The sequence below is a fragment of the Cucurbita pepo genome, chromosome 15 (assembly GCF_057944985.1).
Source record: "Cucurbita pepo subsp. pepo isolate OVF chromosome 15, ASM5794498v1, whole genome shotgun sequence".
Classification (NCBI taxonomy): domain Eukaryota; kingdom Viridiplantae; phylum Streptophyta; class Magnoliopsida; order Cucurbitales; family Cucurbitaceae; genus Cucurbita; species Cucurbita pepo.
In genome coordinates, this window is record NC_141812.1 from 10008067 (window position 1) to 10145304 (window position 137238).

At 36.1% G+C, this 137238-nt stretch overlaps 24 protein-coding genes, 3 long non-coding RNA genes and 2 pseudogenes across 39 annotated transcripts in view; 13 read left to right on the top strand and 16 right to left on the bottom strand.

Moving 5' to 3' along the window:
* Positions 1 to 1081: 1081 nt before the first annotated feature.
* On the bottom strand, positions 1082 to 10035 carry LOC111811245 (uncharacterized). The gene is made up of 10 exons (XM_023698007.2): positions 8261 to 10035; positions 8106 to 8185; positions 7135 to 7322; positions 5102 to 6017; positions 4885 to 5012; positions 4701 to 4760; positions 4566 to 4616; positions 3730 to 3800; positions 3309 to 3460; positions 1082 to 3226 (listed from the first exon to the last, which is right to left on the bottom strand). Exons 1-10 carry the CDS (start codon positions 9847 to 9849, stop codon positions 1182 to 1184), a joined length of 5280 nt encoding a protein of 1759 aa, XP_023553775.2. The 5' UTR covers positions 9850 to 10035; the 3' UTR covers positions 1082 to 1181.
* A 1384-nt stretch (positions 10036 to 11419) lies between these two features.
* LOC111811092 (uncharacterized) lies at positions 11420 to 14747 on the bottom strand. Its single transcript, XM_023697821.2, has 4 exons — positions 14611 to 14747; positions 13261 to 13483; positions 12712 to 12804; positions 11420 to 12180 (listed from the first exon to the last, which is right to left on the bottom strand). The coding sequence occupies exons 2-4, from the start codon at positions 13389 to 13391 to the stop codon at positions 11619 to 11621; spliced, it is 786 nt and encodes a 261-aa protein (XP_023553589.2). The 5' UTR covers positions 13392 to 13483; positions 14611 to 14747; the 3' UTR covers positions 11420 to 11618.
* Positions 14748 to 19358: 4611 nt separating this feature from the next.
* Positions 19359 to 28245, top strand: LOC111811113 (kinesin-like protein KIN-7E). Of its 3 annotated transcripts, none has more exons than XM_023697841.2 (16): positions 19359 to 19626; positions 20137 to 20372; positions 20944 to 21281; positions 21736 to 21825; positions 21926 to 22026; positions 22137 to 22250; positions 22337 to 22418; positions 22495 to 22562; positions 22670 to 22735; positions 22892 to 23016; positions 23656 to 23992; positions 24455 to 24556; positions 24655 to 25482; positions 25970 to 26289; positions 27676 to 28025; positions 28069 to 28245. In XM_023697841.2, exons 3-15 carry the CDS (start codon positions 21062 to 21064, stop codon positions 27998 to 28000), a joined length of 2778 nt encoding a protein of 925 aa, XP_023553609.2. In that variant the 5' UTR covers positions 19359 to 19626; positions 20137 to 20372; positions 20944 to 21061; the 3' UTR covers positions 28001 to 28025; positions 28069 to 28245. The 3 variants fall into 3 exon arrangements, with proteins under 3 accessions (XP_023553609.2, XP_023553611.2, XP_086974254.1); XM_023697843.2 differs by having other exon boundaries at positions 20164 to 20372; XM_087118128.1 differs by lacking the exon at positions 28069 to 28245 and having other exon boundaries at positions 27676 to 28062.
* Positions 28246 to 29368: 1123 nt separating this feature from the next.
* LOC111811864 (small ribosomal subunit protein bTHXm) lies at positions 29369 to 29886 on the bottom strand. Its single transcript, XM_023698899.2, has one exon. The coding sequence runs from the start codon at positions 29848 to 29850 to the stop codon at positions 29590 to 29592; it is 261 nt and encodes an 86-aa protein (XP_023554667.2). The 5' UTR covers positions 29851 to 29886; the 3' UTR covers positions 29369 to 29589.
* Positions 29887 to 32540: 2654 nt separating this feature from the next.
* On the top strand, positions 32541 to 38593 carry LOC111811445 (epimerase family protein SDR39U1 homolog, chloroplastic). The gene is made up of 13 exons (XM_023698299.2): positions 32541 to 32887; positions 33008 to 33058; positions 34138 to 34213; positions 34360 to 34419; positions 34516 to 34634; positions 35287 to 35331; positions 35454 to 35532; positions 35766 to 35827; positions 36189 to 36291; positions 36718 to 36778; positions 37481 to 37551; positions 37991 to 38130; positions 38482 to 38593. Exons 1-13 carry the CDS (start codon positions 32810 to 32812, stop codon positions 38581 to 38583), a joined length of 1047 nt encoding a protein of 348 aa, XP_023554067.2. The 5' UTR covers positions 32541 to 32809; the 3' UTR covers positions 38584 to 38593.
* Positions 37844 to 43121, bottom strand: LOC111811446 (ubiquitin fusion degradation protein 1 C). Of its 6 annotated transcripts, none has more exons than XM_087118110.1 (11): positions 42999 to 43121; positions 42346 to 42423; positions 41523 to 41600; positions 41058 to 41082; positions 40909 to 40941; positions 40690 to 40811; positions 40452 to 40582; positions 39729 to 39943; positions 39253 to 39518; positions 38804 to 38877; positions 37844 to 38242 (listed from the first exon to the last, which is right to left on the bottom strand). In XM_087118110.1, exons 2-11 carry the CDS (start codon positions 42346 to 42348, stop codon positions 38224 to 38226), a joined length of 966 nt encoding a protein of 321 aa, XP_086974236.1. In that variant the 5' UTR covers positions 42349 to 42423; positions 42999 to 43121; the 3' UTR covers positions 37844 to 38223. The 6 variants fall into 6 exon arrangements, with proteins under 6 accessions (XP_086974236.1, XP_086974235.1, XP_023554069.2 ...); XM_087118109.1 differs by having other exon boundaries at positions 39253 to 39524; XM_023698301.2 differs by having other exon boundaries at positions 39253 to 39527.
* Positions 43122 to 44686: 1565 nt separating this feature from the next.
* On the top strand, positions 44687 to 46535 carry LOC147789340 (uncharacterized). The gene is made up of 3 exons (XR_015411990.1): positions 44687 to 45300; positions 45420 to 45477; positions 46279 to 46535. It is a non-coding gene; the product is annotated as an uncharacterized LOC147789340 (long non-coding RNA).
* Positions 46536 to 47895: 1360 nt separating this feature from the next.
* On the top strand, positions 47896 to 51061 carry LOC111811448 (NADP-dependent D-sorbitol-6-phosphate dehydrogenase). The gene is made up of 6 exons (XM_023698303.2): positions 47896 to 48116; positions 48698 to 48792; positions 49038 to 49155; positions 49257 to 49389; positions 50162 to 50381; positions 50681 to 51061. The coding sequence occupies exons 1-6, from the start codon at positions 47984 to 47986 to the stop codon at positions 50909 to 50911; spliced, it is 930 nt and encodes a 309-aa protein (XP_023554071.2). The 5' UTR covers positions 47896 to 47983; the 3' UTR covers positions 50912 to 51061.
* A 1070-nt stretch (positions 51062 to 52131) lies between these two features.
* Positions 52132 to 55770, top strand: LOC111811449 (protein BASIC PENTACYSTEINE4). 2 transcript variants are annotated; one of them, XM_023698304.2, is made up of 4 exons: positions 52132 to 52290; positions 52478 to 52546; positions 54260 to 54418; positions 54499 to 55770. In XM_023698304.2, the coding sequence occupies exons 3-4, from the start codon at positions 54350 to 54352 to the stop codon at positions 55372 to 55374; spliced, it is 945 nt and encodes a 314-aa protein (XP_023554072.2). In that variant the 5' UTR covers positions 52132 to 52290; positions 52478 to 52546; positions 54260 to 54349; the 3' UTR covers positions 55375 to 55770. The 2 variants fall into 2 exon arrangements, with proteins under 2 accessions (XP_023554072.2, XP_023554074.2); XM_023698306.2 differs by having other exon boundaries at positions 54265 to 54418.
* A 6625-nt stretch (positions 55771 to 62395) lies between these two features.
* LOC111776417 (bZIP transcription factor 29) lies at positions 62396 to 66030 on the top strand. The gene is made up of 5 exons (XM_087117952.1): positions 62396 to 62649; positions 62840 to 64161; positions 64245 to 64377; positions 64467 to 64551; positions 65567 to 66030. Exons 2-5 carry the CDS (start codon positions 62900 to 62902, stop codon positions 65767 to 65769), a joined length of 1683 nt encoding a protein of 560 aa, XP_086974078.1. The 5' UTR covers positions 62396 to 62649; positions 62840 to 62899; the 3' UTR covers positions 65770 to 66030.
* Positions 66031 to 69753: 3723 nt separating this feature from the next.
* LOC147789341 (bZIP transcription factor 29-like) lies at positions 69754 to 73647 on the top strand. The gene is made up of 5 exons (XM_087117953.1): positions 69754 to 70053; positions 70197 to 71642; positions 71727 to 71859; positions 71948 to 72032; positions 73203 to 73647. The coding sequence occupies exons 2-5, from the start codon at positions 70366 to 70368 to the stop codon at positions 73409 to 73411; spliced, it is 1704 nt and encodes a 567-aa protein (XP_086974079.1). The 5' UTR covers positions 69754 to 70053; positions 70197 to 70365; the 3' UTR covers positions 73412 to 73647.
* A 1547-nt stretch (positions 73648 to 75194) lies between these two features.
* LOC111811451 (FMN-linked oxidoreductases superfamily protein) lies at positions 75195 to 80998 on the top strand. Of its 2 annotated transcripts, none has more exons than XM_087118290.1 (10): positions 75195 to 75557; positions 75915 to 76031; positions 76130 to 76366; positions 76603 to 76852; positions 76925 to 77181; positions 77365 to 77637; positions 78963 to 79244; positions 79331 to 79451; positions 80379 to 80548; positions 80627 to 80998. In XM_087118290.1, exons 1-10 carry the CDS (start codon positions 75270 to 75272, stop codon positions 80723 to 80725), a joined length of 2094 nt encoding a protein of 697 aa, XP_086974416.1. In that variant the 5' UTR covers positions 75195 to 75269; the 3' UTR covers positions 80726 to 80998. The 2 variants fall into 2 exon arrangements, with proteins under 2 accessions (XP_086974416.1, XP_023554076.2); XM_023698308.2 differs by having other exon boundaries at positions 76603 to 76849.
* A 1282-nt stretch (positions 80999 to 82280) lies between these two features.
* Positions 82281 to 85272, top strand: LOC111811204 (uncharacterized). The gene is made up of 3 exons (XM_087117818.1): positions 82281 to 82440; positions 82583 to 82648; positions 84969 to 85272. Exons 1-3 carry the CDS (start codon positions 82393 to 82395, stop codon positions 85014 to 85016), a joined length of 162 nt encoding a protein of 53 aa, XP_086973944.1. The 5' UTR covers positions 82281 to 82392; the 3' UTR covers positions 85017 to 85272.
* Positions 85273 to 86941: 1669 nt separating this feature from the next.
* On the top strand, positions 86942 to 88448 carry LOC147789342 (uncharacterized). Its single transcript, XR_015412014.1, has 2 exons — positions 86942 to 88156; positions 88237 to 88448. It is a non-coding gene; the product is annotated as an uncharacterized LOC147789342 (long non-coding RNA).
* Positions 88449 to 94691: 6243 nt separating this feature from the next.
* On the top strand, positions 94692 to 95555 carry LOC111811910 (indole-3-acetic acid-induced protein ARG7 pseudogene; annotated as a pseudogene).
* A 6357-nt stretch (positions 95556 to 101912) lies between these two features.
* On the bottom strand, positions 101913 to 102503 carry LOC111811958 (protein SMALL AUXIN UP-REGULATED RNA 9 pseudogene; annotated as a pseudogene).
* A 9184-nt stretch (positions 102504 to 111687) lies between these two features.
* LOC111811626 (auxin-responsive protein SAUR21-like) lies at positions 111688 to 112100 on the bottom strand. The gene has a single exon (XM_087117936.1). The coding sequence runs from the start codon at positions 112098 to 112100 to the stop codon at positions 111843 to 111845; it is 258 nt and encodes an 85-aa protein (XP_086974062.1). The 3' UTR covers positions 111688 to 111842.
* Positions 112101 to 112820: 720 nt separating this feature from the next.
* LOC111811627 (uncharacterized) lies at positions 112821 to 115162 on the top strand. The gene is made up of 2 exons (XR_002817578.2): positions 112821 to 113203; positions 114758 to 115162. It is a non-coding gene; the product is annotated as an uncharacterized LOC111811627 (long non-coding RNA).
* A 256-nt stretch (positions 115163 to 115418) lies between these two features.
* On the bottom strand, positions 115419 to 115869 carry LOC147789343 (auxin-induced protein 15A-like). Its single transcript, XM_087117933.1, has one exon. It carries the CDS (start codon positions 115867 to 115869, stop codon positions 115579 to 115581), a length of 291 nt encoding a protein of 96 aa, XP_086974059.1. The 3' UTR covers positions 115419 to 115578.
* Positions 115870 to 118941: 3072 nt separating this feature from the next.
* LOC111811625 (auxin-induced protein X10A-like) lies at positions 118942 to 119479 on the bottom strand. Its single transcript, XM_023698563.2, has one exon. It carries the CDS (start codon positions 119332 to 119334, stop codon positions 119032 to 119034), a length of 303 nt encoding a protein of 100 aa, XP_023554331.1. The 5' UTR covers positions 119335 to 119479; the 3' UTR covers positions 118942 to 119031.
* Positions 119480 to 119997: 518 nt separating this feature from the next.
* Positions 119998 to 121543, bottom strand: LOC111811248 (auxin-induced protein X10A-like). Its single transcript, XM_023698010.2, has one exon. It carries the CDS (start codon positions 121341 to 121343, stop codon positions 121041 to 121043), a length of 303 nt encoding a protein of 100 aa, XP_023553778.2. The 5' UTR covers positions 121344 to 121543; the 3' UTR covers positions 119998 to 121040.
* A 330-nt stretch (positions 121544 to 121873) lies between these two features.
* LOC111811330 (auxin-induced protein 15A) lies at positions 121874 to 123597 on the bottom strand. The gene has a single exon (XM_023698115.2). It carries the CDS (start codon positions 122669 to 122671, stop codon positions 122375 to 122377), a length of 297 nt encoding a protein of 98 aa, XP_023553883.2. The 5' UTR covers positions 122672 to 123597; the 3' UTR covers positions 121874 to 122374.
* Positions 123598 to 123744: 147 nt separating this feature from the next.
* On the bottom strand, positions 123745 to 124413 carry LOC111811329 (auxin-induced protein X10A-like). Its single transcript, XM_023698114.2, has one exon. The coding sequence runs from the start codon at positions 124160 to 124162 to the stop codon at positions 123860 to 123862; it is 303 nt and encodes a 100-aa protein (XP_023553882.2). The 5' UTR covers positions 124163 to 124413; the 3' UTR covers positions 123745 to 123859.
* Positions 124414 to 125493: 1080 nt separating this feature from the next.
* On the bottom strand, positions 125494 to 126710 carry LOC111811546 (auxin-induced protein X10A-like). Its single transcript, XM_023698446.2, has one exon. It carries the CDS (start codon positions 125903 to 125905, stop codon positions 125603 to 125605), a length of 303 nt encoding a protein of 100 aa, XP_023554214.2. The 5' UTR covers positions 125906 to 126710; the 3' UTR covers positions 125494 to 125602.
* Positions 126711 to 126873: 163 nt separating this feature from the next.
* Positions 126874 to 128336, bottom strand: LOC111811548 (auxin-induced protein 15A-like). Its single transcript, XM_023698449.2, has one exon. The coding sequence runs from the start codon at positions 127282 to 127284 to the stop codon at positions 126988 to 126990; it is 297 nt and encodes a 98-aa protein (XP_023554217.2). The 5' UTR covers positions 127285 to 128336; the 3' UTR covers positions 126874 to 126987.
* Positions 128337 to 128462: 126 nt separating this feature from the next.
* On the bottom strand, positions 128463 to 129048 carry LOC111811547 (indole-3-acetic acid-induced protein ARG7-like). Its single transcript, XM_023698448.2, has one exon. The coding sequence runs from the start codon at positions 128956 to 128958 to the stop codon at positions 128656 to 128658; it is 303 nt and encodes a 100-aa protein (XP_023554216.2). The 5' UTR covers positions 128959 to 129048; the 3' UTR covers positions 128463 to 128655.
* A 912-nt stretch (positions 129049 to 129960) lies between these two features.
* Positions 129961 to 134874, bottom strand: LOC111811544 (U-box domain-containing protein 35). Of its 4 annotated transcripts, none has more exons than XM_023698442.2 (10): positions 134154 to 134874; positions 133945 to 134066; positions 133531 to 133742; positions 133251 to 133296; positions 132874 to 133168; positions 132694 to 132795; positions 132186 to 132614; positions 131350 to 132105; positions 131007 to 131094; positions 129961 to 130093 (listed from the first exon to the last, which is right to left on the bottom strand). In XM_023698442.2, the coding sequence occupies exons 1-9, from the start codon at positions 134484 to 134486 to the stop codon at positions 131008 to 131010; spliced, it is 2382 nt and encodes a 793-aa protein (XP_023554210.2). In that variant the 5' UTR covers positions 134487 to 134874; the 3' UTR covers positions 129961 to 130093; position 131007. The 4 variants fall into 4 exon arrangements, with proteins under 4 accessions (XP_023554210.2, XP_023554212.2, XP_023554213.2 ...); XM_023698444.2 differs by lacking the exon at positions 129961 to 130093 and adding an exon at positions 130109 to 130231; XM_023698445.2 differs by lacking the exon at positions 129961 to 130093 and having other exon boundaries at positions 130723 to 131094; positions 133531 to 133739.
* LOC147789344 (auxin-induced protein 15A-like) lies at positions 129977 to 130583 on the bottom strand. The gene has a single exon (XM_087117935.1). It carries the CDS (start codon positions 130244 to 130246, stop codon positions 129977 to 129979), a length of 270 nt encoding a protein of 89 aa, XP_086974061.1. The 5' UTR covers positions 130247 to 130583.
* A 1647-nt stretch (positions 134875 to 136521) lies between the features above and the next one.
* The window catches only part of LOC147789345 (auxin-induced protein 15A-like), a 1813-nt gene continuing 1096 nt past the window's right edge, over positions 136522 to 137238 (top strand). Inside the window, exon 1 of the mRNA XM_087117934.1 lies at positions 136522 to 137238. This exon is cut by the window's right edge and continues 1096 nt beyond it. The gene's annotated coding sequence lies outside the window, so the exon portion shown is untranslated.

The following is a 137238-nucleotide window of genomic DNA, read 5'->3' on the forward strand; positions in this document are numbered from 1 at the left end:
CATAAATATTAAAATTAGCCCATTTACACCGTATAAATACTTTTTTAATATTTATAGGGGAAAAGTATTGATATTTTTACAATTAATTTAAATATTTATTTAAAAGATGATAACTAAATTTTATATCAGGGAGAGATTTTTCATGTATTTTAATAAATAAATAAATAAATAAATAAATTAAAATGGGTAGGTTTTCTTGAAAAAGAAGGGATGAGCTGTAGTGAGGTGGGGGTTTCACGTGGGAAGGTGGGGCCCATCGCCACGTCATGATGGAGCTTCGGGCTCTCCCTCTCTGTTTTGGGCTCTTAGGAGGAGGAGCTGTCCTTTTCCCTTTTCCTCTATGGGCCCAAACTTTATGGACCATCACCCAAAAACAACCATATAATTAAATCTCCAATTATATATATATATATATTATTTATTTATTTATTTATTTACGAGTTATATTTTTAATAATGTTAAAAATTCAAATTTTTCTATCACGAGTGGTCACCTTATCGCTCTCGGGTATTTTATCGGGCCTCTAATATCATGGACAGTAACTTTAAAACTTTTCATATTTAAAAAATGAGATGTTGGCTGTAATGATCACGTTACATAATAAAATTGAGATTCTTTACGATAAAGACTATATTTTGACTATATTATAATAAATTTAAAAGTACAATTATTAAATTATTACATATTGAAGTTTAGAAAGTAAATTATTATACCTATGAAATTACAAATGAAAATGCAAAGACGAAAAAGGGGTTTTTTACCTTATCATATTTTTCAGTTGAGAATGTCAAAAATACTAAACAATAATTTAATGATAAATTTAATCTAATAAGTTTAGATTAATAAATCTTGGAGCATAATCCACATTTAATGAAACGGGAAAGTTCATGAACCTAATAAACATTTAAACGACACTTAATTACAAAATTAAGATCTTAGAGATATTAATTGAGATTTTTTAGTACAAAATGGAATGTTCATGAACCCGATAAATGTTTTTTAAAGTTTAAAAACTAAACTTGTAATTTAACCTAACTGAAAATCCCGAAAGAATAATAAAAAACGAAGCTCGAAAAACAAATAACAGCAAACGCATCACATGTATAACATTAATAAGAGGACTATACAAAACTAGTTGAGATCTCTAATGACTGTCACTCAAATATTAACTAAATGCCTTCCTAGTTGTGCCTGTAATCACAAGCACCTCCTTTCTTGCAGTGTCCACTTTCATGGTATTTGCACAGTTTTTGTGCTTTATTATAAGGAGACCAAGAACTCCCACCACCACCACCACCACCACCATAAGATGGTTGCATCCCCCATGATTTACTTCCGTTCCCCGGATCTCCGCCGTGAGAGCCGCCGTCCTTTTGATTCGAAAATCTATCCTCATTTCTACCGTGCTCGTTACCCCACATGTTCTGATTCGGGTATGGGACGGGCCAACTGGGATTCATGTTCATGGGTGGCATTGGTCCATGGCTGGTGGGAACCCATCCCGGAGTTGCGTTTACTGGAGGTGGAATCGGGCCATGCGCGGACCATCCTTGGAGGTTGTTTCCGGTTGGTGGTCCTTGACCTGGAGCAATCCAACCTGGGTTTGTACCTGTAGGAGGAGGAGCAGTTCCCCACATCATACCAGCAGTAGCATTTGGAGGTGCTGCAATTGAACCTCGACCCATGTTTGGCATTGATCCCCAGCCTGGGTTCGGAGTCTCCGAGCCCAGTCGTGGAACGGTACTTTGGCCGTCTGGAGCACCCATTCCACGAGGTAGATTGGCTGGAGTTGAAGACTGAATGTGCGGCGGGTTACTGGGAATAGGAGGCGTAGATCGCCAAGGGTCCGAGGATGGAAAACTCGTCAAACCGGGCATGGAGAAACTCGTGGTTGAACTTCCTGCACTGAACGACGTAGCAGGGGGCATCTCCCCCCAACGACTCGGAAGAGTTTGTGCTGGTGGCATGGTAGAAGAAAGGTTTGATTCAAGTTTGAGAGATTGTGCATTCTGAACAGCGCTAGACCCATGTCCTTGAGCTTCCATACGAGTGTTACGATTGTTGATGGATTGTACTAAACAGTGAAGATTTGCGCTAATGCTTTTGATATCTGCAGCTGGATAGACCGAAGCATCACCCATGATAGGTGATTGTCTTACTGGCTGAGAATGATGATTTTGAAGCACATTCATAGGACCTAAACCCGTGCCCTTTTCGGTTGAATTCAGGCCAGAATTCGAGCGTAACGAGTCGTTTTCAGAGCGTTGCATAAGTGAAGAATTGTGCAAGAACGATGCAGCCACTTGAAATGGCTGCTGCTGCTGCTGCTCCTTTGTTCCTCCTGAGCCGGGAGTAGGAGAAGGAAGCCTTGTGAAGTTCTTAATACCGTGGTCAGAAGACCATCGGTCTCCCGAGTACCTGGGGACTTCTACCGGAGCCGAGGCAGGTCTACCCGTAGGGCTAACTTCATTTTCAGATTTCCATCTTCCTCCAGACGATTGGCCATAAGAAGTCGGATTAGTATTCTGACCATCCATACCTGACTGCAAAACAGCTCCCTGAGGCTTCCCGACAAATGAAGAAGCAGGCGTGTTTGCTTGGAAGCTGTTATTCGTCAATGGAGTGTCCTTCGGGATCTTCCCGGCCAAGACATCGGTCAAAAGCAGGGAGTCGTCTTGCTTGTCTGAGGCTCTCCATACTTTCAAGTCTGCAGGAAAATAGCCTGTGTTGCTCCATTTACGTAGCTGCACCATCGAAAACGGTCCCTGAACTTTCCCAGACGGATCCTGATAACGCCATACCTTCTCGGTTTCATTAACAATGGCAGCAGCATTCTGTGTAGTCCCAACCAATGGAGATGCTGCTGGATTTACCGAGTGAGATGCAGAAGACAACTCGGCTGCTGCTGCCCCGGACGAGATATTCCTAGCAGTGATATCCGAACTGGGTGAAACTTGTTGCTTGTCCCACTTGTTTGTTTGTTTAACATCTCTATCTCTTCCTTGACTCCAAGAATTTTCATTTATGATTTCACCAGAACCAATGGCATCTTCGCCTTGGATCGAGAAGCCTTTCCCAGACGAGTTCCTGGTCAAGTCCCGAGTCGTGTTCGAAAAGTTTCTGGTCGCGCTCCAGGAATCGTTCAAATTTGAAACTCCTTTTCCAGGAGAAACCGGCTCCCTCGTCCTCCTGCCAAAGCTCGTGCCTTTCGACGACGTATAGGTTTCTACATGCAACACATTATGTTATACTGGCTGGCTAATGGAAAAGAAACATGAATTAACAAGAAGAAATTGTAAAGAAAAAACCTTGTCTCTTATCATCTGCTTCATCTTCATCTTCAGATTCATGGCTTGGATCCATATTAGGGTCTGCATGTATTTCTGGTATTTCCTCTCGTCTGCGCTGCCGCTCCTCCGGCGTCTTCAAAAGCTGTAGTTTCTCGACACATTCCCTAAGCGTTTAGAGAAGTCAAGGAAAATAATCATAGCATTATATATCTCATTATCCAGAGTGTACGACACAAGATTATCAGGTCGGGATTCATAGCACGTGTGGAACGAGAGAAATTTCGAGATTATTCAAAAACGAAACGAGAGAGGAGTTGTAAACTTCCCGCGAAAATCCGTTTCGAAGTGTACCTAGACGAGAGTGATTCTACCAAAAAGCATCTCCTTTTTACAAGTAAAATTCAGCTATAATTCAACAAACTATTGAAAAAAAGGATATTCTTTTCGACGCCCTTTTTCGCTTGCTCGATCACGAAGATGACTTAGTCGAACTATCTCGGTTTCCATCCACTATAAGAGAGGCATACAACGAAAAAGTCAACTAGAAGGCAAACAATTGATATCTAAAATACAAATCAAAAAACAAAAAAGTTTAAACAACGGCATGTAAGAGAAACTACGGAGTCAAATTCTTGAGTCCTAAGGCCCTATGCCTAGGTGTTGACTCTAAACCCATTTTTCTCGAATCAGTGGTCAGCCTGTGCTTGAACGACGACATTCCAAGAAGTAACTTCCTATGGTACGGGATGGTCCCCTATTGATGAATCAAATCACTCGAAAGAAAGTAATTTCACCGCTATTTATTAGGCAAAGAAAGATTGTTTGATCTAGAAAGAAGGCCGGGGGAATAGTTTAGCTCGGTTAACAATTGAGCAATCAAGGTCAGGGTCAAGCACTACCATAGCATCAACACACCCTTTCGAATAGGATTGATGGGATGCGTCAAACAGACAAGAAATATGAAAAATAAAGTCGCTAGCTTTTGCTCAGTCTCCTGAAGATCACTGGGTAGATGCGAGCCAAAGTTGGCACCGATTAATTTCACAACATAGTGCAAACGAACAATCTAACGTCACGATCTGCATAAATCTTCCTTATTTCTTTAGATCGGTTTTTCACAACACTTCTTAAATACCAACATGGTCAGTCAAACTAAATCTATTTCTACTAAAAGACTTGGTAGCATAAGTTCTTATACAGAACAAAAGGAACAAAGAAAATAAAAGAAAAGAAAGAGCCATATCCAAATGAAACCATTAACAATCAAATACTTACATCCTTTACTCTAGCATCTTGAAGTGACATTGCTCTCTCATGGAGGTCACCCTACAAGGGAGAATAGATATTTCAACAAAGCTTGAACTATTATTATTATTATGATTATTATTTTACGAGAAGCTCGAAAATTACCACAGTCAAACGGTTAAGGATTCCACACTTGATGCTCTGCCTGAGACGCTTGCACTCCTCCTGAGCACCCCGAAAAACAAAAGATCAAACAAAAAGAACGGGCCGAAGAAATCAAAACTACACTTTCTTTGCTGGTAATCGAGTTCTAAGACGACGTTCAAGCACTAAATTTGTATTAAAATACCTCTGTGAACTCTTGATTCGAGATAATATCGATTGAAATCACTTCTGTTTTATTCAAATTCAAGATCTCCAGCATGATATACGTCATCTTTTTACCGACTTTATAAGGTTCGGATGCTTTGCTTGTACCTGATAACATTTCAACAACTTAAACGTTACTTCTATGATTCTATGCGTTCTTATACGAAGCAAATGGTCGGTAAAGACACGATTCTTACCTACAACTTGAACCAGCCGATATAAATCTTGTTTTTGTGCATTGCCCGATATTCGTATCCTCACAAAAGAACCAACAACCTTGTCGTGAAAACTCTCCTCATCTTCAATCAGATATTCTACCAAATTACGTCTCAAGTAAATCAAGTTAATGTTGTGAGTATCAATGGCTGCATAGTCATCAAGGTTACTCTGCATTCCTCTCTCGTCACCTTTTTTCCGATACCTGCGTTTCTTCTCTTTCTTAGTCTTCCCCGACGCATCAGTGTTCCCATCAGCCTCCAACTGACTAGATTCGGTATCGGCGACACTCGCTTGGAAGTCATTTATCTGGGCATCTTCTTTGATGAGGAAGTGTGACTCTAGGAGCTTCAACATTTCAAAATGTCCCACGCGTGGCTTTCCAAACAAATTCTCGAGTCTTGAATCACAAATGATCTGACTTTTCCGTCGAGGATCACGAAGCTTATTTCTTTTAATATATTCTAATAAGAGAGCCTGAACATCAAACTGAGATAAAACGGTTTTATCGCCATTTTTCATGTGTATTACGAACTCCAAGAGCTCTTTAGATGCCCACTCGACATCGGTATCCGTGGATAGCCCTTGAGAATCAGGTATAACTGGCATACTAGGCGAACTCATTTCCTTTGCATGAGATTTTGACTTTTTCTTAGCTTTTTTTCTCTTAGAGCTACCAGATTCTTCATTTTCAGAAACATCCAAATCTGATCCTCCATCAACATCACATAGCTCACTAGGTGAATCGGGTCTGTTAGTTAGCGTCTCAGATCCTTTCCACGGGTTTTTTGCGTGAACAAGTTCGTCAAAAGTTAGAGAAAGTTTTCCCTTCATCTCTGTCCAGTACTCCTTGAAAAGATATTCCCAGCTATTTTTGTCATTAAAATCAATTTGGCCCTACACAAGCACGAGAACGACAAAATAAGTAAAATTGAGGTCCGGTAAAGATCAAATTTTTTGAAGAAATCACCAAAATTGATTGTGAGTAGGTATGGATCGCACCCTTGGACTTGTAATGGCTCAAGCCCACCGCTAGCAGATATTGTCCTCTTTGGGTTTCCCCTCAAGGTTTTTAGAACGCATCTACTAGAGAGAGGTTTCCTGTAACAACCCAGGCCAACCGCTAGCAGATATTGTCCTCTTTGGGCTTTCCCTTTCGGGCTTCCCCTCAAGGCTTTAAAACGCATCTGCTAGGGGAAGGTTTCCACACCCTTTATAAAGGGTGTTTTGTTCTCCTCCCCAACCAATGTGGGACATCACAATCCACCCTCTTTCGGAGCCCAGCGTCCTCGCTGGCACTCTTTCCTTTCTCCAATCGATGAGGGACCCCCGCCAAATCCCCCCCCCCCCCTTTTGGGGCCAGCGTCCTTACTGGCACACCGTCTCGTGTCTACCCCCTTTGGGGAACAGACTCCTCGCTAGCACATAGTCCGGTGTCTGGCTCTGATATTGTAACAATCCAGGCCCACCGCTAGCAGATATTGTCCTCTTTGGACTTTTCCTTTCGGGCTTCCCTTCAAGGCTTTAAAACGCGTCTGCTAGGAGAAGGTTTTCACACCCTTATAAAGGGTGTTTTGTTATCCTCCCCAACCAATGTGGGACATCACATTTTCACACCCTTCTAAAGAATGCTTCGTTCTCCTCCCCAACTGATGCGGGAACTCACAAGACTCCTAGTGGTTTGTTGAAACTCCAGTAAAAGCCTCTAGACCGCTACTACTTTGCGGTCCTTTTTTTGTACCAATTAGTAAAACGCTTGGTTGAGGATGGGGCTAATACTTATTTTTTGGAGGATTAGTCGGTGAGGGCTAAACCTCTTTGTGAGTTATTCCCACAAGCTTTATCACACTCCCCCTTCCTTTCTTTGGTATTTCATAGTTGTTTACTAATTGAGATAAAACGACACGAGCATCCAAAAAACTAAGCTAACAAAAGCGACACTGATAAAATGAAGACAAGAAGTAATATGAAGAATGTATTTGCAATTCTCAACAGTATTCATGAATTTTCGTACCTTTTCGGTATTCCCCTGCTCCTTCTTTTCGATCAACATAACAAATCTCATGCACGCCTCGCACAAGCCTTTGTTCCCTCTAACACATAAAATAACAGCATTTTTTGTGCAGCTCTTGCACAAGGAAAATGTACATGTGTAACACATGTAGTGGGCAGTCTTCTCACAGTTGCTACAAAGATGCCAACCTAAAATCATCCATTATAAAAGAAAACTGGGGCTTAGTAAAATGCTCTACTCTCGAAGCACACTTCATATATAATTAAGAAACCGAGTCGAATCTAGACACCTTTTTCCTTTAGTAAAGTCCGACACTTTTTCTCGTTCTTTAAGAAACACGGTTTCTTGTGTGCAACGTTTTTACATAGGCAATACAGTACAATGAACAAGCATGGTTATTCCAACTTTTTTATATATACAGAGAGAAGATGCTGAAGAAACTGAGTTGCTATATAATTCCTGATTCCAGAACATCATAGTATACGTCGTTTGGATGTCTTAAAATCTACATCAAAATACTCGGCAGCCATCTGCACGTAGACGATAAATCTGGGTGCAAAGACTTCCTTTTCGTAAACATAAAAAAAAAAAAAACGAGAATCCCTTTACCAAACATAGTAGGAAAGAGCAGAGGCCATCCACACCAAGATGACTAAAAAAACCTCTACAAGTTACACAAAAAAGAAAGAAAAAAAAAAAACAAAGAACGAAAAACCCCGAAGAAGAGCATGATGATCCTCATGAATAATCGATGATCCTCATTAATAATCGATGATCCTTATAGAAACAAAAGCCCTCAATTCCTTTCTACCTAGAACTACCAGATAATGCCTTTCAGTTTCAATTGAATGAGCAGCTAAACATAATATCCAAAAGAAGAAGAAAACATCAGGAACGCGCTGTTAAAAGAATGCAACTCTAATAAATCGAGAACATACGGGAGGAATATGTAATATAAGACAGCACATTACCACAGTTCCATCGACCCTTGGCTCGGAAGAATGCCTCGTCGCGATTAATACAGGAAGGGTGGTATGCCTTGGGACAACCTCTGAAACCAAGAAAATAAAAGATCAATGTATAATCGAAACAAAATATCGATTTGGGATGTTCCTGAAAAACTAACCTGCGATCGCAGAGTACAAGGTCGCCCCCATCAAAACAAATAAAGCAAACGTCCTCTTCCACCTTCTTCCTAGAAGGCGCTCTAGCTGGAGCTTTAGCATTCTTTCCACGCTTCCTTTTCGCACCACTGCTACCTTTATTTGCCTCATCGACCTCCTCCGTGATATCCATCTCCTCAGCCTCCTCTCCTGCTTCTGTCTCCTCCACCAAGTATGTCATGTTTGCATCAGTCTCCTCCGACCCAATCCCTTCGTCCACCAAATAAACCATGTCGTCGTCGGCCTCCGCAGTTTCTTCGGCCATAGCTATTTCCTCAACTTGTGCAGTCTTGTTTTCTTCCACGTTCTCCGATTTTACCATTTCCGGGGTGTAGTCTGTCACTTGCACTCCCTTGGCCTCTGCAGTCTCGCCCCCCATATTCTCAATCTTTCCAACCTCGACGCTCTCATTGGCCGAACCCAATCCCTGAACCCCCACTTCCTTATCTTCCACGTTCTCCATCTTCAACGCCTCGATACCATAGTCTGCTATGTCTACTGCCTTGATCTCTGGGGTTTCATGTGCCGAATTCTCCATCATCGCCACATCGGTAGCCTTGTTTCCCATACATATTCCATCCATCTCAGCAGTCTTGTCTTCAGCATTTTCTACATTTACCGCCTCATCCATCTTCCCAGCTAAATGTGGCAGACCCACCTCATCCGCCGTGCTTGAGACATTCTCCATCTTGCACATTTCACCAGTTCTATCCGCTAAATTCGTTGCCCGTCCCTCCTCCACCACAGCCTCATCTGCCAAACTATCTTTTAACTCAGAGTTTTCTTCCAGCCGAACCGGGACGCCTAATTCCCTTTCCTCCAAAGCAAATTTTTTTTGCTTTGGAACCTCTGTATCCTTCGATTCGTCGGAGTCATCAGCATCCTCTTCCTCCACTGTCTTATGCACCAAATTGGTAGCATCAGCTCCATCTACAAGCGTTTCCTCAGCCAAAACATCACTCAGGCTTGTCTTCCCGGTTGTCTTAGCACAGCCAACTGCACCCGCGCCTTCTCCGACCGTGTCCTCTAGAAAATTCGCCATCGAAACCTCGCCCTCAACCTGATTTTCAGCTACACCAACCAAAACCGTTTCATTTAACATCTCGCCATCCACAAATTCAGTCACAGCCTTCTCCTCCTCCTCCTCCTCCTCCCCTGTATTCTCTTTCATATCATCGAAATCCCTTTGCTCCAATAACGCCGTCTCCAACTTCATAGAATCTTCCGCCACATCCTCAATAACGTTACGAAAATCCTTCTCCTCTGCTCTCTCCATTTCCTCCGCCACATCCTTCTTCATCTCTAAACAAGTATCCGCCGCAAGACTCTCATCCCCGATAATTGCATTTCCGGCCGGTGAAGATTCAACGCTCGTATTAACTGGAAACTCCGTTTCGACAATGGAGGACTTAAACACACAATGCTGTTCTTCATGTTCTTCATTGCTCTGAAGCTCCCGATGAACGTCACACTTAACATCCAAGATTCCATCTTCGACATACAGAGGAGATTTTTGTTCGTGTTTCGAAGAATCATCTTCTTCGGTTTCCATTCAGAACCAGAATTGGATTAAAAATTAGGAACAATGGCCAGGAATTGAAACCCTAGGGTTTTAAGATCCACTTCCCCCTCTTAACAAAATTTACGGTCCAAGAAATAAGAGCGTTTGCAGAACATTTGAGTTTCGCTCCTCTTCGAAGATTTCCCTTGTTTTTTCAATTTGATTTTTTTTTTTTTTTTTTTTTTTTCTTTGTGAACAAAGATAATGATCCATTATATAGGCCCGTAATTCGGCATAATTACATAAATAACCCTCCTAATGTCAAAATCACTATTAAAAAAAAATTTACCCCAAGGGTAATCTTTCCCTAAATATTCTTTAATTTCCAAATATACCCTTCTACTTCTTTTTATTATTGTTATTATTATCTTATGAGGTGTAAAAAAATAATTATTATAAGTAATATAAATAAAATGCAACAAGTTCGAGAAGAATATATATTAACCAATAAAACTCGTAGAAAAATTATATTTAAACTTTGTGTTAGTTTGTCCTAAACCATAACGTTAAAAAGTTGAGAATCGTCTAAGTTTTATTATTTTGGTAGACTTATTGTGTCACTGATTGATATACGTGATATCGAGTATATCATTTTTGCATTTAATATGATTCGTATACTTTATATTTAGTATATAAAAAATGTCGTCGATATACTTCTTATACTTTAATTAAAAAGTGTACCTGATGGCAATCTTGATTCACGATGATTCGTGATCGTAAAAAAATTAACTTTTAGTTTTTTAATTTTATTATATTTGAACTATAATTTTAGTGGAATTTCATGTCCCGCTCATTCTTGGACTACTTGTCCATTCTTGTCAAATTGACCTATATGGTGGAGTTAGCTCATTGGTCGAGGTGGCATGTCGTTACATTGGTTGGAGAGGAGAACAAAACACCCTTTATACGGGTGTGGAGACTTTTTTTTTTTTTTTTTTTTTTTTTTTTTTTTTTTTTTTTTTTTTTTAATTTCAGGCGACCGATCTAGTGGAGTTAGGGCGTTGGTCAAGGTGGCTATAAGGGTGTGGAAACTTCGGAAAGCCTAAAAAGAAAAATATCGGCTAGCGGTGGAACTGGATCATTATAATTAAGAACTTTACACCACCGCTAGAAGATATTGTTTTTTTTTTGGGCTTTCCCTTCGAGCGGGCTTCCCCTCAAGCTTTTAAAGTGGTAGGGAAAGGTTTCCACACCCGAGTGGGCCCACCACTAGCAGATATTGTTCTCTAGGCTTTCTCTTTCCAGCTTCATTCTCTTTAAATTTTCTCAATTCGAACATCCCGGTTAGGCTTTCTCTTTCCAGCTTCCCCATTATTCTCTTTAAATTTTCCCATTCGAACATCCCCTAAAGGTTTTACATAATTAACAGTAGTGAGCCTGACTGTTACAATATCTGCAAACCGTGAGCCTCGCTGTAACGAGAACTTTACATTATTATTACTTTACACCATCATATAATTTATAATACATTGTATTACATATTTTTTAAGTTTAATACAAATAAATTGAATTTATAGCATAAAATACTATATTTCTTAAATATTTATCATTTAGAACCATAGAACCAAGATCAATGATACCGAAAAGCGAAAATACATCGTCTAAACCGCATAGCAATGTTTCGTAATAATAGCACGAGCAAATACTACAATGCAACCGAGTAGAGCAATCTATAAAGTTTAGTTCTCAGGTTATCTAAACTCCAAGCAAAATCTGAAGGTCTAACCTCGTCGAGGACGTGATTTTATCTCTTTTGATCATCAGTACCTCCGGGGATAACGGTCCATAAACCGACCAGAAGGGCATTCGTATGCCAGGTGACCTCGTCCCCCGCAGTTATGGCATATCATCAAAGGGCCCATGCAATCCCTACTCATATGGCCAAGCTGCTGGCATTTCCTACACACAACATCCCGGTAACCACCAGCACCACCACCACGCACACTGCCACCACCACTGCCTCGGTCGACTCGGTCTCCGAGGACGTTGGACTTCGGACACTGTCTGGCGACATGCCCTGATACATTACACAAGTTGCAAATAGGATCGTTTGGACAATCGCGAGCAAGATGGCCTGTCTTCCTGCAATTGTTGCACGCCTTCTCGTTAGTACAATCAGCTGCTATATGACCTTGCTTATAGCAATTATTGCAAAGCCTCAAGTCTCCAGGAGGGAGCGGAGGAGCCGTGCATTCCCTGGCCCGATGTCCTGCCTTGCCACAGGTGTGGCAGATGCCTTCATTAGGGCAGCTACTTGCCATGTGACCGGGTTCTCGACAGTTCCAACATAGCGACTTTGTCGTGCACTCGGAAGCAATATGCCTAGTAGATCAAGTGATAAGTAAAAGGGGGTCATTGTTCAATCAAATGTATGCCAAATATGCAATTATAACCCGATTCGACCATGTTTAGGAGTGCTATTGAAATGAATAAAATCACTCTAAGACTCAAAGACATGTTTTTAATCCTTCGAATGTGATTTTCGTGTCAGAAAATTCATTGCGAATGATTAAAACCATGTTTTGAAGTGATTTTAACCATTTCAAAATCACTCACCGACCTAAATCACATAAAACCTGCTTGATAGCATCTTACAATATATCCTCGAGTCAACTTCAAATCTCAAATTCTAAATTAAGATTAGTGAAACCGAGTAGAATGGAACCAAATCCATAATTTTCATGTCAAGTAGAATGGAATATAGCATGCCAGTAGAATGGTGAATATTTAAGTACATAAAAAAATAAGTATTCTCCCAAGTAAACATTTGTATCCGAATAGGCGACGAAGATAATAGGCATACGTATCCGAATAGGCGACAAAGATAATAAGCATAAGATCAAGTTTCCTTACCCAGGGAGACCACAATTGTGACAAATTGCGACATCTTGGCATTCTCTTGCAAAATGGCCAGGCCGCTTGCAGTTCTTGCAAAGATTATCTCGACTGGCAATAAAATCAGATTAAGATTAACAACTTTTCATACTAATACATGGTCGTGTCCGAAAGTCGGAAACATAAACATCAAATACTATTACCATACAATCAGTATAACATGGATGTTATATAGATTGCAGCGGTGCAGGAGAAGCCCATGTCTGCTCAAGCATGGTAAATGCAGAGATTTGTCGAGTTCATCAAACACAAAATATGCAAACCCAATAATGCAATGGCTACATAATTCCTTTAAAACAGACTCCATGACCATGTGTGTGATAGGTATCTGTGTATGTATTGAGAAGAAACGAGATACGAATTGATGAACGAATGAAATGTACACAAAAAAAGACGGGGGAAGGTAGGTCCACAGCCAAAGATGGATTTATAAAACACAACTGCAAATTCTTCCCCATCCTACATATAAGATATGAGAGAAGTACATAATTTATCAGAATCAGAAACCTGAAACCCCGACGTGATTCTCTCCTGTATGGTGCATCACGATGTGAAAAACGATCAGACCGGATTTTACGATCCAGTGGGCTCCTGCTCCTGCTCCTGCTCCTGCTTCCACTCCTGCTATCTGAACTCATTTCCAAACTTATTCTCCAATACTTATTCCCACTGATATGTGAAAATACCACCACCACCACCACCAAAATATCACACCGATGCTGCCTCCTCCCTGCCCATATAACAACCACACACCAAATTCATATCCATGAATCCAAACCAAACTCTTTCTTTTCCCTTCAAATAGAAAACACCAATTTCCAATCCCATTCAACAAAGTAGTAAAATCCCAACAAAGCAAACACCACATCCCCACAACATCCAATTCCTCAACTACATTCTTCATACAATTTCAAGAATGGCTGAAGTTAACATTACCAACACATCACCAAGCTAAGAATTCATCCAGTAGTGGACCATCCACAAACAACGCCCACTAACATTCACATTCCATATTGCTGCATCAACTTCTTTCACTATTACAACTAGTAAGTCATTTCTGTCAACGATTTTCGAAAATTTCATAGTTTACAACTGGTAATCCCACCACGAGTGATCATTTTGGAAACAGCTCTTTAACTAACTACTAATTTTGCAGAACAGGTTCTACAGTCAATTTGTGCAGCCGTTGAAATTTCTAATAGAAACAAGCAAAGCCAACACACGAACTACTAAGCAACGCTAACGCAAAAATAACTACTGTTAGACGAACACAACTCTCCACAATGGTATGATATTGTCCACTTTGAGCATAAGCTCTCATGGCTTTGCTTTGGACTCCCCCAAAATGCCTCATTCCAATGGAGAGAGTATTCTTTGATTATAAACCCATGATCATCCCCTAAATTAGTCGATGTGGAACTTTCATCATCCAACAACTACAACCGCCACAAATCACGAGATCTTTGCAGACGTGATCAGTTGGCACATGAAGAGAAATTTCATATTCGTTGAGAGAAATTATACCAAAAACATTCACTACTCAACAACAACAACTAAAAACAAACACAATTCACGGACCTCTAGATTATCTCATCATGTAATCTACAGCGCAGTAACTTACAAACCACTTCCATCATGTAATCCCGAAGAGAAAGAAGCAGAAGCAACACGATGCGTCGGAAAATCATAAAAACGAGAGTGCATTAAGAAAACCAAACTTTTCATGGCAATTATGGAGAATATGCGTCTACATACACTACAGAAAATTAACGAAAAATGAACCCTAAGCCTCTAGACATAGAAATGCAATGAGACCATACGACAAGAATGTAAATCAGAAATGAAAGAGAGACGAACCTAATATCAATGGCTACGTGCTTGTGGCTGATACTGCCATAGCTCAAATGGCTGAAGACGCAAAAATTACGAACAAAGCCGCAGCGGGGACGAGACTCGCAGTAAAACAGCTGGTCGAGAGCGAAGATTTGCAAGTGTCGACTGATATCGGATCGAACAAAGTGGAAGGTAATATTATTGGGCCTCGATTTGCCAACTGGTTAAGCCCAATATGTTTTGGGCCTTGCTTCTTGGGCCTAATATATTTCCTGAAAAAATAATATTTTCCGGATTTTCATTCTAATTATAAAATATAATAATGTATGTAAAATAATTCTTATATAGTTATTATAGTGAATTAATGAAAATTTATACGTAGTGATTACCATTAATTATAAGAGTAGTTGCAGCTTATTATTAGACTCGTTATAGTCGTGTTGTTTTACCGCTTTGATGCATTCCTTTCTCTCTCCAGCATCATTTTAAGAAATAAAGAGTGTTGAGTCCCGACCTAATCTACAGGTCTGCTAATGTAATGAGTTGAGTCTTAATTGGTGTTATAAAACGTCAACACTAGTCAGCCGTGGCAATTGAAGAGTAGCTCGAAAATGGTCACAGCTAGTTCAATACATCCCTTATCGTGTTTTGCCCTCGTCCTTAAAAGTTCTCGGTGTTAAATGAGATTTTATTGTATCAGTACAAACAATAAGTAATAGAGTAAAGTGGATAACATTTGCTAGTAGTGAGGGTTGAATTTAATTACACTGTCTCACTCAAATTTATTAATTTTTCATAAATTTATTAATGTTCTTTAATTAAATTCTTTATTGAAAATGACCGTATTAATATTGTGACTTTTATTTTTATTATTGGAACTTCTTGGTATATTTATATATTTTTATTTGGCTCGGGGTTAACTCGAGGGTTTTGTCCCACGAACTCGAAACCGAATCAAGTCAGTTCGGGTCTAGAAAAATGAACTCAAACCAATCCGAAAAGCTAATCCAACCTAACCCAACACTTATAGTTCGAATTGGGTTGATCCGGGTTGTCAGGTTATCAGGTTGAATGTACACCCTTAATAGTGAAAGGATAATAATAATCGACAACGATAAAACCTACATGTTTGCAATTTTCATAAAATATATTTTTTTTATAAAAAAAAGAATTTACGACAAATTTACATTTATATAATTTAATTGATCCTAAAATGTTTTTAGAAGCGTCAATTATAAATAAACATGGCTAACATATGGTTTTTTAATTATAGAATCAATGATAAAAATGGGAATATAAAATAAAATAAATTATATAAATGAAATATAATTGGTATAGTTTGGTCCAATTAAAATGCTTTGTTACCTTTCTCTCAACTTGCCGTGGCAGCTAAGCAAAGAAATATTCCAACAATTATATATATATATATATATATATATTTTTTGGCATTTCCCAAAATGTTCGTCCTTTTCTAGCCGAACTCCATACCAGCGAATACCGTTGTCGACACTCACTACCACCCACCGCTACCAAAAAACTTCGTAGGACATCGTCCAACTTAAAATTGGTCACAATAAAACACGCTTAGTCGTAAAACTCGTATAATTAAGACATGGAATTGATATAGGAAGTAACTTTCATTTTCTTTAAATATTTATTAGTCATTTTATTTTAAAAATCACTTTTATTCATATATAATTTTACTCCATTTTTATGAGAAAAAAATTAAATAAATAAGTAAATAAATAAATAAGTGAATATAAAAATGGTTGAAAAGACAAAATAATAATAATAATAATAATGTCTTGTTGACTTTCATTTATAAACCCTTTGTAAAGGTTTGATCATTTCCAAGTCCAATTCTATTGTCCCCTTTTCAAGTGCCTTCTATCACGCCACTAATTCATGCTCATTGTAATTTTATTTATTTTATTATTATTATTATTTTGTAAATTATTAGATAATAAAATTTAGTGACGTATAAATTAAAACTAATCAGGTAAGGATTATATATATATATATATATATATATATATATATATATAAGTCGACTTCTACTTGTGTTGTGAGGAACAAAGGGTAAGAGTGAGTAAAAAGGAAAAGAGGAAAGAGACTATAGCAAACCGTCTCAAGTAGTGAATAAGGATAAGCTTAGCTGCCCGACAATATAAAATACTGACTACACAGAGGGATAGGTCTTGAAGTGACAGACGTAAACGATCCGAATCAATGTGTTCAAATTGACCATGGACCAAACAACCCTTATGGTGACATACATTTCAAACTCTAAAAGTGGGTAAAGGAAGGAGGAAAGAGGCTCGGGAAAACCCTCATAAACAGTGAATACGATTAAGCTTAGCCGCCCAACACTATGAAATACTAATCACACCGAGGGATAGGCCCCGAAGTGAAGGACTGCCCAACATTATGAAATACTAACCACACTGAGGGAGAGACCCTGAAATGAAGGACGTAAACGAGCGGAATCATTGTGTTCAAATTGACCATAAACAAAACAACCCTTATACCCTAAACTAGACCCGAACATTTCAAAACTTATTAGAAATTAGAAATTAGAAATTTAAAACTAAGCTTATTATTTAAAAATTGAAAAAAAAAAAAAAAAAAAAAAAAAACTAGGGTTTGTTGAGATTGAGCGCAATTTCCGTACTCAACCAACCGCATGAAAAGAACAACAAAGGTTTGGGGGTTCACAACCTGCACGTCCGGACACGCCCCAAATGATGCCTATTGGACAACCACTCCATTCCCATCTTTCTTTTTAACTTAATCAATTACTCCACGCATCCATCAATTTTCTATCTAATAATAATAAATATATATATATATATATACTTAATTACAATTCATACTATTTATAAAAGTATATAATTAATTCACGAGCTTCACGACATTTTATGTGGACTCGAATTATCTTAAGCCATATGAGCTAAATTTCAACCATATAAACTAAATTTTTAGGCGCAATAGGAAGGAATGCTGTAATCGGAGTGGGTGAACCCTCATCATCTGTGTCACGAATTGGATGGTAGGCACAATTCTGACTAGTTTCGATTTGAGCGAGAGCCCGAACAGGGGAGGCAAGAACATCTTGATCGAAAGCTCCCCCCTATCGGTTCACTAGGAGTTTACAAGGACATGGAATTTTTGCGTCCCAATCCTACCGCTCCGAAGAAAGCAGAGATAGGTTTAAATATAATAGGTCAATCTAGTTGGAGATATTTTTATTAAGCAGAAGTTTACGTATTTATTAAGTATTAAAGTTTATGAGCTCATAGATATTCTTTTAAGTTTATTTGAAAGGATAGTGTGAGATCCCGCATCAATTGGAAGAGTGTGAAAACCTCTCACGGATAGACATGCATTTAAAAAATCGGAAATCTAGGAAAAGTTAAAAAAAGAACAATATCTGCTAGCGGTGAGTTTGGACTGTTACAAATAGTATTAGAGCCAAGTTAACGGACAGTGCGAGACATTGGTTAGAGTAGGACCTAACCCCTCTTCTAGCAAGTACGTTTTAATTATTTGGTCATATATTTGTTTTGTAAAGTTTTTAATTATTTAATATTTTACTTTTAGTTATTTATAAGCTTCAATTGTATGCGTATATAATTTAAAAATTATTCGAATGTGTAATACTTATTAAATATTAAATATAATTCCACAAAATAATAATAATAATAATAGGAAGAAGGAAAGATACAAAGGGTATTTTAGTCATTTCACTCAACTATAGTTTTTTTTTTCTTGGAGGTGCAGCTAGAGGAGAAATCTCAACTTTGTTGACGCTCCATCATCGGATTCTCATTTGGTTGCACCGGACAGTACGAGACATTGGTCGGAGTAGGACCTAGCCCCTCTCCTAATAGGTGTATTTTAAAATAATAAGGCTGACGACGATACATAACGGACAAAAGTAGACAATAAATGAACTTTGGATATTACAGTTAGAGACTAAATTTATAATTTTTTTCGTTATATTTTTAATAAAATATTAAAAATAGTTACTTATGGTTTAATGTGTATTTTATTGTATGGAACTTATTTTATTATACAAATTTTAACAATTTACTGAAAAGGTAAAAGTTAATTTAGACGGTAAAAAAATGAAAAAACACACAAAGATTTTTAACGAAAAGAAAGTGGGAGCTGCTGTCAGTATTTATTATTCTATTGTCAGCTTTGGGAGGCTTCTCTTTCTTTGCCGCTCCAACAATTGGTTCCCCACAGATCTAACGGTCACAGGCAGGGACATAGGGAACACCGCTGCCACGTGGCGCCATATATGCCCACCTCTCCTTTTTAATTTTTTCTATCCAGCTTTTTATTTTTATTTTTATTTTTATTTTCATCACGTGATACTACCAGCTTTTAAATTACAAACAGAAATAAATAAATAAATAAAGTTAAATTACAAATTTGGTCAATTAATTTTAAAGTTTTGTTATATTTGTTTTGTAGACTTTTAATTATTTAATATTTTACTTTTATGTTTGATAAATTATTAGGATATATTTTTTTTTTGTTTTATTTAGTTATTTATAAGCTTCAATTGTATGTGTAATACTTATTAAATACATAAATTAAAATTTATGGTTAATATATTAAATAGTTTTTTTAAATTTAAATATATATATATTTTTATTGAAAATAGAAACTCTATTATTAAATATAAAAATAATAAAGAAAGGAAGGGTATTTTAGTCATTTCGCTCCACTCTAGTTTTCTTCTTGGAGGTGCGGTTGGAGGAGAAATCTCAACTTTGTTGACGCTCCATCATCGGATTCTCATTTTGTTCCACCGGCCACTGATTCATCTCAAATTTATCTTCTCCGTGAGACTGACACTGATAGCGACGGCTGCACCGTGAGTTCCCGGAATCTGCGGCCTCTCTGGTCACCCGCATTCTCCTTCTTCTTCACGATTTATGGCCGCTGGCCGGTGCTGAGTCGCCGTTGTTGTGTTACTGTTTCATCTAGGTCCATTCCTCGGCATTCATTTCCACATTTCTATGTTCGGTACGTTTACTTTCACCTGATCGTTTTTTTTTGTTAAACATTTTCTATCTCTCTTTGATTGTCACTTTGATGCTTTCTTCCACTCGTAAAGCTTCATCGTCTTCTTCTATTTACTCTGAAGCTACGCCTTGAGTCCTTCTCGGATTTGGATTGAAGTTCATGCTATCATGTTTGCGTAGCTGATTTTATCATCTCGGTGATCTTTCCTCTCGGACGTATCTAGCCGAGTATTGTTTCATTTTCGATGCTTTAATTGTTCAGCAGCTCCTTGTAATTTGTTACATGTGGAAAATGCTGCATTCGAAGTTTTCTTTGAGTCGAAGTAAATCAATGAGTTCAATTGCGACATAGAAGTTTAACAATCTTTGCTTAACTGAGATTTTGATTAAGATCAGCTAACCGTTAGAATTGAATATTTCTGCCATTGCGTAAAACGTCTATCCGCGCCATATTCCGCGTGCATTTCGGTATGCACATTGTGATTATTATATATTTCGGGGGAGTTTTCAGTTTTGGAACGTGGTCGTTTTCTTATAGCGCACGAGGCTTTAAGACGACGAAAATCGCAGCAGAGTAGCAGAGGATTCGGATCAGACCAAACGGCAGAAACGAACGACGGCGTTTGGAGGATCCAATCCATTTCTCGAGCAAGTTGGCCATTGCATTCGATATCTGAACCACATCGCTGTATCGAATGGACGCATCGTTTTCGGGAACGGTTTTCTGAAAGGACAGACGATTCGACAGTATGATTTTTTTTTGTTCCTTGTCTTCTTGATTTTAATTTCGGAATTCACAGTTCTAGTAACATCTGACCAAACCTTATCGTGAAGAGCGATAAGGAGAATTCAATGACAATAACATTCATATGGTTGGATGACAATGCTTACCCTGTTCAAATTCCTCGAATTTGTCCGTAAGCTTTGTGGGTCTCTTTCTATGAGGGAGGTTTCTGTCTTACATGAAATCTGTGAATTTTTTTGGGGGAAATACCCCGCAAGAGAAAAGGGGGTTTAAAGGGATGCGTAGAATTGAAGGTCAAGCTAGATTGCCATAGGCTTAACCATAATATGGCAATTATCATAAATCTACTTTCTAGCTTTACATCATTTTTCGGGTGACGGGTAAATACCCATGATTAGCTTGTAGCTGAAGTTATTAATTCATAATCTTTCTACTATTGGTTGGCTGAGGGGGTTGGTCAGATCAGAATACACTCATGGCTTGAGTAATTAGCATTTATTTAGCATATTAGTAGTATTTTATGCAGGAAATTGTACTCATTAAGGGCTTATAAGCTCTCCTTTATATCAACAGTCCTGAAAATGTGCGAAGCATGAGCCCAATGACTTGGGTATCTACAATTATGGATTGATATAGACTGAATCAAGGTGGTGGCCTGTTGGGCTGGGAGAAGGTTTGGCTACATTGAGAAATGGGGACGGTTGCCGGAGAGGAGTTGATGAACTTGGAGAAAATGCAGGAATTAAATGCCCGTGAAGAGAAAATTCTTGTATTAGTAAGGTTGAGACCTTTGAATGAGAAGGAGATTATGATGAATGAAGCAGTGGATTGGGAGTGCATCAATGATACTAGTATCTTGTACCGGAATACCTTACGGGAGGGGTCCACATTTCCAAGTGCCTATACTTTTGGTAAGTAATGCTAATCTCTCTCACCTTTTAATATCCTTTGTAAAACGTCTGAAAGTGTGGATTTATGAGGAATAGACACTTTATTTCACACATTTTTATCAAACTCTTTAATAGTTTCTTTTATCTAAACTCGAACGATTTCTCTTCATCACTCGATGGTATTGTACATTCATGATTGTGGCTTTGTAAATTAAGTCGATGTTTCAAAATATTTCTTGTTGAGATTGTTAGGAGAGAGTCCCACGCTGACTAATTAAGGGAATGACCATGGGTTTGTAAGTAAGGAATACATCTTCATTGTGGAGAATTGGACAATATCATACCATTGTGAAGAGTTGTGGTTCCTAACTTTTCTAGGGTACATTACGCCATTGATAGGGATTTAACTTTTTAATTGAATGGTATTGTATAAGAGGTTTATTTAATGTTTTGTTCATATTTTTTTTGGTGACAGATAGAGTATTTGGAGGTGATTGCTCTACAAAGCAGGTGTACGAGGAAGGAGCCAAAGAAATTGCATTTTCTGTAGTCAGTGGTATCAACTGTAAGTATATAATTGCATTCCACTTTGATCTCTAACATGTCAAGGTTTCTAATGAACTAGAAAAGACCTTACTCCAATATATATGCTTTCAAATTTCCAGCGAGTATTTTTGCATATGGTCAAACAAGCAGTGGAAAGACATACACCATGAACGGAATTCTTGAACATTCAGTGTCAGATATATTTGATTACATTAGAAAGGTGAGTTAATATTGGTGATTGCACTACGCCCTTTACCCTTGCCGTTAACAAGCTCTATTCTGAGTTCTCTGACTGTCTGTTTGTTTTCTTTTCCTCAAAACAAATTGCAGCATGAAGAAAGAGCATTTGTTGTGAAGTTTTCAGCTATTGAGATATACAATGAAGCTGTTAGAGACCTCCTGAGCACAGATACTACTCCTCTCAGGCTGCTAGATGACCATGAGGTGGATATGTTATTTTTATATTTAAAAAGAAAAAAAATATATTGTTTCGTATTTTAGCATTTCCCACAGTTTTTGGTTATCAACAGCGAGGGACTGTCGTGGAGAAAGTCACTGAGGAAACTTTGAGGGACTGGAACCATTTAAAGGAGCTCATTTCATTGTGTGAAGGTGAAGCATTTTGAAAAATCTTGCCAGTCTCTGATTATTATGTCATATCTTCATGAAATCTGGTTATAATGTGCAGCTCAACGACGGATTGGAGAGACCTCGCTGAATGAGAAAAGTTCTAGATCTCATCAAATTATTAAATTGGTGTGCATCACGTCTCTTCTTCATTAATCACACGATCAATCTGATCGAGGGATTCAATTTTCATCTCAGGGATAAAATTTTCACCAACTCCTTGTTGATTCATGCAGACAATTGAAAGTTCTGCTCGAGAGTTTTTAGGAAAAGACAATTCAACCACCCTTGCTGCTAGTGTGGTAATGACCATCTAACTCTATATTGTGTGTACAGAATCACAGCTAATATATTGACTACGCTTCCTCCAACTTTTAAGAGACTTCCATACACAAGAGAAATTCAATGTGTGAGAAAGAAATCATCTTAACTTCTCACTCTTCCGTCATTTCTGGCAGAATTTTATTGATTTAGCTGGGAGTGAACGTGCAGCTCAAGCATTATCAGCAGGGGCGAGATTGAAAGAAGGCTGCCACATAAATCGCAGTTTACTGACTCTCGGTACTGTCATTCGCAAATTAAGGTACATGAAGTCATCTTTCCTTCCCTTTACGTTGTTGAAATTTTTACTAATTGCCAGATGTCACTGATGCTTGTGTCATGCACATTCTCTAATGAGTTAAGAATAGATATGGATTGTCACTAAGAAATACAAAACTTTCTTACGTATGGTATTTATATCTATGCAATTCTACATTTTTTTTTTTTTTTTTTTTTTTTTGACTTTGCGTACATCCTACTTATACTATAGCTTAAAATCTATCATTCTGGTCTATTGTGTCGTGTGACTTTTGACTGCGTTAATATTCAATTATGCTCCCCGGCAGTCTTTGTTTATTAAGAGTTTCCTGATGTTTCACTATGTATGTAGCAAGCACCCTCCTAATAACATTTTAGTTTGATGTTCAATGGGACTTGCATCTGGGGTAAACTCATTTATGGTTGGAAAGGACCGTGATATTCTGTGAGAACAAATTTCGAATTAGCTTAATGGCGTATTTTTGGAGTAAAACGTCAAATTGGTAGACGAACAGATGTGTACCTTCTCCCTTTTTTTTTTTTTTTTTTTTTTTTTTTTTTTTTTTTTTTTTTTTGTAAAATTTGCAAAGTAAGTGAAGCTGCTCTGTATTTCTAAAACCCTTGGTGTTATTATGTGGTGCAGCAAAGGAAGAAATGGTCATATCAACTACAGAGATTCTAAGCTGACGCGAATATTGCAGCCATGCTTAGGTGGCAATGCTAGAACAGCCGTCATCTGTACATTGAGCCCCGCAAGAACTCACGTTGAACAAACTAGAAACACTCTCTTGTTTGCTTGTTGTGCAAAAGAGGTGACTACAAAAGCACAAGTCAACGTGGTCATGTCTCAGAAGGCTTTGGTTAAGCATTTGCAGAAAGAGGTAGCCAGATTGGAGAGTGAGTTGAGAACCCCTGCCCCTGTTTCATCCAGTTCTGAATATGCAGCCTTACTTAAAAAGAAAGATCTACAAATTGAGAAGGTTGTTATTCTACCTGAATTCACGCTCGAGATATATGCTTGAATTAATTTGAAGTTCTATATATATATATATATATATATATATATATATATTTTGCAATGAGGCATGATCTGAAATTTATTTGTGTCATAATGAGGAGAGGTAGACATTTTGCTAGTACTTTCCTTCTGGAGATTGAAGAACAATGGTTTAGAAAATCCTGTCCATCATTTGTTTGTTCTATTTAATTTCAAGAATATATCGATATCTGTTCTATAATTAAGTTTGGTGTCGAGAACTGTATGAGAGAAGACTATACAATAGTTTTCTGTCTGTTATATATGGCTAAAGATATCTTGTGCTACGCTTGATCAAACGAGACCACAACCCAAACTGGCTATCTCACACTCAAATTGGTAGCCACGAGGAGGAAAAAGTTAGCACGACAAATGCTTATAGATTACATTATGTTTCATCTTGCAGATGGCGAAGGAGATTAGAGAGCTCACAAAGCAAAGGGACCTCGCTCAATCCCGGATTGAAGATTTACTTCGTATGGTTGGACATGATGATGTCGTGAGAAAGGTAAACATTTACTGATTAACGCTAACTTGATTTACTTGCACGCATATGTAGTCAGTTGCCTTCGTGTTCTTCATATTATTTTCTTGCCTTCCTTCCAGGATATCGAAAGTAGTTATTCCAAATTGCAAGCGAGGGATGCTTTAGAGGATGAAGGTTCACCATCAGAAACTTCAAGTGTGGCTGATTTTCGTGATAGAGATATGGGTGTAAAATCCTTCAACAATCCTCATTATTATGATGGAGACAGTGATGATGGAAAGAGGTTTCTTGACTCTTACTCAGGTCACAGTCCAATGACAACAACTGCTCTTGCAATAGTCGAAGATTCCGATGACTGCAAGGAAGTTCAATGTATTGAAATGGGAGAGTCAATCAGGGATGATAACTTGTCACGGCTTGCTGCTAATAACGGTGAATTTAGAGGAAATGGTCATGAAATGATATCAACCCCTGTGAAAGGGAATAGAGAAGCACATCAGATTCAAAATAATTCAGCAAATGATCAACCGGAGCAAAGACTCCATAATGTAAGAAGGACAGAAATTAATTCTATGTTCAGTCCTTACCGCGACCATGCATGTTCAAAGGTGACTGCTGATATGTCAAGCTCCAGAAGCTTGAAGCTAGCCAGAAGCTGGAGTTGTAGAGCCAATCTCTCGACTGATTTATCACCTGGTAGAGGAGAAGCCACCCCTCCTCATGGATTTGACCAAAGATTTCCTGGAAGACCTGAAGGTTTTGAACGGAAACTCCCACAATTAGTATTTGATGACAACCTCCTGAGGCTTGATTCTCAGTCTTCTATAGGAAGTGCTCGGAGCATCAAAACTTCGGCAGATGAAGACGTTACTCGCTTAGACGCCTTTGTTGCCGGATTGAAGAAAATGACCAACTTAGAGTATGGGAAAGAACTTGCTGATGGACAGGTGAGAATGCATCTTTTTCCCTTTACTTTCTCGAAATAGATTGCATGGTTCCAAGATAATCTAAGTTCCCATAATATCTTGCGGATGGGCAATCATACGGTGTGTGTCGAGGATTGTTGAGAGGGAGTCCCACGTTGGCTAATTTAGATAACGATCATAGATTTATAAGTGTAAGGAATAGTATGAAGTCTTTTGGGGAAGCCCAAAGCAAAGCAACGAGAGCTTATGTACAAAGTGGACAATATCATACCATTATGGACATCCGTGATTTCTAACCGTGTGTGCTTTAATGTCACTGCATGTACGCAACGAAAGAAAATATCATACTCCTGCCACTTGTTAGATCAATGCATTTTGGCCTATACCTCTTGCTTTAATCCCACAATTTGCTTGATTATATTGATGGAAAATTATCATCTTATGATATTTAGTATTCAGGTCTAAATATTATCATTTCTCCTAACAATTAGAAGCATGTTCTTACTAGTTTCTGAAGGATGGGCACGAATTGGATCTCTTAAAGACTTCAAATGGTGCTGGAGGGGGAGAGACATTGCAAGATGCTGCACTAGTCACATCCGATTGGAACCAAGAATTTCAGAGGCTGAGGAGGATGATAGTTGAACTTTGGCAAACTTGCAACGTCTCGATAGTCCACAGAACTTACTTTTTCTTGCTCTTCCAAGGTGATCCTACCGATTCCATTTACATGGAAGTGGAGATTAGGAGACTGACTTTTATGAAGCAATCATTTTATTACGGTAATGAAGCTATGGAAGATGGCCGGAAAGTTTCTTTTGCTTCAAGGTTAGTCCTCTGTTTTATTTTTGAGTTATAATTTCATACAATGTGCTCGTAGAAGTATGCATGTTTTTCAAAGCCTTTGTTCTTTCTTGAAAGATAAGATTTGCAAATCTTTTCAAACTTCTGTTTTTTCTTGGAGCGTTTGCTTTATGTGTTCTCGTTTCTTTTCATTTTATCGAGTTTCGTATGTCACCTGCATAATGTTAGAATATCATTAACTTCCATCTATTGTTTGAATAAGTAGGATATATGAATGTTTTTCAAAGCCCTTGTTTTTTTTTAAAGATAAGATTGGTAAATCTTTTCGAACTTTTATTTCTTGGGGCGTTCGCTTCATTTGAACATTTCTCGTTTTCTCATTTTATTGATGTGAGCTTCATACGTATAACGTCATAATATCATTAACTTCCATAACTTCCATCCATTGTTTGAATGAGTAGAAGTATATATATTTTTCAAAACCGTTTGTTCTTTCTCGAAAGATAAGATTTGCAAATCTTTTCAAACTTTTGTTTCTTCTTGGGGGTTTTGCTTCATTTGAACATTTTTCGTTTCTTATCATTTTATCGATGTGAGTTTTGTATGTCACTTGTGTAATGTTAGAATATCATTAACTTCCACCCATTGTTTAAACAAGTATGTATGTTTTTCAAAACCGTTGGTTCTTTCTCAAAAGATAAGATTTGAAAATCTTTTCAAACTTTTGTTTCTTTTTGGGGCGTTTGCTTCATTTGAACATTTCTCGTTTCTTTTCATTTTATCAATGTGAGTTTTGTATGTCACTTGTGTAATGTTAGAATCTCATTAACTTCCATCCATTGTTTGAACAAGTATGTATGTTTTTCAAAACCGTTGGTTCTTTCTCAAAAGATAAGATTTGAAAATCTTTTCAAACTTTTGTTTCTTTTTGGGGCGTTTGCTTCATTTGAACATTTCTCGTTTCTTTTCATTTTATCAATGTGAGTTTTGTATGTCACTTGTGTAATGTTAGAATCTCATTAACTTCCATCCATTGTTTGAACAAGTATGTATGTTTTTCAAAACCTTTGTTCTTTCTCGAAAGATAAGATTTGCAAATCTTTTCAAGTTACTTCTTGGGGCGTTTGCTTCATTTAAGCGTTTCTTGTTTTTTTTTTTTTCATTCTATCGATGTGAGTTTCGTATGTCACCTGCACAATGTTAGAATATCATTAACTTCCATCCATTGTTTGAATGAGTAGAAATATGTATGATTTTCAAAGCCATCGTTCTCGAAAGATAAGATTTGTAAATCCTTTCAAACGAAGTTTGCTTCATTCGAACATTTCTCGTTTCTTTTCATTTTATCGATGCGAGTTTCGTATATCACCTACATAACGCTTGCTCCTTTTCTTTCTGCTCGGGAGACAGTGTGAGAGATCTTCGTCGCGAGAGAGAAACATTGAGTAAGCTAATGCGGAAACGATTCTCAAAAGAAGAGAGAAAGAGACTATTCCAGCAATGGGGAATCTTGTTGAATTCAAAACGCCGAAGACTGCAGCTGATCAACTGCTTGTGGAGCGACTCGAAGAACATGAACCATGTAACAGAGAGTGCCGCCATTGTTGCGAAGCTTGTGAAGTTCGCTGAACAAGGACAGGCCCTCAAGGGGAACTTTGGTCTCAGCTTCATCACACCTCCACTGAAAAATAGAAGATCATATAGCTGGAAGAACAGTAGGAGTTCTCTTCCATGAACTGAGGAGCTGCACATATAATAACTCTACTGAAATTACCATATCATTCGTATTTTTGTTACTGGTAATCAATATAGTTATGAAAGAAACTAAACCAAACCGTCATTAATTTTGTAATTGGGCTGTATAAATCCCTTGTAATCTTGCTTGATCTAGGAAGTTAATTTAGATTAGGCTGATTGATTTAGTTTTTTTGTTGTGTATTTTGTGAAACTCGAAACATTATAGTTGTCACGTTTTTTTCATCTCTTTTGCCCTTCAAATTGGGTTACTGAAAGCCTCTTTCTTTCTTTCTCCGATTCAGGGTTGATAATCATTTAATTTTTTAAAATTAAGCTTATGAACACTACTTTCACTTATAAACTTTTATCTTTCGATGTAGTTTGTTTGTTTTTAGAAGTTGATCGACTTAAATACATCATCTTTCGTTATAGTTTTGTTTGTTTTGATCGTTTTTGGAAGTTAGATCGGGAATTCAAGAGCTTCGAAATTTTAGAAGGAAGTAAACATGTTAAAAAAACGAAAAACTAAGAACAAAATTATTATCAATTAGACTGGAATAAAAAGTGATTAGTTAATGTTAGAATGGATAGAATAAAATAGTCGTATCTTGTGATCGGTATGGACCGTGCAAGATTATCATAGATTAATTAAGGCTAGAATGGACCGTGCAAGATTATTATAAATTAATTAAGGCTAGAATGGATGGAGCAAAATTATTATCAAACATGCTTTTCATTTTAATATTTAACATTTTTTATTAAGAAAAGCACTCTAATAGTGTTTTTGAACATATTGGATTACCAATAATTCTATGCTTATTGAATACCTTAGGTTAGGAATCACGAACAAGTTAGGTTAGGAATCACGACTCTTCACAATGGTATGATATTGTCCACTTTGAGCATAAACTCTCATGACTTTGCTTTGAGGTTCCCAAAAGACCTCATTCCAATAGAGATAGGATTCCTCGCTTATAAACCCATGATTTTTCGCTAAATTAACCAAACTAATGTGGGACTCACTCCCAATAATCCTCAACAAGTTACCCATTTGTTAAAATGTAAAATAAAAGCCTTAGTTTTTATGATCAAAAATGAAAATCGACATTTGGAAAATTTCTTAGTAAAATATAATAAATCTGGAAAATTCAAGCATTAATATGAGATTGAGATACATTTTTGCTAATTCCATCATATTATTCTTCTGTTAATCTTCTAAAACATACCGAGAAAAGACTTTGATTCTCAAATCTATCGCGAAATTGCAGATTGTTGAAGCCTAAATTGCAGATTCAGTATGATAAATCAGATCCGATTGACAGAAATCTTCATTTTCTCCAAAATTTTGCAGATATCATTCCAAGGATAAGAAGAACCTGAGCCGAAAAGCTCCATATTCCAATTTCAGATCGCTAAAATGAAATAGTACGCATCAGCAGACGATTTATCACTAAAGATCAATTCTAATTCCGCTTAGATCGATCTTGACTTGACATAAACCCTAAACCTCGAGAAAACCTTGATTTTTCAAAATTACGGATCATGAAAGTCCGATTTGATTAGAGGCAACAACAAAGGAGATCAAAATCAGATGAGCTTGAAAGGAAGAGGCCAAGGAGTAGAACTAGGAACCTCGATTTTATCCTTAATTCGCTGAATCTTCTTCTCCTTCTTCGGCCTAGCGTTGCCGTACGAGCCTTTGAATATTTTCCCCTTCTTCGTCTTCTTGTCACCTCGTCCACAAAGGATCGGCACCAGTCCTTCCACCGCCATGGACGACGTCAGTGAAGGAGACCCTCGCTCCGCCGCCATCACTCGCTTAGCTAACGCGCCGCACCACTGCGCCATCGCCTGGTTCTTCCAAGATGGTTCAGAACCAACCGCTATGGTGGAGGCAAAAGGGAGCGAACTATAGAGGAGCCCAAAGGGCAAGCCCATCTTTCGATTGAAAAGGTTCAGAAAAAAAAAAAAAAAAAAAAAAAAAAAAAAACCACCTTGAATTTTTGCTGTCCTTTACATAGTTGAACTCAATAATAATAACAATAATAAATAAATAAATAAAATAAAAATAGACAAATATAAATGGTTGAAATTTAAAAAAAAAAAAGGATAAACTAATTATCTTAATTTAAGGTTGATTTATGTTTTTATTTTATTTTATTAATTTAATAAAATTTATGAGTGAGGATTAGACGTGGAATGGTTCATAAGACGAAAATGAATAATTAAAGAATTAATTAATGCAAATTTTAAATTAAAATTCTTCACAAATAGAAATGAACATTTTTTTTAGAAAATAAAATAGAAAAAACGGGTTCATTGAATGGGCCCCACAGCCGAGAGGGGTATATATATGGTCTTTTGGGAAGAAAAATGTTCAAATTCATGGCGCGAAAAAAAAGACGAAGAGGAGGGAAAACCAGGAAGCGAGAGGGAACAAGCTTTCGGAAGTTCTCCAGTTTGGAGATCCGATCAGGTTTTCGAATAGTTATGCTCGATTTCTTCATCTTTTCTTTCTCGCTTTTCTAATACCTAATCTCTCGATAGTAGTTTTTGTTCTCTCTCTCTCAAACTTATGCTCTTATTGATCTGTTCTTGTATCTATCTTTTAGGATGAAATGAAAAATAGTGTTGGATTTATCTCTCTCGAGATTCTTCGATCGGAAACTTCTGTAGTACAAAGGACGGTGGAGGTAACGAGTTCGTCTCATTTTTTGCTCTGTTTTCTCTATGAAATTGTCAATATGATGTTTTGGATTGCATTATTCTAGGATCGGTCTTTCGAATAAGAAAACTTCAATTGACGGATGAGGCCAACTGTTGTTATGATGATCAAGTTTAATAGCGATATTATGGATTAAATTTCTTGTTTGTTTTTTATACTGATAAATGAACTATCCGTAGTTCATGACAGAAACTTTAATGGTTAAAAAGCAGTCTTAATTTCTAATTTTATAAAACAAATAGTTTAACTTAGGAAGTTTTAGTTGTTAAGGATTTAGTTTATTTACTTTTAAAATTTGAAATAATTTAAGACTATTAGTCATTAAACTTTTGAAATTACATTGTTACAAATTTGAAATTGGGAGATTAAATGACTTCCAACTAAATTTGAGAGAATGAAATATTGTTTTAAGATGAAGACCGTGTAATGCAATAAACAACAAGGTGAGAAATGGATAAAATAAAAATGATGAAATTAGGTAAGCCATATATTTCATTATACACGTCAAAAACCAAATGTGGAATGGACTCCTAACCTCAACAAAGATGATTATGAAACAGTTTTTGGCATTTTGGCAAGAATTACGGAATAAAGGAATAGAGATTTTTCATCCTTTTTGTGATCGGTAGCTTAGTCTACAACTTTTGCAACTCTTTTGAACGTATGAAGATATTTGTTTGCATGTCCAATAATTCTCACTAACATTTTTAACATTTTTGTTAATTTGGATCATCAATTAGGTAAAAATGGAACGTAGAAGAAATATGCAATAGTTCGAGGCTCCGACTCAAGACAATCACCGTTAGTATTTGCCATCTTTTTTTATTGCCTATCACTAATCGTTTGTGAAGACATATTTAAAGGTTTTAAATTCTATTGAATTTTATTGTTTCTTTTTTTTTTTTTGTTATTAAATTCTTAAAAGGTTTGTTGTAGCTTTTCGAAATAAAAATGATTTAATTTTTCTTTTGAAGTTTGAAATTTTGACATGGATTATATATATATAATTTAACACACTTCTTATGTGAAGTGTTGCAGGTTTATCAAATAAATTGATGGTCAAATATATTTTCTCTCTCAAGTTTGAGGCGTGCTATTTTTCTGAGAGGCTTAAAAAACTCCTAAGTTGAGACTAGCTGATCCTTAATTGACGGGAAAATGGTATCTATGTGACAAAAAAATATTAATTTTAGATTTTCTTAGGGCGATTGTCCTGTGACAAAGCTAGATGAGGGAACATCTTTCCCTCACTCTCTCTTTATCTCTCCATTTCTCTCTTCTCCACCTCTCCGGCGAATCTCGCCACATCTGCTGCCGCCCTTCATTCTTCCTCTCTCGTGTTCCCTTGCCGCTCCTGCTTCCCTTCACTGGTCGGCGCTGTCATGACTGCCAGATATGGAGGGAAACCCTGTTGTTGCCACTATGGCTTCCAGATCTGGAACATAGGATAAGAAAATGAGAGGTAAAAGAGAGAGAAAACCATGAGAAAGACAAATCATGTTGGTTTAAGGTCAATCGGTCCGATGTTTTGGGAATGAAAAATATATATAAAAAAAATTGTTTTAACTAACTCATAATAAGCTAATTCCATGTGATCATTTTTAACCGTCAATGAAGTTTAAGCTTAAGAACATTGTAAACATTTCCGCAAACTTCCATTTTAAGACTCGAGTAATCAAGTAGACACTAAACCCTAAACTCTCCAACTAAAAGTGTAATTTGCACATAAATAAATACATAACGTACCTATATAATAGACGTAGGTGTCGTAGCTTGAAGGGTTATCCTGATGTCGAGATTTTGAATCTCGCTCACCCCAAAGTATTCTTTTCTCCCTGACCCATCACCGATTCTCTCTTTCTTAATTAATGATCTTTCATTCCCGTCCACTCCAGTTGAGCTTCCTCGGAGGACCATTTGTTTCAATCAGCCTTACCGAGCTTAATTTTGTGATGGAAATGGCTTCTTGCCGCCCGGACCATCAAACCCGTCCTATCCTAATCTAGATCTCCTCATTTTCCCGTCTTTCCTTCTTACTGTGCTGCCGACAGAGCTTCGAGCCCACCCGCCATTATTTCCTAAATGGAGATCCCTGGCGCCATTTCCTTCTCATGGAGTCGTACTGTCTCCCATTCTATTCGCATCCCTCAACATGTGGCAGTAAGTGTTCGGTTGTAATAATCTCAATTTATTAGCTTTTCGGGGGCATTGATTGAGTGAATGATTGATGAAGGGCCCCTCTCTCTGTTTTCTTCGCTTAAATGCTCTATTTTCTTGAAGATATGTGGCAAGAGGTTCAGGGTTTTCTGCGCCATTGATGCAACAGAGATGGTATGTACTTGAATTTCAATGTTTTACGTTTACACGGCCGATAGCTGTTTTTTGTATTTCAGACTTGGAATTGAGAATTGTAATATGTGTTAATTTAAAGTCAGTTTGTTCTTGATTGCGTTTACTATGTTTGATAGTTGACTCCCAACATTTCTGTAGCTGTGAAGTCATATTATTGTTATTGATCTTTCAAAATCATTGATACTTCAAGGTTGACGTTGGGGGGCTTGGCATAGTTAATTTGAGACTCCATAGTGAGGCTTTGCTGGCTAAATGTTTCTGCCATTTCCCATTGGAGTCGGAGGCTTTGACACAGGGTCTTATGATCCTCGGTTAGCTATCTCCTTGGGTGACAATCCCTTTTGTTCTTTGTTTCCTTGCTTATACCACCTTTCCTCCTTGGGGTTGTATCCAATGGCTAACTCTCTTGATTTTGGTTTCGGCTATCCACTTTCAGATAGGGAATCATTTGACGTGTCTTCTCTTCTTTCTTCATTGGGAAACGTCCATTCATTCGAGTAGTAGGAATATTATTTTTTGGTCCCCTAATCCCTCCAAGGGGCTCCCTTACTGTTCATTTTTCCTCATTTTGAGTAGCCCTCGCGCTTCTAGGAACTCGAGGAAGGTTCACCTTCTCAAGAAGGTCGAATTCTTTACTTGGCAAGCCTTACATGGGAGAGTCAACACAATGGGTTGCATTAAAAAACACCCTTCCTTCCTGTTGGGGCCGCACTGGTGCTTTCATAGTAGCAAGGCGTCTGAAAATCTGGATCACATCATGCGGAAATCCCAGTTCGCACTTCCATCATGGGACTGTTTTTTGGAGACTTTTGGTGTTCGTTTAGCTCGTTATAGAGATCGTTCTCTCATGTTGGGGGAGGTTCTGTTTCATCCACCCTTTTGTGAATATGGTCCTGTTCATTGGCAATTTGCATGCTAGCTGTTTTCTTTCTTTTTCTTTTTCCTGTCTTGTTAGATCTGTGGTTGGTTAGGTTCTTTGTAAGAAGTTTTTGTAATCCCTTTTGAGCTCTTTCATTTTTCTCAGCTCGATTTCTTGATTAAAAAGAACTTTGTTGCAGAAAAATCAGCTCACTGTATCAATAACTGGAGCTACAGGCTTTATCGGTCGAAGACTTGTGCAAAGGCTACATACAGGTTATATTCAATACATCAACCTAGACATAAAAGCTTACCAAAAAATTTCACAAATCATATCTTTAACCTTTTACTCCAATCTACTTCTCACAAATACAGTGGATGAACAACTGATTGAGAATTCTTTGTTTTGTTGCTGGATATAGATAACCACAACATTCGAGTTTTGACACGCTCTAAATCTAAAGCCGAGTTGATTTTTCCGGGTAAGAAGGTAACACATGTCAATAGTCTTTCATTTTTTACTGTACCTTCTCACTTGTCTTCTGTATAACTTTTGAACATCATCCCATAACTTGTAGCTAGGGAGTTTCCAGGAATTGTGATCGCAGAGGAGCCAGGGTGGAAAGACTGCATCCAAGGTTCTGATGGCGTTGTTAACTTGGCTGGGTTGCCTATAAGTACCAGGTGGTCTCCTGAGGTTAGTACACATTTCCGATGGATTTTGACCCCTATAACGTGATTTATGGTTTCATTTTCTATTCAACAAGCTAATAATAAGCTGTTCGAATAAGTACTAATTACTCTAATCGAATGTGGTAGTTATAATTAATCTTGGAATGGAGCTTAACATTTGGAATATTTTAAGGTGGCACTAGATATGTCCATAACTGGAAACCACATCTGTTTTAGATAAACATGTTGAACACATTTCGGTGGGAAACACTCGCATTCTTTATTAACATCAATCGAAAAGAGATTACAAGACACTCTATAAAAACTAATACACTCTATGCTATGTATTTCTTGGGATGAAAACATTGGTCGGGTGAAGGGGTACGTAGAGGTTAGACAATTTATTGGCAACATATCTAACCATTTATTACTAAAATACATAGACAATTGACTCATACGATTATTAGGCTTACACCTTATTGAGAGATGATATTTTAATAGAACAATCTCGGTAGAAATTGATTCAAGATATGCTTTAGATCAGTTCATCCAACTGTTTGTGGCAGTATGATGAAAGAACTATTATTATCTCTTACTCCTACTTGTTTCAATTTTACAATCAGAGGACTTATTTGTCAAAGATTAATATTATATACTCTGTATCCGTTGTTATATAGATCAAGAAAGAGATCAAGCAAAGCAGGATCAGAGTCACCTCAAAGGTAAACGTTTGTCCAGCTAAATATAGAGTCCTGCAAACAGTTTAAGAGACTTCTTCCCTTTCTAGCTTTTACAGAAGCCAAATCTGATATATACCAATATTTAATACTTAACTAATGTGAAGGTTGTGAGCTTAATTAATGATGCCCCCGACGTAGCTCGCCCGACAGTTTTGGTTAGCGCAACAGCTGTTGGTTACTATGGTATGTGTTATATATCCGAAAGAACATATGCCAATATCTAGATTAGCTTAGAAATATAGGAATATTCAAAGAAAAAATGATCAACGCTTGAGTATAGTTCAATCGAGCTGTTGTGAACTTTGCTTTTTCATCCTTTTCCTGATAGGGCTGCCTGTTTTCTCCGTTTCAACGTGGGAATTATGAAGCTCAAATTCATAGTGTAAATTATACTTGAACTATTCTATGTCTCTCAGGTACTAGTGAAACAGCAATATTTGACGAACGAAGTCCATCCGGAAATGACTACTTGGCCGAGGTGAGAAAAGTTGTTCGATTGAGCTAATTGAAGAGGAATTGTTGGATTTTTTTAATTTTTTTCTTCGAAATAGAAGAGGAAAATAATTAAATCGCGATAGAGCTAGTAAAACTTAAAACATAAGATCGTTTGAAACGGCTTCCTAAGTATTTGAAAACACTTCTTTGCACTTAAAAAAGTCGTTCTAAACAAACTCTTAATCCTCTTCTAATTCACTCCATGGTTGTCTAGTGTGAAGCGGTTTGTCGACGAGCATTAAGATTTCGTAATCGTCATATATTGAAAATGTTCATACAATCCTAAGCTCGTGTAATATTTTGTGAACTTTCATTTCTGTTGTTTGATAACTGTGATTTTCCAGGTTTGTAGGGAATGGGAAGCAACAGCACTGAGAGCAAACAAGAACGTCAGAGTGGCTCTTATTCGTATAGGTGTTGTTCTTGGCAAAGAAGGTGGTGCTTTAGGTATGGGAGTTTAACCTCATGATCATCTATTTTATTATCTATACTTCTTTTACATTTCTTTCTTTTAATATCTTTAAAAGATTTTTCGGAAATTCTAATATATCACTTATTTTGTTAGGACTAATATTTAGTTTTAGCTTTAGAAAAGTGTTTTTCGTGTCTTTTCTAATTTTTTCAATTTGTTTTAGTATGGTGTTTGTTCATCAGTCCGATCTTTGATCGTTGTTTCTATCAACGAAAAAGTTCTCCGATCCATAGATCGAATTATAATGGACGAGTCCGATCATTCGATATATAGATATTGGTCCATATGCTTTTACCTTTTGTGGAATAGAACGTTTATTTTAATCCATGTACTTTTTTCTTAATTTTTTTTTATCATGATTAGTTTTGTATTTTGAATGTTCCATCTTTGTGCCTTTGCAGCCAAAATGATACCCCTCTTCAATCTGTTTGCTGGAGGCCCTTTGGGATCAGGACAACAATGGTAAATAATCTTTCTTTCTATGCTTCAATTATGTGATGAGTTGAAATGAAATACTTTTTTTACCACTCTGATGACTTGACATTGGGTAATTGACAAAATATTAGTAGTTTATTTTTTTACCTCCATGATGATCGTTGTGATTTCTCGAAAAACTTTGAAATTAATTCACTTTTATTGGGAGTGAGTTCCACGTTGGTTAATTTAGTGAAAGATCATTATTGGGAGTGAGTCCCACGTTGGTTAATTTAGTGAAAGATCATGGGTTTATAAGTGGTGAATACTGTCTCCATTAGTATCTCTCCCTTAGTATGAGACTTTTTGAGGTAGCCCAAAACAAAGCTATGAGAGCTTATACTCAAAGTGGACAAATATCATACCATTGTAGAGAGTCGTGATTTCCTTCAAAAATTGAGTCCATATTTAAATAATCATTTATGGACAAACATTTATAATATATTATTAAAAAAAAATTACAGATTTACCTGAAAACTTTAATTCCTAAATTCCCAAACCTCTCAACAACTTTTCGATTTTTTTTTTTTTTTTAAAAAGGAGACATTTTGGCCCATTTTTGTCGATTAGTCCATGAAATATATGTTTTAGGTTGTTCGTTTGTGATAGTTAGCTTACTACTTTTTCCAGAAAGGATTATTATTTTATTTTGATTCCCGGTTTAATTTAATATTAAAATGGGTTTTGCAGGTTTTCCTGGATTCACTTAGATGACATTGTGAACTTAATATATGAAGCTCTGACCAATCCATCTTATAACGGTAATATTTTCATTCGACATAGTTGCAGCGTAAAACATTACTAAAATAATAATTAAAAACTAATTTCAAACATTAATTCTAATTATCAATTATTTTATCTTAACATTATTCTAATACTAATTATCCATTTTATAAGTTCAAAATAATTATTAAAAAAAGCTTTTCTAATAATATATTTTTTTAAGAACGTTTACTCAAAATGGAAAAATACAATTACTAATGGATAATGGATAATTATTTGGTTTTTAAGTATATTTGATAATTGTGTTTCTTTTTTTCAAAAAAAAAAAAAAAAAAAAAAAAGGTTCTAAATAAATATATTAATTATAGTCCAATTTCAAAGAAACAAAATAAAAAAATTAAGACTAAACAAAAAAAAAGAGAAATCAAAATCGAAAACAGAATCTAAACAAAGGGGTCCCTAACAAACAATCCGCAGGAGTTATAAATGGAACGGCGCCGAACCCTGTTAAGTTGGCTGAATTATGCGAACGATTGGGAGCTGCGATGGGCAGACCTTCATGGCTTCCCGTACCTGACTTTGCCCTCAAAGCCGTCCTTGGGGAAGGAGCTTCTGTGGTGAGATTCTTAATAATATCCCTACTACTACTTTTCTTTAATAACAAATCTCCCTTTTTATGCCTCTCTAAGCTTTCAAATTGTTTATTTTCTTCAATTAGAAAGTTTGTATCTGAGAACATAACGTTTAAAAAATGTCAGAACAAAGCACAGGCCCCTCTTGTGTGCATAACAAATTCATAAATTTTGAAAACAATAAATAATAATAAGCCTAATTATTAAACACACAATTAATAATGAAAATAAAAATGAGTTAGTAAAGATCCAAGATGGAATTGAATGTGTATAGAGAGGCCAAAATAATAGGTTAGCCAAACTCCTATTTTAAGTTGAGATGTGCCTTTGCTACAGGTTTTGGAAGGGCAACGGGTGGTTCCTACGAGAGCCAAGGAACTGGGTTTTACATTCAAGTACCCGACTGTGAAAGAGGCACTCAAGGCCATTCTCTCCTAAGTGTGTCTTTGTGATGTAGTTTGGTATTTTATTTATTGGTTTTGGTTTCCTCCTCAAATACAATGGATGCAGACATAACTGAGGCACGACTTTTAACACTACATTAGGAGCTTCTGTTGAGTAAAATGTGTATTCCAGCAACTTAGAGCTAAATTAAATATATAATATATTTATAGGCATGGATATTATTAGACAATCAAATCAACCTCTCAGCGAGTACCTTTTTCCAGAGAAGGCCTGAAATTTGGGCTCTTCCTTTCCAGGCTGCTCTTGTTTACTCTCTTTCGAGGCCTCCTACATAATCACAAAATATATATAATAATAAATTAAGTGGCAAAAGAAAGTTAAACAACAAATTAAGTTTATGAATTAACCTGCAAATGCAATAATTTAAAGGTTAAATCACATTTTTAGTTATTGAACTTTTAAAGTTGTATCTAATATATTTCATGAAAGTGTTAACGGGTTCTTAAATTTCCAATTTTATACCTAACACATTATTATACCAAATCGTTATTTTTTAGTTTAGTAGACACAACTCTAAAGTTTTGGTTTATATATGTATCAGACATCATTAAGAATTTAGTAACCTATTAGACACTTAAAAATTTAATACGATGACGTATTAGACACTTAAAAATACAAGACTTTTGTGCAAAGTGGGGGTACCTTTGGATTTTCTTTAGGATTTCGATGAGCATTCTGTCCAAATACCAACTTTCCATGAGACCGATGAGTTCCGTTCACTGAGCTAGACCCAGCAGACTGTTGTGAATGGCCATATCTGCTGCTGCTACTACCGCCCGATTGCTTCACATCAGATGGTCTAGCCGATGAAATTGGCTGCGGCTGGTGATTTGAAGATTTACCATCCAAACGTCTTCCTGTTCCGGTGAAAGCGACAAATTTGGGCTCAGCTTCTGGTTCTATCGCCTCTGCAACTGCTGCAAGAGAGTTCATTACATATAATCTAGAATTAGTAAACGGTGGGCTTCTGATTTTCAATGCCTCAAGATTACTAAATCTATCTAGAATCAAGTTGCAAGGAAATTAACTGATTTAGACAAAAACATCTATTTCAAAAGTAAAATAGAAAACCAAATTTGCAGTAAGAATTGGAAAAAAAAGAGTAGAAGATGGTGTACCTTGCTCCTTCCCCTTGGTTGGTGCAACAGGCTTCTCCGGTTCCTTGTAATCCAGGGGAGGTGCAAAATCCACCTCACAATCTGTCTCAATGATACTTATTGCATTGGATGGCCTTGTTTCGACTATGTCAATGTAATATTTCTTGTTGTTATATGCCACCATAATACTGTCTCCGGTGGTGAGGCAGGAGAAATTCCTAAGTGTTGTCTCTAAGCTGTATGGCATAAATAAATAAATAAACAAACCGCTGTGTGAAACGAACTTCATCACCAACCATGTGATCTATGAAAGACAATGACAAGAAGAAAAGGAGAGAGAGAGAGAGAGAAAGAGAGATTTGTAATAGCTGGCCTATACCTTTAACTTATCTTAAGGATAAATAGTTTAATCCTAGATGTCAAAAAAATTTATCGTAATACTCGACATTCTAAGTGACTACTGAGCTTTGAACCCATAGCTTCAAAAGACATTTGATTAGAGCTGCCTAGTTTTACCATTGGGTCAACATCAACCCATGGTTGGTTATTTGATGTTCGAGCGTTTTGTGCACTTATCGGGCTTAAGGTTATACTATAGGTGGTATAGTGGCTAGTTTATTAGAGGTTAAAGAGCTCATCTACAAATTAATAAGAAAATGGCTGAGGATTTCAACTTTAGAACTCATTTCTGTGACACAAGCTAGACACATGTTTCACCAGCTAAAACTTGAAAAAATATCTTACATTGCTTTTGGATTGGAGATATCCAAAAAGTCCTTTGTGTGAGGTTGTAATTTAACATAAGTTCCCTTTGGAAGAGTGACATTCTTCACATGCACCAAGTCTCCTTCTTGCAAAAGCATGTTCTCCATCATCTGAAGGGGAAACAATTAGAACAGAAGTGGAAAAGTTATACGACAGGATATAAGAAAGAGTCAATAACACCTGGGACACATCACATAAGAGAAATAGGGAACCCTACCCAATAAGGCATGTAAATCATGCCTTCTTCTGCAACGAACTCCAAAACCCCACAATGAGAGACTCGCTCAACAGCATCATTTCGAACCTCAAATAACATTGGATAATCAATTTGTAAAGATGCTGCAGGGGGTTGTGTTTAAAATCAGTCACCTATGATGAAAAGCACAACAGAAAAAATAGGAGAACAAAAATGATTTCTAAGAATATGGCAACAAACCAAGGCGATCAAGGGCTGATGGAGGCATTATAACTGAAAAAATAATTAAAATAAACAACATTAGAAACTTGAGAAAAGGAAATTAAAAAAAACGTTAAGAAAGGAAATGAAACCTAAACCATAAAAAGGGTAAAGATAGAACAGCTTACTTCTGTCTCCAGTTTCAACGTGTGGCTGCAGGAAAAGATTAACTGGGATTAGAATAAGCTAATCTATTTTGGGAATAAGAAATAATTCACTTATATACTTGCAATTATAGATACTCTAAAGTTCATTATGATGAAGAGAACATTCCAATATATATTTACTTTCTACTGTATATGCCTAGAAATTGGAAACATGCGCAGCAGTAGCTTTGCTTGATATTATATGAAACTCCAAGCTTATAAAAAACAATAATGCATGACCAATGCTTGTTCCAAGCACAAACTTCAAACAAAGACATGACCAAATTGCAACTGCTGCCTACATTTAATCGGCTATCATGAAGAAGAAGGCCCTTAATATGTATGCAAAAGAATGAAAATGCAATGAGGCCAAGGAATACCCCAAACACTAAACAACAATTGAGCACGTTTCTAAAAATGGTGAATAGATGTAGAAGATAATCAAACCTTATCAATAAATGATGCAGAGAAGCATTGATATCTTTGCTCAAATGAGGTTCCACGATATCCATACCCATCAAAATACTGCAGACGCAGAAACATAGAGATACATGAGTTGTAATGGTTACAAAAGCTAACAGACCAATCTCTTTTTTTTCAGAAAATGTAAACAATTCTTCACAATAAGAACCCTCCTAAAACGGGGAATTGGAGGCCAGTGTATAGCAGAAATCGTAACATGTACATGGCTAGAGTAAACTTCAACACAATTCAAATCCTTCCTCAAGGTTTGGATTGATTGGAAACATTCAAAACATTATGATCTTAAATCTAGCTATCATATATCATATAAGTGGCACACTGCTTCTAGCAAGTGAGATGTATAAAAATATTTTTGTTCCTTGGAAAAAAAGGAGTGGTCTGATCATGCTAACATATATCATATTAGTTAGAAGGGATTAGGCAGCAGAAATAAATATGCCACACTAGGACAAATCCTCAGCAAATATTTCTCCAACAAGTTTAGTGTTCCATTGATATTTCTCTAACAAGTTTAGTGTTCCATAGCCAGAAGAAGCACGGTGTCTCCAGGTCAAGGACTAACATTAAACAGTAACGTAGTATCAAAAAGCAGCAGTAATTTATTAAATTGAGGGAAAAGAGATCCTTCTGTAGGTCAATGAAATTCAATTCTGCATCATAAACGTCTAAAACACATTCTATGTAACTTTTCTTCATTTTCTAATCACGCAAGTAACGTAAGAATCCAGAGCAGTTTCACAAAACATCAGAGGTTCTCATTTTAACGAGCTGAAAAAAGCATGCATACCATTTTGTAGAGCCTGTGTAGAGTTCCTCGACGGATAATCAACCTCGTAAAGGCTCTCAATCGAGCAGTGAAGAACTTCTGCATGTTGTAAACGCAAGAAAACCGAATGTTTGAGAAATACAGTATCATAAACCTCAAAATCCATTAAAAATAGCTAATGCACAGGACAACTTAAACAGCGTCACTAAGGACGCCAGGAGAATCAAACTGATTCATCGTCAAAACAGCAGGAAAAAGAAAGAAAGAAAACATCCTCACTTTCATTCCGCCTCAATATCAAACATCAAAACAAGGCAAACAATAAGACTAAACTGTAATATGAAAAAAAAAAAAAAATCAGAACTAGCACCAACGATAATCAATCAATAATAAACCAAACATCAGACTGAGTACTCCATAAGTTACTATGTTTATCTTTCTTCCGCCGCAGGTAACCAACAACTTCCGATCAACATAACAGCAAATAAGCTTACTCATAAACGAATGCGCATATTCTAAGGATAAAAACGCAAAGATAATGAAACTTCAAAGTTCAAGACACTCAGCTTTCTCAGCAAGCAAACAACAAGCACCAGAGCATCATCTCAAGACGATCAACCAATAGAGAATTAAAATCGAAAAAACACAACTAGAATGCGAATGTAGAGTCGTACCGAAGACGAGAACGAGTCGCCGATGAATGATCGATGGCGGGAGGAAGAACAATGCGGAGAAGATAGTTGATCGGTTTCACTTGTGAGCGCCCGATTTGAATACCCGGTAAAAGCAGATCGATTTCGTAAAGATCACGCCATATATATAAATTTGGGCCTGGGCCCTGACTCCAAATAATATCAGGAAAATTAAATCAAAATTATTAATAAAGATAAAAAATAAAATCATTATCAAAATTTATTTGAAAAATAGAAATTAAATAAAAAATTATTAATAAAGATAAAACGAATTTATCAAAAATTTATTTGTAATGGTTATAAATTTGTTTAAAATAATATAAATTTTTATTTTTAATTAAAAAATAACGCTATACCTCAAATTATAATTCTTATCTTTAATATAATATTAACCTCAAATATTATTTCATTATTTTATCCTATTACGAATTTTTTATATTATAAATTAGATAATAATTATGTATAATGTCTAACGGGAGTGTAACTTTTATATATTTATATATATTTTATAAAATAGGATTAAATTTATTACTATACTTTTAAATTTTTTTAGTAGATTAGAAATAATATTTTGAAAATATATTATTTATGAAATATATCTTAAATATTATTTTCTTAATAATTTAATTTATAGTATATGTTATTATATTTTCAATATTTAATTAATTTATATTTTCCTATATTGGTGACTATATGAATATAATGAGAATAGACTCTCCAGGAAAATCTTATTTCTCATTCTTAAAATAATATAAATTATTAAAATAAGTATATATTTAAAAAACATTAGAAAATTTTATTATAAAATCCAATTTCTTGAAATCATCATATTTATTTTCATGAAAATAAATAAAAATAAAGCGGCGTTAGTCTTCATTATAGTTTGAGAGTCTCGAACATTAGCTTAGGCTCGTATTTTACTAATCGGAGGATATCGACACAGGACGGTCTAAGGACGGCAGCCGTCACGACAAAGCTATGGAGACTATGTATTTGAAGCACTCAAAATGACGGTGACGCCATCGAAGAGGTTATGACCATTACGCTTGGTTAACTTGAGCTGTGAACACTATTTTTTGGGTTCGAGAAAAAAAAAATCAAACCTAAACCAAACTAAATTTTATGTTTAAAAAATTGAATTTAACCCAACACAGTCGTTATTGTTTGGAATGAGTAGTCGGTTGTTGAGGTCATCAACTCATATGAACACCCATATTTTTTACCTTCATCTTCAATTTTATAGCTAGTTTTGTGAGTAGCTTGCCCGACAAATTTGTGAGTATCGGATTATTACGGGTTTTTTTTTTTCATTTTATATATATATATATATTTTTTAGAAGACATCCTTTAAAAAAAATTGATCTGTCTCTAGCACGACCACTTGATGAAATGGAGAGGGGAGTGGTACAAATGGCCGAGACTACTGGAAAGATTCCTCTTTGGATAATAGGTACTGTAACTGGCATTTCTGTGATCGGTTTTGTAAGGATTCGAATTTTTGTTTTATTTATTTTAGATTTTATGCTAATATCTTTATTTTTGCTGCCAAAACTAAAAGATATTATACTGCATTTATTGTCGCTGGAAAAGGAATGATTTCTAGCAAGGAAAATTACTGCCTTAATGGAAAAGTCATAAAGACTTTTATATTCCCATATACAACTCTCCTCCTTCATTGAAAACAACTTTTGCTCTCCAAACGTTTAGGGTTTTCAAGGGTGTCTGAGAGTACGGAAAAATCGAGAGGGTTAGTCAGAAAAAACGTGTGAGGTGGTTCGCTGGATTTTCTTCGGTGAGTGGCCGGAGGGAGAAGCGACCGAGGCTATCGGTGTTGAATATCGTTGCGCGTCGGTCGGAATAGGCAAGGGGTGTCGTCGCGTCGTCGGAATCGGGGTTGTGACGACGTCGTTGGCGGCGCAGCGACGATTAGGGTTTTTGCGAGAATTCGGGTAAGGAAGACGAAGGAAAACGGGTTGGGTTCACGTTTGGCCTCTGGACCAGCCCACGGAACGAACGCGGGCCCTGTGCGTTTCGGCCCAACGCGGACGCGCGCTGCAGCCTTGGTCTCGGCTCTGCACGCGTGCTCTCGGCTCGGCTTGACGTGTACGCGGCTCGGCTCCGTCAAAACCCGCAGCTCGGCTCCGTCAAATCCCGCAGCTCAGCTTGGCGGCTTAATTGGTCGGCTCGGCAGCTCGGCTTGGTGAATCGGTATCACTATAATATATCGATTCCAAGGTTTTTGGTCCTTCCGAAGCCGTTTCTGCCCTTAGTTTTACCATCCGAGGTCAGTATGGCTCCTAAACGTTAAAGACAGATTAGGTCGAGGGTTTATTTTGATAAATAGCATGAGGTTTAGCTAGGGTACCTTATGAAAGGTTCTAAATTTTTATGTGGTTATCATAGGACATATTTAACCGCGGGGATTAGCTCGTTGCGAGTGACTTCAACCAAGACCATCGAGGTAAGTGACCTTACTGTTGGAGTTAGCTTTCTACGTGTTGTATGATGGTGCGTGCCCTGTGGCCCCTGCATGCACCATATTTTATGTGATATGATTATGTGATGTATAGATTGTGTTGACCGTAGATTGTGTATGTTATGTGACGTATGAACTTGCGTTGACTGTTGACTGTTTATGTTATGTCATGAATGAGATGTTAGTATTGTATGCCATGAATATGTTGATTGATGCCATAGATACACGTAGAATTATTGAGTCATGTCATGAGATGTTTATGCAACTGGAATGTTTATGTAATATGCCATGTAATGTAAGTCATGTGAGATGCCATGTGATGTAAGAAACGTAAATGCGATGTTAGCACTGCTTATGTAATGCCATGTTAAATATGTTAAGGGACCTCATGCATATATGTATGTCACGTGCATCGGGATTCTTCCCCTTTATGATACGAAAGAATGAAATACGATATTTATGTTCGCCATGATATCCTGCGGGCCCTTTGCTGTTCTGTGGTGTCCGGCTACGTGTAACACGTTGTGCCCGACCAAGTCAGGCCCAGGGGGTACGTATAAGAGCTCGCCTGGTGGGTTCATGTACACGTACATGGGCCATGTGTGAAGGAGTACCACACATCCAACCCTACCCGGAATAGAAAAGCGCCCAAGGCTATGAAAAGTTTATGAAAAGTTAGGTCCCGCTCATATGTTGCATGTGTTTGCATTCCTAACCCCAACAGTGGGATGACTTACTGAGTATTTCATAAAATACTCAAGCCATGTGCTACCTACATTTTTTTAGGTAAAGGCAAGGCGCCAATGTACGGCTGACGGCGGAGCTGAGGCCACCATGGAAGTTGGAGACGGGATATTTTTAGGAGTTTACTTTACTGTTTTAAGTTATAGGATTGAGTATTGTTTTATTTAGATTTATTTTGAATTCAGTATTGAAGGTTTATTTTCGGAGTTTAGGTTTTGTTTTGGATTCATGAATTTTTATGAAAGACTATTTCAAGGTTATTTATGATGAGCTTCCGCCTAATGAGATAAGTATGCATGGGTGACGTCACTAATTAGGTTAAAGAAAATTATGGGCGTTACAGGTTTAGTCGGTATTTTCTTTTATGGTTCATATTCTAGGTTCATCTATGTACTAATCGGATGAACTGAGTTGTAGACATGAAAGTGTAAGAATTGAACAAGATCCCCTCGAATCAGAAAAAAAGAGGGGGTAGATCCCGTTGAGCTGAGTTGCAGACATGAAAGCGTAAGAACTCAACAAGATCCCCTCGAATCAGAAAAAGGAGGTGTAGGTCCCGTTGAGCTCTTACTAATTAGAATAATTTATTCATTAAATGACAAAATGATCTTTCCTATGTTTCACCAAACTTTTTTTTTTTTTTTTTCAGAATTGCTTCAAAAAAAATTTGATTCAGACCATCTCTTTCGCAAGCAGATTTTTGTGGGCCCCGATCTTAAACAAGTTTACTTTGATAGTTTTATAAATAGCCCGGATCGCATGTTTACTTTGATAGTTTTATAAATAGGAGCGTATTTACTTCGTTGTCCAGTTTTATAAAAGAAAAAATGACCTCTTTAGATTTTGAATTAGGTTACCTTTATTATTTATATTCTTTTTAATAGCAACAATGTGTCGAGTGTAACGCACATTAATAAAAAAAATTATTAATGTAATAGGTTTTTAGCTAATAAAAATTGAATACGTTTTAATAATTTTTGTATGAGTAAAAACACTTTTAATTTGCCAAATAATTAAGGTTGAGAAAATATGTCAAATGTACTAAATACAAAAAAATAATAATAATAATAATAATAATTATTATTATTATTATAACAAACTTGCTTATAATCAATTTAAATATATATATATATATAAATTATATAATTTTAAAAATAACAATTTTGTTTTTATATTTACAATAATAAAGGTAAAATATCAATTTTTGTTACTTTTTTTTTTTTATAAATTCGTTAAATTAACCTTTGAATTCTTAGCCAAATTTTACTAATAATTTTTTTTTTCTAAACTTAATATTTGAGGGTGATAAAAGAAATTTATAATCTAAATTTTTAAAATAAAAAAAAAAGGTAAAACACATATAATGCAAATTCGTTTTAATTAAAATTTAGAAATTTACTCATATTTTTTTTCACTAAATTAAATAAAATATGAGAATTTCAACGTTTGATAGTCTTATTTTTTATTTTTTATGTAATTATTAATTTAACGTCATCGTTAAATAAATAAATAAATAAATAAATAAATAAATAACAGTTTAATAGGACTATCGATCAATGATTGCACCGGCTTCTCACACGACGTCGTTTGGTGTGGATAAAGGAAGTCGACGGCAGAAACAAGAAAATAATAAATAAAAAAAAAGAAAAAAAAAAATCGAGGAACTTAAAATCACAAACTCACAAGCAAAAGCTTAGCAGCTTTGTAAGCAGAGCTAGTTGAATTGATTGAGAAGCTCCGATCAAAAATGGCGATAACTCTGAACAATGGCTTCCAGATGCCGGTGATAGGGCTGGGAGTTTGGCGCATGGAGAAGCACCAAGTCAGAGATCTGATTATCAACGCTATTAAGATTGGTTATCGCCATTTCGACTGCGCCGGTACCGTCCTTTAATCGATTTGTTCTTCAGTTTCTCTTGCTTCTATTTCTTCCCTGTAGTTTCTTTTTCTGACATTATCATTTTGTCTTCGATGAGACTGGACTTGTTTTGATTTTCCTCGAGTAGAACCTAGAAATCGGGACGAAATCATGGAAGATCTCGCAATTTTCTTTTTATTAATTGGATTTTCATCGATTTTCTTGAGTTTGGTGTGTAGAAATAATAGCATGCATGATTGTGTATGAAAATGTTTGACGCCTTCTCCTAGACCTCTGATCTAGGAGTACTTTTCAGACAATTAACCATGATTTGTGTCCATTATTGATATCAGAAGACTTCGCAAATCCAATGGATTATGCAGCTTTTTTCTAATCTTTACATATTCAAACTTCAAGATCAATCGTTTAGTTTAAGGATTTGGTAAGGTTTAAATTTAGGAATTAATGTTTGTTTTACTTTTTAAAACAAAAGTAATTAATCACAGAATTGATATCGAACATGCAACCGCTTTAAAGCATTAATGTCTTGTCTGCGGAAATCTTGAGTGGATTAGTTTTGTAATGGATGTTGTTTTCCTGCAGCTGATTATAAAAATGAAGCTGAAGTTGGCGAGGCTCTAGCAGAAGCTTTTAAGAGCGGCCTTGTCAAGAGGGAAGAACTCTTCATCACCACAAAGGTGAGTTTGATTCAGAATTCTTATTGTCTACATTTTTTGAATCCTTCTTGCTTGAAGTTCAAACAGTTAGGAGCCTAAGGATGAGTTTGGCATGATTTTGAAGGATCATAAACGCTTTTAGCCAACTGAAAATTTAAAAAACACTGAAAAACTGCTTCTAAAAGGAACATTTAACTAGAATTTCTAGACAAAGTAATCTCAAATCAAGTTTAAATCACTGTTGTTGGTTTTCACGACAATGGCAGCTCTGGAATTCAGACCATGGACATGTTCTTGGGGCTTGCAAGGACAGCTTAAAAAAGCTTCAACTAGACTACTTGGATCTGTACCTGGTGCACTTCCCGGTTGCCGTAAAGCATACTGGTACCGTATCGCCCCTTTCTCATGGCTGTTCATCAAATATTTCTCATTTTCCTTTTCTGTTTCTTTACCTTTCCCCCTTTTTCCATTTCGAATTTATGAAGGAGTCGGCAATACTAGCAGTGAATTGGCTGAAGATGGGGTTTTGGACATTGATACGACCATATCCTTAGAGACCACTTGGCATGCCATGGAAGATCTTGTTTCCAATGGTTTAGTTCGCAGCATTGGCATCAGGTATTGTAACTCTCACTAACGTTTGATTACATGTTGGTCTAATTACAATTTAGTCCGTGAAATTTCGGGTTGGTCCAGAAACTTCCATTATTGTGTCTAGAAGGTTAGTAAACTTCCAATTTTGTGTCTAATAATTCTACGAAAAATTTGAAAACAAATGATTTGATCTATTAGACATAGATTTGAATTTTGTCTAATGGAACCTTAAGCTTTCAATGTCGTGTATAGTACGTCGGTGGCTTTTAAAAAAATTAGAAAATTCAGAGATTAAGTAGACACAAACCTTAAAGTTGATACGTCTGAACAATATACATGCATTTTTTCTTACTCGTCGCATTATACACGCTTTCGTGCACTGTTTTTTTCTTAATTTAAATTCAATTTACTTTATTTTGGTAACTTTTATAGTGTTGATTATTTTCATTTTGGTAAATTACCAAGTTTAGAAACATTTATCAAGTAAATATTGATTTTCAAAGGTATATTCTACTTGTATCTGAGGCAATTTTGAATATCAGAACTAAACAATAAGATTCTTTGCTTGATTATCAAGAACTTTGATTGAAATCCTGATAACATAAGTAGTTTTCGAAGAACACAATTCTCATAAAAGAACACCACAACTCGACCCAATATTGCTTACTTTAGGATTTATGATGAATTTTGCTGGATTTGAACATTATTCAATATTTTGCTTGCTTGCTTTAAGATTTCTTGCTGATGAATTTTGCTGCATTTGAACATTATTTTGTGATGGAACGATTCCGTGCAGCAATTACGACATCTTTTTAACCAGAGACTGTTTAGCGTATTCAAAAGTGAAGCCTGCTGTGAACCAAATTGAAACACATCCTTACTTTCAACGAGAATCTCTTGTCAAATTTTGCCAGAAACATGGGATTTGTGTCACAGCTCATACTCCTCTAGGGGGTGCTGCTGCTAACCATGAATGGTTTGGTACAGTTTCTTGTCTGGAAGATCCAGTTCTTCAAGTAAGTTAGCTGCTCTTCCCTTCTTTCATGAACAACTGAGATCAATACTTCGCAGTTTCAATATTCAAATTTCCACACAATTCGTATCTGTTCGAGGATTGGTGGGAGGGAGTCCCACGTTGGTTAATTTAGAGAATAATCATGGGTTTATAAGTAAGGAATACATCTCCATCTCCATTGGTACGAGGCTATTTGGGAAAGCCTAAAGCAAAGCCATGAAAGCTGATGCCTCAAAGTGGACAATATCATACCATTGTGGAGAGTTGTGATTCCTAACATGGGGCCCTCTTTTGTGTCAGGGACTCGCCAAGAAACATGGGAAGAGTGCTGCACAAATTGCCCTCAGGTGGGGCATCCAAAGGAACACCGTCGTGATTCCGAAGACATCGAAACCCGAGAGATTGGAAGAGAATTTCCAGGTATTTGATTTTGAGCTTGCAAAAGAGGACATGGATCTGATCAATGGAATCGATAGGAAATATCGAACGAACCAACCCGCGAAGTTCTGGGGCATCGATTTATATGCTTAGGTAGTCATATACCCTGCATAAATAACCCTTGCCTTATCAGTGGTTCTTAAATTTACTACAAACTTTTGAACTGTTTCATCTTTTTTGTTGTAGTTCCTAAAGCAGTTTCTTGTCAAAGATCGAACAAATTTAACAGTTTTTTTTCCCTTCTTTGGTTGTTTTTTGCTTGCCATATTCAACTTTGATTATAAGTAATATTCACAACTAATTTAATTTAATTATTAAAAATAATTAGATAAGTTTAAAACTAATTAGATTAATAAAATTAATGATAAATTTTTGACTAAATTAATAAAAATACATTTTGAACTTTACATATTTTCTAAATAAATATTTCTAAATTTTCTAAAATTTAAAAAATACTTTTAAATTAAAAAAAAATCGTTAATATTTTATTTTAAAAAGAGTGGATATGGTTAATATTTTATTTTAAAAAATGGGTAAAAAATAAATTTTCAAAATAAACTTCAAATACCTTAGTACTATCTTTCATTAATATTTATGAAATTTGAACGGTAGTTAAAAAGTTTGACATCGACTCAAACAATTCCGGTGTCCTAACCACCCAACCGCTATTTCATCCCTGTTCTCTATGGAACCCGCTTAGTTCACGCCCTTCTTTATCTCTAAAAACAGGGTGGCCTAACCACCCAACCATTCTCTATGGCACCCGCTTTGAATAATCCACCTTTTGCGAGATTACTCCGGATGTAATCATAAAAAGTTAATTTTTCAATAATTTTATACCAAGCTTCTGATAAACTTTGATTTTCGGTTCGTCTATCACTAACCTTTCAAGCTAATCTATAAGGAGTGGATAGATGATTTTTGTCCATACATGGATGGTTATAATTTTTTTTTTACTTTTTTTTATATAAGTAAATTGTGCTAATAGTACTTTAAAATTTTATAGTATTTTTCAAATATAATGAATGCAAGCGTATTTTTTAAAAATTGGAGGGTATTAGTGAAACTTTAAAAAATTTAAATTAAAAAATTTAAAAGTATTTTTTAAACCTATTAAAAATTTAAAGATATTTTTAAAATTAAGTTAAATTTTGTGAGTATTTTTATTAATTTACCATAAATTTTTATATTAGTTTTGGACCATTTTAAAAGCGAACTTCAAAACGTCAAAGAAAAGGCGCGTTTTAGATTTTTCAGTTTTTAAGGATTAAAAAAATTTGTAAAACGACGGCGTTTGAAGGCAACGGGGTCGTTTCGGATGAGAACGAAGCCACCCACCATTCCTTCACCACTTCCCTTTCTGTTCTCTCTTCTCCGACTGTGTCAATCACAAGAACACCAATTCCTTCTTCATTCTGCAAATCGCCGTCCGATCGCGATTTTCTTCTCCATTTCCACTCGCGATTGCATTCGCTAGTATTCCGTTCTTCCATTTCCACTTCCTGATTCCTCTCCTGCTCAGTTGTTTTTCTCCGTTTTCAAGTTTCTCCTCCAAAACCCTACCCTTCTGTCACTCCTACCTTACGAACATTCGTTTTTCTGGTTCATGTACCTAGTTTTCTCCCATTGATGCCGTTACTTCATTTGATTTTCTTTCAGCTGTTAGGTTTTCTTCGTTCTCTGTCTATTAGGAGTTGATCGAGCTGCTTCCTCTGCTGTTTGATTCCGGTACGGTTTCTCTTTTTTCCTTTGAACAAACTTCCGTTTTGAACATTTCGTACTGTTGTTTAACGACATTTCGTTACTCATTAGGATTCGTATGACTTGTTTGATGTAAATTTTGCTGTCTTCGTAAGTTCAATGCGAAGGAAATGGTGATAAATATTGATCTGCGAGTGTTGGTATCAATTTCATTACTCTATACGCTAGATTTTTTTTTTTTTTTTTTTTTTTTTTTTTTTTTTTTTTTTTTGTGGATTTTTAAGCAGAAGCTGAGTGAGTAACGTATGACACTATTTTCAGTTTAGCTTGTGTTGTACGTCTTATGCTCAGAGCTCTGATGAAATTGTTTGTACGTATCGTTATACATGTATTTGTAAAGATATAATTGAATGTTCTTCTCATATTTCATATTTTAATTTTGTTCCTTATTTGGAAAACCATGCCATTGTAGGCTTTTGTTTTGTGCTGAAATGTTTAAATTGAGCCCCCATGGAATGCCAGATGTGAGCATGCTGTAACTTCCTGTTATCCAAAACTTATGATCCTAAAATTGTCAATGTAAAGAGAGTATCGTTTTTAATTATTTCAGTTGATGTAGCTTAACGAATTCATCGTGGTGTGGGACGAGTCCGATCTTCTTTGTGAGTTTTCAGTAGTTTTATCATATGTCTGCACATTGTCCAAACTATAGTCTCTCTTTAGTCTGGGTTGATCTGTTAGATCCCCATATCGGTTGGAAAGGAGAACGAAGCATTCTTTACAAGAGTGTGGAAACCTCTCCCTAGCAGGCGCGTTTTAAAACTGTGAGACCGAGAGCAATACGTAACGAGCCAAAACAGACAATATCTGCTAGCGGTGGGTTTGGGCTGTTACATGGTATCAGAGCCAGACTTCAGGTAGTGTGCTAGCAAGGACGCTAAGCTCCCAAGGGGGTGGATTGTGAGATCCCACATCGGTTGGAGAGGGGAATGAAGCATTCCTTATAAAGGTGCAGAAACTTCTCCCTAGCAGGCGCGTTTTATAACCGTGAAACTGACGGCGATACGTAACGGGCCAAAACAGACAATATCTACTAGAGGTGGGCTTGAGCTGTTACAAATGGTATCAGAGCCAGACACCGAGCAGTGTGCTAGCAAGGACGCTGGGCCCCCAAGGGGGTGGATTGTGAGATCCCACATCTGTTGGAGAGAGGAACGAAGCATTCCTTATAAGGGTGTGGAAACCTCTCCCTAACAGACGCGTTTTAAAACCGTGAGGCTGATGGCGATACGTAACGGGCCAAAACAGACAATATCTACTAGCGGTGGGTTTGGGCTGTTACAAATGGTATCAAAGCCAGACACCGGGCAGTGTGCTAGCAAGGACGCAGTGCCCCCAAGGGGGTGGATTGTGATGTCTCACATCTGTTGGAGAGGGGAATGAAGCATTCATTATAAGGGTGTGAAAACCTCTCTCTATCATACACGTTTTAAAATCGTGAGGCTGACGGCAATACGTAACAGGCCAAAGCGGACAATATCTGCTAGCAGTGGGCTTGAGCGGTTACATTATTAGTATAGGTTTAATTTTTCTTTAAAAGGTTTGTGACTTTACCTACAAAAGAAAATGTTTGTGACGTCGAATTACTACTCGTTCTTAGTTGTTGAGGTTTCATTTCACTTAGTTTCGATCTTCCTGTTGTCTGATTCGTGCTGATGTGATCGATTTATGTTAAATCAGAATAGATGATTATGAGAAAGATTAGTTGATGGTGAAAGCATTTGGAGCATTCTGAATCCATTCACCTTGGTGCCATTATTTTCTGAGACTATGGATGATGGCCGGCATCATGAAAATGGGAGGCACAAGCTAGACTACTTCAGAGGGAGCCCCTCGCCGGTAATTTGCCTGTCTATTTTTAATGCATTCAATTAAGATGTTCTTTCTAAAATCGAATGAATTGGAAACGATGTATGCAGTGGCATATGGCGCCCCCTCATCATGTAAAGGAACCGAACGCCTTGGTCATGAATAAGAAGATCATGTCTATTATAGCCGAGAGAGATGCTGCTATTCGGGAGCGAAATTTAGCACTATCTGAGAAGAAAGGTGCATTGGCTGCACGCGACGAGGCTCTTCGACAGCGTGATGAGGCGATTGCACAGCGTGATTCGGCATTAATGGAACGGGACAATGCCCTTGCAGCCCTTGAAATTCGTGACAACGCTTCGAACTTTCCTCTTGGCAATGGGATTCAACGCAAAACGAAGCGATTGCACCATTTATCTAATCATATGCCAAGCATGTCTGAAACTCCCTATGGTACAAAAGACGTGCATATAACTGATGCCTTTCCAATTACAGTTATAGCTTCTGAAGCTGTTAAGTCTCGACAGGGAAACCGAACAACAAAGGATAACAAGGCAGTTTCATCAAAGACATCGAAGCTGCCGAGGAAGAAAGTTGGCGAAGATTTGAATAGACAGGCTGCTACCGATGGCACGAAATACAGAACGGACTGGGATGGTCAGGATGTCGGTTTGAACCTGGTTAGTTTCGATGACTCTTCTATGCCAGCACCAGTTTGCTCGTGTACTGGACTTGCAAGGCAGTGCTACAAATGGGGGAATGGAGGTTGGCAATCATCCTGTTGTACCACCCATATGTCCATGTATCCGCTTCCACATATGCCGAATAAACGCCATGTCCGAATGGGCGGGCGGAAAATGAGTGGAAGTGTTTTCACGAAGCTGCTTAGTCGTCTAGCTGCAGCAGGTCACGATCTCTCGGTACCAGTGGATCTTAAGGACCACTGGGCACGACACGGTACAAATCGCTACATAACAATCAGGTAGTAGCTAGGTTAGTAACTTCAAGAGGAGTAGAGAACATTTTGCAGGGGTCCTCAGGGTTGTCTCGATTGCAGTCGAATGTTTCGGTAAATAACATGGCTCGACCGAAGTGATTCGACCAGGAGGTAGAGCTCTTCCCTTTTGTTTGTATTTTGTAGGGGTCCTCGGGGTTGTCTCATATTGGGTCGAATGTTTCGGTAGATAACATGGCTCGACCGAAGTGAGATTCTACACGAGGTAGAGCTCTTCCCTTTTGTTTGCATACGCCATTGTGATTAAGACTGAACCTGAATGGACCACCTTAGATTGGGGAATGCTTGTAGAGTATGGCCATAAGAATGGATCGAAAAATGGGTCTGGAATGATGAGAATGCAGCTGAGTTTATTTGATTATTTGAATTCGAGATCCCATATGCTAATCTGTTATAACGTTCGCATCGAAAATTGACTTTTGATGGATCGAGCCTTGGGGAAGAGTAGACGTTGAAGTGATGGCGGTGTCTCAAGTGCTAAGGTTTGATTCGATAACCATTTCAAAATCACTCTTAAACATGTCATCAGTGTTCTATCTCAGCCATTTTCATCCGACGTTAGATCTCAACATTCTAGTTATTCACTCTAATCTAGTTTCGACCCTTTTATGGCTCAAAATTACCTTAGTTTAACTCGAATTTGGCTTAAAGTCGAACGTCAAAAGGGGATTTTAAATTTTCAATTTAAATTCAAAACTTTAACTTTTACTCCAACATTTAAATTTACTCAAAAAAACATTTTGAGATTTAGATCAATCAAGGCTTGGCCCAATCTATTGTATAGGCCCTCACAAAAATTTATTTCCTTAACGATGCATAAACTACATCACAAATCACAAGGACCTTCGAGTTTAAATATAATTTCAAATACGCTCTCGCATTTTTAAACAACGTTCAAACACGAGACATAATTAAAGAATATTTCATATATGGGGGTGGAAACCTCTCTCTAGTAGACTGAGAGGGGAACAAAATATCCTTCATATGTGCGCGGAAACCTCTCTCTAGTAGATGTTGTTTTAAGATCGTAAAGCTGACGGCAATACGTACAGGTCAATCTGCAAGCGATGAGTTTGAGCTGTTACAAATGGTATCGTAGTCAGACGCCAAACGGTGTGCCAGCAATGATGTTGGACCTCCAAGGGACTGGATTGGAGAGGAGAACAAAACATTTATTAGAAGGGTGTAGAAACCTCTCCCTAGTATTTTTCACAAGTTTTAAAACCGTAAGACTGACGGCGATATGTGGGCAAATAGACAATATTCACCAACATATCCTCCAGCGGTGAGTTTAGACTATTACGTTAATACAAGTTCCAATTTAACTTTTTACGGGTCAAATCGTACAATATCCGCTAACAATGAGTTTTGAGGGAAGGGATTATGGTACGGGAATGAGACAATAAATCATGCAAGCTTGGAAGCCATAAACTGCGGAATTTCCCCTAAATTCCTCCGTGGATCAATAGTTAATAAAAGAAATTTGCTTTTTTTTTTTTAATTAAATATTATTATTATTATTATTTAATTAGAGAAATTGTCCACAAGCCATAGCCATGATTGGCGCCCATTTTTGCCCTTTTATATTCAACAAATTCTTCTCCCTCTAATTTGTCTCATATATAATCAACTTTGAGAAAATTGGGTATAAATCACCCTTCAAACACACTTTATTTTAAAAACGTTTGACTTAACCATTTTCTTCGACTTTCTAGAAACTCGAGAAATTCGTATTAGATGAAAGTTCCACATTGGCTAATTTTGGGAATGATCTCGAGTTTATAATCAAGGAATACTATCTTCATTGGTACGAGGCGTTTTGAGGAAGCCCAAAGCAAAGCCACGAGAGCTTATGCTCACAGTGGACAATATCATACCATTGTGGAGAGCCGTGATTCCTAACATTAACATGGTATTTGAGCAACGGGCAGAGCCCGCGTCGACATTTAAAGATGTTTGAATCTCATTGACATTATTTCTCGTCTTCCTACCAAATTTATAAATGAGGATTTTTAACACTGAAATGAGATCTTTTAAATTAATTGGATGTTGATATTTCGAGTGCTATTAAATGTTCTTTTTAATGAATTCATTCATATAATATTATTTAATTCTCCGTCTCCAAAAAAAAAAAATAATACTTTGTTTTCGGGAGATCGAGTTTTGTGTCTAGTCTTTAATATATAAAAGTGGGATAGAGGTGGGTGTGGGGCTTGGGGTCGGGTCGGGTCGGGTCGAGGACAGGATGGAGAGAGGAATGCAATCCCGATCTCCTGTTTCGTTAACTTAACGAAAAGAAATTTCTCCTCACTCTCTCTTCGTCCATTTCCCGACTTTAGCTCCTTAACGAAAAGAAATTTCTCCTCACTCTCTCTTTTATTTCCCGTCTAAACGACGATTATCGAGCGGGATTCTATTCATTATTGTGAAATGACAAAAAAGGACATTCATTGTCAAACATTAATGGGCCCTCTCTTATAATTAATGATGGCCCATTAGCCTTTATTGAGCCTCAAGACAATGACTTCAATGAGAGAGTGGATAAGCTCTTTTTAAAATATTTTTCTTCCCTTTTTCTTGCAAAAAAACAAATATAAATAAATAAAATAAAGCGTTTCCCATTTTTCTTCTCTAGCACCGCTCATATCTCGCCACGTGTATCTACCAACACGTGCTCTTCTTAGGTCCGGCCCCACGTGACAGTGAAATCGACGGTGCATGTCTTCCCACGTGGTGAGCATCGCGTACCCTAAGCTTTTTTTTCTTTATTCTTTTTTCAGAAAAAAAAATTCGTTATTCTTTTTCCTTTTTCAAATCAATTTTTGCTATTAACGTTGAGCCGCCCATATGGTTGACCTTTGACTCTTTTAATTACTAAAAAAATTAATTTTCTTAAAATTATATATTATTTCTTTTATATATATATATATATATATATCTTATTTTTCGATAACTCGATCATAGGAACTTCATAGTCAAACGTGCTTCTTTAAGCAATTTTATATTGGGCGATCTCTATTTTTCCTTTGATGCATGTGAATTAGGGCAAAACATGTTGGATGGCTCGTATTGGTCTGTGAGGAGTGAGTAACGTAGCCATATCATAAGGGAATGTCGGGGCCATCAGGTGTCGAATATGGATTTCGAATCCATATTCGAATCTTAGACATGGGTCGTTACAAGTGGTATCAGAGCAGTTTCTCACCCAATAAGTTGTGGTCCGAGGATGAACCAAAGCGGAAGTCAGTGGACATGTGACACTCGACTAAAATAAGGAGTACATGAATGAACTGATACTATATCTGAATGAAAGCGTGCTAGAATGACCCATGTTGGTATGTAGGGACAGTCTTCACTCTAAGAAACGAGGAGTAAGTAATGTAACCATATCGTAGGAGATGTAGAGGAATACCGAAGCCATCGATCTCCTTTTTTTTAAGTTATCTCTAGTTGAAAAATAATCGATTTGACAATAACTCAGATCGATACTCTCATTTTATATATATATATATATCTAATTAATAATATATATTTTATATTAACTTAAAAATTAATATTTACATATTTCATATTTAATTAATTAATTAATTTTATTATTTTTTTTTTATTTTTTGTAAAAAAAAGGCTAACAAATTTCTGACAAAAATTAAATAATGGAATAATTAGGAAACTGACATAAATATTTTGTTTGATATAGAGAAAATAAAATTGACTTTGGAGTTCCTTAATTAGAAAGAGAAATAATTTTGAAATTTATTTATACTAGACGTGTTGTCTATGGTCGCATGCCCACTTTTAATGTTCCACGTTGTATCAATACTCGGGTGTACAATCGTTCACCAAAATCATATCTACACGCGCCAGGATTAAACCGTCCCGAAATCTAGTACTGCGAGAAATAACTAGTTGTCACTTCTTCCTACCCGGGTTATAATGCTACCATGGTCGTTGGAATTTCCTTTTTACGTATTTCATTGTTCATGTTTTTAAAACATTTTTTACAAACGTGACTCGAGGCTCGAGCGTACGCCAACGTTATCCGTGAAGTCCGAATTTCTCACGGCTGACTTGTCCAATGTCCCTCTATTGCAAGAGTGCGATTGTGACACCCCGCATACATCTCTAAGTGTATCTACTGAATTGTATTTCAATTGACGTCTGAATATCCATAATTTAGATTTTATACGGTAAATTGAAAACGATTTCATATTTAATCAAACACGTTTGGCCGAATTCTCTTTGTCTCCTTGTTAGGTAAAAACATGGAATGACATTTATAAAAAATAAAAAACTATATAATATAATATAATACAATGTATAATTCAAATATGATTAAGTTACGTGGTTATGTTGGATGGTGGAGGCACCATATAATATACATTAAGTTGGTTCTACCAAACACATACAACGTGTGCCTATATTTATCTTAAACTAAAAATATCTCAATTTTATTTTCTATATATTTTTTGGTTATTTTAAGATTAATAATAATAATAAATAAATAAAAACCAATGTCTTTTAATTATATTTTTTATTTAAATATATATTATCGACGAAATGTCAAAGATTCGAGTATTCACAGTGTAACAATTCAAGCCCACCACTAGTCGATACTGTCATATTTGGGTTTTCCCTTTCGGAATTTTTCTAACGCGTTTATTATGGAGAGTTTTCCACACCCTTATAAGAATGTTTCGTTTTTCTTTTCAACCGATGTGGGATCTTACAATCTACCTCATTTGGAACCCAATGTCCTCGCTGGCACATTGTCGGGTGTCCACCTCCTTTTGAGGTTCAGCCTCCTCGCTGGCATATTGTCCCGTGTCTGGCTCTAATTCCATTTGTAACAGCTCAAGTCTACCGATAATAGATATTATTCTCTTTGGACTTTTCGGGATTTCTCTCAAGGTTTGTAAAATGCGTCTGCTATGAAGAATTTTCCACACACTTATAAAGAATGTTTCGTTATTCTTCTCAACCAATGTGGGTTCTTACAATCCCCCTCCTTTGGGACCTAGTGTTCTCGTTGACACATTGTCTAGTGTCCACCTCCTTTCGGGGTTCAGCCTCCTTGCTGACATATTGTCCCGTGTCTGGCTCTGATACCATTTGTAACAGCTCAAGTCTACCGATAATAGATATTATTCTCTTTGGGCTTTTCGGGATTTCTCTCAAGGTTTTTAAAACGCGTCTGCTAGGAAGAGTTTTCCACACACTTATAAAGAATGCCTCGTTCTTCTTCTCAACCGATGTGGGATTTTACAATCCACCCCCTTTGAAACCTAGTGTCCTCGCTGACACACCGCCTAGTGTCCACCTCCTCTCAGGTTCAACCTACTCGCTAGCAAATTGTCTCGTGTCTGACTTAGATACCATTTGTAACAGCTCAAGTCTACCGATAATAGATATTATTCTCTTTGGGCTTTTTTGGATTTCTCTCAAGGTTTTTAAAACGCGTTTGCTAGGAAGAGTTTTCCACACACTTATAAAGAATGCCTCGTTCTTCTTCTCAACCGATGTGGGATCTTACAATCCACCTCCTTTGGGGCCCAGTGTCCTCGCTGACAGACCGCCTAGTGTCCACCTCCTCTCGAGGTTCAGCCTACTTGCTAGTAAATTGTCTCATGTCTGCCTCTGATACCATTTGTAACAGCTGATATTATTCTCTTTGGATTTTTCCTAACAATAGGCTTGGGCCGTATACTAATAATATCCTAAAAATGCCATTTTTTAAAATTAAAAATAACATATTTTACAATAAAATAAAACAAAAATTCAAATAAATATTAAGAAAACAATTTAAAATGTAAAAAAATATATAAAATTGAAATAATGGTTTAATAAAATAGAAATCAGCGGCACTAATCAGGAAATAAAAGTCAACTAAAGGGCTTCTTGTAAAACGTGTATTAAATAATAATAATAAAGAGCTAATAACGGTTGCCCACAACCCAAAAACCTTATCCTATATATTTTTTTATAAATAAAAAAATTATTTATTTATTTTTTCTAGATAATATAATTTTAACTCTTTTTTTATTACCATTTTAAAATAAAGAATCAAATTCTTTTTTGTTAATCGTGCAAGCAATATTTTCTCCAATGAGGGTTTGTTTTATTTTAAAAAGAAAACAAATTTTAATTTAAATAGTGATATAAATAATTTAAATTTTACAAATTAATTTATAGGTAATACATAAAATATCCTTATAAACCAACCCGAGTCATTTTAACATGTTATTTTAGAAAAATTATCGAGAGATCACCCCACATAGAATTGCTCAAAACAAACTCAACTATGAAGTTTTTACTATTAAGCTAGGGTAAAAATTCATTGTTGAGTTTTTTTACGATTAACCCATTGTGGGTAAAAACCCATTTTTTTTTTTTAGTTTCTAGCTTCCGTCCAAACTCAACTAGAAAATTTTTAGTTCATTTATGTACCATTGTTTATTCGGATGCCGTATATTTAGCGGTTAAAACGAAAGAGCTCGGTTACAAAAGTAAATTAAAAGGTAAAATTTAATTCACCATGGTAAAAACCCAAAACTATTTCCCATACATAATAATAATAATAATAATAATAATAATAATAATAATAATAATAATAATAATAGTAATATTCAAGTATTTTTTTCTTTTAATAATGAATTTTCCAATTTTGCCATTTATATTTTATTTTTATTCCTTCTAAATGGAAATTCCAACGTGGAAAGCTAAAAAAAAGAGAAGAAATTAAATATTTGGAGGAAAAAGGATATAATATTAATTAATTAATTAAAATTTTTGTTTAAAAAATTGAAAATTTTTAGAACCTTATCCCGACATGTAATCTTATAGAATTTAATCACAAAATAATTTAATTGAAATTTGGGCAATAAAAAAATAAATAAATAAAAAAGGGCCGAAATGCGGTCGGAATGAAATTGAAATGCAAGGAAAATGCAAATTCGGGTGAAATGCAAATTCTTATTAAATTCACGCGTACGCGTCATGAAAATCGGTGTACCAGGAGGAGTCGTCATCGTTATTGTGAGTGTGGGAGAAAATTTAGAGAGAGAAATCGCCGGCGTTATCTCGGGATTCCCGCCGGGAAATTAGTTTAAAGCTCACGCGCTGGTTTTTGACCGGAAAATGCTTCATCTTCTAGAAATGTTGTGGCATTTGGACTGAAGGCTAGTTGTTCGTTTGAACGTCGTTGGCTTTTGTGGACGCCATTTCTGAGTTTCTTGCTGCTGGTTAGGAGGTATTACTAAAGCTATGAAGTGTTCATTATCGTCAATGAGGAGTCATTTGCTTTATTTTTGAACGTTTTGTAGCTTTTTTAGTTGTTTCATTGATTTTTTAGGTTCAGTTCGTGAAGTTTTCTTTGTTTAATGTATGGCAGATTGAATGGTTGATTGTTTTTGTTTATGATTGGAATTCAATTTGCATAGCTGTGGGAATTGGTGATCTAGGTTACTTCCGATCAGAGTTACGTAAGTGTTTGAGGCGAAATGGGTGATACTGAAGATGTTCATACTGATAGCTTTCGAAATCTTCAATGTTCGTTTGGAACATCTTCCTCCTCTTCTGTGAAGCATAATTTCTCTATGGATCAGCTTAAAATTTCTCAAATGAACTGCTCACAAGGCCGTCCACAGCATTTTCAGTCGAATTTTCTTGGAGATAATAATCGAAGAATTGGGATACCACCGCAGATCCCACCAATCTCTCCGTATTCTCAGATCCCGGTGTCGCGTCCGATGAACCAGCATAGTTATAGCCCTGTTCCTACTCATTCACGATCGTTATCTCAGCCTTCTTTCTTCTCTTTCGATTCTTTGCCGCCTTTAAGCCCCTCTCCATTTCGGGACTCCCCCTCTACATCGAATTCAGATCAGGTTTCTGCAGACACATCAATGGAGGATAGGGATGCTAGTTCACATTCTTTGTTGCCTCCCTCACCTTATATGAGGGCCAATTCTTCGCAGATGGGAGATGCTTTACCCCCTCGTAAAGCACATAGGCGGTCCAATAGTGATATTCCATTTGGATTATCTTCGATGATTCAGTCATCTCCTCTTCTCCCTTTAAGTGGCTCAGGTGGATTGGAGCGATCAACAAATAGTAAAGAGAATGTGGGCATGTTTAAGCCGGGTAGCCAGTTTGTTAAAAGAGAGCCTAGTTTGGAGAAAGGCATTGATAACAATTTGGAAGGAATGGGTGAAAGGAAGCCCGAAGGGGACACTGTGGATGATTTATTCTCTGCTTATATGAATTTGGATAATATTGATTTGTTCAACTCCTCTGGGGCCAACGACAAGAATGGTCATGAGAAACGGGAGGATTTGGATAGTAGAGGTAGTGGAACAAAGACAAATGGGGGTGAGAGCAGTGATAATGAAGCAGAAAGCAGTGTAAATGAAAGTGGGGATAGCGCTCAAATGCCTGGATTGAATTCCTCTGCTGAAAAGAGGGAAGGGATCAAACGAACTGCAGGGGGCGATATTGCTCCAACGACCAGACATTATCGAAGTGTCTCCATGGATAGTTTCATGGGGAAGCTGCAGTTTGGTGATGAGTCGCCCAAAATGCCTCCTACACCACCTGGTGTTCGTCCGGGGCAACTTTCATCAAACAACTTAGTTGATGGTAATTCAGCTCCATTCAGCTTGGAGTTTGGTAATGGTGAGTTCAGTGGGGCCGAACTGAAGAAAATCATGGCGAACGACAAACTTGCTGAGATTGCACTATCTGATCCCAAGCGTGCTAAGAGGTATTGTAAATCATGTTTGCAACTGATTTACTAAATTGACTTTATCCAGTGATTGCTAATCTTGAGTTATGGATTTACTTCAGGATCTTGGCCAACCGTCAATCTGCTGCTCGATCGAAAGAACGTAAAATGCGATATATATCTGAGTTGGAACACAAGGTTCAGACTCTACAGACAGAAGCTACCACGCTGTCTGCCCAACTCACACTTCTACAGGTAGAGATTTTGAGCAGTGACAACTATTTTCTATCTCCATTTTCTGTGCCTAAATTTTCGAGTTTTTACTGTGACTATTTCATATTTAGCGAGACTCAGTTGGACTTACAAATCAGAATAATGAGCTGAAGTTTCGTCTCCAAGCCATGGAACAGCAAGCACAATTACGGGATGGTATTGATTCCTTTTCTTTTAGTTATGTTCCTTTAATACTTGATTGGAAAGGTTTTTTCTTCCATAGCATTGAATCATGAATTAACTTTTACTATGTTAGCTTAATATTTCTGCTACATTACTCTCTGTATATTTTTAGTATTTGTCAGATTAATGCTTTGGAAACCATATCTTTTAGTGTTTTTTTTTTCAGTATTGAACCATGAATCCTTCTGACTGGCATGGCTCAGTTTTCAGACAGTATCATTGTCAATACAATACAAGTTCATACCTCTCTTTAGTACATTATAATGGAATGTTACTTGTTGTTTTACCCATCATCGTGGCTTGTAGAGTTTTCAATTTTTATCATTAGATTACTGGTAAACTGGTACATGTCAGCGGACCATAGACGCTCTGTAGTTCATGGCTAGGCTAACTACTAGGCCACTTTCTCTTCTTTCATCGTACATCAACACTCAAGGTAGACTCCAAGTAGACGCGTCTGTGAGATCCCACATCGGTTGGAGAGGGGAGCAAAATTTATTATGCCCTCTTGCTTAGCAATTCTGAAATTTGTTTTTAGCTTATTATACTAGCTCCCTGAGATCCCACATTGGTTGGAGAGGGGAACGAAACAATCCTTATAAGGGTGTGGAAATCTTTCCCTAACAGACGCATTTTAAAACCTGAAGGACAATATCTGCTAGCGGTGAGATTGGACTGTTACATTTCTAACCGAAGACAATGGCCTCTCACTCTTATTTTATATTTTATATGGTAATCTATAGCTTGCTTTTGGTGAGGGCTTTTACTTGATCCTTATTTCGTCAAATGATAGTGAAGTCTTCTTGGGACGAAGAATAAGTTTCAGAACAATCATCCATCCGTTGCTTTGTATTGCAGTTGATATAAGCCTTTCTGATAATTACCCTTTTCCTTTTTGTGCTAAATGGAAAACCCTTCTGAATTTGCTTGACATGAGTTCTTCCTCTTCTGCATTTCTTGTCAATGAAATTGTTATCAAATGTGGCAGCTCTAAATGAAGCGTTAACCGGGGAGGTTCAGAGATTGAAGCTCGCTACAACCGATATAAACGCGCAATCTCATCCCTCAAACGGGGTAATGTCTCAATCATCCATGAATCACCATGGACTCCAGCTTCAGCTTCAGCAGCAGCACCAACAACATATGCAGCAGAATGGCAATGCAACCACAAAACCAGAGTCCAACCAATAATTATTATTGGTTTGTTTCTGGTTCATTCATAGAAGTATTCATTATTATAAGTTAGCTTCTTATTATTTGGATTTGTCACATATCCACCCCAACACAGTCTTTCTAAAGTTGTGTAAATCACACACTTATAATTTTTATGCTTTATTTTCAATTGTTTAGTGAGTCTAGGCGAATCTTGTTACCCAAAAGAGAAGTGTACTCATGATTAATTACTTTATATGATATTTTAGAATGGGAATTCCCTTTCTTTCCTTCTGTCAAGTAGTGATCCCTTAACAATCTAAATCATTCTATTTGATTTGATTTGATTTCTAATCATTTTACAGGTGATTAGGCATTTCAAATTGTTGCAGGTTCTTGGAGTCTATTCAATGATTCCACCAACAAATAGAGCTTGGTTCCCACTATTTGAGCATCCCATTTGGTTGGTAATGTATCTTATTCTTTTGCCATTTATATTTAGTCACATTATCATATCAGTTTTTTTCAGTATGTCTGGCATGATCTTAATGATTGATAAGATGGCTAATATTTAATGTTTGATTGCTTAATTATCATGGTGGCTATAAAGGTGGATTTTACATAATTGTACAAGTAGTTGTTGTATACTCGTATTAGATGACTTAAATATAAGCTTTAGGAGGAGATTGTATTTGAGATCTCACATTCTATTTACCTCGTTCAAGAATAAAGAGGAGAAAGAAAGAACAGAAAATATCCAATTTATCGTAATCGATTAGTTAACATGTTGGTTAACCGTATTATGAAACACGGAAAAAAATTATTGGCTTATCAAATTATCTATGGAGCCATAAAAAAATATTTTAGATTTTCTCATAACGATCAAATTACAAGGGGAATGCATGCTATTTCCATTTCTTCACATCCTACCCAACCCAGCTATGATGTCTCGTAGATAGCTAGGTCAGTTGATTGTTGTCTCGGAAGATATATCAACCATGGAAGGTTTCCTATAAGCCAGAAGGTCCTACTAAGTGGTCTAAGTCGCCTTGAGATTGGCTCTATCTCTTGGATTGATAGTATCTTACAGCACCCAATATCTAAAACTAAAAAGTGAAAACCAGAACCTCGGCTTGGCTAGGTTTCAAGGAAAGAGCCTTCATGACCCATTTTTTTTTGTCATCATATGGAAGAGATGGAACGAAGCATTCTTTATAAAGATGTGAAAATCTCTCTCTAATAGATGCATTTTAAAAACCGTGAGGTTGACGATAATACGTAATGGGTCAAAACAGACAATATCTGCTAGCAGTGGACTTGGGCTGTTACAAATGGTATCAAAGCCTGACATCGGGCGATGTGCCAGCGAAGATGCTGGACTCCCAAGGGAGGTGAATTGTGAGACCTACCTCGGTTGAAAAGTGGAACAAAACATTCCTTATAAGGGTGTAGAAACCTCTCCCTAGTAGACGTGCTTTCAAAATTGTGAAACTGATGTTATCTACTAGCGATAGGCTTGAACTGTTACATACTAGGCTAAAAAGGTCGCATACGATAGGTTAGGTACTTTTTAGCCCATATTTATTTGGTTAAATCGTCTTTTAGTCCCTATATGTTTAACTTTAGTCCCTATACTATTTCCCGTCCTTACTCGTAACAAGGATTAATAAAATATCAGTTCGAGTAAACTTTAGTCATAATAGGATAGTGATGATGAAACTGATCCAAAATTTTGAATCATAATCATTGGATTCACATCCTAAGCTTTATGCATGCACAAGGTTGTCCATATGAATTGACAAAGGACGCTTCTTATTCCAACTGTGATACATTCATGAATTAGGTAAACTTGACTGAATTCACTGTACTTCAATGTTTCTTGATTAATTATTATTGTTTATTCTCTTTCTTGATGGCTTTCAAACATGTGCTACAAATTTAAGTGTCTTTAGACCGTTAGATGTATTTTTATCGTTCAGGTGGTTTATGTCCCGTTTGATAACCGTTTCGTGGTTCGTTTCTTTGTAATAGCATGATTTTTATGTTTATTCGATACAATGTTTGGTTTCTTAGTTAGATTCTTAAAAACAAAAAAAAAACGTGTTTGTAATGTCCCACATTGGTTGGGGAGGAGAACAAAACACCCTTTATAAGTGTGTGGAAACATTTCCCTAGTAGACGCGTTTTAAAGCTTTGAGGGGAAGCCCGAAAGGGAAAACACAAGAGAACAATATTTGCTAGCGGTGGATTTGGGTCGTTGCCGTTCTTATAAAAATTATTATTATTCTTTAGTTTCTAAATTTTTGATTGAATTTTAAAAACATCGGTTGGAAAGTAAATTACAAAATAAAGAAACTTAGAGATCGAAGTAATGGTTGTTATAAGTTTAAATTTTTAAAACCAAATACTTATCGAATTAAGTTTAGAAAAATTGAATAACGGGTTGGTTTTGGTCGAACAGATATCATTAAATTTTAATAGGTTTTGGCTGTCGATATTTTATATCATTAAAATTTAATAAATATTTAATAGGTTTTTAAATTTGTAATATTTTCAAAGTTTAGAGTTACATTAGAAATAAAATTTTATATTTAATAGATTAATTAAATTTAAAATTTTTACTATAGGATTAAAAGTTTGAGGAATATATTAAATATTTTCGTATTTGAGTAAACTATTGAATAAAAAATTAAAAATTTATGAAATAAATAAACACAAAATTAAAATTAAAAGTTAATAAACTAAATTATATATAAATACAAAATTAAAATTAAAGGTTAATAAACTAAATTTATATATATATCTGTGTGTGATTTCACATTTTAAATGTGAAGGTTGATTATTGTTAAATTATGAGTTTCATTTATTGTTATTATTATTATTATTATTATTATTATTTGATACCATTTATTGCGTTACACTCTAATTGATTGAATTCGAAGCAAAATAATGTCACGAGTGATAATATTAGTGATTCTTTATTTGTCTTATTATCATCATCCGAAATCATTAAAATTAAATACAAATACTTGAAACCTCAATTTACAGATAATTTTAATTTTAGTTTCTAAATTAAAAAAATAAAAATAAAAACAAGCTCGTTGACTATCTATTTCTCCATTTTTAAATCCATTTTCAGCTTTAAAAAATATTAGTAAAATTTAAATATTTTTAATGTGCTTATTTTCTTTATTAAATTTGCCTTAGATTTTTAAAAATATCTTAAAATAATAAAATAAAATAAATAATAACCAAAAGTATCCTGAAATGGAATTAAAAAAAAAAAAATCAAAATCAAAATTTGGGAAAAAAATAATCCATTTAAAATTTTAGAATATCAAATTAATTTTATATTTTAAATGACACACCCAAATTTTAGAGATATAAATTAATATTTTTCCAATTTATAAAAATTAAATAAAAAATTTAAGTAATTGTTTTTAATAATATACGACAATATTTGATTTGATAAAGTTAAAAGTGGAGAGTAATGATTGAAATACAAATTTAGAGAAAAATATAATTTTTTTAATTAACAATAATTTTCAACTAAATTATTATAATTTGGAAATATGGATACTAATTTATTACAAAATAATAATAATAACAATAATAGATAAATCATTAAATTCATAATTAAAATTATTTTTTATTTTTTAGATTTAATGAAATGTAATTTGATATATTGATTAGGGAACAGATATATTAATAAACTATAAATACTAAATTAAAAATTAAGCTATAATTTTGATAAGCTTTTACGGCCGAAATAAAATTATTATAAAATTTTAAATAATTAATTAAAAAAAATATATATTAAATTTATATTTTCATAAATTAAAAAAAAAATAAGTGTTTTTATTTGGATAAATAAGAATCTAATGTAATATTTGAGAATTTAACTGCTAAATAAATTTATGTGAAAATATGGCGGGGGGAAAAGTCGAAATGCGGTCGGAATGAAATTGAAATGTAGGCGAAATTCAAATTCGACTGAAATGCAAATTCTTATTAAATTCACGCGTACGCGTCATGGAAATCGGTGTACCAGTAGTCGTCGTCATCGTCATCTTCGTCGTGAGTGAGAGAGAAAGTGCCGAAGGGATTTTTAGAGAGAGAAATCGCCGGCGTCCTCGTGATTTTCGCCGGCGGATTGCTTTTTTAAAGCTCGCTGTTAATTTTGGACTGAAATGCTTTTCTCTATTGCGGAGAATTAAGGTTTTTTGTTTAAGTTCTGCCGCCGTCGGAGGAGGGAGGTCAGGAACGTTCCAGCGAGGGCATTGTCGAGCTTCCGGCCGGCTTGGAGTGATTACTTTCTTTGAGGTATTTCTAACTGCTGCGGAATGTCTATTATTGTTAATGGAACTCATTGCTTTACTTTTGAATGTTCTTGAGCTCTTTTATGTTGTTTTTGTGATTTTCTGGTTTGGTATATATGAGGTTTTATTTCGATTAATCTGTTGCAGATTTTGAGGGCGATTGGTTGTGTTTATGATTGGGAGTTTGGCACTCAATTGTGATTGAACTGTGGTGGAGTTGCGTAGGTTTGTGAAGTGGTGACTTGGGCTTTTTTTCTTCTTCTTCTTCTGATTCTCGAGCACTATCATTCGCTGAGACGTTGATTTTTGAGGCGAAATGGGAGATACTGACGATGCTAATGCTGGGAACATGCGAAATCTTCAATGTTCGTATGGAGCATCTTCTTCTTTTGCTGGAAATCTTCCTTTGTCGATGGATCAACTTAAAATTTCTCAAATGAACTGCTCACAAATTCGTCCACCACACTTTCAGTCAAATTTTCTCAGTGATAATAGTAGAAGAATTGGGATTCCTCCTAGTCCCAACTCACCGCAGATCCCACCGATTTCGCCGTATTCTCAGATCCCGATCTCGCGTCCGATGAACCAGCAAAATTATAGCCCAGTGCCTACTCATTCCCGATCGTTATCTCAGCCTTCTTTCTTTTCTCTCGATTCTTTGCCCCCTTTAAGCCCGTCTCCATTTCGCGAGTCCCCATCTACATCGAATTCAGATCAGGTTTCTGCAGATACATCAATGGAGGATAGGGATAACAGTTCCCATTCTTTGTTGCCTCCCTCACCTTATATGAGAGCCAATTCTTCTAAGATGGGAGATTCTTTACCTCCTCGTAAAGCACATAGGCGGTCTAGTAGTGATATTCCATTTGGATTATCTTCAATGATTCAGCCATCTCCTCTTCTCCCATTCAGTAGCTCTGGTGGATTGGAGCGATCTACGAGTAGTAAAGAGAATGCTGGCATGTTAAAGCCCGCCAGCCAGTTAGTTAAAAGAGAACATAGTTTGGAGAAAAACGTTGACAACAATTTAGAAGGAATGGGTGAGAGGAAATCCGATGGGGACAATGTGGACGACTTATTTTCTGCTTATATGAATTTGGATAATATTGATTTATTCAACTCTTCTGGGACGAACGACAAGAACGGTCATGAGAATCGAGAGGATTTGGATAGTAGGGGTAGTGGAACGAAGACAAATGGGGGCGAGAGCAGTGATAATGAAGCAGAAAGCAGTGTAAATGAGAGTGGGGATAGCGCTCAAATGCCTCGATTGAATTCCTCTGCTGAAAAGAGGGAAGGGATCAAACGAACTGCAGGGGGCGATATTGCTCCAACGACCAGACATTATCGAAGTGTCTCCATGGATAGTTTCATGGGGAAGCTGCAGTTTGGTGAAGAGTCACCCAAAATGCCTCCTACACCACCTGGTGTTCGTCCGGGGCAACTTTCTTCAAACAACTTAGTTGACGGTAATTCAGCTTCATTCAGCTTGGAGTTTGGTAATGGTGAGTTCAGTGGGGCTGAACTGAAGAAAATCATGGCAAATGACAAACTTGCCGAGATTGCTTTGACCGATCCCAAGCGTGCAAAGAGGTATAGGCAAATTACGTCACTGACCGATTTACTTAAATTACTTAAATCTGTTGATTTGTAAACTTGAGCAATAAATTTCCTCAGGATCTTGGCCAACCGTCAGTCTGCTGCTCGATCAAAAGAACGAAAGATGCGGTATATATCCGAGTTGGAACACAAGGTTCAGACTCTTCAGACAGAAGCTACCACACTGTCTGCCCAACTCACTCTTTTACAGGTTAAATTCTTGAGTATTGACAATTATTTTCTATTTCCATTTTCCTGCTGCTAAATCCTCAGTTTTCGCATAATTGCTCTGTATTCAGAGAGATTCAGTAGGGCTTACAAACCAGAATAATGAACTGAAGTTCCGTCTTCAAGCCATGGAACAACAAGCACAACTACGGGATGGTATTGACACTTCTCTTTTACCTTTTTCCTCCTGTATGTCTCTGAAACAGTTTTCCATCAAAGCATCGTTTCAGTGAGCTGTTTGAAACTGTGTCAGCCATTTTTTTTTTCTGGAAAATGACCTTCAATTTACTTATCTTCATTGATAAGCTCGAATCTTTGAAAAACTCATCTTGGGTTTTTGTAAGTATTGAATATGGGTTCTTTTCACTTCATAGGCCTTAGTTATCAGGTTGTATAATTGTAGCCAATCCGAGTTCATACCTCTCTCCTGTACATTGATCTGGAATGCTGTTTTTTTACTATTGTCGTGTTACTTATAACTTTTATTAAGAAATGTTGGTACATATTAGCGGGCCGTAGGCTTCCCGGAGTTCATTGCTTACTCTATTGTACATTTTAACTTGAAGCGGTTGTCAGCATTGGTTAGGAATCACTAACCTCCACAGTAGTATGATATAGTCCCCTTTGAGCATAAGCTCTCGTGGCTTTAGTTTTGGTTTCCCCAACAAGCCTCATACCATTGGAGATGTATTCCTTATTTATAAAGCCACGATCAACCCCATAATTAGCCGATGTGGGACTCCTCTTCCAACCATCCTCAACAACATTATCTATCACTGAATTTTATTCATAAACCACACAAGAATCTGACTCCCTTTCTCTCTAGCTCTTAGGCTTAGTTCGTTATGGAATGTGAGATCCCACATCGATCAGAGAGAGGAATGAGTGCCAGCGAGGACGCTGGGCTCCAAATGGAGGTGGATTGTGAGATCTCACATCGGTTGGAGAGGGGAACGAAGCATTCTTTATATGAGTGTGGAAACTCTCCCTAGCAGACGTGCTTTAAAAACCTTGAGGGGAAGCCCGAAAGGAAAAGTCCAAATAGAACAATATTTACTAGCTGTGCGCTTGGGGTGTTTCAAATAGTTGGAGGGGACTAATATTTACAATTTAGATTCTCAAATGAACCCTCATTTCTGCAGTATAACAAACGACTGGAATTTCATTATCGATTAATCAAGAAGATTATCTTGACCGTTGTTTTTTACTTATCTCCTTTTCACCTTGAACCGATGCTGTTACTCCGTTGATCACGTAGATAGTAGTTCTTGCAGAATTCACTTATACTTTCCTTTTTTATTTATAAATCTTTATCAAACGTGACAGCTCTTAATGAAACCTTAACTGCGGAGGTTCAGAGATTGAAACTCGCTACGATGGAGCTAAACGCGCAGTCTCATCCCTCTAACGGAGTAATGCCCCAATCTTCCATCAGCCACCATAGCCTCCAGCTTCAGCTTCAGCACCACCAACAACAACAGCAACAGATGCAGCAGAATGGGAGTGCAACCACAAAGCCTGAATCCAACCAATAAAGTTCGTTGATGAAGATGGATGAGCTTCATTGTCTCTTTGATCACCTTGTTCATCACCATCACTGTAAGCTAGCTCCTCATTGTTGCTACCATTTTAAAGTTGTGTAAATCACAGTTGGCTTTTATGCTTTGTTTTAAATACTTCACTTAATGTGTAGGCAAACTTGTTACAAAAAAAGATAAGTGTTGTTTGGATGATAATTACTTTATATCATATTGTAGCATTTGAAACCTTATCTTCCTGATTCTCCTGTTGAGTTCGTATGCTTTCTCATCCGATTATTACAGAGATGAAACCTAATTCAGAATATGAACCATAAAAGAAAATACCGACTAAACCGATCACAGGAATACTAGTTACACAGTAACTATTATCCAAAGAGAAATCCTTCCTGTAGTCTCGGCTATTTGTCCCACTTCCCTACCCATTTCATCAAGTGTTCGTGCTAGCGACAGGAACAGTCATAGATAATTATGAATATTACAAAAATACCTTGAACTTTGTCATGATATTACCTGGTCCGTCCTTCAAGTATAAATTGGTTGGAATTTCCCTGTAGTCTTGTACATTTGTCCCACTTCCCTTCTCATTTGATCCTTCTACACAGTCCTAGATAATTATGAGAGTATATTACAAAAATACCTTAAACGATATTACCTAGTCAGTTCTTCCTTCAACAACTTCCCTTCACATTTGGTCGTAAACAGTCGTAGATAATTATGAGAGTATATTACAAAAATACCTTAAACTTGATATTACTTTGGTCCGTCCTTCCTTCAAGTAAAAATTCGTTGGAATTTGTTTTCAAATACCTATGTTTGTAAATGTTTCACAACTATCGTAGAAAACGACGTAACTCTTAGTGAGAAATACTCACACACTATTAAAATCAATCGAGAAGAGATTACACGATATGTAAACTATTGCACTTTGTGCTTCCTTTATATTTTTTAGATGAAAATTTAGGTGGAGAGATATTTATAATAGATATAATTATTATATTTTAATAGAAAATAGTTAGAATTTTGGATGAAAATTAATATATGAAATGAACGTGTCGATGAAAATTAATATATGAAATGAACTTGGCGATGATGTGAAATGTGTAGTTTTGTTGGAGTTCTGGTGCATATTTTTTTCTTTAAGATAAGTTTAATGATATCTAATGTAACGTCTGATTTGAATTCTAAACATGGAATGTAAATCTATCACCGAATCGTTCTCGTTTATATTAACTTTAACGAATCAAGCCAAAAATCAAAAAAACTTCTTAATTAGGGTTTATATTTAATATTTTGAATTCATGTGTCATAATTTTAAGAACGATAAACATATTCAACAAAAAAAAATACAATTTGTGCTTAATATATTTATGGTATTGTCGTCATTAACTAAAATGTTGACAAAAAGCCTTCTTTTTTTTATTTTTACTAGTAAAAATTTTCAGTAAAAATTAATAATTACTTTATCACTCAAATGTAAAAATTTAGTTAATGTAATTCCAATAAATTTTTAAACGAGACATTATTATTAGTTTATAGTAAATTTTTTTTTATATCCAATTTAGTAAAATAAAAATTAACTAATTATATATACTAATATTTAAAATTTATTAATTAGATTGATTTATAGTATAAAATAATAGCGACTTACGTCATAAAAATAGATTAAAAAAATAAAATTTGGAAGTTATTTTAATTTTTTAAAAGAAAATTATTTAGAATATTGCCATTTAATGACAGGGCGAAGCCCTAGCATAGTACAAGTCCTTCATATTCAAACGGTTTTGACGTAACTTCTTGTTTCCAATCTTTCAGTTACTCGTGCGCCCTAGCGCAGCCTCCCACTCGCCCACTAATGGAAGACTCGGTTTCGGCGGAGCTCCGAGTCACCACGGCGGTTTCCGAGGAGCCGGCTTCTCTGTCGGCCTCTACCGGAGCTCAGTTGACGCCTGAAGAATTGGTGGCCAAGGCCATAGCCCCTGTTAAGCGTGAATATCTTCGTCCTCCGCCGGTGAGGTCCTCCGGTAACAACGTGAAGGATGCCGCTTCCACTGGTAAGAATGATGGTGATGATAAGGCTGCTCCGTCTAGCTTGGTGAAGGAGAAGAAGTCCAAACGTCAAATGAAACGAGAACGCCGTCAGGTTCCTAGTCATTCATGTCGCTTTGTGTTTTTGTAGTGAAAGTTAGCCTGCGTCATTTCTAGTTTTGGATTTTGCTTTCCTAAGCATCACTTGAAATCTAGTTGAAGTGCCTGAAACCTTTTTGAATTGAATGGAGCTTGGAATATGACGTTCCTATCTGAAATTGATGGTTGACGGTTGATTAAACACTATAAAACACTTGCAAACGATTGTGATGAGTATCACTGCCTTCAACTCGGTCTTTTTGCTTGTTGTTTGTATATTTTTGTTGATTCCATGAAGAAAAATGATTCTAAGTATACTTTATAGGCTCTTCGATAATTTCCAGATTATGAATAGCAGATGTACTCTGTACAGGAACAGAAGTCCACTAGCCATTTATGTCCTGAAATAGCAAAGACAGGAGATGTTAGCTCGTGTCGGTATAGTGATAAATGCCGCTTTAGCCATGATATTGAAGCCTTTAAATCTCAGGTAGTGCATTTAAAATCCCACTTCTAGCCCCCTTTTCTTTATCTAACAAATTTATTTGTGAGTTTACCTTTATTTTGACAAGAGGTTTATGATCACAGAAACCAGCAGATCTCGATGGAGAGTGTCCCTTCAGTGGTGCCGAACAACTTTGCCCCTACGGTTTAGCGTGTAGATTTGCAGGGACCCACAAGGAAGGTGTTCCTGCTGGTTCGTCAGTTTCTTTGAAGAAATGCTCCGAAATGAATGGACTGAATAAAGATGTTCAGAAGCTCTTATGGAAGAACAAAATGAAATTTCCAAAAGCTGATGCCAAACTCAAAGAACTTGGGCTCTTGGTATAACCAGAAAGCATACTTTGTATTTTTTCTGAGAGCTTTATCTTTGTCATGGGACGTGACTCAGTATTTTTATTTCTCCTCGCATGCCTATGTATCACTTTGTTTTGATTAGATAAGGGGTGAAGAAGCTACATCTTTTAAGGAATAGACTAATGCATTTCTTAATCTGTTACCCGTAATGTTATCTGGTTCCATCGAATAATGAGACATTGACGTAAGTTTGGCGTTGTTAGGGGCATGGAAAGTCAAAATCGAGGGTCAAAGAAGAGAAGGAAGATGCTGTATCAAATGATACTGTTGCAGACAGAACATGCCGTAGCGAAGTGAATAATGACATGGATGCGGACTTAGATATCCCTGTGGAAGTTCCAGAAGAAAATGGGCAGACCGAAGGAACATTTTCATCTGATGAATCTCGACCCCTGAAGAAACCGAAATCCATGTCTTCAGAGAACTGTCATTCTGATAAAATTGACAATGGTGGTTCATATGTTATTACTTTATCTTATAGTTTCATCTTTCTCTTGTTATTTATATCTCTCATGTGTGCAACAGGTGCATGTATGATTGATGCAACTATTAGTGAGGGCCATACACCAATTGAGTCTGAACTCATGAACGACAGTGTACTTCCTGATAGTGATGCAAGCCTTAAATCACATCCCCGCGAAAAAAAACTTATTGATTTTAGAGATAAGCTGTATCTTGCCCCTCTGACCACTGTTGGGAATCTTCCCTTCAGAAGAGTTTGCAAAGTTTTAGGAGCAGATGTGACATGCGGTGAAATGGCAATGTGTACAAATCTTTTGCAGGTTGTGTATGCAGTTATATATTCTCTAACATGGTTTGGCCCTTTTCGTTTTAATCTAAAATGTCATTGTTCATTATTTGGCATGATTCTCACTCATTCACTTTTTAATGATGTTTCTATTTCATATTTCTTAAGATGAGTTAAATTAAACATTCTTTTATATTATTTGTCTCGTGCGGTATAGGGTCAAGCTTCAGAATGGGCATTGTTGAGACGACATTCCTCAGAAGATCTATTTGGTGTTCAGATATGCGGTGCATATCCAGACACAGTATCACGTGCTGTAGAACTTATAGACAAAGAATGCGTGATCGACTTCATTGACATAAACATGGGATGCCCAATTGACATTGTTGTCAATAAGGGTGCTGGATCAGCTCTTCTTATGAAGCCAATGCGCATGAAAAGTGTAGTAGAAACCGCTTCCGGAATTGTGGATACACCCATAACAATTAAGGTATTGATTATACTTGGGTACTTATTTCAATGGAACGACCAAAATTAACTGATGAAGTTGCTTCTAACTGAGGTTATGGGCACTCTCCTTACGTTTCTCTTTTTCTTCCTTTGTGTTGTGAGTTTTTCATTGCCCTAAATTTGTTACATGAATTGGTGATGGTATCGTGGGAGTTTAGGAGGGCAAAGTTAAATGAAATGAGACGAATGAATACTTTTGGAGAATTTAAGAGACTAAAAGCTCAAAGGTTGTAATTGTTAGACGAACACGACTCTCCACAATGGTATGATATTGTCCACTTTGAGCATAACCTCTCATGGCTTTACTTTGGGCTTCCTGAAAAGGCCTCATACCAATGGTGAGAGTATTCTTTGATTATAAACCCATGATCATTCCCTAAATTAGTCGATGTGGGACTTTCATCATCCAACAGTAATTAGGTGGATCTAGCACATACGAGTTGTTTTCTTATTTTGCATTCATAAGATTGAATTCTAGGAATTGAGTTGAAGATTAACAAATGCCATGGACCCCTTGATTTTTGGAAAGCTGTCTTCTGTATTAGTTTACATGAGGATAGTAAAAGGTGGTTTCTTGATAGCTCCCTCGAGGAGGATCCCTTCATAGCTCCCTCTTAGGTGTTTGAAAGATGAGAGATGTCAAGCAGCTAAATGTTTTCATTTGGTTTGAGCCACAACTCTTTCTTATAGTTGGCAAGGCTTTTTCGGGGACTAGCCCGCTTCCCATTACTCAACGAAGGCTTCCCATTGTCCGGTTCTTTCTGGAATATGGGATCGTTTTAGATCGTACCCGAGCAGCCCACTCCCAACCTTCACTCAGTCGTCAGGCTGCATTTGAACTAGAGTGGCTGAAATCCGAGTCCGGGTCCCGGCTGCATCAGGGAGGGGTAGAAGCAATGGATCGAGTGTATGGATTCTTCTCGTCTTGGGGATCATCTCTCCTAGTCTTGATCTAGTCGGTCCCCTCGGAATGATCTCGAGCTACTTACTCCCTCTCCTCTTCTCGTGGAGCTACTTCCTCTCGCTGCTTCGTTCCTCTCCGTCAGTGTAGGTAGTGTTTATAAGTTAATTTTCAAAAACCGAATGACCGACCCAAAAAAACAAAAACTGCAACAGCTGGAGAGCTCGAGATCTAGTTTTGATTGTGTATATTAGGGAGTATAATATTGAACCAGCATGTTCTTTCTTAGGGGGAGGGGGATTTAGTGTGGGGAAAGGGAACTGTTACTTGGTAATCTATATGTTTGTTATGTTCTTGGTTTCTCAAGTTCTTCAATTTGTACCATTGTATTTTTCTTGCATTAGGTTCGGACAGGCTACTTTGAAGGGAAAAACCGTATCGATTCACTTATTGCAGACATTGGCAACTGGGGAGCCAGTGCAGTAACCGTTCATGGCCGTACTCGCCAGCAACGTTACAGCAAGCTTGCTGACTGGGAATATATTAATCGCTGTTCCTCGTTAGCTCCTGATTCCCTGCAAGTTATAGGAAATGGGGACGTATTTTCATATGCAGATTGGAATCGACATAAAGTTGAATCCCCAAAGTTAGCTACTTGCATGATTGCTAGAGGAGCCTTAATTAAGGTTTTGTTTGCAGTTTGATGTTCTTTTTATTTGATTCTTCAACTCATTGAAGCTTATGTTGCTATATCATCTGTTGCCCATTGCAGCCTTGGTTATTTACTGAAATTAAGGAACAGAGAAATTGGGACATCACTTCAGGGGAGCGGCTAAACATCTTGAAGGATTTTGTACATTTTGGACTTGAACATTGGGGTTCCGACACAAAAGGTACGTTGCTCGTTGCCTGTTGCTTGTCATACTGCTCGTTGTATTTCGTTGTTGCTACTATTGAACACAATTCTCCGTAGGAAACACTTAGCACTATTTATTAAGGGAAAAGAATACAAGACATTCGGTAGAAACTATAATCGACCATAGACCAATTTCCTTTTTATTTGGGATGGGAGTATTGACTACACCCAAAATTCTGAGCTTCATGTTACTCCTACCAAGCAAGCCACATGTTAGATCCGGGCATCCCAATTTGATTGAATGAATGGGATGACAGTTTTTGATTCTGAATCTGTAAAATCAAAATTTTGATCAGATCACAGGTAGCAATATACTAAGCCTTTCCTTTCTCATTTGATCTAATCTTTAGAGTCCCCGATTGTCTCGAGACAATCGGGAGATGGGATGACCTATTACATGCTAGAGCTTATCGAAAAGAAAGAAGTTCATTTTTTTGAGACAATCGAGAGATGGGATGATCTATTACATGCTAGAGCTTATCGAAAAGAAAGAAGTTCCTTTTTTTAAGATTCAAATAAAAAAAAGCCCATTATCCATTCAATATAATAGTGATTGTATGCTCGAGCAATCAGATACTTTCATGAGTCCATATATAAAGTATCTTCCTCCTTTCAGTAACTCAAAACGAAATTCGATTACTTTGTGCTCTGTATTTCTTTTGGGATAAAAATCTAAGTAGGGTGGAGGGGTATTTATAGTATAAGCTAGACAATCTTTTTCCTAAAAAATCTAGGTATCTTTATTCTCTGACCACATAAATCATTGTCCTAAAATGAGTATATAATGAGCTCATACAATTATTGGGCTTGACCCTATATTGGGCTAGTGATGATATTTTAACGGCCACCCGGCTTCTTCAGCTGATTTTTATGCTATCCTTTCTTCCCATTGTTAAATCTGCAGGTGTCGAGACAACAAGGCATTTCTTATTGGAATGGCTTAGCTACACATGTAGATATATTCCCGTTGGTCTTCTGGATGTTGTTCCCCAACGTTTGAACTGGCGCCCGCCGTCGTATTTTGGCCGGGATGACCTCGAGACGCTCATGTCCTCCGACTCTGCAGCTGACTGGGTAATACATTTTTACATTTTAGTTCAAAGTGTGCTCAAGCAAATCGACCTCGAATTGTAATCCCTTCCATTGTTACAGATTAAGATCTCAGAGATGTTGCTCGGTAAAGTTCCCGATGCCTTCTCGTTCGCTCCCAAACACAAGTCCAACGCCTACGACCGAGCCGAAAATGGCTGATTCGGATTCATCACTGCAAAAGATCCGATCACTGAAATTCAAATTCGTTCTTCTGGTGCACACATAAACTGAGACACTTTCCATTGCCATTGGCAGTATTGTAAGGCCTTGGCTGGTTGAAGAGCTAATTTAGTTATTTTCACGAATTATTTATGTATTTATGTTCCAATTACATGATAATTCAGGTGCTCTACGCAGCTGTAAATTTATTTATTAATTATTATACTTTACTTACATATATTTATTTTAATTATTATTATTATTTTGCTCAAACTTTTAAATTTATTTTATTTAATTTTTAAAATTTCAAATGGTTTATTTTACTTTTAATTTTTGAAAGTGTCTATTTTAGTGATATAATATCTATTATTTATTTATTCATTTATTTTGATTTTAGTGAAATAATGACATGGTTTTGAGTACGATCTTATTAAAAAAAATTAATAAATTTATTAAAAAATAGAATTATGAGCATGATTTAGGCAAGTAATATTTTAATAATTTATAAATTAAAATAGATGTTTTAAAAGTTTAGAACTAAAATAAAATTATAGTTTCACTCTAGAAATAGAATTGAATAAAGGTAAAAATAAATTTTTTTAAAAAATTAGGATTATAAAATTTTAAATTTATTTTAAAATATTAGAACGCAGGGAATACTGGGGAATACTATCTCCATTGTTATGAGGGGGAGTCTAAAGTAAAGCCAGCTCAACGTGACTATCTCCTTTGTTATGAGGCCTTTTGGGGGAGTCTAAAGCAAAGCCATGAGAGCTTATGCTCAAAGGGGATAATATCATACCATTGTGGAGAGTTGTGTTCGTCTAACATGGTATCAGAGCCATGTCTAAACTTAGCCATGTCAATAGAATCCTCAAATATCGAATAAAGAATTGTGAGTCTCGAAGGTGTAGCAAAAGTGTCAAATATCGAATAAAGAATTGTGAGTCTCGAAGGTGTAGCAAAAGTGACTAGAGTGTCAAACAAAGGGTGTACTTTGTTCGAGGGCTCTAGAGAATGGAGTCGAGCTTCGATTAAGGGAAGACTATTCGAGAGCTCCACAAGCCTTAGGGAAGCCTTATAGTGTACTTTGTTCGAGGGGAGGATTGTTGAGAATTATTGGGAGTGAGTCCCACATTAATTAATTTAGAGGAAGATCATGGGTTTATAAGTGGGGAATACTATCTCCATTCGTATGAGGTCCTTTGGGGAGAAAGTATTCCTTGATTATAAACTCATGTGGGACTTTCATCATCCAACACCTCCCCTCGTACAAAGTATGTCTCCCCTTAATCGAGGCTCGACTCCTTTAGAGTCCTAGTCGATGTGGAGCTTTTATCATCCAACCTATGTAATTAGATTTTTATGTCAAATGAAAATATAATTTTAAATTTTGTATTTAATATATGTTGAAGTAAATACTTAATAAAATTTATAAAATGTTTTCAATTTGTAATTAAAAATGAAAAAAATAAAAAAAAATAAAAAATCGCGTACACTTGAGCGCACTGGATTAAAACCCCCGACGAACTGTCATGGACTTTAGGCTCGTTTATAGTTTAATCTGCAGCCCTCCAAATTCCTAGGGCTCCTCACTTTCTCAAAATCGGCTTCTGGTTCTACCGAACTCTTTCTTCTTCTCTAATTCGCCTTTGGAAAATCCTTCGATGGCGCTTCCTCCAGGGCCCTATTCTGGAACCAGCACCCTCGCTTTGGTGAGTTTTTGTTGTTTTCCGTGAAAATTTTGTACTGGAGATTAGGAAGAATATCATATGTTGAGAATGCTGTATCCGATTCTGATTTTAGATTCAATAATGGAAATAATTACTCATATTCAATGTTCTTGAGTCTTGGCAGGTTGCTCGTGCTTCGGCGTTTTCTGTTGGACTTGTCTACGGAAGCCTCAAGCTCAAGTACCTTCAGGTTTGTTGCTTCCATTTCCTTCTTTTCGTACTTTCTAGTTTTCCGCTGCAAAATTTTGGTTCGTTGATTTGGAATTGCGTTTCTGGCTTGAATGGTAGTATCTCTAAATTTTCATTTCTGCCAAGAGCATCATAGTGCCACCTGCTATGTATTCATCAGATTCTAGATGTAGAATGTTCTTTTAATGCCATGTTCATATGTTTCTTTTTGGATCAAAATTTAAATTTCTGGAGAACTACTTTGTTATCCATCAAATTCATGTTCATTCATTTAGCGGAATGCTTTTCGAGGCTTTGTTATTTAAAATGCCCCTGAGCCTTAAGATTATTTTCAAAGAAAAAGTTCACTTTTACCCTGACCTTTAAATTTATTCAAATATGCCTCGAGGAATTTTATCTTTACAACGAGTTATGGAATTGTATATGGCTGCTTAGTTGTAAAATAAACGGCAAAGATGACCAGGACTGATAACCACTATGGAATTGTACATAGCTTCTTAGAAAATGTCCCAAAACCCGAACTTAATGCCATCAACCATCTCTGGTAGATTTGGTAAGTTCTCTTCTACAATTTGCTGAATTCTTTCACCTTCCATCGAGATGACCCGACCCGAAGCAGCTCTTACTTTTGTTTATGAAACCCATACCTTGAATACAGAAGTTACTCAAATTAGAAATAGAAGTGCGTGGTGGTAAAAGGAGATCTAAAGTCACGATCTCTTTTTAATGAAGAAGGCTCTAAGAAGGGGATAAAGAGGAGTTTGGATCTTTTTTTTTTGTTCTTTCTTGCATTTTGTTCCAAGTATGTGCCCTACTATGGAAGAAGAGTCCTAAAGAAAGAAAAAGGCATCTAATAATCTCATGGATCCTCCAATTCCATTTCAAGTGCCTGATAAATACAGATAGTCATTTAAAAATATTGTCTTCACTATTCTTGAAATTTTGTTTTTTTTTAAAAAAAACTTTGATCTATAATATCGATTCCTTAGAATTAGGATTTTCTTTGTGATAACTATTATGTATGATGCAATTGATGCGGTGATTGCAATTTGTTTCATTGTTTATTTTGATTATTTCATCACAGATTATCTTTCATTTATCATTTTGAAATTTAAATTTTAAACATTTTTCTGTTGATAAGTATATTAAAGGCTAAAAAATCACTATTGGTCCTTGAATTTTCGTAAAAGGAACAATTTGGGCCTTGAACTTTCAAAGTAACGATTATATCTCTATATTTTGAAAATGGTAACCATTTAGTCCCTTCGTTAAAATTTCTACCATCCTCCAACACATTCTTTAACTTTCTCTTCCATTCCCATCATTTGCTTCCCCTCTTCTTTCAAATTTCTTCAATTATTTGGTGGGTTTGATTTCAAGGGTGGGTATTGTGAGACGAAAGGATGAAGTGGTGGTGCATGCAGCAGACTTTTGTGGGCTGTGTGTTTGATTTCTTCAATTGGACTACCCTACATTGGGGCTTCGTCTTTGTGGGTGAATGCAGTTTTTTTTTGAAAACCTTGCAAAACAATCACCTTGGAAGTGGAGAGCTATGATACAATTGATAATCTCTTCCTTGACACATGAAGTTTGGGGATTCTGAGCCTTTATAGTACAGTAGCTTCCCAAATCTTTCGATTCCCTTCGCTCAGTGTAAAAAGCTCAGAAAATCTCTGCAGGTTTTGGAATTGTCTGCAAATACTAAAATGAAAGTTCACCTGCTTTCATCCTTCCCAATCAAAATGTCTTAAGGAAATTTTTGGTTTGGACATTGTTCTCTTCTAGTAACAATTACTTCTGCTCCCAAACTTCAAATGGGAGAAAAAATTAAACCCACTGTAGAAATGAAGAACTCAAAAGAAGAGGGGAACAAATGTTGAGAAGGGAAGAAAAATTTAACTGAACTGCCGAAGGAAGATGAAATTTTTAACTGAGGGAATTCTTACAATTTTTAAAGTACAGTGACCAAATTGGTACTTTAGAAAGTTTTGGAGACTAAATTGTTATATTTATAAAAGTTCAGGGACCAATACTGAGTTTTACCTACATTAAATTAGATGGATTGATCCAAATGTCCAATGCCATGAAAGGATTAATTGTTTTAAATGGGCTATCAAATGTGTTAATTTCCATCACTATACTCCATGACGACTATATGATTTATTCACACATTTCTAGTGACATTCCTGTTCAATTTCAGATTAACTTATAATCATTATGATCTACAAATCTCATGTTATTTATCGCTATCTCTTGGGGCCATTCTAAATGCACCTGTCTGATTTTAGAATTATGCTTCAATTCCTATTTTATCACCACAGGCGAAGGCAAAATCTCACAAGAAAGCTGAAGCAAAGGCTCATCACTGAGGTATGGCTGATGATTCTTATCAGCATCAAAATTGAGGCACTGGTTGAATTTTAAAGGGAAATAAATCTATTTTTACTGAACACTCTTTCGTTCCGTGTTGCATTAGATGGCTCTATATTTCATTTAGGAGTCATGTAGATGTATCTAACCTCGATCTTAAGGACCATATTTGAGTTACAATTAGTTGATGGATGGATGAGAGGACTGTCTGATCATGATTCCTTTCTTTGATTGAAATCAATAATTTGTTTGTCATCTTCCTTGTTGCAGGTGTTATGTTAATTCATTTATGTTATGCTCATCAGGTATAAGGCTATTGGTAATCCATATTGTCAAGGACGAATAATAGTCTCTCATTAAGTTCATATAATCTATCTCACATGAGCTTATCTTATCATTAGGTTTACTCGGATTTGGATAGTCTAGCTACACTCTTTATTATTCTTTGCAAATGTTTCAAGTTATATATACATATATATAGGTGAGGTGCAATCTCGGAATCGTAGTACATACACGAATCTTGTCAATCTAGATCCTTTACTAGTCGCCAAAATTAGTAACGGTTTTTCACACCCTTATAAGGCACCATTAAATTAGATTCTGAATTAAATATAGTCTAACTATTTACGTATCGCTATCGGTTTATTAGAAAGTGGTTTCCACACTCTTATAAGTAATGCTTCGTTCTCTTTTACAATTAATGTGAGATCTCACAATCCACCCTCTTAGGGGCCAAGGTCCTCGTTGGCACACCGCCCTTTATTTGGTTTTAAAATGTGTTTAAGAGGGAGAAGTTTCCACACTTTTATAAGGAATGATTTGTTTTCCTCTCCAATTGATGTGGGATCTCACACTAAATCTCTTGTTTTTTTGTAATGTTATAGGTACATTCTCAACTAAAATAGATTTGTTATTTAAGAACGTTTTAAGTTTAAATTATGAGATGGGTCTTAAGCTTTCAGGTTTGTGTCCGTTTGGTTTATGAACTTTAAAAACGTCTAATAGATTTCTGAACGTTCTATTTGTGTGCACTATGTTCCAGAATTTAATAAAGGTCTATAAGTTTTTGAACTTTCAAGTTTTGTCCCGATCTATTAGTTATAAAATTAAATTTTACGTCTTTTAATTTTGTGTCTAGTTCATTTGTAAATTTTTAATGAAAATTTAAGAATCTTTTAGATATCTTTTAAAGTTTCGAGACTATAAAAAAAAAAAAAAAAAAAAAAAAACGAATTTGCAGCATGAGTACATGAGCTAGCTCTTGAGCCTTGTCATATTTACTAATTGATTTCTATAAGTTCAAATAAAGCTGCTGCGCATGCCTCTTAATGCATCCCATGGGAGAACTAAAATCCAGCATTAACAGATCTTAATGATACCTAATTATATCAAATCTGCCATCATTAAGTGCACCAACAAAATAAATTTGAAGAAATTACAAAACTATTTTGGTGGATTATGTTCATGAGGAGATTTAAATTTGGTTTAATTCTCGAGATCTACAAAGAGATTCGTATTGTGTTGACTGTTAGCTTATGAAATAGACCCGTAACTCGTTATGTCTAGTATTTGAATTTGATATATGATCTTGATTTTTTCCTACATTCCTTGCGACATGATTATGTTATCTATTTGTTTATGAGTGCCTACTAAATAAATATGTAATGCTCTATGCTTAAGAATCGGATCAAGATTTTGAATTCAGATTTGACATATGATAACATCGACTTTCTAGTGCATCTCCTACGACAAGGTCATGTTGTTACCTAATTGTCTTTATGTAACGGCCCATGCCTACTGCTTGCAGATACTGTCTCATTTGGGTTTCCCCTCAAGATTTTAAAACGCGTCTACTAAGGAAAGTTTTTCTCACCCTTATAAAGAATGCTTCGTTCCTTTCTCCAACTAATGTGGGATCTCACAATCCACCACCTTCGATACCTAGCATTCTCGCTAGCACTTGTTCCTCTCTCCAATCGATGTGAGATCTCACACTATAAGTGTTTCTAAGAGTGAAAACTATCCGCACATGCTTTCTAGGAAAATCCTCTAAAGATTGTCGCCCAACATAAAATTCTTTCAAAGCAAAACCCGTTTGATTTTGGAGTTTCTATGACTAAGCACTGAAAATGAAGATGCACTTTGCACTTCGTTTATATAAATACTCAACAATTCCATCCTTAGAATCACTCTCATTCGAATGTAGTTTTGGTTCATTCATATACTTATTATTTATCCAGATATCACAAGATCACGAACGTGTATCATATAATAATTCACGTAATAATTTATAGGGTTTTAAGGGGTGGAAATAAGCAAAATGAATCAAATATTTATGAGAGTGGTCTGTTTGCTTTAGATTTGTCTGAAACAGCCTTGGGGTTTGAAGGGCATGATCCCAAAATCATTAGGATTTGATTAAAAATTTCAATAAATTGCAATGTCTCAAACACAACCTTGCTTTGATAGCAACAAAATCTCAAAACTTCACCCTCTCCATTATGGTTGTCTACCATTTCTTCAACTTTGTGTCTTTTGGTGTTTTTATATGCTTCAATGCGATCCGTTTCACCGCTTTTGTTCTTATAAATCGAGAGAGAGAAACTAAGAATTCTCGACGATATCGAGCTGGAACGATCTATTCTTTCGAAAAAAAATCGTGGGTTTTATTTTTTCCTTTTAATTTATGTTAATCCGAGAATATTTAGCGAATAATACACTAATTACCATCTCAAAGATCGATTTTCGATCTCCTAACCACATGAGTGTAAGTAGTGAAGTTAATATAAAAAAAACGAGCGTAGTAATGCATTGTATTAGAACTGTTCAAGGTAAAATTGAGCTCGTAAAGATTATACCTGAGCTTCTTAAAGTCCAGATAAAAGTCTGAGGTAATCTACTGTAACATGTTACGAGAACCTACAATTAGATTACTTACCGATTATTTTTATATTCATCCCATTCTTCATTCTTTTGGTGATTGTTAACCACCGGTCGAGATGGAAGATTGCCCGGGAGCAACACGGTCACAGAGGGGTAGTCCCGGGACGCCAGTTATGTCTACGTAGAACTGTTCAAGATAAAATTGGGCTCATAAAGATTAGACCGGAGCTTCTTAGAGCCTAGATAAAAGTCTGAGGTAACCTACTATGACACAAGAATCTACAATTAGATTGTTTACTGGTTATTTTTATATTCATCTCATTCTTCATTCTTTAGGTAATTGTTGACCACCGGTCGAGACGGAAGATTGCTCAGGAGCTACATGGACACAGAGGGGTCGTCCCGAGACGCCAGTCCTGTCTGTGTAGAACTGTTCAAGATAATCATTGAACTTTTGATTAACTTTGAGGGACGGAAAGTTGTAATTTAACCAAAAATTTTATTATACATTTAATGTTTTTAAATTAGAACAAAATCAAAATTATACACCTAATCATGTTCAAACATTTTGAAGAACATTACAAGGATGATGATTAACATGTCACTAATTAAGTAGTCTTAATTATGATTAGTGATATTCCCTTAATTAGGTGCCTCAATAAAATTTAAACGGTTCATGAATTAAGAACCACTTTAGGATAATTAATTAAAATAATAAAAGTAATTAACAAATTTTATAAAAAATTATTAATATTATTTAAAATTAGTTAGATCTAAATGAAGCTTGGCCCCATCATATATTCCCTAAATCTTCAAAAATAAATAATAATAATAATAATAATAATTTTATTTAAAAAAATTAATTTTTTTTGTTATGTTAAAAACAAGAACCTATGCAGACAAGACATCGTGGGAGTTATCAAAAAAGGAAAACAAGAAGAAAAAAAATTAATTTATTTGTCTTTTTTAATGCTTAATTTTTAACTGTTAAAATTAATAATTACTAAAAAAATTGCTTTAGATCTGTTTGATTTTCTATTTTTTTTTTCTAACCTAAATAATTGTATCGGAATTTATAACTCTCGAAACGTCTATGAAATAATCGTGTAAAATTTTCTCGGGTGAATTAGGGTTAGTACACGACGATTATATTTACAGATTCTTCGCTAATACTTCATGTAACCACATAATCACTATCGAACAAACTAATATAGACGGTCTAGTCCTCATTCTGTTAGGTAAAATTAGATGAATTTCACGTCTTACACGTGAAATTTAGCTCGTTTCTCTACCGAGCTACTTGTTTCCGGACGACAAGAAAGATTGAGAGAAATATAATCTTCACGTAACGGCTATCATATCCTACTGTCGAGCATTAAGATACACATTAACGAAGATGATTATAAAATCTGATCACGATCGTTATTTAATGTGGCACCATAATGTTAAAACAATTGAGAGAACGATAATTTGAATTGGATTCAATTATTACCCGACTTTGACTTATACCAGCTAATAATGGATTTTATTTAAAAAAGAAAAAGAAAACCATGAAATGTCGATAATCTATGAGGTGTCGATAGATAGTTATTGTCTAAATTTGACGATAACGGTAAAATATGTTAATGTTATTTTTAAAATTTAATGAGTATTTTTTAAACATAATATAAACGGTAAGAGTATTTTTTAAATTTAAAAAAAAAAATTATTAATTTTATCCAACATATTAACTCATATAATCGTTTTAAGAATCCATTAAATCTTAATATATAGTTGAGATGCATGTGTAGTTATATGTCGAGACAACCATTTTTTAAATACTAAAATGTTCGATATTTTAAGTCTAAACCCACATGGCCGAATTTAAACTTAACTCGAATTGATAGACAACAATATCATTCCTTTATAGATTGTTGTTTCGAAATTTATTCCTATGGTTTATAACCATTTTGTTCGCACATCGTTTAGTGTCGGGCTGATATCACACATCGATTGGAGAGGGGAACAAAACATTCTTTATACTGCATGGCAACCCCTCCCTAGAACATGCGTTTTAGACGGCCCAGATCCACCGCTAGCAGATATTGTTCTCTTTGGGCTTTCCCTTTCGGGCTTCCCCTCAAGGTTTTAAAACACGTTTACTAGGGGAAGGTTTCCAGACCCTTATAAATGGTGTTTTGTTCTCCTCCCCAGCCAATGTGGGACATCACAATGGAAACTCACCGACGTTATTCGAAATCTCTCTCTCTCGTATTTTCTTTCTTTTGTCTGTTTGCAAGTATTCTGAGCTGTTTTGGGAGTCGTGGGCTGAAAGCTGAGCGGGGTGCGGTTGTCGTTTCGTGTGGGATCCGCGAAACTTGGCGGTCACCGAAAAACTCATGGGTTTTCCGACGATGAGTTTTTTTTTTTTTTCTTTTTCCTTTTCCTTTTCCTTTTTCTTTTTCTTTTTCTTATTTCCGGGTCATTACGGTGAGACTAACGACGATACGTAACGGAAAAAAACAAAGCATATATGCTAGCGGTGGACTTGGGCGGTTACATTTACGATCCAAACAATTGTATTTGGTCAACAAAAAAAAATGTCTCAACCCAAACTAATTCAATCCACGAACACCCTTACCCGTACTCAGTCAAGTCCTTTGAGCCCTTTTCTTGAGGAGACAAACTATATATCTTCTCCTCGAGCTGCACTAACTCGACGATATCGATCTATTCATTCATAACATGGTATTAATGTATATGTAACTCATCTAACGAACAAATCTTAAATAAATAAATAAAAAAACACGAACATTTGATCTTAAAATTATTAAAAAAAACAAGTTGGAAGACAAATAGCTTGAAAGAAACATAGTTTTATAAGGCAAAGTTAAAAGAATATTGAGAGTATTTAATGATGGAATCCACATTGTGTTTGGAACATATAGTTTGAATATTAGCAATGGCAGTTTGCAAACCATACAAAAAGACATAAATTAATGAAAAAAACATAACATAAAGTCCAACAGTTTGGTCAGAGGTTTGAGATCATGTGGGTTTTTTCAACTGCACAAACAAACCATAATCTCTCTCAAATCTTATTTGTTTGTTGTTTTTTTAATATATTTATTTTTTAACAATAGTTATAATTGTATAATTCTTATTTACCGATGTGGGATCGAGATCTAAAACTTTGATTTTAAGAAAATGAGTACGATTATGTCCTTTAACTCGTGGGGATTAGCTCTGTACGAGGTGGAAAAACCCTATTTTAACGGAAAATGAGGGAGGGAGTGGAGAGAGATTTCTCCCCGTAAGCTAAACGACACTGGGGACCAAGATTATATTCTCGACTTCGACGCTGCAGGGTTTAGGGTTTAGGCTCTGCTCAAATTCCCGCCTTACTATACTCTGCCTCAATAATTTTCAAGTGCAGAAGGCTACGCTATAGTATTGAAATTTGTGTTCGTAAGAATTATGTTGAGTATTATATATGATGTTTATCGAGCTCAAAATCCTTGAAGAACGAGTATGGGTCAAAATCCTCAATTGGAGTGTAACAACGCCAATTTCCAAAGGGTTCCACAATATTTTGGCTAATCTGACTTGGGTTTGATATGTTAGGATCGTTTCCTACTAGTTTCAACTCTTCGAACCGTTCAAGTGCAATGAAAGTAAGACCAAGGGACCACCGTTTTATAGTGAAGCTCAACTCCCCACTTTCTATACATACCGATGGAGATTGTCTCGTTTGGATTTCGATTTCTACAATCTGAACCAGTTTTTGGATCAGGTTATCAACCGACACGTGCATCTCCCGAATAAAAACATTGTTTGTGGTTGATGAGAAGGAAAAAGAAAGAAGAAGAAGATAGATTCAATGGAAATGAAACTAAAAAACATGAATTAACATTAATTAAGGTTGATACGATGAGATTTGAAAGCTAATTTAAAGCTAATGGAGAGATTACTGTCTACCAAACACTTTGTCTCATACTATGAATTCATGCTTTGTTTTCTCAAATGTCTTTGCCTCCATGCACCCAACCTTAACCTAATCAAACTTTTCTATCCATTTCTTTTTCTTTTTCTTTTTTAATCTCTTTTTAATTTCTAAATTTTTTAAAATTAATTTTCTATTTTTGTATCTAATGAATTAATTAAGTTTAATTTTGTATTTAAACTTTCCATTTTAATTTTGACGTAAATTTTAAAAAAATATTACGTTGAATAAGTCAAAGAGAATGAAGGGCTACAACATATTGTCCTGTTTGTGCTTTATCGGCTAGGGGAAGGTTTACACTCATTCCGGGGCCAGCGTGACTTCACAATCCTCTACAACCAATGCGTGACATCACAATCCACCTCCCTTCGAGACCCACTCATTCCTTTCTCCAATCGATGTAGGACTGCCATCAAATCCACCTCCTTTGGAGCCAGCGTCCTTATTGGCACATCATCTCGTGTCTACTCCTCTCGGGAAACAACGAGAAGGCTAGCACATCGTCCGGTGTCTGGCTCTGATACCATTTTTAACGGCTCAGATCCACCACTAGCAGATATTGTCCACTTTAGGCTTTTCCTTCCCGATTTCCATATCAATTAAAAAAATTAAAGAACTTATTAAACACAAAATTGAAAGTTTGATCTATCTGACACTATTTAAAGGTTTAAAATTTAAAGTTGAATTAAATATACATATATATATATATTTTAATTTAGAGTCTAATAAATTTACAATTTAAACTTATTTTTAATAGACTATATACATTTATTTGGATTTTCATTAATTTATTCTCAATAAATTTAAATGTAGTCTTTCAAAATTAATTTTCATCCAAATTAAGTAAATAATAATAATAATTTTTATGCAATTTGAATATAATAAAATGACTCATATAATATATATATATATATATATATATATAATAAAAATCGACAATAAATAACCCTAGGGACTAAATTTAAAATTTATGGAAAGAATGAAAATTAAAATTAAAAAATTAAACCAAATTTTTTTATTTTTTTATTTTAGCAATTTTTTTCAATACTTAATTAGTTAATTATATAGAAAAAATATATTTATTATTTTATTATTATATTTGCTTCATATTTTTTATCTGACTCAAATCCTCTAACTCCTTAGTTCTAGATTCATCTGTGACCATGCTTGGGGGGACCACATTTTGTTTGTTGAATTACTTATTTATCCTTCTTTCTAGTCATTTAATGCATATTTAACTTTGATGATAAATTGGATCCTTATATTTTACTTTATTTACATTTTGGCCCAAACATTTCCAAATATTACATTTCAATCTCCGTTAGCATTCCATTACGAAAATATATCAATAAAAATAAATTTAATTTTATTATTTTAATATTCTTTCCTTTATAATTTGATTTATAGTATATTTTATTTTATTGTCTATATTTAATTAGTTTATATTTTCCTTATTCGTAGATATCCTATTTATAAAGCTTATGAATATCAATGAGAACACTCCTTCCTCTGTCTTATAGACTAAATTAAAATCTTATATATAATATGGATTAAATAAAAAAAAAAAATATTAACATTAATTTTATTCTTAAATTTTTAAAAATGTCGAATAAGTTAAATTATAAAAAGTATTAAATAGGTTGTAAATTTAGTAATTCATTTGACATTTTTATAGCTCGAGATTTATATATATATATATATATATATATATATATATATATATATATATATATATATATATATATATATATATATAATCAAAGTATACAAACCATAATATTAATGTGGTTGAAAAAAAAGGTGAAAAATAAAAGAAAAAGATTTGGAATTAAATGCCTCGATTTGCGAACGAATTTTAGTGTAAGATATTGTGGTCCATTGGTAAAGTATTTTGCACAAAATTAAATAAAAATAATAATAATAAAGTAAAATTTTAAAAAATGATAAAACCATATATTTTAATTTTAGAAACTCATCCAATTTAGCTCAAATTTAACTTTTTTTTTAATAATAAATATTTATAAGATATCAAATATATTTTAATTAGTTAATTATGTTTAAGCCAACTATAATCCCGATATTTTCTTGAGACATGATCAAAATTATTCTCGTTTAGATGTGGCGTCGGTTTATTCATGTATCTCTTCTTTACTCGTACGTCCCAATTATCTTTATTAGCATGAGACTAAAAAATAAAAAAAAATCTGCCCCAAAATGTACTATAGGAGAATACGACTTGTTGTCAACTTCTCCCTACCCGAATAGTTATATCCTGCTAAGCTATTGTTGTTGTCTTTGCTTGCATGCTATGTAACACTGTTTTCAATTTTTCACTAAATCTTGCTTTCAAACTCTCTTTCGAAAACCTCTCTAACTCCGTTTTCTAAAATATTTTTCTTAAATCGGAGCTAGAGGCTCGAGCATACGTTGTCTGGCTGTAGGTGACGCACAAACGAATTGACTTAACTCACTTGTTGCTGAGAAGCGGCACAATCTCAAGTCCAATGCCAAGAAAAAGTTTATAATGTTGAATTAGTTACCGTTTTTAAAATTTATAGGTAAATATTGAATTAAGAAAATAAAAATAATAAAATATTGTAGATAATATTTAATTAAGAAAATAAAAAAGAGATTAGTAAACTAATTGCACGTTAAATCATTTTGTCTAATGAAGGCTACACCTCACATGGGCTTGGCAACAAGATTTTAAACATCCCAATCTCGTAATTATCTCCAACTTCATGCCCTTTTTCATTTCCGTCCCACTTCAAAATTCCCCCCTATATATATAGTGTTAAACCCAAATCCTCCAACAAACCTAAACAGACGCTCCATTTTCCCTCACTTTCCCGAGAAAATCAGACCTCTCCAAATCCGAGAAAATGTCCACCGGAATCGCTAAATCCAACAACATCCGCCGCATCGTCAGTATCCGCCAGATGCTGCAGCGGTGGCGGAGGAAAGCTCGCGTCACTGCCTCTTCTCGCTCCGCCGGTGATACTCCGTCGGATGTTCCGGCTGGCCATGTCGCCGTCTGCGTCGGAAGTAGTTGTAGACGGTTCGTTGTTCGAGCGACGTACTTGAACCATCCGATCTTCAAGAAGCTTCTCTTGCAAGCCGAAGAAGAGTACGGATTCGCGAACCAAGGTCCTCTTGCGATTCCTTGTGACGAGTCGGTTTTCGAAGAGGTTCTTCGGACCGTTTCCCGGTCCGAGTCTGGTCGGTTCTTGAATCTCCCGGATTTTTGCCGCCGCTGCCACGTCGACTCTCCGAGTAGTCTCCTCCGTGAATCTCGGCCGTTGCTTTTTGACTTCGCCGATAAATCAGTCTGCTAGATCAAAGGGGACTAACAGAAGATCGCAACTCGGGCTGGTGACTCGGCCGAGTTCAACTGGACTCACTGGACTAACTTTTTTATTTATTTATTTTTTCTTTTGAAATTTGATTTGAATGAAAAAGAGGGAATTATTATTTACAATATATTTGTTTTTTTTTTTTTTTATAAAAAAAAAATTGGATAAGCGAGATCAGTTAACTCGATCAAATCGGTCAACTCGATCGCTCGGGTATTGAGTCAGCTCGAGTCGAATGGGTCGGGTTCGGGATTACTCCTTGTATATGGGTTGCCCATTTCTCACTAATTTATATGAAAAAGTCAATAATTTTATTGTTATTTTGTATTGGTTACGAAATGAAATACATTTTTAATATTTTTATGTTAATTAGTTATAATTTAAAATTAAATTTAAATTGTTGGTATTTTTTTTTAATTTTAAATTGAAATTATAATTATTTTTCTATTTAATCTACATAAATAAAATTATTAATTGATCTTAATGTGTATGTAAATATTTATAACAATGTCAATGATATAGTTTGAAGAAAAATCAACTTAATTATTAATTTAAATAATTTTGTTAAATTTTTAATTATATTGATAATATTTATAAAAATTAAAAGTTCATATTTATATCTACATCGATATTTTTATAATTTAATAATTATTTAAAAAGTTAGATATTTGAATTTTGTATTATTATTATTTTTTTAAAGACAACTTTTATTATTTATTTATTTATTTATTTTTATTTTGATGAATTATCATCTCATTGGAAACCACTAACTCATTTTCTCTCTTTTTTTTAATTATTTCTTTCATTTCATAAATTAATTGTTCCTTTTTAGTTATATATATATATATATATATATATATATATATCTTATTTTTTATTTTTCTTAATATAAATTTATTATAAAAAATACCTTAATTCTTAAAACACTTTTTAATTTTAAAAATAAAAAGTTTCGTTAACGTCTTTGATCCAATTTTTTTTTTGTACGTAGAGAATTACGAGAAAGAGCTCTCGTTCCATAGTTTTTAAGTTTATTTAGATAGTATTTGATGAACTTTAACTTCCCTGTTCGAGTCTCTATTTTCTAAATAAATTATATTGTTTTGTTTTTATTTATTGTGTCACAAATGACGCGATTTGTTTACGACAGTGGGCAGTGGCATTTGCTAGTAGCGACGACAAGATGATTGTCGATAGCAGTCGTTGGTGGCTGCTAACGGTTGTCTACAACGATCATGAAAAAGTAAAGATTTTTGCAAGGATATTTCGGTCATGTCCACCTATTATGTAATTTTGGAAGAAATTTTTAATTAAACACTAAAAATGTTTTTTTTTTTTTTTTAGAATTTGAATTTAAATGTTTTACTTAAAACAATTTATTTCTCAAACTAATTTTCTAAAAAGTCACTTTGAATCATTTTTATATTTTTAAAATTTTCATTTACCAATTTTTAATAATTTACGTAACACAAGAAATATCATTGGATAATATAAATATTTTTTTAAAAAATAATTATTTAGTAATATTTTACAAATTTTAAAGGAGAAATAGCTGTCTTAATCATACTTTTAATATTAACTATTGCTTTTTAATTTATTTTATTACAATTATACAAATAATTTCACGTCATTTTCATTTCATTTCGTTATCTAATTATGCGTAGAATTTTCAAAATTATACAACAAAAGAACGTGAAAACGTGATTGGTCGTTTATAAATAACATCAGCTACAAATTCACTTCACGATGTCATCATCGACGCTAAAGACGTTAAATAATTATTTTCATAAATATGTTAATAATAAAAAAAAAGTTTAAAAAAGCGATGCTCAATTTTTTAATGAAAGGTATTGAATTATTGATTTTTGGAGATAAGCTTCTTTTTTTTAATTTAATTTAATTTAATTTAATTTTTTTGGTAATTTGATTGATTATGATTTTAATTTTGGAGATAAGCTTTAGGTTGACAGGCTGATTGAAATGTTCCTAAATTATTGCAAGATAAATTAAATAAATAATATCCTTAAGGTTTAAGCCAATGATGAGCTGCCACGTAGGATTTGGTGGGTTCTATAAAGCCCCTTAATTAGGGTTTGATTTAATTAAGATTAAATGAGGTGTTATGCCTCTAGATGTTGGGCTTTGAGGCTTTTGTATGGCCCTCTCCCTTCAAAAGCTATGCATCTAAGCCTTTTTTTGGAGGGCCCTTTTGAATCCTTTAAACTTTAAACGCTCGGAGGAGGACGAAACATCCTTTATAAGAGTGTGGAACCCTCTGCCTCGAGACGCGTTTTAAAAACTTTGAGGGGAAGCCCAAAGAGAACAATATCTACTAGTGGTGGGCTTGGGCCGTTACAAATGGTATCAGAGCTAGACACCGGGCGACATGCCAACGAGGAGGCTCTTCCTCGAAAGGGGTAGACATGAAATGGTGTGCCAGTAAAGACGCTGGCCTCGAAGGAGGGTGGATTTGGTGGGGTCCCATATCGATTGGAAAAAGGAATGAGTGCTAGCGATGACACTAGGAGCGATGTGCTAACGAGGAGGCTCTTCCCTAGAGGGGGTAGACATGAGGCGGTGTGCCAGTAAGAATGCTGGCCCCGAAGGGTGTGGATTTTGTGGGGTTCTCATATCGATTGGAAAAAGGAATGAGTGCCAGCGAGGACACTAGACCTTGAAGGGGGTGAAGAATTGTGAGATCCCACGTCGGTTGGAGAGGAGAGCGAATGAATGGAAATAGTGTTCATATGACTCGAACTACCCGACCCTAATCCATCTCAAACGGGTTTGAACTATTATAAACGAACGTAACCCTAATCCATCTCATACGGGTTTGAACTATTATAGACGAACGTAACCCTAATCCATCTCATACGAGTTTGAATTATTATAGACGAACGTAGAAAAAGAAGGGAAGAAGAGCATGCAAAGGTTGACTAAGAGAGAGAAATTAAGAAGAAAGAGACATGGAAAGCATAGACAAGGGATACCCTACCCATCTCTCTCATTTCTATATATTTTAAATTAAACCAAAGTTTATAATTATATAATAAGCTTCTCGATCTTCAATATCGTTTCTACGGTTTTAAAATTTTCAATCTTCTCAACCCGTTAAGATAAATACGTAATCGATAGAGGTGTTCATGAGCTGAGTTGGGTCGAGTCAACACATTTTTCAGATCAAATCCAATTGTTCGAGTTAAAATGTTTGCCACTCTCGTTTATTCTATCCGTTTACGAGAGAACCCTTGAAGGAAAAACCTAAAGATGACAATATTGGCTAGCGGTGGGCTTGGATCGTTACAGTCCCTCCCCAAATAAATCAAAAGCCAGTGTTTAATCAAACAACATATTCTATCACGATAGCAACAATAATCCTAGTTCTTACCCTTCCCGAGTCTGTTTCGTCACATACTGTTCATATTGAATTATATTTTAAAATTAACAAATTGTGGGTCATTGTCTAAAGTTTTGTAGGGTCGGTTTTGCTACCCAAACCCTAAAACCGAAAATCTCTTTCGAATAAATCAAGCTTGATTAGCTCAATAAAAGACCGAGAGTCAAATAAAGGTAGATAGAAGCACATGCAACATATAATGATATTAAGTACCTTATCCAACTCTAACCAACCCCATCAAATTTTATATTTTTTAGGTGTCATGCTTGACTTGGAATTCAACTCGTCAAACGTTTCAAAATCTCTGATTCTTTTTCTTTTTCCCTTTTAGCACATGCTAGGGTTTCAGATTTAATTAGCATGTTCGGTATAATATCAGTTTTACAAACTCGATCGATCAGCTTCTTTAACGATCAGGGTTACGAATTCTACGACATAAACATCTGAACTAAACAACTATAACTGAACCCGATCAACTTATTTAACGATTAGGGTTACGAATTCCACGACATAAACATTTGAACTAAACAACCCTAATTGAACCCGATCAACTTATTTAACGATCAGGGTTACGAATTCCACGGCATAAACATCTTAACTAAATAACCCTAACTGAACCCGATTAACTTATTTAACGATTAGGGTTACGAATTCCACGGTATAAACATCTGAACTAAACAACCATAACTGAACCCGATCAACTTATTTAACAATCAGGGTTACGAATTCTACGACATAAACATCTGAAATAAATAACCCTAATTGAACCCGATCAACTTATTTAACGATCAGGGTTACAAATTCACGACATGAACATCTGAAATAAACAGTGGTAGCTCAACCCGATCCGAGTTTTTGGTGTTGTTTTTTTCATTGTTTGATTGAAAATGGTGTGTACTTGAGGTGGGACAATGGGTGGATAGACAAAAATGCAGAAAGAACATGAAGACAACTGGAAAATAAGAAGGGCATAATAATAAAATTTCCAGCACTTTTGATCTGAAAACTGATTTGATAGACTTGTGAGGACCCTTTTTTGCAATTAAAGCATAATTGCTTTAGACATCTTGTCCCCATCTTATTTAATTCCCGTTTACCAAGAAATATACGTCATTTATCGCTGAATTATGATATGAACTAAAGTTTTAAATATCGATCTCTCGAGGTGTGCATCTAACTCAGCAGAAGTACGTCATGGATCTTCTAAGCCGGTCCAAGTCCACTGTTAGCAGATATCGTCATCTTGAGCTTTCCTTTCTGGGTTTTCCCTCAAGATTTTTAAAACGTGTTTGATACAGAGAAGTTTCCACACCCTTATAAAGCATACTTCGTTCTTCTCTCCAACCGATGTGGGATCTCACAATCCACCCCCTTCGGGACCCAATGTCCTTACTAGCACTCGTTCCCCTCTCCAATCGATGTGAGATCTCACGATCCACCCCTTTCGAGACCCAACGTGCTCGCTAGCACTCATTCCCCTCTCTAATCGATGTGCGATCTCAAACCCCGTGTGACTCGAGCTTAATGTCAAGCTGTATTTCAACTCAGAGGAATAAGAATCATTGATCCCTTGTGTCTATTTCAACTCAAAGCTTAATATCAAGCTGTATTTCAACTAAAAGTTCGATTTTTATATCTGGGTCGGGATGTGATTTTTCAATTTTATTCTCTAGGCAGGTCGAACCCTAAAAATTCGGTATTGAAAGCTTTTCCCATGTTCATAATATCCGGACGAAAAGCATCCAACTATTTAACTTTAACTGGAAACCTTCCCGTCGATATAAAAATTGAATCTTTCAGAGAATCGAAGACGGAATTCTTATCGATAGGGAAGAAATTTTTGTGGACGGAAATAAAAGTAAGTGTGTGATTGTGAGGAAGTAAATAATACAATAGGACCAGCAAGAAAAGCACAAACCCTAAGGCCAATGGTCCTCTCATCCTATAAAGAAAATGGCAGAGATTTGTTCTATCAAACTCAGTCCCCCATGTAAAACTATTTGCTTCCAACACCACACGTTCATCGATTTCATTTAATATCTTGTCCTAAAAAAAAACGTTCGTCCACTGGATTTTATTCGGGTTAGTTCAGGTTGGTTCGGTTGATTCATTTTTATTTATTAAGATCGTCGGGAATTAGAAAACCCCTGCATTACGGAAACGAGCTACCGTCCTTTATTGATTTCATTTATGATGTTCTGTCATAGAGGTGTAATTTTAGGTTACGTGTAGTTCAGTAGCGTACGAGTTAGCTTCAAGCATACGACGTCACGGAGCAACGAAAATTCAGGTCGAAGATAATGAATAAGTCAAAAATAAGAATATATTTAATAAAAAAAAATGGAAAATAGTAACAATCATTGGCTTAATTGGTGGGAATTGATCAACAACATCAATTTCCTCCACCGACTCTTTAAAACAAAAGGTTAAAATAAGTTTATTTTCTTGTCTCTTTACATTATTGTACCTAAAATAAATAAATAAATAAAATAATAATAATAATAATAATAATAATAATAATACACCATTTTTTTTCTCAAAATAGCAATTTTGGGGTTTTTTTTAAAAAAATAATTCTAATAATACAAGATTTTTTATATTTATTAAATAAATATTCGTATTTTGTCTTAAAAAAAATTCTTAAATTTTACTTTTTTTTTAATAATATTCTTAATTTTTCAAAAATATTGTTATTATTAGTTTTTATTATTTTATTTAAAAAATAGTTTAAAATTTTAAAAGTTTTATTAATATAGTTGAATTTTTAAAAAAATTAAAAAAAAGTTTTTTTACCCGTCAATATATGAGCGGAAATACACCTCCTATATTATTTTCTTTTTTAGAAAGTTCATTAGTATTTTTGAAACGTGATACTAATGGTAATATTATTTCTGAAGTTTTTTTTTTTAAAAAAAAAAATAAGTATATTAATGAAATTTTTTAAAATTTAACGGTATTTTTCAAACGCTCTTAAAAGAAAATGTATTTTTGAAAGTTTAAGGAATGATTTTAGTCTCAAACTAACAATAATGGTATTTTTGAATTTTTTTTTTAATGTTTGAAGATATTTTTATTAATTTAGTCTAGAGTATACGTAAAATGAAAGGTAGACAATGTCGTAAATTAACAGATATTCAATATGAACATAATTTAGAAGATAAGACGTTCAAATCTTTGATAATTCAGTAATATTATTATTACCTTAATCTCTCATAGGGTGTCCGAAGAAACCAATCCACCCCTACGAGGAAAATCTCCGATGCTACTAAATATTTATACAAAAAACACAAACCCTATTTTACACCGAGCTTAGCTCATTAGTCAAAATAGCTATCGTCTTTGTCTCGACACTAAAGGAACTAAATCGGGTAGTACTTACGAACACATTTTGAGCTACACCCGTTCTTTTTTTTTTTTAAGAAAAACGTTCGAACGTGATAAACGGTAGTTAAAAAAAAGAAAAACCCTCTAAAAGGGAAAAAATAATAATACTATGAATAAAAAAGAATTGAGGGATTTGTGCATTTGGGCGGTGGTGGGTTCATTTGAGAGCGGCGGTGAGTGAGCGGAAAACCACCTCTTCACAAGGAATAGTGAGGCCCATATGGTGGTGGAAGCCGAATTCCTCCTCCGCGAGGCGGAGGAGACACTGAAAATCAGGGTGAGTCAAGAGGGAAATGGGGACGACATATCGGCTCCGATGCTCGCCGACGTAGACGGCGAAATGTCCCTTGGGAACGCCGTCGTAGGCGGTGGTAGTAGCGGCGGCGTCTTGCTTCCGGCCTAAGCTGGAGCAGCGCTTGACAATGTGCTTGAGAGCGGCGGGCTTGGGAATCGGCATTGGGGGGAAATTTGGAAAGGGATTGGGAGTGGAAGGAGAGGTATTTATTGAGAGAGAGCACGGAAGTTGTACTGAGAGAGAGATGAGGAATGGTGGGAGCCATGGCCATGGGGTGCCGTCGCCATTGTTGGACCTCCAAATGACATATGGGGTCCCTCTGCTTTTGTGGCTCTGCTTTCTTCATCACTTTCTTCTCTCTTGATATTTAGGATCCTCGGTATTTGATGGTCCTGACATTTTCTTGTATATCCCGACACATGACTATGTTACCTACTTGTTGCTTCCCAGAGTGAATTCTATTGTCACTTACTAACCCGAGTCATTTCAGTTTGGTATTGAGCTAAACCTACTTAATTTTAGAGTTCTTATGATTGAGATACGTGGTATTAGTGGAGGTGGTAACCTCAATTCTTTTAAGTTTTTTTTTTAAGGATGATATCTGTGAGATCCCACGAACGGAATATCTTTTATTAGACGGGTTTTAAAAACCTTGAAGGGAAGCACAATGAAGACAATATTTGTTACCGGTGGGTTTGGACCGTCACAAATGATATTAGAGTTAGACACTCAACGATGTGCTTGTGAGGAGACTGAGCCCTGAAAGGGGTGGATATGAGGCAGTGTGCCAATGAGGACGCTGGGTCTCGAAGGGGGTGGATTGTGAGATCCCACAAGGATTGGAGAGAGGGAACGAGGAGGAAATCTCTCCTCGAGAGGGAAACACAAAAGAGAAAGCCTAAATAGGATATTATCTGCATGAAAGAGAAAACGCAGATAGGACAGTGGGTCCTAAACGGAGTGGATTGTGAGATCTTACATCAATTGAAGAGGGGAACGAATTGGAAATCTCTCCTCGAGGGAAACACAAAAGAGAAAACCCAAATAAGACAATATTTGCCTGAAAGAGAAAACCCAGATAGGACAGTGGGTCCTGAAGGGGGTGGATTGTGAGAAATCTCTTCTCGAGTGGAAACCCAAAAGAGAAAACTCAAATAAGACCATATCTGCTGATAAAATCTAAATAGGACAATATTGTCTGCTAACAGTGGAGCATAGGACAATATTGTCTGCTAACAGTGGAGGGGAAGGAAAGAGTAGGACAATATCTGCCCACAAAACCCAAACAAGACAACATCTGCTAAGACGGGAAAGACAATATCTGCCGAAAAGAGAAAGTTCAAACAGGACAATATCTGCTAACAAACAGTGGAGGGGAAGGAAAGATTAGGACAATATCTGCCCGAAAGAGAAAGCCCAAATAGAACAGTATGTGCTAACGTAGAAAAGCTCAAAGAGAGCAATATCTAGAATCTCTCGACCATTTAGTAGACAAGCTTATGGGTGACTGTTAAATTACTTTTTTGTCCCTCTTTTTAATTTTTAAAAATTTTAATTATTAATCAATTAATAGGTCTAAAAATGAACAATCCCATCAAATTAATTAAATGTCAACAAATTAATTATTAGATTATTTTTTAATTATTTATAAAAAATAAAAATTTAGGGTTTGAAAAATCAAATTGGGCGATTTATTGAAGAGGTGGGGTTTATGGGAGAACCTTCCAACTTTCTAAGGCGAAATTTCAGGCTAAATAGATTATCTCTTTATTATTAATATTATTTTATTTTATTTTATTTTATTTTAATTTATTTTCTTTTTTGTGTGATAAAGACAAATATATCCTTCCATTCTTTTTTCTCTTTTCCTTTTCATATTCTCATTTATTCATTTTCCCCCATGTTACCTAATTATTCCATTTCAATTATTCCTTGTAAATAAAATAAAATAATACTAATTTTATCATTAATATTATATTAAAAAAATAAAAAAATATTATCGTCTCTCACCGTCCTACATTTTTTTTTACCGTGCGGCGTCGTGATCTTGACACGCTCACGACTAGCCTTGAGGGGAATTATGCCCCATGTATATTTTTCGCCTCGGCTTTGTGGCTTCGTCTGACCTTAGGCGAGACTTGTCTTTGCCAATCGAACATCGCTTGTGCGGAATCCAAGCTTGTTCAACCACACACGCTGCCTGCGCGTGCATGTTCAATCGTCTATGACCCATTCGACTTGCCTCTACGCTAGGCCAAGTCATCGGCTTGACCTTGACTCTGCTCGGGCCAAGGTCTCGCAATACAACGAACATTTCATAGATTATTTACAAACGTTTTAATGTTACTCTAGGAAGTTCACGAGTATTTTTGAAACATGATACTAATAATAAATGTATTTTTAATTTTTTTTAAAAATAATTTAAAAGTGTTTTTGAAGTTCTTATCAAAAGTTTAAGGTATTTTTTATATTATTTCGAAGGTTCAAGAGTATTTTTGAATCAAAGTATTCACGGTTTCTATCCAGAACTAACGGTAATGATTTTTTGAAAGTTTCGAAGCACTTTCGAGTGTGCTTGGAATCTTTTGAAAAAAACTCGTCGATTCTTCTGTGAAAGTGGAACTCCAGCCCGAACAGGGGAGGCGAGAACATTATTGGCCGTTGGAATCAAATAACAGTTACATCCACAACTCATTAGCAGGACCTCAAAGGGCCCGTGACTGCCCAAATAAGAAAAGACCCTGACTCTCGAGATTAACGGAGAAGGAAGGTCACAAACAACTTTTCTGTGGAAAAAAGGAGTATTTTTTAGAAAAAAATTATGAGATCTCACATCAGTTCAAGAGTGGAACGAAACATTCCTTATAAAGGTGTAGAAACTGCTCCCTAGAAGCGTTTTATAACCGTGAGGTTCACGGCGATACGTAACGGGTCAAAGCGAATATCTGCTAGCGGTGGACTTGGACGGTTACATTTCATCTCCTTTCGAGAACAGCTTATTGTCGGTACGGGCTAAGTTTGATGAAAACAGACCAAAAGTAATATTTTCCAACACTGGAAAATTAATGTCCTATTTTTAGAATGGCATTAAAAGCTGCAATTATTAAAATTAAAAATTTAATCATAACGTGACAATAAATAGGAGAAATATAGAACAAATTAATTAATATATAGTTTTTAAATTTGTCAGTCTAAAAGAAAACAACTTCACACCAAATATTTTCATCAAACAGTATTTTGTATTAATGTTTTCTGTTGTAAAATGTGACAAAATGATGGAATCAATTAATGAATAATGTTTGATAAAACATTAATGAACCAAAATTAACCAAGTCATCGATCCCAGCTCATAGTTCGATCGATGTGTGACGTGTTTGAAATCTCGCCTCTCGTTTAAATTGTAATATTTTAAAATAGACGTTGTATAATTAGCGAGTGGAATTTTTAGAAAGTTTTCTTCTCGAATCAGATAGAAATATGTCAAACCGAGTTCTTTAGGTTTCTGAAGGAGAAGCTCGGAAAAGAAAGCTTAAAAAGAACAATATTTGCTTGTAGTGGGCAACCAGACATTGGACGGTGTGTCAGTGAGGACGCTGGCCCCCAAGAGGGTAGATTATGAGATCCCTCAACAAAATATTATTTATACGGGTGTGGAAACCTTTTCCCAGTAGACGCGTTTTAAAATCGTGAGGCTGATAGTGATACGTAACGGTCAAAGCAGACAATACTGCTAGTAGTGGGCTTGGGTTGTTACTCATGGTATCAGAGCCAGACATTGGGTGGTATGCTAGCGAGGATGTTGGGCCCTTAAGGGGGGTGGATTATGAGATCCCACAACGAAATATTATTTATACGGGTGTGGAAACCTTTTCCCAGTAGACGCGTTTTAAAATCGTGAGACTGACAGTGATACGTAACGGTCAAAGCAGACAATACTGCTAGTAGTGGGCTTGGGTTGTTACTCATGGTATCAGAGCCAGAGATCGGGCAGTGTGCCAGTAAGAGCGCTAGGTCCCCAAGGGAGTGAATTATGAAATCCCACATCGGTCGGAGAGGAAATTGGGGCCCCCAACGGGTAGTTTGTGAGGTCTCACATCCGTTGAAGAGAGAAATGAAATATTTCTTATAAAAGTGTAGACGCATTTTAAAATCGTGAGGCTGACAGAAATACGTAACGGGCTAAAGCAGATAATATCTGTTAGCGGTGGCCTTGAGTTGTTATAGGTCTTATCTAACTCGACCATAATTTATTTAGTACCCGAGCTGAAATTCACCCGCAACAAACTTTTTAACTTTATCTGGTGATCCAAATTTTTCGATTTTTCAAAAATTCAACCCAACCCAATTTTTATGGTTTGAGTTGGGTAGTCTAAGTTGTCGAGTTCTCGAGTTCTCGAGTCATATGAACACCCCAAACAATTAAAAAAAAAATCGAAAATTATCTCGAGCTACCAAAATCAGATAATATGTAAAAATGAAAAGAAAAAGAAACCATTTGAAGGAAACACGAACTTCTTAACCCAGATTAAACGACTCCACGAGCTAAACAACGTCACTCGACGCTCCATACCTTCCCTTATAAATCATGCCCGAACAAAATAATCTCGAATGAAGAACACTTTCGAGCTGTCTCGTAATAAATATATGAAATAATACACCGAATATACGTTAAAAACTTTATATTAAATTTCTTAATAAGATCTAATCTAATTCATATTTGATTGAAATCATTAGTTTTAGCTGTTTAAATTTGGTAGGATTCACATAAATTATTAATATTTATCCACATAAATGTCACCTCCCTCTCTATAATGTAGCTCTTCATAAAATAAAATAAAATAAAAATAAAAATTAGGGCTAGCTGGCATAATTATTTCAATAAATGGAGGGGTTCCTTTATAGTACATTATGTTGGTATTAATGTGTCTATTTTAAGTTTTTAATTAAAAGCTATGTGTATGCAAATATTCATGACGTATAAAATGTACGATAGATACGAGATTGAGTGTACGAAATGCTCGGGTTTTGTTTCGGTTGTAGGTGAGCTACCTGAATGTTTCAGTTTGCCACCCTGTTATGGAACAAACAGCCTGGTCTATGTCATCTAAACAACGATAACGTTCGATCTCGAGGAAATGGGTATATCCCGAAGTTTTTTTGTTTTTTTAATGTATTCTTTATATTCTCTCGATCTCTAATGAATTTAGATGTTAACAAAGGATATGATAGATCGTACGAATTATTTTTTAAATATATAATTTGAAACAAAGTTGATCTCGTTTAAAGGGTTTCATAATTGAGTAATATTATGAGATCCCACGCTAGTTGAAGAAGGGAACAAAATATTCTTTATAAGAGTGTGGAAACCTCTCACTAGCAGACATGTTTTAAAACTGTGAGGTTGACGAGGATATGTAATGGGTCAAAGCAGACAATATCCTTATAAGAGTGTGGAAATCTCTCCCTAACAGACGCATCTTAAAACCGTGAGATTGACGACAATATGTAACGGGCCAAAGTAGACAATATCAGCGGTGGGTGGACGGTTACAAATATCGTTTTTCTTACACTTTATTCAAGAGAGACTATAGTTATGAATTGACAACGAGCGTCAATATTTGCTAGTGGTGGGTGGACTATTACAAATATCCTTTTTCTTACACTGTTCAAGAGAGTCGTTAGTTATGAATTGACAACGAGCGTCAATATCTGCTAGCGGTGAGCGGGCTGTTACATATATCCTTTTTCTTACACTCTGTTCAAGAAAGTCATTAGTTATGAATTGACAACGAGCGTCAATATCTGCTAGCGGTGAGCGGGCTGTTACAAATATCATTTTTCTTACACTCTGTTCAAGAAAGTCATCAGTTATAAATTGACAACGAGCGTCAATATCTGCTAGTAGCGGTGAGCGGGCTGTTACAAATATCCTTTTTCTTACACTCTGTTCAAGAGAATCGTTAGTTATGAATTGACGACGAGCGTCAATTTTGAATTCAAAGTCGAACCAATTGTAAATGATTAACGTCACGTCATCAGATTATATAATATAGTAAACCCGTGAATGAAATCGATAGATTGCAATATATATATATATATATATATAACATATTATAAGGACATATTGAAATGGGCAAAGGAAAATATGTCTGTAAAAGATCTTTGGTGGGTTCTAAATCCATAAAAACAAGTGAAAAAATTTCCCCACACTCATAATCAAACTTTCTCTAAACAAAAAGCTTTGTCAAAAAAGGATTCCCACATGGTCATGCTGAATTTTGAGCCACAAAATCGAACAATTATAACCGAACACGGAGCTAGTTTTCAAAATGGTACGTACAAAAATGATACACATCGTCCTCGTCCTCGTCCCCATCCCCGTCCCCACCCCCGCCTTTGCTCGGGTGGCTCCATTTACAGCAAAACTTTGAAAGTTACATCTTTCTCTCCCCAAGTCCCGCATGTTCTATGGCTCACATTCTCTTATCTAAAAAAAAAAACCCCGCTTTTGTAGTTTTGTGTTTGTTCGTAATTGATAGGGCAAATGTACTCCTGTTTCTGTTTTTTTATCGAGTGTCCGTTATTAGGTTAGGTCAGGTTGAGACATTTTCCAAACTCAACCCAGTTGATGAACCCGACTCTAAATTTGTTTGATCGAGTTTTTTGGGTCATCTTTATTACTATTGTTATTACATTCTCATGAACAAGATCTGAACGACGCTCTCGAGAGAAGTAGAAACTGATCGACTTTCGTCGTAAAAAGGTTAAACAATACGATCACGACCAGATATCTCTTTTCTTGGTGTATAATTATATGTAGAGTGAAAGATTTGAATCCCGATCCGTTGTTTAGCGTTGTAAGGTGACCCGGTATTTATTCGAATAAAATCGGTGGTTGAGATAGAGGGGCAATGGAGATTAAATTTTGCTTCTTTAGGGTTTGATGTTGACAACACTTTTGTTTGGCACATGATGCCCACGTTAGCCTCTTCCTCTCCTTATTTATTGTAAAGACAACTCTATAAACTTATTCACATTTATGTCCCATCTATATATATATATATATATATATCGAAATATCTATAATTGTAAATTTTTAAAATTTTGTAACGATATCAAATACATGACATGACTGTTATAAGTGTGAAAACATTCATTTAAAATAATTTTAAATGATGTCATAAAAATTTAATGTAATAGGTACACGAGCACGTTCTGTAAGTATATATGGTAAATATTTTTTGATATAATAGAAAATTTTGAATATTTATAATGTGGACGGATTTTTTTAATAAATATTTTTACTATGTTTTTTTTGTTAAAATTAGTGTGGATAGATTTCGTAAAATTCAAATATCTGTAGTTCAGTCTAATGAAATTAAAATTTTACGATGTTCGATGTTGGTTAAAAGGTAAAAAAAAATTCCCGAGAAATCTATTCTTAACCCTAATGATGAAAATTCGAGTTTTTTTTCAATATTTTCATGATTTTGTGAGGTAATGATGGAATTGAGATTCTCTTTTCGGGAGAGAATTTAGTCTTATTGATTAGACATTAGATTTTTGTCACCAACGTTATCATTTTTTACTGTAAAGTATAATAATTTTTATTTTTTTTTATCGTAAAAAAAAATTAAATTACAAATTTAATCTATAAATTTTTTAAAAATTACTGAAGTTTTAATAACTTTTAGGGTTTCGTCGGAGAGAAAAACGAAACATTATTTATAAGGTGTGGAAACCTCTCCCTAACAGACGTGTTTTAAAACTTTGAGGGGAACGGAGAATTACTTATGAGGGTGTGGTGATGTCTCCCTAACGGACGTGTTTATGGCTTAGGGTTTAGAAGGGAAGCTGAAAGAAGATAATATCTGCTAGCGGTGAACTTGAACTGTTACACTATCAATAAATTTTTAAAAAATGTTGAATAGATTAACGAGATACTAAACCTAAATTGAAAATTTTAGAAACGTATATATTGGACACAAAATATATGTTTTAAAGACGTTTTAGAAACTTTTCAAAGTTCAAGAACCTATTTAACGCGTTTTATAGTTCAGGGACTAAACTTGTAAATTCATATACCGAATCGTGTTATAATTTTACTAAAAATCGTTCAATCTAGTTCAATTTGATATGAGCAATCATCGGCCAATTTTTTCCGAGGTGGCTCGAGAGGAAAAACCACGTGGATAAGATCGAACGAAAAATGATAGGTGGAGAAAGGCAAGCTATTTCGTAGACTTTGAAACCCTAAATTGACATTCATAAATTAACCGAGATTCGAGCCCTAATTAATGGAAGGATTGAACTAGACAACCCATTTGTCGGGCCTCAACACGAGAAACCGATACCTGTAGAGAGTTAAATCTCGACATGTCTGTAATATCATAGAAAATTTAATAAAATATAATATAATATACCTACAAAATATCAGTAATGTGCACGTAAACTTTAGTAATTTAAAAATGTAACAATTATTATGAAAAATATTATTAAGATTTCTTACCTATTTAGATCGATAATGTGACACTCGAGTTAACGAGAGATACATGAATGAACCGAGACGACATCCAAACGAGAGAGATTCTGAGGATAGAATGACTAAAAAATACTTAAAGAATTGAAAGTCATTACCTATATCAACAAGATGTCGTTTCTTCTCGATGAACAATATGGTTAGCTCTAAGGTGAAGCTCGTACGTCTCGGTTCGGAAATATGGAGTTAAAAGGAACCATAGGCCATGGCAATTGGGCCAATGGCATTAATTTGAAATTGCCAAAAGCTTGGGCCTTGTATCATAGCTCAACTCACAATGGCACAAACCCACTAATGGTCGAGAAATATTCCTACATTACTCGTAGCAATACCAAGTGTCACGATCATGCTTGTTTAGGGCGTTCTATCAAACCCTTTTACTATTATACTGTATGTGTGAGGTTCATTGAAATAACATCGGTTAGACATGAATCGTCTCAAAATGTACTGTACGAGACCGTACGAGACCAAGTAGTCATTAAAGCTTCCTAACCGAGTATTATAATCACTTCGGCCTGTAACTTCTGTAATATTTTCTTTCAACTTGTTTTCAACGATTTTCCTCACGTCTTATAAAACATTTTCTCTTAAAACATAGTTCGAGGTTCGACCATACAATCGAATTGTCCACGAAATACGATGTTTACATAACTGACTTGTTACCTGAGTTAAATGCCGTACAATTGTTGGATCATCGGCTAAACGAGAGTGATTATGATACCAAACACTCAAATGATTCGATAAAACCCTAAACGATTTGGAATAAAAAAAAGGTAAAATATACCGATCTAAGAAAGAAATAGCGTATGATCAGAAGAACGAAGAAGAATCATTGAGTGATTTTAATAATTGCTCAAATTTTCAACAAGTCTACAACTTCCCTTTCGCAAATCGTCCTTCAAGAGGACGAGGAAGGAAACGGATCGAATTTCTACTATACAAAATTGTTGATTCACATTCTATCTATGAATGGCTGTTTCAGTTTCTCGTCTTCAACAATTAGCCGCCAATCGAGAAGTGACTTCGAAGAACACATCTTCGTTGCAAGGGATCGTCAAGCCGCCCATCGGATGATCGAATCCGAACTCTTCTTCGGCTTTACTCAACAAATCTTGAAACGACGGATGCTTCAAGTAAGAAATCGGAATCACATGTCGTCTCTTTTGGGTTTCTCCGACGTAGACGGCGAAAAACCCCTTCGGAACAGTCGATGACGATTTTCTAGGGCTGTTTATCAAGCGGAATCCCATGGTATGTATCTCGAGAATTTTGATTTCGTGGATTGTTTTGATTTTCGGCTTCGGAGGGCGATTTTTGAACTCTGAAGGAAGATCTGGTTGGTTTGTTTTTGTGATTCAGGAAATAGAATTAGTATGTGTATATATAGGTTAGAATTATAATGATCTTTTGAGCGGTGAAGAGGCAATGGAGTTGGGAAATGGATTATGAAATGCACATGGAATTGTCTTCCAACTTGCAGCTAAGATTTGGGACTGCAAACATCACAGTGTTCATTAGGTGACAAACATTTGTGTCCTACAAACATCAGAAATTAGCGAGTAGAGAGCTGCCTAAAGATTGGAAATGGACAGTTTGATACCTGGTCCTTGGGTAAAAGACATGGTCGGTCCACCGGTCTTCAGTGGTATACTCAAGCCCACCACTAGTAGATATTATCCTCTTTGAGCATTCCCTTCTGGACTTCCCCTTAAGGTTTTAAAACATGTCTACTAGGAAGAGATTTCCACACCTTTATAAGAAATGTTTCGCAATCCACCCACCTTAGGAACCCAACGTCCTCGCTGGCTCACCGCTTGATGTTTGGCTTTGATACTATTTGTAACAGCCCAAGCCCTCCACTAACAGATATTGTCCTCTTTGGACTTTCCCTTTTGGGCTTCCCTTCAAGGTTTTAAAACGTGTCTACTAGGTTGAGGTTTACACACTCTTACAAGGAATGTGTTCCCCTCTACAACCAAGGTGGGATCTCACATGTGGAGAGTTTGGTATGGTTGTAAACCGGAAGGATAGGCAAAGAAAAAACTAAGGCAAAATGTGCTGTCTAATTTGACAAGAGAGGAGAAGAAGGGAGTGGATTTGGGTCATTCAGCAATTAATAGGGGGAGGATAATCCATGGAAACAAAAAGAGGAAGAGATTAGGTTAGGTTTTCCCGTGAAGTCATTACAAGACAATGAAATATAAGCCACTACTTTCTGGTGGTTCAAACTTGACTGTGTCTGAATTGCAAGGATTTTTTACAATTCCATGGCAGGACTCTCAAAAGGATGGTTTTGCTGATGTCAGAATCTCATGAGAATTGTGGAAAGCTCTACCTGGCAAAAGGGAAAGAGGTTAGTTTTCTTTTCTTGTAGACTTTAATGGATGCATGTGTAGTCAATGAGGCCATTTTCTTTTCCTTCCATTTGGTATTTGTCTTCTGGTTAGGTTAGTTTCCTGGTCATGAATGAAAGGCTCTGTTATGCTTTGAATTAGGAACTGTTGAACTCAGTTTTTGGCTGATGCTCGTGTATGATCATTGTAGAAGGAAAGGGCTTTGGTCATAGATTACAATTAGAAGTTTTTGTTAGTGTAGGATTGTCTGCGTAAGAACACCTACTTTTCTTGCTTTCATTCAACTATATTGTACCATACAAACAGGGAGTTGTATGAAATAATGAATGAAAGATAGAGGGGGTTGGGGATGCACAAGGAAAAAAGGAAAAGATATTGGATATGTTGCAAGTCTGAATTACCTTGCTATTTTTCGTATTAAATGTTTTGGGTACATATGCAGACTATAGTCTAAATCTGTAGATACTAGGTAAAAATACATTTAAATACATCCTAATAATAAAGATAAATTAACTACTTCTTTTATTTAATGGGATTACACAAATATTTCCTAACTTAAGGTTAATTCTTCGACACTCTGCTCGAGCTGAGAACTAGATATCATTCATTTTCAGTTTGGATACTAACTCAATTAAGTAGTAAGCTGGTAAGTCTTTTTGTTTGCACAATTTATTGGTTGAAGCCATGAGAGTACATAACTCACGCATACTATCCTCTTGGAGCATTTCCATGGGCATTACCTGTCTCTCTCGTGCTCACTCCTCTTGGAGTACTTCCACTGACATTACTTGCCTCTCTCGTGCTCATTTCTCTTGGAGCACTTCCTCAGGCGTTGCTGGCTTTTCTTGTGCCTCTTTGAGCACTTCCACTGGCACTACTTGCTTCTCTCGTGCTCACTCCTCTTGGAGAACTACTTGACGTTTGGAAAAACTCCATCGCTTGCAATTGTGATTCCTTGAAGCAATTTTTTGAGCTCCTGATTGTTCCCCACGACTAGAAGAACATGTCTAGGGTTTATCCTCTTTTTCTTTTCATCACACATTTCATTCTTGACCAATTCTATCTTAAGGTACCATCCAATTCTTCCATCGGGGAATTGGGCATTGACGAATTTGGAATCTTAGTTCTTTCCCCTCATTTTCTTCCTTTGGTGCCCTTGGTACCCTCTATTATTGAATACTTCAAATCTGAATCTTAGAATTGACGATTGGAAGAACCACTTGAGATTTTTCTAACATCATGGTGAAATAATCAAGAGGAAAGGTGAGTCTTGGTCATACGAAGGCTTCATCGACAAGTGGACTTCAAATTTAAAATTTAATCGGCTATGAAGGCTCTGACACCATGTTGCAAGTCTAATATGTACTATGGAAACCTAAAGAATCAAGTTCTCCCACATTAAAAAAAAAAAAAAAAAAAAAAAGCTTACCATCTGCATTGTGTACTTTTTTAATCCTATTTTTTTACTGCACTATCTGTTTCTAGATATCAATCTCTTTGGTTGTGAGTTATTCAAACTCTGAGTGAGACTGAGAAAAGTTTCTTCACTGCAGGGAACTGTGATGTCACCCATTGGATGATCATATTCAAATTATTCTTCTTCCTGACTGGACAAATCTTGAAATGAAGGTTGATTCAAGTGGGATAACCCCAATTCCTGCCTGAAAGGATCATAAAAGTTTGGAAAATTCTTTTGATAATTGAAATATGGAAGCTCCTGTTTTGTTAATGCTAGATTGCGGGGGATATACGTTCATTGTGTATGAACAAAAGTATATATTATGCATGTTAAATGGAGAGATCTTTGATACTTGAACCTTTTTAATTAGTTTTAGTAGCAATAGCCTGAAAGGGGTAGCCCAGTGTCCGAATTTTTGGGCGAGTTCAATAAGGATGATGCCCGATGTCTCTGAAGTTTGTGCCTTCTTCCTACCCGAATAAAGTTATATGTTGCTTAAGCCATTGTGTTACATTTTGCTGGCATGCCATATAACATTGTTTTCAATCTTGCTTTCAAACCCTCTTTCAAAATCTCTCTGCCCCTTTTTTCTAATTTTTTTTTCTCGATCAGGGTCAGAGGCTTGAACATATGTTGCCCGACCGCAGGCGACGTGAATATAAATTAGCTTGATTCACTTGGTGTTGGAAAGTAAGTGTCACATAATCACAAAGTCCGCTATCAAGAAAAGTGTGATCGTGACAAGGGCACAAACGTTAAAAAAAATGATATCATCCATTATGAACACTGTACAACAGTTCCAATTCAAAGAATCAAGCTCTTCCACTCAAAAAATGTTAGTCTACCTTCTGTGCTATTCTAATCCTTTTTCTGTACTATCTAGTTTGTAAACAACCCTTATGGTTCATGAGTTCTTCATCTTTGTGTGAGACTGAGAAAAGTTTCTTCACTGCAAGGAATTGTGATACCACCCATTGGATGATCATATCCAAATTCTTCTTCAGCTTGACTCAATAACTCTTGAAATGAAGGTTGGTTCAAGCAAGATAGCGGAATGACAAAACGCTTCTTTTGTACCTCACCAACATAAACTGTGAAGTAGCCCTTTGGAACATCGACTGCCTTTGGCGATGCTTCATTTCCAGTCGATGAAGATCGCCGAAAACTTTGTTTAGCATGAACAATGCTAGGCAAGCGGAAACCCATGGTATGAGACCTTGAAAGGAATCGAAAAGTTGGAAAGTCGAGGTGATTGTGAGCTCAATTTCTTGATGTTTATATAGATGAAAGATGAGAGATATTAGCTTATTACCTATCACATGGATGTGTCTTCACAGCCATTATGATGATTTTGTGTTCATGTGAAACATTATGGCCTACCGTTGTCTCTTGATGACAACCACCAAGTGAGTTGAATAAATCTCTATCACTTTAATAGCATCATGGACATGTTAGAGGCATTCAAGAGCCTTTGTTGTCCTTCTGGTGCGACAGTTCTGTTTGCATTAAATAGCTATGTCTTATAGTTTGCTTCAGGTAGAAAGATTCCAGCTAAGGAACTTTGTTGGTTGTTGATGTTAGCAGAGAATTTATAAAATTCTCAAGGTTCACAGTACAGGATAGAAATAGAAGATAGATCTCACTGTTGGCATGTTCTTGGATGTAAAGAAACAAGCATCCATAACAAAGACAATTGAATAAATGCCATAACTTTGTAACTTGAGTGCCTATATTTGAATTTTTATTTGGATATCCTCGTCATCTTTGGTGGGGCAGAGTGTCACAATCGCAATGTTCTTGGTAGTGAATTGGTGATTGTGCGGCACTCACCTTCAGTATGAGTAAGTTAAGTCAATTTGGAATCGTGTTGCCTACGGCTGGGCGACATATGCTCAAGCCTCTAGCCCAATTTTGAGAACAAGGTTTTAGAAAACGGGGGCAAATAAATTTTTAAAAGAGTTTGAAAGCAAGATTTGAAAGAAAGTTTGAAAGCAATATTATAGGCTATAAGCGAGAAAGACAACACAACAACTTAGATAGCATAGAGTAGGAAGAATTGGCGACTAGTCGCATTCCCTTAAAAGCGATTGTGCGGAACTGATTCTCAGCACTAAGTGAGTCAAGCCAATTCGGAATCGCGTCGCCTACGGCCGAGAAACGTATACTCAAGCCTCTAGTCTCGTTTTGAGAAGAAAGTTTTAGAGAACAGGTGCAGAAAGATTTTTGAAAGAGAGTTAGACAACAAGATTTGAAAGAAAGTTTTAGCACCAAGATGCTTTCCACTTTTAGTTTCATTCATATATCAATAATCACAACGAATTGTGAATCAATTCTAATAGTTGACATTGAACCGAAGTAGCTGGTTCGGTTGAAACATTTCTTATAAGGGTGTGGAAACCTCTTCTTACCTGATGCATTTTAAAACTTTGAGAGAAAACCTATAAGAGTAAGTCCAAAGAGGACAATATCTGCTAGCGATGGATTTGGGCTGTTACAAATGATATCAAAGCTAGACACAGGGCGGTGTGCCAGTGAGGACGCGGGGCTCCTATGAGGGGTGGATTGTGAGATCCCACATCGATTGGAGAGGGAACAAAACATTCCTTATAAGCGTGTGAAAACCTCTCCTTAACAAACACGTTTTAAAACTTTGAGAGGAAGCCCATAAGAGTAAAGCCCAAAGAGAACAATATCTGGTAGCGATGGGTTTGAGCTGTGTTACAAATGGTATCAAAGCCGAACACAGGACAGTGTGCCAGCGAGGACGCTGGGCTCCTATGGGGGGTGGATTGTGAGATCCCACATCGGTTGGAGTGGGAACAAAACATTCCTTAAAAGGTATGGAAACCTCTCCCTAACATACGCGTTTTAAAGTCTTTAGGGGAAGCCTAAAAGGGAAAGTCCAAAGAGTACAATATCTGCTAGCAGTGGGTTCGGACGGTTACATTCTACCTTGGTACTATCCCTTTTTTTCCTCCTCCTACATAGATTACAATATTTCCTGTCGTCCGAGAAAGATTCAGCAGAATTTGAAGCTACTCGACCCAAAGTATGCTTGAAATGCATTACACAAGGTAGCCTAATAGCCATATCTTGACTCTCTTGATCTTGAATTCTGCATAAGAAGACTTAAGCTTCACAAAAAATGTTAGATATGAACATAGAATCATATAATATGTGTATAAAATAGATGATCAATAACAGTCAAGAGTCTACAAACTCTGCTACTGTGGGTGCCACTGCAGGATGAACAGTGAGAACATAACATATTATCCACAGCCATTCCAAACTTAACATCCTAAAAAGGGACCCACTTTCAAATAAAGCTAGGGAAAAATAGTTGCATTCTATGTTATTCATTTATGGATAGCACATGCTTCTGTTTTCTGATATATCAATAGCATGGTACTTATTACTTGTTGAACAACCCTACATGGATCCCACTAAAGCTATTGGGGGCTATGAATCAAGTGCATAATCTAAAATAAGCTATAAGTTCACCGCTGGCAAATATTGTCCCCTTTGACTCAGTACGTATCGTTGTTAGCCTCACAGTTATAAAATGTATCAACTAAGGAGATGTTTCCACACTCTTATAAGGAATGCTTTGTTTCTCTCTTTGACCCATGTAGGACCTCACAATCCACTCCCTTGGGGCCCAATGTCCTTGCTAGCATACTGCCGGTGTTTGGTTTTGATACCATTTGTAACAGCCCAAGCTCACCGTTAGCTATCAGATATTGTCTGCTTTGGCCCGTTACGTATTGCCGTCAGCCTCACGGTTTGAAAATGCATCTGTTAGGAATAGGTTTCCACACTGTTATAAGAAATGCTTTGTTCACCTCTCCAATCGATGCGGAAACCTCTCCCTAGCAGACGCATTTTAAAATCGTGAAGCTGACGGCAATACGTAACGGGTCAAACCGGACAATATTTGCTAGCAGTGAGCTTGAACGGTTACAATCCACTACTATCCAGAATGAACATCCTAAAAAGGATCCCACTTTCAGATGAAGATAGGGAAATATGGTGGCCATCTGTTACTGCCAAATGAACAGCACAGCCAAATGAATAGCACATGTTTCTGTTTCCTGACTTAACAAATCTGTGGTAGATTTATGAGTAATAAGCTCAGTCCAGCTTTTTGATTAGACATTATCAGTACTTTGATAATCATAATAATTAGGCTCCTTCTGAGATATTGAGCAAACCATCTTAAAAGTTTTGCACTTAGGATAGATCATTAAGAGAGCTATGAACAGTGTAGAACAATTTCAATTCAAAGAATCAAGTTCTCTCATTCCAAAAAGTATATACAGTTTAATCATTTGTCTCTACAATCTAATTCTAGATACTAATCTCTCTCGATCATGAGTCATTCAAACTCCGAGTGAGTTCGAGGAAATCGTCTTCACTGCAAGGAATTGTAATGCCACCCATTGGATGATTATATCCAAATTCTTCCTCTGCTTGACTCAACAAATCTTGAAAAGAAGGCTGGTTCAAGTAAGATAGTGGAATGACAAAACGCTTCTTTTGTGCTTCACCAACATAAACTGTAAAGTAGCCCTTTGGAACATCGACAGCCTTTGGAGATGCTCCGTTCCCTGTCGATGAAGATCGCTGAAGACTTTGCTTAGTACTAACAATTCTAGGCAGACGGAAACCCATGTTTCAAATATGCTCCCAAAATAACTTGGAAATTTCTTTTGGGAATTGGAATATGGAGAGACTCTTGTTGGCTGTTGGCTGTGAACCCAAATGGCATAACCTTTATATAGATGAGAGCTTAGGTCAATCAAAGGTAGAGATTGGAGATAAGGAAGGAAGATGAGATTCAATGGTGAAGAGGCATTAGCTTATGACCTATCACATGGGTGTGTCTTCCCAGCCTTATACAGAAACATCATGGCCTACTTTTGTCTCCCAAAAACAACTGGAGAAGTGAGCTCAACAAATCTCTAAAATTTTAATAGGATAATGGACATATCAGAGGCACTCAAGGCCCTTGTTGTCCTTCTTGTGAAACAAACTTTTAAGTGTATTTAATACCTCTGTCTATTACATTCCACTTCAATGGGAACGATTCCAGCTAGGAAAAGTTTGTTGGTTATAAGGGTGTGGAAACCTCTCCCTAGTAAACGCGTTTAAAAATCGTAAGACTGATGATGATACGTAAGGGCCAAAGTAGACAATATCTACTAGCTAGCGATGACTTCGGGCTAGTACAAATGGAATGGTATCAGAGCTAGACATCGGACGGTGTGCCAACGAGGACGTTGGGCCCCTAAAGAGGGAGGATTGTGAGGTCCCAAATTAGTTGAAGAGGGAAACGAAACATTCCATGTAAGGATGCGGAAACCTCTCCCTAGTAGACGCGTTTTAAAACTGTTAGGCTGATGGTGATATGTAACGGGCCAAAGCGAACAATATCTGCTAGCTACATGAATATTGTGTATAATGTGTACAAGAAGATTTAAACTTCAAAAAAAGAAGATTTCCTTCTATGACTGATATATGTCTACACTACATAGATGACCAGGAAATGGTGAAGAGTCTACTAAATGTGGCTAAGCTAATGTGGTTACCATTGTGGGATGAACGGTAGAGCATATGGCTAGAATCATCACATGGGGTGTGTTCTCAGACTGATTAATAGCAAGTGGTTGCGACTGTGACTGTACATGTTGGTATAAAAATTTTCCATACCATTCTAGAATGAACATCCTGAAAAGGACCCCACTTACATATAAAACCAAGCAAAAATAGTAGCAGTATATTAGAGTTATTTATGTATAGCACATGGTTCTGTTTTCTGACTTTATCATCTCTAGCATGTTCTCAGCTACCAATACTTCGGGAGGAGGGCCCAAAATTTGAGCTCGATTCCAAGCAAGCAAAATTGAAGAAAGAACATCGTTATCTAATCTAATTGCTCCTAAACTAACCCCTAAGCCCGAGGCCCCCCTTGTGATAGATAGGAAATTCAAACAGTCCTACATGGATCCCGCTTAAAACTGTGGTAGATTCATGAGTACTAGCCTCACCTGAATCAAGTGCATAATCTAATATTAGTCCAGCTTCTTAATATGATATTCTGAGTACTTTCTAGATTTGCATCCTTTTCAATCTTGATGAAATTATTTGCATATACTTCTGGAAGAAAAGTCAGGAAATTACTTTTTCATTTTAGAACTACAGAGAACAACTGCATATACAAGAAGTGTGAAAGGCAAGTGGAAAGGAAGAATGAACTTTCATCATATAGTTTCAATAATCAAAAGAATCAAGTTCCTTCCTTTCGAAAAAGTTCACATTGTTTCTAGATTCTAATTCATTTTCTATACAATCTAATTCTACATTCTAATCTCTCTCGTTCATGAGTCATGCAAACTCCGAGTGAGATCGAGGAAATCGTCTACACTGCAAGGAACTGTGATGCCACCCATTGGATGATCATATCCAAACTCTTCTTCTGCTTGACTCAACAAATCTTGAAAAGAAGGCTGGTTCAAGTAAGATAGTGGAATGACAAAACGCTTCTTTTGTGCTTCACCAACATAAACTGTAAAGTAGCCCTTTGGAACATCGACAGCCTTTGACGATGCTCCATTTCCTGTTGATGAAGATCGTTGAAGACTTTTCTTAGCGTGAACAATTCTAGGCAAACGGAAACCCATGTTGCAATATGTTCCAAGATAAATATGAGACCGTGGAAGGAATACCAAACTTGAAATTTCTTTGGAGAATCGGAATATGGAAAGACTCTTGTTGGTTGTGAATCCATATACATGACGTTTATATAGAAGAAAGACTTGGGTTACTCAAAGATCTAGACAAGACAAGAAGATGAGATTCAATGGTAGAGAGACATCAGGTCAAGACCTACCCACATGGATGTTACTTCCAAGCCATTATGAGATTTTCAAATTCATGTGATATAAGGTCATTCGGTATACCTTCTGCAGAACATCAGGGCCTACTTTTGTCGATGACAACTAGAGAAGTAAGTCGAATAAACCTCTCAGATTTTAAAAGGATCAGACATGTTTGAGGCATTGAAGCCCTTCTTGTCAAGCTCCATTTGCTGACTTATCCTCAATAACATGGTTTTTATTGGTAGTTTTGTCTTGGTAGATAAACAATTTAGCTGTCATTACATGGTGAACAACCCTACAAGGATCCTACTTAAATATGTGGTAGGTTTATGAGTATTAGCCTCAGTTGAATCAAGTTCATAATCTAATATCAGTGCACCTTCTTGATAGAACACCATGAACACTATGCTAACCATAGTGATTAGTCTCTCAAGAATCCAATGATTCAAAGCTAATTGATTTTTCATATTTCATGGCAACCTTGAGCTAACAAATTCTGAGTTGTCTTAATGTTTTTCAACCTTGCTGAGATCTTGTGTAGATCATCTAAATAATCGTGTATTATAGGATGATTTCTTGAAGATTCAATATGAAACCTCCAAGGGAGCTTCCACTTCAAGTAAATGAAAAAGGATTATCATGTAGGACTACATGTAGCCATTTTAAGTAGTATAATCCAGTTTATGTTCATTCATAGAATAACACGAACACAGGACAAAAGTTTCAATTTAAAGAATCAAGTTCTCTCATTTCAAAAATGTTTACAGTTTACATTCTATACTATTCTAATCCTTTTTCTATACTACCAATTTCTAGATATCAATCCCTCTAGCTCATTTGTCTTTCAAACTTCGAGTGAGATCGAGGAAAAGGTCTTCACTGCAAGGAATTGTGATGCCACCCATTGGATGATCATATCCAAATTCATCTTCTGCTTGACTCAACAAATCTTGAAAAGTAGGCTGGTTCAAGTAAGATAGTGGAATGACAAAACGCTTCTTTTGTTCCTCACCAACGTAAACTGTGAAATACCCCTTTGGAACGTCAACAGTGGATGATCCATTTCCAGTTGATGAAGATCGTCGAAAACTTTGCTTAGCATGAACAATCCTAGGCAAACGGAATCCCATGTTATAGTATTTTCTGAAAGGAACTAGTGAGACTTTTGAGAGAAGTCAAAAGTTGGAAATTTCTTTTGATAATCGGAGTATGGAAGAGTCTTGTTGATAGTGAACCCAATTACATGACCTTTATATAGATCATCACATTGACAAGGCAGAAAGATGAGATTCAATGCTAGAGAGATATCTTCTCATAACCTATCACATGGGTGGGCCTTCCAAGCCTTTGTAAGAGTTCCAAATTCATGTGATCTATGGTCATTCTGTATACTCTGCAGAAAAACCATGGCCTACTTTTGTCTCCAAATAACAACTGGAGAAGTGAGTTGAGTAAACCTCTAAAATTTGATGAGATTAAAGACATAGAAGCACTCAAACCCTTGTTGTCCTTCTACTAGAACTAAACTTTGATTGCATTAGGTCACATGATCTATTAAACACGAGATCCAGAATGGCCCACGTAACTCATGAACTTGGAAGTATAGAGAACTATTAAATACAAAATTAACAATACATGATGAAGAGTCTACAAAATGTGCCTATGCTAATGTGGGTGCCACTGCAGAATGAACAGTGGAAACATATAGCAGGAATCATCACATGGGTTAGCTTTCAAATTGAGTAATAGAGAATTTGTTAGCATACATAGTCCACTACTATCCATAATGAACATCCTAAAAAGGACCCCACTTCCAGATAAAGATGGGAAAATATGGTGGCCATCTATTACTGTCATTAATGAATAGCACATGTTTCTGTTTTCTGGCTTAACATCCATAACATGGTTCTCATTGGTAGTGGTTACTGGTAGGTGTACAATTTCAGCTACTAATGTTTAGTTAACAACCCCACTAGGATCCCACATAAATCTGTGGTAGATTTATGAGTAATAAGCTCAGTCCAGCTTTTTTATTAGACATTATCAGTACTTTGATAATCATGATAATTAGGCTCTTAAGTGGGAATTCAGTGAGTTTAAACATAATTTGGTTTCTATCTTTTTCAACCTTGCTGAGACCTTCTGAGATATTGAGCAAACTATCTTAAAAGTTTTGCACTATAGGATAGATCATTAAGAGAGCTATGAATAATGTAGAACTATTTCAATTCAAAGAATCAAGTTCTCTCACTCCAAAAAGTATATACAGTTTAATCATTTGTCTATACAATCTAATTCTAGATACTAATCTCTCTGGTTCATGAGTCATTCAAACTCCGAGTGAGATCGAGGAAATCGTCTTCACTGCAAGGAATTGTAATGCCACCCATTGGATGATTATATCCAAATTCTTCCTCTGCTTGACTCAACAAATCTTGAAAAGAAGGCTGGTTCAAGTAAGATAGTGGAATGACAAAACGCTTCTTTTGTGCTTCACCAACATAAACTGTAAAGTAGCCCTTTGGAACATCGACAGCCTTTGGAGATGCTCCGTTCCCTGTCGATGAAGATCGCTGAAGACTTTGCTTAGTACTAACAATTCTAGGCAGACGGAAACCCATGTTTCAAATATGCTCCAAAAATAACTTGGAAATTTCTTTTGCGAATTGGAATATGGAGAGACTCTTGTTGGCTGTGAACCCAAATGACAACCTTTATATAGACGAGAGCTAAGGTCAATCAAAGATAGAGATTAGAGATAAGGAAGGAAGATGAGATTCAATGGTGAAGAGACACTATCTTATGACCAATCACATGGGTTTGTCTTCCTGGCCTTATACAGAAACATCATGACCTACTTTTGTCTCCCAAAAACAAATGGAGAAGTTAGCTCAACAAATCTATAAAATTTTAATAGGATAATGGGCATATCAGAGGCACTCAAGGCCCTTGTTGTCCTTCTTGTGAAACAAACTTTTAAGTGTATTTAATATCTCTTCTATTACATTTCACTTCAATGGGAACGATTCCAGCCAAGAGAACTTTGTTGGTTATAAGGTGTGAAAGTCTCTCCCTAATAGATGCGTTTTAAAATTGTTAGGCTGATGGTGATACATAACGGGTCAAAGCAGACAATATCTGCTAGCTACATGAATGTTGTGTATAAGAAGATTTCCTTCTATGACTGATATATGTCTATATAGGTGACCAGTAAATGGTGAAGCAGTACATGGTGAAGAGTCTACTAAATGTGGCTAAGCTAATGTGGTTACCATTGTGGGATGAACGGTAGAGCATATGGCTAGAATCATCACATGGGGTGTGTTCTCAGACTGATTAATAGCAAGTGGTTGCGACTGTGACTGTACATGTTGGTATACAAATTTTCCATACCATTCTAGAATGAACATCCTGAAAAGGACCCCACTTACATATAAAACCAAGCAAAAATAGTAGCAGTATATTAGAGTTATTTATGTATAGCACATGGTTCTGTTTTCTGACTTTATCATCTCTAGCATGTTCTCAGCTACCAATACTTTGGGAGGAGGGCCCAAAATTTGAGCTCGATTCCAAGCAAGCAAAATTGAAGAAAGAACATCGTTATCTAATCTAATTGCTCCTAAACTAACCCCTAAGCCCGAGGCCCCCCTTGTGATAGATAGGAAATTCAAACAGTCCTACATGGATCCCGCTTAAAACTGTGGTAGATTCATGAGTACTAGCCTCACCTGAATCAAGTGCATAATCTAATATTAGTCCAGCTTCTTAATATGATATTCTGAGTACTTTCTAGATTTGCATCCTTTTCAATCTTGATGAAATTATTTGCATATACTTCTGGAAGAAAAGTCAGGAAATTACTTTTTCATTTTAGAACTACAGAGAACAACTGCATATACAAGAAGTGTGAAAGGCAAGTGGAAAGGAAGAATGAACTTTCATCATATAGTTTCAATAATCAAAAGAATCAAGTTCCTTCCTTTCGAAAAAGTTTACATTGTTTCTAGATTCTAATTCATTTTCTATACAATCTAATTCTACATTCTAATCTCTCTCGTTCATGAGTCATGCAAACTCCGAGTGAGATCGAGGAAATCGTCTACACCGCAAGGAACTGTGATGCCACCCATTGGATGATCATATCCAAACTCTTCTTCTGCTTGACTCAACAAATCTTGAAAAGAAGGCTGGTTCAAGTAAGATAGTGGAATGACAAAACGCTTCTTTTGTGCTTCACCAACATAAACCGTAAAGTAGCCCTTTGGAACATCGACAACCTTTGACGATGCTCCATTTCCTGTTGATGAAGATCGTTGAAGACTTTTCTTAGCATGAACAATTCTAGGCAAATGGAAACCCATGTTGCAATATGTTCCAAGATAAATATGAGACCGTGAAAGGAATGCCAAACTTGAAATTTCTTTGGAGAATCGGAATATGGAAAGAATCTTGTTGGTTGTGAATTCATATACATGACGTTTATATAGAAGAAAGACTTGGGTTACTCAAAGATCTAGATAAGACAAGAAGATGAGATTCAATGGTAGAGAGACATCAGGTCAAGACCTACCCACATGGATGTTACTTCCAAGCCATTATGAGATTTTCAAATTCATGTGATATAAGGTCATTCTGTATACCTTCTGCAGAACATCATGGCCTACTTTTGTCGATGACAACTAGAGAAGTAAGTTGAATAAACCTCTAAGATTTTAAAAGGATCAGACATATTTGAGGCATTGAAGCCCTTCTTGTCAAGCTCTATTTGCTGACTTATCCTCAATAACATGGTTTTTATTGGTAGTTTTGTCTTGGTAGATAAACAATTTTAGCTGTCATTACATGGTGAACAACCCTACAAGGATCCTACTTAAATATGTGGTAGGTTTATGAGTATTAGCCTCAGTTGAATCAAGTTCATAATCTAATATCAGTGCACCTTCTTGATAGAACACCATGAACACTATGCTAACCATAGTGATTAGTCTCTCAAGAATCCAATGATTCAAAGCTAATTGATTTTTCATATTTCATGGCAACCTTGAGCTAACAAATTCTGAGTTGTCTTTATGTTTTTCAACCTTGCTGAGATCTTGTGTAGATCATCTAAATAATCGTGTATTATAGGATAATTTCTTGAAGATTCAATATGAAACTTCCAAGGGAGCTTCCACTTCAAGTAAATGCAAAAGGATTATCATGTAGGACTACATGTAGCTATTTTAAGTAGTATAATCCAGTTTATGCAGGTCTTTTTAGAAAATAACACCATTCAAGCAGTTTCATCATCAAATTTTGTTCATTTATAGAATAACAAACACAGGACAAAAGTTTCAATTTAAAGAATCGAGTTCTCTCATTTAAAAAATGTTTACAGTCTACATTCTGTACTATTCTAATCCTTTTTCTATACTACCAATTTCTAGATATCAATTCCTCTAGCTCATGAGTCTTTCAAACTTCGAGTGAGATCAAGGAAAAGGTCTTCACTGCAAGGAATTGTGATGCCACCCATTGGATGATCATATCCAAATTCATCTTCTGCTTGACTCAACAAATCTTGAAAAGTAGGCTGGTTCAAGTAAGATAGTGGAATGACAAAACGCTTCTTTTGTTCCTCACCAACGTAAACTGTGAAATACCCCTTTGGAACGTCAACAGTGGATGATCCATTTCCAGTTGATGAAGATCGTCGAAAACTTTGCTTAGCATGAACAATCCTAGGCAAACGGAATCCCATGTTATAGTATTTTCTGAAAGGAACTAGTGAGACTTTGAGAGAAGTCAAAAGTTGGAAATTTCTTTTGATAATCGGAGTATGGAAGAGTCTTGTTGATTGTGAATCCAATTACATGACCTTTATATAGATGATCACATTGACAAGGCAGAAAGATGAGATTCAATGCTAGAGAGATATCTTCTCATAACCTATCACATGGGTGGGCCTTCCAAGCCTTTGTGAAAGTTCCAAATGCATGTGATCTATGGTCATTCTGTATACTCTGCAGAAAAACAAGTGCCTACTTTTGTCTCCAAATAACAACCCGATAAGTGAGTTGAGTAAACCTCGAAAATTTTCTTTAAAGGTTTTTTTCTCAAAAACAGGGGTACAGATTGTGAGATCAATCGTTATTCCACCAGCGTTCCAAATTCGAGCTTATTGACTTGCTCAAGGGCAGGAATAAGTATCGCACAATCACTTTACAAGTCCTGAAAAAAGTGCACTAGTGACACTAGGCATCATGACAACAATGGTACTCAATCTGATAGCCAAATAATCTACCTTCCTTGATCTTGAATACTCTGTATAAACTTACAAAAGAAGGTTCCCAGCAAAGAATATGATATGGCTTCAAGACAAAGTAATATGTCTGTATACATAGATGGACTAATATAGAGGAAAGCCTATGAAATAACTAGGTTCTGTGGGAGCCAGTTTGGTCTGAACAGAAGCATCACATGGACCTGCCTTCTAACTCTTTATAGAGAGTTGGTAGTGATTGAGATTGTATATCTGTTCTCACGCGTATTGTTCACAATTGTTCAGGAATGATCATCCTAGAAAGCCCACCACTTTCATTAATGTAGGAGAAAATAGTATCACTGTACCAGTCATTTATGCATTCCACATGCTTCTGTTTTCTAAGTTTTCGTCTATAACTTTGGTTCTGATTTGGCAGTGTATTTTAGTTGGTGTACAAAATTAGCTTTCATTGCTTGGTGAGCAACTTACAAGGGATCCCCAACAAGAATTAAATATGTGGGAAGGAATCTAGAGTACATTCTTTTGTTTTAACCCCTCTTGAATTCCAAAGCATAATCTGGTGTTTTGTTTGTTCTGTTTTTCAAAAGACATCATCAATAAATTGCTAATCATAGTAATAAATGCAATAATGGTAAAAAGAAAACAAAAAGAAAGGAAAAAAAGAAGAACATTGTCCAAATGATATCATTTACACGGTATCTGTTACGAAAGAAACATAAATGTACAATATTCTAAAAGAATGAGTTTGATTTCAAAAGTGTTTATGCCCTTCTCAGTCTATGTTGTATTGTATTCTATTCTATTCCTTCCATTGTACCATCTATTTCTAAACTCTATTCTTATGGCTCATGGCTCACTAAAACTACGATTAAGATTAACAAATTCGTCTTCATTGCAGGGAATTGTGATGCCACCCATTGGATGATCATATCCAAATTCTTCTTCAGCTTGACTCAACAAATCTTGGAACAAAGGTTGGTTCAAGTAAGATAGCGGGATGACAAAACGCTTCTTTTGTCCTTCTCCGACATAGACTGTAAAGTACCCTTTTGGAACATCTAGATACTTTGGAGAGGCTCCATTTCCTGATGATGTAGAACGTCGAAGACTCAGCTTAGCATGAATAATACTAGGCAACTGGAACCCCATGGTATGGTATTTTTCCTTAAAAGGATTGTCAAAGGAGATTTCTTGTGAAGTGGGAATGTGGAAGACTTGCTTGTGAACCCAACTACATGACTTTATATAAATGGAGGGTGAGATTTCTTGGAGTTAGAAATATCGACAAGGCAGAAGGTTGCATTCAATGAAGAAAGAAACTAGATGAAGAACAATCACATGGTTTTGTCTTTCAAGACACAACAAGAATTTCAAGTTCACGAGTTACATGGGCCATTCTGGATCCTTATGCAGAAACATCATAGCTGGCCAACTTTTGATTATGCAGTACAACTAAGGAAATTTCAGTAGAATCATAGACATATTAGAGGCACATAATGCTTCGTTGTCCTCCTGGTGAGATGATAATTGATAGAGACTAGGCAGTTGACACAATATTTAACTGCACTACATAGCCATGTCTTACAATTCTTCCTCATGAAGGATTTCAACTAAAATAGGAACTTTGTTGGTTGTTGATAGTTTCAGAGCTCAGAAAAGCCATACGAACAGGTACCGTCATACATCAGAAACATGTAAGTACAAGAAAATACTTCATAATAAATATTGAATCTCGAACTCTCACGATACTACTTGAGTTATCGTACAAAAACGTTTTTAAAAATAAAGAAGTACAGAGTTACTCACTGAGCAAATATTACTACATTGAAGCAAATGGAATGCTATAGGTATTACATGGATGGTGAATAGTACACTATTTAACCGAACGTATAAATCGATAAGAAAAAACTACAGCGTCAAAAAAATTATGAAATGAGAGCTCCTCGCCTTGAAAGATCAGACTATTATCAAGAAATCAAATGAAGAGAGAATCTCTGTCAAACACGTAGATTACAGTAAAATTGCATCCATTAACAATTTCCTTATGCAGAGAAACATTTTCTAGACTTCCCATGGAAGGAAACAAAAAGTTGGAGCAAATTGAAAAGAAAAAGAGTGCATGGATCTGAGCATGCCTAATATCCCTGATCTAAAAGGTTAGTGCCTCTCATGGCCTATTTAACTGAGAAATGAGATTGGTGAAGATATCTTCTCTGCACTGAATGGTAAGGCCACCCATAGGGTGGTAATAACCAAATTCTTCTTCAGCTTGACTAAGCAAGTCCTGAAAACATGGTTGGTTCAAGTAAGTTACAGGGATGACAAAACGCTTCTTTTGGATCTCTCCAACATAGACCGCACAGTAGCCCTTTGGAACTACTGTAACTCCTTCCTTTGTTGAGGTTGACGGTCGTCGAAGAAGCTGAAGAAGTCTCATGTTTTTATTCAGATACAATAAATGGGAGACCCAAACAAATTACTAGCATATCTCAACACACCTTGAGATAAGAATAAAATGAAGACTGGTGTTGCTTATGAACTCAATCTAATATGGTATTTATAGACGATGAAAGGAGGTGTGAGAAATCGAGCCTTTGAGAAAATAGTAATAGAAGTCTTTGGATAAGGCTTTGTAGCAGACAAGAACGCATGAAGTATCATATGGTTTTGTACACTAAATAAAGAACATCAAGCTAGTGATGTTGGTAGACAATATTGTGTAATCTTTTCAGGGAAAGGATTTAGAGAAGATCATATTGTAGTGTTTGCCAGCTCTCCTGCTTCTTTTTTTAAACAAAATATAAACTTTTCATTGATTATTGGCAAAAAAAGAACCTTCAAAACCAGAAATCAAGACTTTCCAATTCACTAACGTAATAGTAAGAAGATAAACTAGAAAGAACACCAATGAGAAGCTCTGAATTTTTCAGTAATTTTTCAGAAATGAAGTTAAAGTACAAGGGAAGCTCAAATAAGTAAAACAGCTCTCAACCTTCATGTGCACACACATTTTTTGAAGGAACATCATAGGGTAGATATTAAGAAATCATGTTGGCAAGAAGAATGGGCTGAGAAAAGTGGCATGATAAGTTACATAGATATCAACTTTATGTTCAATATTAATATGTATATCTAACTGCACCTTGGTTAGGCCAAAGGCCAAGAGGTGGCGATAGATTGTAGAAGTAATATGGTACCTCAGTCTCCTCCTGCCTGTGACGATGCACTAGACTGGCCCTTGGAACTTTCTGAAGTCATCATTAGGTGCGGGTCGCTCATTATATCCTGTATTGAACCGTTTCCAATGATTATTAACTATTGACAACTTTTGGTCCTTGAACTTGCATGTACAAACAAATTTATTCCCAAACTTCTTTCCAAAAGCTAGGAAACAGAAACAAGAACGTTATCGAACAGTTCTACTTTATTTTGCGACTAAATTATGAAACATATGAATGTTATGAAATGAGGTCTAAATTTTCAAAAACCAAATTGAAAGCTATACACTACCCAACAACAATTAAAATTTTGCATACTAACCTGCTCCATTGAGGCATTGCTAAAACCGCTCAAAGATCCACTAATGGCCCATGACACCATGTGCTCCATATTCTTCTCACCAAATTCTCTCAAGTTGTTAAGTTCTGGCAGCACAACACTGCAAAGATCTGGTCTGTCTTTTCGTCGAAGTTCTGCACATTGAAGTGCTAATTTAGCAAAGATAAGTGCTTGTTCCACTGGCCAATCAGTCACAGCTGGATCCAGAAACTCCTGAAAAGTCCCCTTCTCAATAGAGCAAGCGACCTGGTGAGCCAACCCCATGGGCGGCTTGGCTGTAATTAGTTGAAGCAACATGATACCTAGTGAATACACATCAGATTTAACCCCAAGCATTCCAGTTTGTTGATACTCAGGGTCTATATAGCAGAAAGTTCCAGCGGCCGAAGTCATGCAGCATTGTGTTACATTCTCGGCCACAGCAGGTAAAAGCCTAGCCAAACCGACGTCGCTTATCTTGCAAACATAGCTGTGGTCCAGCAATATGTTAGCTGGCTTGAGGTCACGGTGCACTAATGGCTCTGGCTTTGTCTGGTGGAGAAACAGAAGGCCAGTAGCAATCTCAGCAGCAATTCGAAACCTCAATTGCCAAGGAATAACAGGGGTGTTCCCCTTTCGGAAGAGTCGATCCTCCAAACTTCCGTTGGACATGTACTCGTACACTAGAATGCCATATTCCGGGCATGCTCCTAGAAGAAGTACCATGTTGGGATGCCTTATGCAACTCAATATATCAATCTGCATTTACAATATCCAACTAAATCATTTGCTCTTAAAAAATGATCCCAAAGTTGTTTTAAGTTCCTTAAGTTCCTCACCTCCTGCTGAAACTGACTCCTCCCTTGAGATGCATCAGGACGCAAAACCTTGACTGCAACCGATGTGTGATCAAGACGACAACGAAAGACAGGTCCATAACCTCCCTCTCCTATCTTCCGAGATGGTGCAAAACGTTCCGTTGCCGATTCAACCTCCTCAATTGAATATAACCTGTATCTGATGTCACTTTGTGCAATATTTTTCAATTCTCTCTGCATTTCCTCTGCTTCTTTAAGTGCTTTCATCTCTAGATTTGCTCTTTTATGTGATTCTAACTCTGCAATTCTCTTAGCTGCATCAGCTGCTTCCACTGCTGCTCTGCATCTCGCTCTCTCCTGATCTGCAATAGCTATTGCTGCTTCTTGAGCAAGTCGTGCCTCTTCTAGTTTTTGTTGTTCTTCAAGTCTCCAATCATTCAGTTCCATTGCCTATGGGAAAATTTATGATATAACTGAAAGATTGATTCTTGACATTCAAAAAATGACTTAAATCTGGACATATATAAACCTTTTGCTTTGCTGTTAGTGCTTCTTTACATGCTGTACTGTACATCTCCATAGTTTGTTTAAGCTCTAGCTTCAACCTCTTCATTTCAAGTTCTGCTTCATCCTGTGAGATGTAATTGAAAATATCAAGAACTAGCATCATATAATATAGTCAATACAAGTAAAGATAATATATGCTGACCAAGTTCTGAGATGACCAGGAACATGGTGTCCTGCAGCTCTCATCTGAAACTGATGAGAAATCATTGAGATTATTGAGGTCTGTCCATTTTGGTTGAAATGGTAGAGATGTAAAGCTACTCTCTGAACTGGTTGAAAATCGCGAGGGAGCTGAATCAGAGTAGTCGAATGCAACAGAAGTACGATCCATGCTTGGTCTGCCAGAGCTTATAAAGGATATGTCGGATTCTGTCTCAAAGAACCCTCCGCTACATTTCGTGATAGAAATTCTCTCTCCTCCGTGAGAGATAGGTGACCTATTCCAATTAGAGAGAAAGTCTATGCACATCTTACAACTTCCAAAATATAACCCGCAAGCTCTAGTTTAGCACAACTTACTTGACTAATTCATCTTGAATGGTGCGAGGCTTGAACGATGCCCTATCTGCATACGGAAGAAGAATTAATACAAGTCCCATTGACCCAAACTCCTAAAAAATGTAAATCATTCATCTGCGTTTAGTCCTTAAATTAGTTGTTTTGGGTTGTGCTGATGGGAAAAAACTCAAATTATCATATAGAACTATCCAAAGAACAAATTTGAAAACTTGCCACAATAAAACTTCTTCATATACCATACACAAAATGCTTGGAATTGAGTTCAACACGAAGAACAAACCTCTTAGAAGAAACTTATGTCGAGGAGTGATTGCTCCCTGTACAATCGGCTTGGATAATTTCTGTAAATGGTCATGTAGAGGAGAAAAAGAGGGAGCTGAGCGAGACGCATTTCTCACTGACGACACCTTCCCCTTTGAGATGACATACACAGTGCAGAAATCTGGTGCCCCTTTCGACACGCTACCTCCCACGCTCGATGTCTTGAACCTACTATAAAAATCACCAATTCCCATCATAAGCCTTTGGAGAAACTGGAGATGGGAGAATTCACATTCTTCCATAATGATTCGAGGAATGTAAAATTCTAATGACCTGTTCGGAATTACTGTTCATGCGCCAAAATTGTGTTTCGTATTGAAAAAGTCATTCCAAACCAACCCTAAACCAAAGACGAATCAATGAAAATGACTACCTAATAAATCCATGTTTCGTAGGAACCCCGAGCACCAAGTTATCGATTGCAGCGTACGAGACGTATTCATTTAATGCTTTTACCACATCGGTGTCTTCCAATATAACATCAAGGCATTGAATCTACGCAATCAACAAAAAGAAAAAACCCTAGTTCATTTCATATCCCAAAATCACAATAAAAAAATGCAGTGATGAACAAAAGCTTACATCCTTGCGAGTACAATAGCAATGGAAGGTAAGAAAAATGTCCCTCGTCTGAATCTCGAGCTGCTGTTTCCGAGGGGTATCAGCAGAGAAATCGCCATCACTATTACAAATAATGGCTTCCCCAATCAAAGAAGCAGCCGCACTGGAAGGTCTCTGAACCACATGGATTAATACCACATTTTGGCCCCTTCCGAGCAGATGCTCGGCGGCCCATCTGATAGCATTTTGGCTTCCTTTCTCCCTGTTAATAGCAATAGCCACCAACCCATGTCCCCCTCCGCCTGCTCCTCCCTTCTTGCCGCCATTAACACCGTTTCCTTTCTGTAGCCACATTGTTTGAAATTTTTCTCAGCAATTGATTTGATTATTATATATCCACTGCTGCCTTTTGGTATGCATACATATACACATATACATGAAGAGAGAGAAGTTTGATGATATTACTTACTTGGAATCGGCCTCATTTTGGAAGGGGGGCCTGAAATTTTTCAGTGCAGGGCGCAAATTTAGGATTTGATCGAGTGCAAGGAAGATTGGTTGAAGTTTTTAGTCAATCTCTCTTTCAAATCATTCCTTTTCGAACCCTAAAATAGAAAATGGGGTCAATTTTTCTAGTTTTGGCATCCATTGTTGGATTGGTTTGCCGCGAAATTTGAAGCTGTTCTTGGAAGAGACGGGGAGAGGACGTTTTGTGGTTTCGTCTTCGTGTTCTTTAAACAAAATGTCATCTATATTTTTTTAATTCATAATTTTATTACACATCAAATTAAAAGTTTAAATTTCATTATATATAAATTCTATTAAACATATTCCAATTTTATTCTTGAATTTTATTTTGCATATAAGTTTCAAAATATTATATTTTTATTCTTATAGTTTCAATTTGGTCCTTAAATTTAATATTTACATTTTTTACTAACTTTTAATTAAAAAATTAAAATAATCCTTATATGAATTTTTTAAACTATTTTTATCTTATTAAATTTATAATTCATGAATAATAAGGTAAAATTTTAAAATTTAAAGACCAAATAGAAAATTTAATTTTACTATTTGTAATTTAACAAAAAAATAATAATAATAATCATTTGACCTTTATTTTGATGTTAGTTTTCATAATTTAAATTTTAGTCCATAAATTTAGAACATCGACTAGTTTAAATTGTAACATCCCAAACACACCCCTAATAAGTATTATCCGTTTTAGCCCGTTACGTAGCGTGATCAACCTCAAGGTTTTAAAACGTTGTACGTTGTCCACTAGGGAGAGGTTTACACACTCTTACAAGAAATGTTTTGTTCCATTTTCCAACCGACCTGTGATCTCACATGAATGCAACTAATTCAAAAAACACAAAAACAAATTTTTAACTACTATGTGTCTTGAAAAACATCCCTAAAAAGTGGTCGAGACTCGACTCTTTCTCTAGAGCCCTACAAAGTACACTCTTTGTTTGACATTTGAATCACCTTTGACTACACCTCGGAGACTCACAACTTCTATCACTTGAGGCATTCTTCTTTGGAGCTCTCGAACAGTCTCTTCTTAAACAAGGCTTGACTCTTTCTCTGGGGCCCTCGAACAAAGTACACCCTTTGTTCGACATTTGAGTCACCTGTGACTACACCTTCGAATCTCACAACTTCTTTATTCGACACCTGAAAATCCTATTGGCATGGCTAAATTAAAGGCATAACTTTGATACCATGTTATGAATCACGAACCTCCACAATTAACGTTACATAAGAGTTTGATTACCATCACCCATTTGGGTGGCCTCACGTTCCACTACAAAGATGATATCTTCACTGAACAAATTCAACATGAACTTGCAATCATAGGTGAAAATAAGGATTTACAACCCCTAACAAATTCGATCGACATTATTAAGTTATCCTAACAATGATCGTATAACATAAATACAGAAAAATGTTGTCTGTGGTTTGCATACGCCATCATCTATACATGACATGAGATTCTTGTTTTACCTGAAAAATGATTAATAATAAAGAGATAACGTTTAATAAAATTTAGTAAGTAACCACACTGCTGGAGTTGAGAAATGTGAACACATGCAACTATTGTTTTATGTTTTATGGGACCGAAAAAGTTGTCTATAGCCTTAGGTTAAAATTTTTATTTTTGAATTGGTTTGGATGCATAGTACTCCTCTATATACAATCCACACACATGCACGTAGACTCATTAGGTGAATACCCCATTTTTGTAAACCCTAGGCCTACGTATAGTCTTACGACCTCTCACGCAATCAAATCATGGGAAGAAATAGGACTCGAGCTATGAAGCTAACATACATATGATGACATTTCTGACATACTTTATAACATATTTCAATTCATTCATGGTGTCTCAAGAGTCATACATATGGACATATCATTATGGTTATAAGATTTACATGCATGTAAGTACGACACATCACATAAACCATACATAGTCATAACAATATCATATAACACGTAATAGCTTCCACAAAATATGTGTTAATAATGCAACACAACAATTTCATCTAACCAGCTCATAAGCGTTCTAACAATGAGTCCACTTACCCTTTTAGGCTCAACTTGTGTTCCTAAGCTCACTCTAGTAACATTAGTATTCTCATAAATATTTTATTCAACCAAAGAAAGATACGTATCGCCATCAGCCTAACGATTTTAAAACGCGTCTAATATGGAGAGGTTTTCTAACCTTATAAGAAATGCTTCGTTCCTCTCTCCAATCGATATGAGATCTCACAATCCACCCCCTTGGGGGCCTAGCATCCTCACTGGCGCACCGCCTAGTATTTGACTCTGATACCATTTGTAATAGCTCAAGCCCACCGCTAGCAAATATTGTCCGCTTTGGCCCGTTACATATCGCCCTGAGCCTCACGGTTTTAAAACGCGTCTACTAGGGAGAGGTTTCCACACCTTTATAAGGAATGCTTCGTTTCCCTCTCCAATCAATGTGGAATCTCACAATCCACCCCCTTGGGGACCCAGCATCCTCGCTAGCACACCGCCCGATGTCTAGCTCTGATACCATTTGTAATAGCTCAAGTCCACCGCTAGCAGATATTGT

Bases quoted from the DNA above. Each gene is read 5' to 3' on its own strand.
- LOC111811245 (XM_023698007.2), bottom strand. From the start codon at position 9,849: ATGGAAACCGAAGAAGATGATTCTTCGAAACACGAACAAAAATCTCCT. The intron at 7,323-8,105 runs GTAATGTGCTGT...GGATGATTTTAG, and splicing joins CAAGGGTCGATGGAACTGTG to GTTGGCATCTTTGTAGCAAC. The intron at 3,461-3,729 runs ATATCCTTTTTT...ACTTCTCTAAAC, and splicing joins GAAAAAGGGCGTCGAAAAGA to GCTTAGGGAATGTGTCGAGA.
- LOC111811092 (XM_023697821.2), bottom strand. From the start codon at position 13,391: ATGAGTTCAGATAGCAGGAGTGGAAGCAGGAGCAGGAGCAGGAGCAGG. The intron at 12,805-13,260 runs GTTTCTGATTCT...TTTTATTGCCAG, and splicing joins GAATCACGTCGGGGTTTCAG to TCGAGATAATCTTTGCAAGA. The intron at 12,181-12,711 runs GTAAGGAAACTT...TTGATCTACTAG, and splicing joins CACAATTGTGGTCTCCCTGG to GCATATTGCTTCCGAGTGCA.
- LOC111811113 (XM_023697841.2), top strand. From the start codon at position 21,062: ATGGGGACGGTTGCCGGAGAGGAGTTGATGAACTTGGAGAAAATGCAG. The intron at 22,027-22,136 runs GTGAGTTAATAT...AACAAATTGCAG, and splicing joins TATTTGATTACATTAGAAAG to CATGAAGAAAGAGCATTTGT. The intron at 24,557-24,654 runs GTAAACATTTAC...CCTTCCTTCCAG, and splicing joins ATGATGATGTCGTGAGAAAG to GATATCGAAAGTAGTTATTC.
- LOC111811864 (XM_023698899.2), bottom strand. From the start codon at position 29,850: ATGGCGCAGTGGTGCGGCGCGTTAGCTAAGCGAGTGATGGCGGCGGAG.
- LOC111811445 (XM_023698299.2), top strand. From the start codon at position 32,810: ATGGAGATCCCTGGCGCCATTTCCTTCTCATGGAGTCGTACTGTCTCC. The intron at 32,888-33,007 runs GTAAGTGTTCGG...ATTTTCTTGAAG, and splicing joins GCATCCCTCAACATGTGGCA to ATATGTGGCAAGAGGTTCAG. The intron at 34,420-34,515 runs GTAAGAAGGTAA...CATAACTTGTAG, and splicing joins AGCCGAGTTGATTTTTCCGG to CTAGGGAGTTTCCAGGAATT.
- LOC111811446 (XM_023698301.2), bottom strand. The intron at 41,083-41,522 runs GTTTGATTATCT...CTTTTCCTGCAG, and splicing joins CTGCATCATTTATTGATAAG to CCACACGTTGAAACTGGAGA. The intron at 39,944-40,451 runs GTAAGATATTTT...TATGCCATACAG, and splicing joins ATCTCCAATCCAAAAGCAAT to CTTAGAGACAACACTTAGGA.
- LOC111811448 (XM_023698303.2), top strand. From the start codon at position 47,984: ATGGCGATAACTCTGAACAATGGCTTCCAGATGCCGGTGATAGGGCTG. The intron at 48,117-48,697 runs GTACCGTCCTTT...GTTTTCCTGCAG, and splicing joins TCGCCATTTCGACTGCGCCG to CTGATTATAAAAATGAAGCT. The intron at 49,156-49,256 runs GTACCGTATCGC...GAATTTATGAAG, and splicing joins GGTTGCCGTAAAGCATACTG to GAGTCGGCAATACTAGCAGT.
- LOC111811449 (XM_023698304.2), top strand. From the start codon at position 54,350: ATGGATGATGGCCGGCATCATGAAAATGGGAGGCACAAGCTAGACTAC. The intron at 54,419-54,498 runs GTAATTTGCCTG...CGATGTATGCAG, and splicing joins TCAGAGGGAGCCCCTCGCCG to TGGCATATGGCGCCCCCTCA.
- LOC111776417 (XM_087117952.1), top strand. From the start codon at position 62,900: ATGGGTGATACTGAAGATGTTCATACTGATAGCTTTCGAAATCTTCAA. The intron at 64,162-64,244 runs GTATTGTAAATC...GATTTACTTCAG, and splicing joins GATCCCAAGCGTGCTAAGAG to GATCTTGGCCAACCGTCAAT. The intron at 64,552-65,566 runs GTATTGATTCCT...CAAATGTGGCAG, and splicing joins GCAAGCACAATTACGGGATG to CTCTAAATGAAGCGTTAACC.
- LOC147789341 (XM_087117953.1), top strand. From the start codon at position 70,366: ATGGGAGATACTGACGATGCTAATGCTGGGAACATGCGAAATCTTCAA. The intron at 71,860-71,947 runs GTTAAATTCTTG...CTCTGTATTCAG, and splicing joins CCCAACTCACTCTTTTACAG to AGAGATTCAGTAGGGCTTAC. The intron at 72,033-73,202 runs GTATTGACACTT...CAAACGTGACAG, and splicing joins ACAAGCACAACTACGGGATG to CTCTTAATGAAACCTTAACT.
- LOC111811451 (XM_087118290.1), top strand. From the start codon at position 75,270: ATGGAAGACTCGGTTTCGGCGGAGCTCCGAGTCACCACGGCGGTTTCC. The intron at 79,245-79,330 runs GTTTTGTTTGCA...TGCCCATTGCAG, and splicing joins CTAGAGGAGCCTTAATTAAG to CCTTGGTTATTTACTGAAAT. The intron at 79,452-80,378 runs GTACGTTGCTCG...TTAAATCTGCAG, and splicing joins TTGGGGTTCCGACACAAAAG to GTGTCGAGACAACAAGGCAT.
- LOC111811204 (XM_087117818.1), top strand. From the start codon at position 82,393: ATGGCGCTTCCTCCAGGGCCCTATTCTGGAACCAGCACCCTCGCTTTG. The intron at 82,441-82,582 runs GTGAGTTTTTGT...GAGTCTTGGCAG, and splicing joins GAACCAGCACCCTCGCTTTG to GTTGCTCGTGCTTCGGCGTT. The intron at 82,649-84,968 runs GTTTGTTGCTTC...TTATCACCACAG, and splicing joins TCAAGCTCAAGTACCTTCAG to GCGAAGGCAAAATCTCACAA.
- LOC111811626 (XM_087117936.1), bottom strand. From the start codon at position 112,100: ATGGGATTCCGCTTGATAAACAGCCCTAGAAAATCGTCATCGACTGTT.
- LOC147789343 (XM_087117933.1), bottom strand. From the start codon at position 115,869: ATGGGTTTCCGCTTGCCTAGCATTGTTCATGCTAAACAAAGTTTTCGG.
- LOC111811625 (XM_023698563.2), bottom strand. From the start codon at position 119,334: ATGGGTTTCCGTCTGCCTAGAATTGTTAGTACTAAGCAAAGTCTTCAG.
- LOC111811248 (XM_023698010.2), bottom strand. From the start codon at position 121,343: ATGGGTTTCCGTTTGCCTAGAATTGTTCACGCTAAGAAAAGTCTTCAA.
- LOC111811330 (XM_023698115.2), bottom strand. From the start codon at position 122,671: ATGGGATTCCGTTTGCCTAGGATTGTTCATGCTAAGCAAAGTTTTCGA.
- LOC111811329 (XM_023698114.2), bottom strand. From the start codon at position 124,162: ATGGGTTTCCGTCTGCCTAGAATTGTTAGTACTAAGCAAAGTCTTCAG.
- LOC111811546 (XM_023698446.2), bottom strand. From the start codon at position 125,905: ATGGGTTTCCATTTGCCTAGAATTGTTCATGCTAAGAAAAGTCTTCAA.
- LOC111811548 (XM_023698449.2), bottom strand. From the start codon at position 127,284: ATGGGATTCCGTTTGCCTAGGATTGTTCATGCTAAGCAAAGTTTTCGA.
- LOC111811547 (XM_023698448.2), bottom strand. From the start codon at position 128,958: ATGGGGTTCCAGTTGCCTAGTATTATTCATGCTAAGCTGAGTCTTCGA.
- LOC147789344 (XM_087117935.1), bottom strand. From the start codon at position 130,246: ATGAGACTTCTTCAGCTTCTTCGACGACCGTCAACCTCAACAAAGGAA.
- LOC111811544 (XM_023698442.2), bottom strand. From the start codon at position 134,486: ATGTGGCTACAGAAAGGAAACGGTGTTAATGGCGGCAAGAAGGGAGGA. The intron at 132,615-132,693 runs GTTTATATATGT...ATTTTCCCATAG, and splicing joins CACTAACAGCAAAGCAAAAG to GCAATGGAACTGAATGATTG. The intron at 132,106-132,185 runs GTGAGGAACTTA...TTGTAAATGCAG, and splicing joins GGAGTCAGTTTCAGCAGGAG to ATTGATATATTGAGTTGCAT.